Raw genomic sequence first — 121,896 nt, 5'->3', positions numbered from 1 at the left:
TAGCAGATGCTCTTTACCAGAGTGACTAAGTATCACTCTATCCCTCTCATCCTGAATCTCAAGTCAGAGCAGAATTGATAATAATAAGATAATGATAATAATAAGCAGAGGTAATGTGACATACACAAACATGTACAGTGGCTTGCAAAAGTATTCACCCCTTGGCATTTTTCCTATTTTGTTGCCTTACAACCTGGAATTCAAATTTATTTTTTGGGGGGGTTTGTATCATTTGATTTACACAACATGCCTACCACTATGAAGAGGCAAAATATTTTTATTGTGAAACAAACTGAAAAAAAACTGAACACAAGCCTGCATAACTATTCACCCCCCCAAGTCAATACTTTGTAGAGCCACCTTTTGCAGCAATTACAGCTGCAAGTCTCTTGGGGTATGTCTCCATAAGCTTGGCACATCCAGCCACTGGGATTTTTGCCCATTCTTCAAGGCAAAACTGCTCCAGCAGTTGGATGGGTTCCGCTGGTGTACAGCAATCTTTCAGTCATACCACAGATTCTCAGTTGGATTGAGGTCTGGGCTTTGACTAGGCCATTCCAAGACATTTAAACGTTTACCCTTAAACCACTCAAGTGTTGCTTTAGCAGTATGCTTAGGGTCTTTGTCCTGCTGGAAGGTAAACGTCCGTCCCAGTCTCAAATCTCTGGAAGACTGAAACAGGTTTCCCTCAATATTTTCCCTGTATTTAGCGCCATCCATCATTCCTTCAATTCAGACCAGTTTCCTAGTCCCTGCCAATGAAAAACATCCCCACAGCATGATGCTGCCACCACCATGCTTCACTGTGTGGATGGTGCTCTCGGGGTGATGGGAGGTGTTGGGTTTGCGCCAGACATAGCATTTTCCTTGATGGCCAACAAACCTCAATTTCAGTCTCATCTGACCAGAGTACCTTCTTCCATATGTTTGGGGAGTCTCCCACATGCTTTTTGGCAAACACCAAACGTGTTTGCTTATTTTTTTCTTTAAGCAATGGCTTTTTTTCTGGCCACTCTTCCGTAAAGCCCAGCTCTGTGGAGTGTGCGGCTTAAAGTGGTCCTATGGACAGATACTCCAATCTCTGCTGTGGAGCTTTACAGCTCCTTCATGGTTATCTTTGCTGCCTCTCTGATTAATGCCCTCCTTGGCTGGTCCATGAGTTTTGGTGGGCAGCCCTCTCTTGGTAGGTTTGTTGTGGTGCCATATTCTTTCAATTTTCTTTATAATGGATTTAATGGTGCTCCATGGGATGTTCAAAGTTTTGGATATTTTTTTATAATCCAACCCTGATATTTACTTCTCCACAACTTTGTCCCTGACCTGTTTGGAGAGCTCCTTGGTCCTTGCTTGGTGGTGTCCCTTGCTTAGTGGTGTTGCAGACTCTGGGGCCTTTCAGAACATGTGTATATATATATATATATATATATATATATATATATATATATATACTGAGATCATGTGACAGATCACGTCACACTTAGTTAAATAAAATCCATCTGTGTGCAATCTAACTAATGCGACTTCTGAAGGTAATTGGTTGCACCTGCTCTTATTTAGGGGCTTCATAGCAAAGGTGGTGAATACATATGCACTCAACACTTTTCAGTTTTTTATTTTATACCATTTTTTAAAACAAGTAATTTTTTTCATTTCACTTCACCAATTTGCACTATTTTGTGTATGTCGATTACATGAAATCCAAATAAAAATATTTTTCAATGAATGCAACAAAATAGGAAAAGCGCCAAGGGGGATAAATACTTTTGCAAGGCACTTTATGTCATATTTTAAATGTTGTATTTATATACACTGAACAAAAATATAAAACCAACATGTAAAGTGTTGGTCGCATGGTTTATGAGCTGTAATGGAGACACAGGAAGCAGGTGCAGTCCGTGAGTTTAATAATAATGAACAGGTACAAAACAAGAGAAGCGACTGGACAAGAAAACAGAACCAGTACTGTCTGATGAGTGAGGCTACAAAGTGCTAGATAAGGGGGGAGTAATCAAGGTAGTGATGAAGTCCAGATTTGCATAATGATGGGGCGCAGGTGTGCGTAATGATTGTTGCCAAGTGTGGACAATGATGGGTTGCCAGGACCGGTGGTTAGTAAACCAGCGACGTCAAGCACCTTAGCGGGAGAGCGGGAGTAGGCGTGACATGAGCTGAAATAAAAGATCCCAGAAATGTTGCATACGCACAGTAATCTTATTTCTCTAAAATGTTGCGCACATATGTGTTAACATCCCTGTTAGTGAGCATTTCTCCTTTGCCAAGATAATAAATCCACATGACAGGTATTGCATACAAGAACCTGATTAAACAGCATGATCACAGGTGCACCTTGTGCTTGGGACAATAAAAGGCCACTCTAAAATGTGCAGTTGTGTCACACAACGTCGTGTGGGCGAGCGGTTTGCTGATGTCAATGTTGTGAACAGAGTGGGGTTATGGTATGGGCAGGCATAAGCTACGGACAACAAACACAATTGCATTTTATCAATGGAAATTTGAATGCACAGAGATACCATGACAAGATCGAGGCCCATTGTCATGCCATTCAACCGCTGCCATCATCCCATGTCTCAGCATGATAATGCATGTCCCCATGTCGGAAGAATCTGTACACAATTCCTGGAAACTGAAAATGTCCCAATTCTTTCATTGCCTGCATACTTAACAGACATGTCACCCATTGAGCATGTACGATAGCGTCTTCTTGTTCCCGCCAATGTCCAGGAACTTTGCACAGCCAGACAAAATTCCACAGGCCACAATCAATAGCCTGATCAACTCTATGCGAAGAAGATGTGTTGCGCTGCATGAGGCAAATGGTGGTCACACCAGATACTGACTGGTTTTCTGATCCATGCCCCTATTTTTTTAAAGGTATCTGTGACTAACAGATGTATATCTGTATTCCCAGGCACATGAAATCCATAGATTAGGGCCTAATTAATTTATTTCAATTGAGTGATTTCCTTATATGAACTGTAACTCAGTAAAATATTTAAAATTGTTGTTTGTTGCATGTATATTTTTGTTCAGTGTAGTTAGTTATTTATGGAGCCATCCCGTGTATAATTTCTAGGCCTCCCAGCAATTTGCATTGAAAGTAATGTATGTGATTACTGCCACTAGGGGGAGCTGTGCCGTCAATGGGGAGCGTAGTGGGATCGTGAGGGCTTGGATGTTTTTTCTTCAATCTTGGAGAATGCTAACTTTTCTCAGTTTCATCATTCCACCCTGTTAGTTTAGGTATATTATCTGCTGACCACATCTCAGTCCGATGCGTGTAACAGTAACAAATTGGCGTACCTTGAGCTGACACTCTGAAAAGGAAGAAAGAATGACCTGACCATGTCATCAAACAGAAAGCAGCCATGTGATGTGCCAGCAGAAGGCAGGTTCTGGGGGCAGGACATAGGCCATATGGCATCACCCTGCACTGCCACGTTGCCCACCACACTCCTGGACAGAGCAATTAGACCTGCTGCCTCACACACCATACTGTCGCCACTGCAATTACCAAGCTCCGGAGGAGCCTGAACAATGACAGAGTGAAAGACTGCACACACAGCGTGAAGGATGAGAGGAAGGTGGAGGAGAGAGGGGAGGGAGGTGAGAGGTAGGGTGAAGGGAGAACGGAGAGAAAACCCATGCAAGAGGATGGACATGCCCGGTTGCCGTGAACAGTGAACAGCCGGTGTAGGCGGGTGGCAGAATCGTCACAACAATCAATGCTGTCCATTTACTGAAGAAAAAAATGCTTCAAATTCTGAGAGTTGGATGCACACCTTCCTCAACACAAACATGATTAAAGTGTTTTTGGGGTGAGTCTTTTCATGCTCCGTTTTGATGATGCAATCCAGGGTTCCATTGTTTTGTTGTTACCTGTACCTGTGGGAGAACAGAGAGTTTGGATTATAAACTCCTGGAAACAGTTTATTTCTCTCACACCCAGAGTCGTGAATATGATTCATCATCTGTGATGAAATTCTGCACCTGGTGGGGATGGAGAGAGAGAGAGAGAGCAAGTGAGAGAGAGAGAGAGATTTGCTACGGCTCCCAGATGGAACACCAAGAGGATGGGTATCTGCCGCAGTCTTACATTTTATTCAAGCACATGTTCAGTATTCACCGACTGAGAAGGAACCAACCATCACTACACACACAGACACACACCCAGAGACAGACAGATTCAATGGGCTAACAGACCTACAGCAGACAGAGAACGCAAACAAGGACCTCCAGACAGTTCCAGACACACAAACTGATCTAGAGCCAGTGAGAACCAGAAAGACCTACAGACAGATTGATGGACAGGAGGTCATGTTGGTAGACCTAGTGACAGAGAAGAGCGATGAAGACTGTCAGTGAGAGATGGATCTCTGGACCCTCTCATTTCCACACAGTCATCGCTCATCAGTGTGTTGCCTGACACCGGTCTTTCCTTGTCACACCTGACAGATGCCTCCTGTCACTCAGTCTGGGACTGGCCAAAGCCTCAGACAACGTTATCTGTCTCACCCACACACACACAGACAAACTTAAAAGATGGAATCCGCATTAGGGGAAACAGTGCCACTGTCCACCACATGGTCATTGCTTCTGTTCTATCGTGCGTGCAGTGAATTCCAAGGGAAAGAAAGACAGTTTTTGTTGTTTGCAGTAACTTCTTTGTTGTTATAATATCGGAAACAGAAGTGACAGTTTAAGTATTTCAGCTTTAAGGACACGGACACACACACAAACACACACTTAGGACAGAGCTTTGGTCACTGCGGTTTCTGATTCAGGTATGAGCCTCCATCTGCAATGGAGAACAGGCAGTTGTGGAAGTTCCACTTTTTATCCCGTCGGCTCCAGAAGACCAGATGATGATGATGATGAGCCAGACCACAGACCAAACAGTCACTCTCTGTTTCAGAGCTCCAGGAATAGGCATTTTAGTCTGCTGTGTTTTCAACTAGCCCAGACAGACACAGAACTAATCAATCTATTGAAGCAGTCCGCTTTCAGGTTAAAACTTCTTAGGGCTAGGCCCCTTTTTCCCAATATCTGCCTGAATGAGGTGCCCAAAGTAAACTGCCTATAGCTCAGGCCAGAATATGCATATAATTGGTATCATTGGAAAGAAAACACTTTGAAGTTTGTAGAAATGTTAAAATATTGTAGAATATAATACAATATTCTGAGAAATCATCCTCTTAAAAACACAATATTTTGAGAGACCATCCTCTTAGACATGCAATAGTAAGGTCATATTGAAAATTAGCTCCCTGGATGCAATTCCTATGGCTTCCACAGGGTGTCAGCAGTCTATGTTCAAGGTTTCAGGCGTGTAACTTCAAAAACGAATAAGAAATATCAGTTTTAGTACAGGGACACAGTCTTGGAAATTCGTGTTTGTGCGCGCCATGAAGACAGGACGCATCTGCTAAAATTGGTTTCCTATTGAACATACTTCTTTTTGTAAGAAATATTATAGCTTGATTACATTTTAGGGTATCTGCGGAGTAAATAGAAATGTTTTTTGACTTGTTGAAACAAAGTTTAGGGGTAGATTTTCAGATTCCTTTCTCTACATGCTGAACGAGTGGATTACTCAAATCGATGGCGCCAATTAAACTGACCTTTTGGGATATAAAGAAAGATTTTATCTAACAAAACGACACTACATGTTATAGCTGAGACCCTTTGGATGACAAATCAGAGGAAGATTTTCAAAAAGTAAGTGAATGTTTAATCGTTATTTGTGAATGTATGAAACCTGTGTTGGTGGAAAAATATTTTGATGTGGGGCGCCATCCTCAAACAATTGCATGGCATGTTTTCACTGTAATAGCTACTGTAAATAGGACAGTGCAGTTAGATTAACAAGAATTAAAGCTTTTAGCCGATATAAGACACTTATATGTACCTAAATGTTTAATATACATAATTTTTATTATTATTTATTTGAATTGCGCACCCTCCAGTTTCACCGGAAGCCTGACCCTAATTAACTTGGAAAACCGCAGCATTAGGGAACATTGCCTTTCCCCTAGAGTCGATGTCTGCCCCCCCGCGAAAATCTAATTTGCATAATAAAATAATCCCCATCAAAATCAGTCTGTTTAAGTGAGAGATATCGTTTTTTTGCATAGGCTGCATCTCAATCCACCGCATCAGCCGTTGTTAGACTTCCGCCTCTGCAGTGGAAAGTGGCAGAGCTACAGCGGTGTTTGTCAGACCAGGAAACATCCCGAAAATCGGTCTTCTCACGAAAACGTCAGAAGCGTCCAAACGGTTTTGCAAACTAATATGACCCCTCTATAGAAAGTTGAGACTCAATGGGACTCGTCTGAAGTCGGTACTGCCGATCTGCCAACTTCTGTCTGTAGTGTCTGAACAGTTTGGGCTACACACGAATATGAGCCCTCTATGGAAAGGTGAGTCTCTCATGTCCGTTTTGCTCTAGGACGCCGCAAGCCTCACAACACTCGTCTGAAGGTAGCCCAGTACCAATTAAAAACATTTTTGAAAGTATACAGTGCCTTCAGAAATTACTCATACTCCTTGACTTTCAGGAAACTAGGCGTATGTCTCACGTCACTGCTTTACAGGAGAGGCATTTAACAAAATGCATTTTTTGGAAGAAATGCCTTCTGGAACATGTGAATTTTAATGTGCCTTAATTCCAAACACAAGTTTTGCTACTTTTCTCAACAACATTGATGCCCTGAATTTAGCAGGCGCTATTGACAGATCAGTTGGAAAAAGTGATGGGCTACTTTCTGCACAAGCCACAGTCAGTGTTAACCAGAGTGACTTGACACAACACCTGCCAAACAAGATGAAGCTACAAACAAAATGGAGTTAAATGGTTCCAGTCTGCCGTGAAGCACTCATCCATGTTTACAAGTAGGAGTCGAGCAAAATGTTCAGATATTATACGTTTTAATTTTCATTGCAAGTTAAAGCGTACTGTTAGCTAGCTAGAAACATTAGCTAAAGTTACGTGTATGATCTGTGTAGTAATATTATTCGAATCAGAAAACCATTTGCATTACTAGTTAATGTTAGCTAGCTATAATTGAACCTAGTTGTTAGCTTTAGCTACCTGCAGATTCATACTACAGCTATGACAATGTTTGTATTGGTAGTAGTATGAGTCGGGATTATGCCCATTCATTGCTTAGCTAGCTAGCTAGTAGCTACATGTTAAGATGGCACCAGAGAAGAAGGTTGATGCTTTACGTGTTCCTATCCAATTGTGTTTTTTTTTTTGTTTCTTTGCGTTGTTTGTAACTTATATTTTTACTTATTTTGTACATAATGTTGCTGCTACCGTCTCTTATGACCGAAAATAACTTCTGGACATCAGAACTGCTATTACTCACCACAAACGGGCAGAATCTTTTTTTCCCCTTTAAAATCGATGACCTACGCGGAAGATTATACTACCAATGGGACATTCAAAACTGTAATATCGTATGCTTCACGAAGTCATGGCAGAACGATGACACTATCAACATCCAGCTGGCTGGTTATACGCTGTATCGGCAGGATAGAACAGCAGCGTGTGGTAAGATGAGGGGCGGCGGACTACGTTTTCTTTTTTTAATAACAGCTGGTGTACGATATCTAAGGAAGTCTCAAGGTTTTGCTCGCCTGAGGTAGAGTATGATAAGCTGTAGACCACACTATCTACCCACCTCTATTGCACTCCACACTGCCCTTTCCGATCTGGACAAAAGGAACACCTATGTGAGAATACTATTCATTGACTACAGCTCAGCGTTCAACACCATAATGCCCTCAAAGCTCATCAATAAGCTAAGGACCCTGGGACTAAACACCTCCTCTGCAACTGGATACTGGACTTCCTGACGGGCCACCCCCCGGTGGTAAGGGTAGGTTACAACACATCGCCACGCTGATCCTCAACACAGGGGCCCCTCAGGGGTGCGTGCTCAGTCCCCTCCTGTACTCCCAGTTCACTCATGACTGTACGGTCAGGCACGACTCCAACAAAATCATTCAGTTTGCAGATGACAACAGTGGTAGGCCTGATCACCGACAACGACGAGACAGCCTATAGGGAGGTCAGAGACCTGGCCGTGTGGTGCAAGGACAACAACCTCTCCCTCAACGTGATCAAGACAAAGGAGATGTTTTTGGACTACAGGTAAAAGAGGACCGAGCATGACCCCATCCTCATCGACGGGACTGTAGTGGAGCAGGTTGAGACCTTCAAGTTCCTTGTTATCCACATCACCAACAAACTAACATGGTCCAAGCACACCAAGACAGTCGTGAAGAGGGCAAGACAAAACCTTTTCCCCCTCAAAAGACTGAATAGATTTGGCATGGGTCCCTCAGATCCTCAAAAGGTTCTATAGCTGCACCATCGAGAGCATCCTGACGGGTTGCATCCTGGCGGGTCCCAGTACATCACAGGGGTAAAGCTTCCAGCCATCCAGGACCTCTATACCAGGCGGTTTCAGGGGAAGGCCCAAAAAATTGTCAAAGACTCCAGGCACCCCAGTCATAGACTGTTCTCTCTGCTACCGCACGGCAAGCGGTACCGGAGCGCCAAGTCTAGGTCCAAGAGGCTTCTAAACAGCTTCTATCCCCAAGCCATAAGACTCCTGAACATCTAATCAAATGGCTACCTAGACTATTTGCATTGTCCCCCTCCTTTTACACCGCTGTTGCTCTCTGTTGTTATCGTCTATGCATAGTCACTTTAATAACTCTACCTACATGTACATATTACCTCAATTACCCCAACTAACCCGTGCCTCCACACATTGACTCTGTACCGGTACCCCCCCTGTATATAGTCTGGCTATTGTTATTTTACTGCTGTTCTTTAATTACTTGTTACTTTTATTTCTTATTCTTATTTGTGTTTTTTATTTTTAAACTGCATTGTTGGTTAGGGGCTCATAAGCATGTCACTAATAACATTTGATTTGATGTCTAAACAAAAGACTCCACTTCGAAGGATGATTGCATGACCCTAGTTAGCCAGGTGTGTCTGGGGTGATGTCTAGACAATAGTGACCCATCCACTTAGCTAAACATGGCTGGGGGGTGGTTATAGAATTTCCTTCACATGCCCATCAAATTAGACAAGTGTGTTTGTTGGGTAAGCATCATCTAATTATAAACTATTTATATCTATACACTTTCTGTTTTTAATATTGCTACTCTGCACGAAAACATTTTAATGTACCGTTTACACCTTCTGAATCATGTGCAGGTGACAAATAAACGTCGATTTTATTTGATAAAGTGTTTACCAGAGATGGTAATGTAAAGAACAACCTGACCTTCACCAAATTCAGATTAAGATACAGGCCAGGACTAGATAAAGTGTATATTTACCTGCAGTTTTTCCTTATTGTAGGTTACTACTTTTAAGACTTTTAGTCTTGAAATCTTTGGTTGTTTAATAAACTACACACTCTGTTTAGCACATGCCCTCACATGTGAATCCTTAAAGAGATGTGTGGGGCCAAGGCTTAAAAGGGTGTGAATGATTCTGAATGGGTGGTGATAAAGAAGAGCTCTCCTGTAGTACATTTTTTATCCTGAAAAACGTGTTTATTGAAGCACCTTAGGCATCGATTAAAGCCTCGATTCTTCTTGGGTATGATGCTACAAGCTTGGCACACCTTTATTTGGGGAGTTTCTCCCATTCTTCTGTGCAGATCCTATCAAGCTCTGTCAGGTTGGATGGGGAGCGTCGCTACCCAGCTATTTTCAGGTCTCTCCAGAGATGTTCAATCGGGTTCAAGTCAGAAACTTATCCCGAAGCCACACCTGCATTGTCTTGGCTGTGTGCTTAGAATCGTTGTCCTGTTGGAAGGTTAACCTTAGCACCAGTCTGAGGTCCTGATCGCTCAGGAGCAGGTTTTAATCTGTACTTTGCTCGGTTAATCTTTCCCTCGATCCTGACAAGTCTCTCTGTCCCTGCGGCTGAAAAACATCCCTACAGCATGATGCTGCCATCACCATGCTTCCCCGTAGGGATTTTTATAATACATTATTTTGTCGCCCTATGGGACTTCAATCACAGCCGGTTGTGATCCAGCCTGGATTTGAACCAGGGTGTCTGTAGTGACGCCTCTTGCACTAAGACGCAGTGCCTTAGGCCGCTGCGCCATTCGGGAGCCCCAACCCCAGGTTTCCTCCAGACTCTTGTTACTCTAGGCATTTGTTTTTTGTTGTTGTAAATGCAGCCTTTATTTATTTAGCTATTTAAAGACTTCAATCTTGGTTTCATCAGATCAGAGAATCTTGTTTTCATGGTCTGAGAGTCCTGAGAGCCTTTTGGCAAACTCCAAGCGGGCTGTCACGTGCCTTTTACTGAGGAGTGGCTGCCGTCTGGCCACTCTACCGTAAAGGCCTGATTGGTGGAGTGTTGCAGAGATGGTTGTCCTTCTGGAAGGTTTTCCCATCTCCACAGAGGAACTCTAGAGCTCTGTCAGAGGGACCATCGGGTTCTTGGTCACCTCCCTGACCAAAGCCCTTCACCCCCAATTGCTCAGTTTGGAGGGTCAGTCAGCTCTAGGAAGAGTCTTGTTGGTTCCAAACGTCTTCCATTTAAGAATGATGGAGGCCACTGTGTTCTTGGGGACCTTAAACGCTGCAGAAATTGTTTGGTAAACTTCCCTAGATATGTGCCTCGACACAATCCTGTCTTGGAGCTCTACGGACAATTTCTTCGACCTCATGGCTTGGTTTTTGTTCTGACATGCACTGTCAACTGTGGGACCTTATATAGACAGGTGTGTGACCTTCCCAATCATGTCCAATCAATTGAATTTACCACAGATGGACTCCAATGAAGTTTTAGAAACATCTCAAGGATGATCAATGGAAAGAGGATGTACCTGAGCTCAATTTCGAGAGTCATAGCAAAGGGTTTGAATACTTACGTAATTAAGGTATCTGTAGTTTTTTTTTATACATTTGCAAAAATGTATAAAAACCTGTTTTCACTTTGTCATTATGAGGTATTCTGTTAAGATTGATGAGGAAAATGTTTCATTTAATCCATTTTAGAATAAGGCTGTAACGTAACAAAATGTGGAAAAAGGGAAGGTGTTTGAATACTTTCCAAAAGCACTGTATGTGTGAAATTTGTTTTGATTTAGAATGGACAAGTATAATGCACCTGTCTCGAAACAGGGGCAGGGAAACAAAATAAACTCAGCAAAAAAATAAACATCCTCTCACTGTTAACTGCGTTAATTTTCAGCAAACTTATTAATATGTATAAATATTTGTATGAACATAACAAGATTCAACAACTGAGACAAACTGAACAAGTTTCATTGACATGTGACTAACAGAAATAGAATAATGTGTCCCTTAACAAGGGGGGGGGGCAAAAGTAAGTCAATATCTGGTGTGGCCACGAGCTGAATTAAGTACTGCAGCGCATCTCCTCCTCGTGGACTGCACCAGATTTGCCAGATATTGCTGTGAGATGTTACCCCCCTCTTCCACCAAGGCACCTGCAAGTTTCCGGACATTTCTGGGGGGAATGGCCCTAGCCCTCACCCTCCGATCCAACAGTTCCCAGACGTGCTCAATGGGATTGCGATCTGGGCTCTTCGCTGGCCATGGCAGAACACGTACATTCCTGTCTTGCAAGAAATCACACACAGAAAGAGCAGTATGGCTGGTGGCATTGTCATGCTGGAGGGCCATGTCAGGAAGAGCCTGCAGGAAGGGTACCACATGAGGGAGGAGGATGTCTTCCCTGACATCCTGTAACGCACAGCGTTGAGATTGCCTGCAATGACGGGCACAAACCCAAACGCGAATCCAACCATCACCCCTGGTGAGACAAAACCGCGACTCATCAGTGAAGAGCACTTTTTGCCAGCCCTGTCTGGTCCAGCGACGGTGGGTTTGTGCCCGTAGGCGACGTTGTTGCCGGTGATGTCTGGTGAGGACCTGCCTTAAAACAGGCATACAAGCCCTCAGTCCAGCCTCTCTCAGCCTATTGCGGATAGTCTCAGCACTGATGGAGGGATTATGCGTTCCTGGTGTAACTTGGGCAGTTGTTATTGCCATCCTGTACCTGTCCCGCAGGTTTGATGTTCGGATGTACCGATCCTGTGCAGGTGTTGTTACACGTGGTCTGCCACTGCGAGGATGATCAGCTGTCTGTCCTGTCTCCCTGTAGCGCTGTCTTAGGTGTGTCACAGTACGGACATTGCAATTTATTGTCCTGGCCACATCTGCAGTCCTCATGCCTCCTTGCAGCATGGCTAAGGCACGTTCACGCAGATGAGCAGGCACCCTGGGCATCTTTCTTTTGGTGTTTTTCAGAGTCAGTAGAAAGGCCTCTTCAGTGTCCTACGTTTTCAGAACTGTGACCTTAATTGCCTAACATCTGTAAGCTGTTAGTGTCTTAACGGCCGTTCCACAGGTGCATGTTCATAAATTGTTTATGGTTCATTGAACAAGCATGGGAAACAGTGTTTAAACCCTTTACAATGAAGATCTGTGAAGTTATTTGGATTTTTACAAATTATTTTTGGAAGACTCCTAAAAAAGGGACGTTTCTTTTTTTGCTGAGTTTACATGTTATCTATGCACTTAAATAGCGAATGGAGGGTGCTTTTCAAGTGGCAAATTTTCATGCCAGCCATGTATGCTATACTTCTGTTGTAAAGAGAAGCAATGTGCTTAAAATTAGGAAATAAATAAAGCTGATTGGATCCACCTCTTTCTAATAGAGGCCATCCCTCTGTTTTCTCATGCAATTGCATAGCCTATAGAAATGTTGCGCAACATGAGCTCATGGGCTCTCATGAAGTGTTTGACTAGGTTTTTGATTACATTTGCATTGATGTCAGAATTATTAGAGGGACAATAGAGTGCTGAGTACCAGGCAGTTAGCAAGTTTGGCAGGCTACTAATGACCATCAGCGGCATTAGAGCTTTGAGCAGCCTAATTACCATGACTAAACGGTCACGTGGAATTTGATTGCCGTCATGACTCGTAACAGCCAGTGTGGCATTAATACGGTCACCATAACAGCCCGAGGCAGGGGTGGGTCTCTTCAAATAAATGGATGCCATCTTTGACAGGCTATCACGCACGCACACACACACGCAAACACACCCACAGGTTGTAAAGCTAACCTTGTTGGGACACACAATTCAGTCCCATTCAAAATCCTATTTTCCCTAAGCCCTAACCCGTACTCTTACTCTAATATTAAGCCAAAAACCTAACCTTAACCCTAACCAAATGTCCCCAGTTAGTCAAATTTTAGTTTGTTTACTATTCTTGTGGGGACTTCACAAGAATAGTTAAACACATCCACACACACACACGAAAGTACAGCCACATATTGAAAAGGGCAACCGTACAACCAGGTTTGAGCCTCTTGCTGTGTGTGGTACAATTTCTCACTGCTACTCCAGGCTTGCATGCCAATAAGCAGAATCATTAAAGCATGTCATAGTGGGAAGGTGGGCGTCTGAGCTGCTCTGCTACTCTGAAACCACAGCCTACAGACGTGTTTTAAAATTATTAAACACACTAATTAAAGCCACCCGCCACTAGCATTCCTATCACGTAACTCATTTCATCTCACAACCCACAAAGCAATTAATTCCTGTCAATACAAACAAACATATTGTCTCTTTTGCCCATCGGGAAAATGGAGGTCTAACAGATGTGTGTGTGTGTGTGTGTGTGTGTGTGTGTGTGTGTGTGTGTGTGTGCGCGCGTGCATGCTCAGCGAGGTGAGCCCAGCCTGAGAGAACAGGTGTAATTGGATGTGGGAAAAAAGGAACCTTGTGGTCTCTCTCGCTCAATTAGATCAAACAATCTTCTCCTCTCCATTTCCTCCTCAGACAACAGTGTGCAAAGTTCCCCCGCAGGTCTGTTATTATTGCTTTGATCACGTTGGAATCAACGATCGAGGCGACGTAGATGACAGGCTAATGATAACGCGTTGAAACCAGCCCTCCTTTGATAGCATAAAAGCCCCTCTCCCTCTACACGTCTTGTCTGGACAAAATCAATTTAGCCGCACAAAGAGGAAAAATATGCCCCACTAATAGGGTTTTAGTGCTTTGGTCCGCTGACACTCAGTAGTGGCTTAGCCATGCCTGCATGGGGATCAATGACTCCTACAGTAAGTCATTAAGGCCCTTGTCTATAAAGGGAAACAGGTGAGGGGAGAAAATGTAGAACCGCATACTAAGCTCCAGCTGACCATGGCCAGTCGTTTATAGCCGTTGAGTTCTCAATGCAAAGACATTGGCAAGTCTGCTGAAATTGTAGCTCCACACTTGATGGAGCGTTCCATATACATTTGAAAGCAGGTGTGTAGCCGCAGTGTGCGCTGCGCCAGGATTCTGTTAAATGCGTAAAAAGGGAAGTGGGGGGGAGCGGAAGATGAGACAAAGAGTTTTCGACTGCGGCTGTGAGAGAGAGAGTGGTTCTAGCTTGGTGGGGTCTACGGTGAATCTCTTGATGGCTGTTGACTGCAATTAAATGGTGCTGGCTGTTAGAAGACATCATTTAAGAGCAGCTATCCTTCTCCCCTTTCCCTCCATTCCTCTACTTCCCCAACCCCCAGTCCTGTCTGAATGAAAGGGTGCCATGAATCTTGATTAAGGAAAGAGAGAAAATGACTCCCTTCCTTACCCAGCTCATCTACCCCTCCCTCCCTCCCCTACAAAGAAGTGCTGTTGAGGTGCCGAGAAGGACGGGTGATGGCAGATGGTTTGAGAAATGGCCCTCACAGATGGAGGTGGAAAACACCACAGAACTTAGCTTGTCTAATAAATTATTACTAAGGGAGAAAATATGCTTGTAAAACCATTATCTGTCATTTCATTTATTAATTCATTTAAGGCAACAGCAAAAATAAACAATTTCATATCCTGACTATTTACCTTTTACCCTTACAATGATTACTGAATCAAAACGAATCTATATCTATATCTATCTCTCTCTATATATATATACACAAAAGTATGTGGACAGCCCTTCAAATTAGTGGATTTGGCTATTTTAGCCACACCCGTTGCCTATACTGAAGAGCTCAGTGATTGTTAACGTGGCACTGTCATGGGATGCCACCTTTCCAACAAGTCAGTTCGTCAAATTTCTGCCCTCCTAGAGCTGCCCCGGTCAAGTGTAAGTGCTGTTGCTGTGAAGTGGAAACATCTAGGAGCAACCACGGCTCAACCGCGAAGTGGTAGGCCACACAAGCTCACAGAACGGGACTGCCAAGTGCTGCCTCTGTAAGCAATGTCAGCCCAAGAACTGGTTATAGGTAGGTTCATGAACTGGTTTTCCATGGCCAAGCAGCCGCACACAAGCTTAAGATCACCATGCGCAATGTCAAGCATTGGCTAGAGTGGTGTAAAGCCTGCCGCCATTGGACTCTGGAGCAGTGGAAATGCGTTCTCTGGAGTGATGAATCACTCTTCACCATCTGGCGGTCCGACGGACTAATCTGGGTTTGGAGGATGCCAGGACAACGCTACCTGCCCCAATGCATCGTGCTAACTGTAAAGTTTGGTAGAGGAGGAATAATGGTCTGGGGCTGTTTTTCATGGTTTGGGATAGGCCCCTTAGTTCCAGTGAAGGGAAATCTTAACGCTACAGCATACAATGACATTCTAGACGATTCTGTGCTTCCAATTTTGTGGCAACAGTTTGGGGAAGGCCCTTTCCTGTTTCAGCATGACAATTCCCCTGTGTACAAAGCGAGGTCCATACAGAAATGGTTTGACGAGATTGGTGTGGAAGAACTTGACTGGCCTGCACAGAGTCCTGATCTCAATCGCTTCGAACACCTTTGGGATGAATTGGAACGCCAACTGCGAGCCAGGCCTTATCGCCCAACATCAGTGCCCGACCTCACTAATTCTATTGTGGCTGAATGGAAGTAAATCCCCGCAGCAATGTTCCAACACCAGAAGAGTAGAGGGTGTTATATCAGCAAAAGGGGGGACCAACTTCATATTAAAGCACATGATTTTGGAATGAGATGTTCGACGAGCAGGTGTCCACATACTTTTGGTCATGTAGTATATATATATATATACATACATCTTTCTATTAATCCTTTCATGACTGCTACAGAATAACATGATCCATTGGGTAGGGCTTGGTCCTGGTCACAACCCAAATCATATTGATTAGGTTAAAGGTTACTTTCTCCTTTAAGACAAAATAGACCGCATCAAAAGCAAAAATATACCTTCTGTATGTGATTATTGAATGACATGATGGAGTAAGACAAAGTACTGTGTGCAGTTAGTCGTCAGGAGTCAGGACTGCACTGTCTGTTGTACACTGCAGATTGTCTCGGGTAATGAGGCATAGTATTACAGAGAACGCTGACACTGCACAGAGAGCTATTACATACAGGCAAAATACACTTCGATTTCCCGTAACATGTACGCAGCAGCTCACACAAATCAATATGTGTCAACGCATCATCTGATGATGGATCTGACAAACACACACACAAGAGGAAGGAGGGGAGAGAATTTGAAGGTGAGGACAAACAAGAAGAGAAGAGGGGAGGAGAGCAGTTGTAAGTACTAGGTTGTGTTTATACGTCAAGGCAGATTTAAGACACGTGTGATATATTTCCCTTTAGAGTATAAAACAGGAACACCCACCTTGTCTAAGGTGTTCTGTCAACTTATTTTGCTTTGCTTTTTTTTGGTCAACGCTGCTTGTCATTACTAAATATATAGAAGAAATGAATATAAAGCACAGAATTTCATGTTCCACTCCTGACATTAGCTGGGTTTTAGCAGGTCCTCAGCTTTTCTACCTACACTCCTCGCTGAGCACAGCTCACCAGACAAGGATCTGATTGAGTGTGAAAATGTTGCCTGACGGTAATAGATTGCAATCGACTCATGAACCTCAATTAAAAAAGACTTAGTAGAGTTATAAAAGTTCTGAAAGTAGAAAGAAAGAGCCATCCATTTTGTTACAGCCTTCTTCATTCTCACTCCATTGTCGTCAGACATGGAGAGGAGAATCTCTCTGATTTTGTTGGTCTCCTGGACAGAAGTAGGAGGAGAGAGAGGAGAGGGAAGTGATCTGTGATTGGGCAGCTGGTGTCAGGGGGCGTGTCCCATTGAGGATCTGGACCCACCCTCTCCATAGTCCATGGGGTCCTGAGGGTCTCGTCTCGGCTCTGGGAGTCTGAAGGAACGAGACACACAAGAAGATCTGGTGAGAGGAACATCTTTCTTTCTGTCACCCTTTCGCACTCTCTCTGCCACACACACACACACACACACACACACACACACACACACACACACACACACACACACACACACACACACACACACACACACACACACACACACACACAGTGGGGGACCAGTGAAATGTCCCCACTTGTCCAAATTTTTCTTGTTTTACTATCCTTGTGAGGACCCAAAAAACACACACATTTGCGGGTGCATGCACAAACACTACAGTACATGTCACCAATCAAAAGTCTTAGCTTGTATTATTTTGAGATTTTAAGTAGAAATGCTTTATTCTACTTAGTGGCTGTCGAGTGACGCAGGTAAAGTGATTGCCAAATTGGTGGAGCCTATAGCAATCAGAGACAGTGTGATAGATTCCATTCCACCGGGGACAGGCTGCACTAATCATATCCCCTAATTGGACAACCTTCTGAGGGTGACAGAACGACAGAACAGCCCTCCTCCCAGAGAGAGAAGTGACAGGAAAAAAATACTTCTCTCTCTCCTCCTCTCATCCCTCCTAGAGTATGAGAGAGAAGCCAAGAAACAGACCAACTCCTCCTCATTTCTTCCTCATGTCTGCATACTCATTCTCCTCTCGTTCCCTCTATATCCTTCACTCTCTTCCTTCTGCCCACTTCCTACTCTTTCTCCTCCAACTCCCCACTCTGCTAACTGAACTTTCTCTGTACTTCTAACCATTCTCCCCTCGCACTCTACTCACCCCCTGATCTCCTCCCAAAGACCACATCTCTGCTGGATCTCACTTTGTCTGAATTCCAACATCCCTCTCCTGCCTCTAGGACCTCCTCAGAGGCTACTACTCTGTTCTCTCCTTCTATAACAACCCAACATCCCTCTCCTGCCTCTAGGACCTCCTCAGAGGCTACTACTCTGTTCTCTCCTTCTATAACAACCCAACATCCCTCTCCTGCCTCTAGGACCTCCTCAGAGGCTACTACTATGTTCTCTCCTTCTATAACAACCCAACATCCCTCTCCTGCCTCTAGGACCTCCTCAGAGGCTACTACTATGTTCTCTCCTTCTTTAACAACCCAACATCCCTCTCCTGCCTCTAGGACCTCCTCAGACACTACTACTCTGTTCTCTCCTCCTTTAACAACCCAGATATTTGGCCTTTCTCCCTCTCCTCCTCCCTCTCTTGCTCCCCTCAGACTGTGGTGTGACCTGAGGCAGCAGAGCAGCATATCCATGAATCGGAAGCAGGCAGGCAGCTATCAGGGCACCTCAAAGAGCAGAACACACACACACCTGCAAGTACACAATCTCACCAACCACTTCTCTTCCTAATTTGTGGATGTTCATCACTCATTTCATACTACATCTTACGAATTTCAATTCATACAATATGTTATACATTTGCAATTTGTTGTGGCTAACGTTAGCTAGATGGCTAACATTAGCTAGGCTAGGGGTTAAGATTAGGGTTAAGTTAAAAGTTAGGAATAAGTGTTAGGGGTTAAGGTTGAGGTTAGTGGAAGGGTTAGCTAACATGCTAAGTAGGTGCTAAGTAGCCAATTAGCCAAAATGCTAAAGTTGTCCATAATGTCATTCAACCTTTGGGTTGCTAGATCTTCACGTTATACGCCCACACATCCTCCCCAACCAGCCTCCTTCCTTTCGTTTTTTGAAGTAACCTTCTGTCTTATGTAACCGTTTACTATGGTATGTCTTTTAGGCCAAGCTGTTGTCTTTATATTTTTCTTCAACAAAGTCAGTGTGAAAGTATACACCTTCGCACCTCTGATGGCTCTTATACCCTAAACACCTTTTCTCAGAGAGAGAGCAAGACAGAGAGAGAAGAGAGGTTTGCGAACACACACACTGACACTGTTCCCCCATGCCTGACATGAGGGGGAGAAGCCGTGTTTTGGGAGTAACTCAGAAAGTCTTATTTGTGTAAGGCAATTTCATCTTTCATCTCCAGTCAACCAAAAAGTCTCCCTGCTGTTTGATATGAAAATGTAATTATACATATATTCACATGGCTCCCCTACGGTGGGAAATTAACTATTTCTATTGCAATAGTCCTGGCTCAGCCCTTGGACGTAATAACTTATTTATTTCACCCGCAGGAGACAAGCCAGTACGTCTAGAGAGAGAACAGGGAGAGCGTTAATAAGGAACAAAATGTCAGGATGAGGGGAGAAATATTCCCTACAAGGTTAGATTCCCGCTCTCTGCTTTTACCTCTCTCTCTTTCTGTAAACGTGCACAAGCTTGTACACACCTCTCCTCCAACACCTCTTTTAATCTCCCTCTTTCTCCTTTTCCCTTCACCACCTCCCTCTCCCTCCGTTCTGCCCTGGTTAGATCAGTGGGGTTGTGGAGAAGTACCGTCTTACTGAGGACTAATGCAGTCTATGCATTATTGATTAGCACCAATACGTTTTTCGTCCCTTTGCCTGTGATCGTGGCCCGCGGATAGGGGGCACGTTGAGCTGAAAAGCGCAATGCGGGGCTCACTGTCTGGGGTCGGGAGAGTTCTGAGACCCCTGGGTGATGGATGGATAGATGGGGTCTCAATGGATGGGATCAGATGTGTATGTGTGCGAGAGAAAAATGTGTGTGTGAGAAAAAGAGCGTGCTCTGGGGGAAAAGGTTTTCAAAAAGTCTCAGAATCTTACTAACATCCACTGACTGTGTAAATTGGAAATGTCTCACCTTCCCTCTTAAAATGAACCTATCGCTCATTTTGGAAAACGTTGTTCTCCCCGCGAGGAACAGGGGGTAGGATCAAGCACGGTGTTGCTGACTTTGTTCTTTCTTTTTTGGGGGAGGCCGGGTTGCTGAGGCCTATAGAGACAGACAGAGAGGGAAGGAGAGAGGGAAGGAGGGGAGCTGTGGCCTGATTGAGTTTGATTCCCTGCTCTTGGCAGAGAAATTGCAGGGCTTCTAAGTCATCATCCGGAAATGCGCCCATCACGCTCCAGCCTCGCCGCGTCAATCTAGCATTATTGCTCAGTGCATAATCAGACTGCGGTACTCTGGATAGGCTCAATGTGGGGGGGGGGGGGGCAGGGGTGGTAGTGGTAGGGGAGGTGGGGGGCGAGGTCCCTACTGATTTAGCAGTACTTTAGTGCTTGAAGGAAACTGGGGGAAAGCGGAAGTAGTGGAGAGATGAAGAGGAGAGGCTGATGAGGAGGGGACTGGGAAGTAACTTAAGTCTTTCCTGGCTAAGCATAGAGGTTGTCAGAAGGAGCACTTCACCAAGGCACCAGAGTAGAGACACTCATGCCAGTCATCCAAGTGGTAAATAAATATCCCTCATTTGCATTTCCAAACAGCGGTGATGCCGCCTGGACCTACTACTCAATCACATTAGCTAGGGAAAGAGAGGCCCATTTCTCAGGACTCCTGGGGGCCTGTGAGGGAAGGGGGCTGTAATGAGAGAGGATCCTTAATGGTTATCGATAGGGCCTCCAGGACAGTCTCTTACCCTGGCTCTCCAGTAAGCACTGCACTACTTAATGAAGTAAAACTTGAATCTTCTCCGGGATGATTTAACATCGCACACAGCTCTGAGACATGAACCAATCGAGAAGTAGATGGGGGAGTGATATAGGAAAGGAGGGAGAAAGGGATGAAGAGAGGGAGTATAAGTGATGAAGATTGAGTTGAGGGTTATTAGCAAAAGAATGAGAGAAGAAAGAGAGAGAGAAAGAGAATGAGCGAGAGAACAAAAGCGAGAGAGAAAGTCCATTTGGCAGTCCGTTGTGGAAAACGGAACCAGGGGTATGATGGGTAATTTGACATAGCAGAGTGAACACTCCACTGGGCCTAATTGGCCATTGTCCTGCGAGGCACTGCATCCCTTTCCTCCTCTCTCTCTCTCTCATTCTCTTTATTTAGCGCTCTTCCTCTTTCCCTCTCTCCATCCCACTCTCTCCGTCTCATGGTTAATGTCAGTAGATCTGTCCTCTTCCTTTCTATCTGACATCTGCTCTGTGTGAAATGTATAATTTAGAAATGGCCCCTGCTCATCCACCTGTCCCTGGGAGACCCTGTGCCATCCCCCAGCACTTTGTACTGCAGTTATCCTGCCACAGAGAATCTGAGCTGGGGATGGAGTGTGATGAGGGGAAATGCAGAGTGGAAGGAGGTATTGGAGGGAGGGTAGAGAATAAGGGAAAGAGAGAGATGGAAGGGAGGAAGAGAAAGATATAGTGTATCAGTGCTTCACATGAAGCTCGAGGAGGAAATGGATTCTCTGTCAAGAGTGATTCAGAGGAAGCAGGAGGAACTGCTATTATGCAAATTGGAGATTGTGTGTTTGTGTCAGCGCATAGCGTTTCATAGGTTGAAAGGAAAGAGAGGATTTTGTAAATGTATGCTTTCACCACAGGGCCTCTAGATAAGAGCTGTCAATAGCTATTCAGTACGCTGGATGAGAGTAGATATTCTTTCTATAAAAAGCTGTTATTGATATTGGAGTGTCTATTATAAACTGGAGCGGCTTGGTGATGCAACCTACCCCGACCTGAGAGGGAGTGAACGCCTTCACGCCCATCCACCCACACATCATCTCACTCCTCTTCACTTCACACCAGCCCACACACAAGCGTGCACACTAAAATAGAGACAAAGAGTGAACAGCCGGGCTAATAAAGCTGTGAAACAAAGCCGCAGAGGGAAAAATAACAAGAGTATTGGGAATATTTTTCCATGAGAAAAGAGATATCATCGCAAACCATTCAGTGATGCCTGACATAATTCCCAGAACATTCTTGAAAATAATTCCTTTGATAGAGCTACCTCAAGCCTAAGTTGCAGTAGAGAGAAAGTGAAAACGCAAAAGCTATCTAGCCATCAATCATGTCCTGAGTCTACGGAGAAGCCTGTCATGTGACACACACACATACCATTCTATGTACTAACCCCTCTGTAATCTCAGCCCACAGCCAGATAGATACTGCATTCCCTCTCATCCGTATCCATACATATATTTATACAGTACTGTACTGTCAAGGGTACAGCAATAGTGTACACCAATGGGAGAAGTGTGATGCTACAGGCAGAGGAGCATAGGATATGACCTTTAGTTTACATTGCATGTGATTGATGTGAGCAAAATGCTGCTCAGTACAGTTGGAGATGAATCCATCTCATTAGCTTACTGATCCACAGCCTCCAGCCGCCCTGATTCCAGCTCATCTTCATACATGCCATTATATAAAAATGTACATTATGAAATTCACTGGATACTACCACCCACTCGCCAGAAGAAATCCATGCAATCCCCCCACCATGTGAAGTGTAGCATACATCAGCCTGAAAATGCCTCTGTGTGCTACCGGCTGTGAACCACAACTCTGGAACACACAAGGTCAGTGATGTGGAATTAAAACAAGTGTTGGTGATGTTTATCCAATTGAATAATCATTGAGGAGATGTGAGTTAGTAGCAGTTTTGTAGCCGGTATGAACACTTATCCAACCAGAGCCAATTTCCTGTGCGTGTCCGACAACGTACGCACCTGCCTTAATCGTTTACAGGAATTAACAAAGAGCCATTCTGATAAGAGCATTAACTATTGTAAAGAGTCAATCTGACACAGGCTCATTTAGTGCTTTTACAATCACTGTTGCCACAGGGAAAATTGAGGAATTAGCCTAATTGAGGGGAGTTGCATTGAGCAACGCTGTCTCTGCCGCCTGCGTAGGCCGCAGAAATAAAATCTCTCATTAATTAGTAGTGTGAAATTTAATTTGGCGGCTCTGTGCTCCGGGGAGGGCTGTTAGTGTAGCGCGGCGTCACGTGCCTGATAATTCCCCCATAAAGCCAATTTTCACAGAGATGTAAATAGATTGATAAACAATTAGAGTGCATTCAGCACATCCTGGATCAGCCGGCGCCTGCCTCCTATATCTCCTTCAGAGTCGTTAAAGTCCTATTAGTCTGCCTTAATTCATTTCTTAAAAAGCATCCTATAGAAGAGAGGGGGAGAGAGAAGAAAAAAAAAAAAGGTGGAGGGCCAGGTATAGAAAGAGGAGTCGGAGGGAGAGAGAGTTTTAGTTTAGTTTATTAATTCGACCATTTTAAAAAACAATCACACCTGAAACTTGAAAAGCCATACATGCACATGAGTGAAATCACGGAGGATAATACACAAAGTCTGGGACTTATTTCCATTGTGGTCCTCTTGAGACAAGATGACTAGGCAAGATCCAACACGGCTGCGTACAGTTTGACAGCGAGATAATAAAACATAAAAACAAAGAAGAACATCTCATCATTGCAATTGCATCATAAGGTACATTCAAACAGAGCACATCAAACTGTTAACTGTATTTTTAAAGCTGCCCAGAGAGGACGTCGTTTTTATGGGCAGAGGCAACACATTCCACTCTGAGGCTCCAGTATACAAGAAAGTACCTTTCCCAGCATTACTCCTGAACCTGTATAAGCACACATCAGCAACACCTGATCTGGTGCTGTGATTGTGTGCATCCCTAACACAAGGAAAGTAATCAGTTAGATATCTGGGCACAGAACCATAAATTCTCCTGTAAACCAAACCCAGTCTAATCTGGGACACCCTAGCCTCAACAGCCAGCCAGTTGAGTTCCTGAAAGCAGCTCCTGCCTATGTAAGTATGTGGACTCACCTTCAATACTACCATGATCAGCTTATTCTGGACTATCTGGAGCTTCCCCTTCAGAAGCTTAGGTATGCCCCCAAACCAGGAAGTACTAGCGTCGTCAAAACGGCATTGAATGAGAGCAGTGGCTAGCACTCTCATGGAGTCCTTATCAAGCAGCTTGGACTTTCTAGCCACAAACTTAGTCCAGGCATTAACCTTTCCTAGCACTTTAGTGGCCATGCTCACACCTCCCAAACTTCAATCAAGGATGCATTCCAAGTAACTAACAGAGGTTTTTGTAGTCAGCACCTCACCCCCTAACTCCACTCTGACTTCAGAGAACCTACACAATTTAGGTCTGAATCCAAAACCTAAGTGCAGAGATAGCTTATTATCTCCAAGCCAATTGCTAATGTTAGTAAACTCTGTGCAAACTATCCTCTCCAACAAAGTTTTACTTTTATGAGACACCAGAAGTGTAGAGTCATCCGCATAAAAGGAAAAGACGGCAAAAACAAGCATATTTCATATCGTTTATTTACAGTAAAAACAGTAGAGGCCCAAGCACGCTCTCTGCGGAACGCCACAACTCAATGGTTTTGCCTGAGACAGTGAACCATTAACCTCTACCACTTGCTCCCTACATGACGACTAGGACTTTACCCAGCCTAGAGTGATACTGTTTAACCCCAGTGCCTCCAGTTTGAAAATTAGTAGACAGTGGTTAACTGTATCAAAGGCCTTCTGTAGGTCAAGCAGTACCATTCCACAGAGTTTTCCCTCATCAATCTCTTTCCTGATGTAGTCAGTCAAGTAAAGTAGAATTGAATCAGTGTAGTAGTTTTTTTTAAACCATGACTGAAAATCATACATTAGACTTTGTTTGTTGACATATTCATAAATTTGCTCATGTTCAACTCTCACCAGGATCTTTGATGTTATACTGAGGATAGATACAGGCCTATAGTTCCCAGGGTCAGACTTGATCCCCTTCCTATACAGAGGTATAACATTAGTGTGTTTCATGTCCCTAGGAAAGATGCCTTGTTCAAGAGAGAGATTAATGATATGCGTAATACAAGGGGAAATTTGCTCAGCAGAATCTCTAAGAAACCTTGCAGGAATATTATCCAGACTGTGGCTTTGGAGCATTTAAGCTCTGCTAGCATACAGGCTACTTTGGCTGTTGCTACCTTTGCAAAAGAAAAACGGTTTAGCTGAACCCCTAACTCTGCATAATACTTCTTGACTTGGTTGTTTCTGTACAAACCAGAATTGGTGGTCAGCTTGCTGGCAACAGAGTAAATAAAGAGTTGAATTCATGCGTCAACCTCTGCTTTTTCATATACCATCTCCCCCTGATGTTCAGTCCAATACTGTTTAGTTTGTTTTTGGTAGTACTACTACAGCCTAGTTCCTTAAATGATTTCTAAAGCTTTTTAGGGTCATTTTTGTTCTCAATGATTTTATCAGCAAAGTAACCCCTCTTAGCTTCATCCATCCTGCTCTGTGCTTCATTTCTGTTACGTTTATATAGGAGAAAATCAGGCTGCTCTTGAGAGTTCCTTTCTCCTTGCTTTAATAGATTCTAGAATCTCATGATTAAACCAAGGAATATATCTCAGCTTTACTATGACCCATCTAATGGGAACCATCCCATTCACCACCTCAAGGAATCTACATTTAAAGGCTTCCCAGGCACTGTCTACCCCTACACTATCCAGCACAGATGCCCAGACAATTTTACCCTCTTGCGCCCTAAATATTTCAACACAGTATTTTTTGAGTCTTTTGATTCGAACAGTTTTGTGACACTTAACAATATCTTTAAAAACCCTCCTTGTGCAAAATGTAATAAAATGATCACTGATTCCATAGACTATTACTCCACTCTGCAATATTTGGGATTTATCAGACACCAATATTAAGTCAATCTTACTTTGCACTGTTTCACATACCCTGGTGGGTATAGTACACTGACAGCAAAGGTAAGTTTCATTGAGCCCATGCCCAAAGCTAGGATCGCTGTATTTTAGATGAATCCACTGCGCGTATTCCAAACATACCAGAGCTTTGCTGTTACTCTAACCCAACGTTCGCAGGAGATGCATGAGAGAAGGCATGGAGTTTTTATAAGATCTCCATTAATTTGAGATTTCAGACTGGCCATGGATGATCGTTTTGGTATATAACATTCCTTCCAAATTCGAAGTGCTGGATGCCATCAGAAGTGTTGGCATGACAGAAGTTGCTGAGAATTTATCGTTCTTTAATGTAGAATAAAGTAAAAGTGCTGCCACCATGCCGAACTTGCCAATAGCCATCTGGCCTTGCCTAGAGACAGAGAGCGAGATAGGGGAGAGAACAATCATCTCTATTGGAAGTGATGGATCAGGCCTGAAAGGCAGACGATATTCATTTCATTCTCCACCATAGTTCTATTTGGGGCCAAATGGAGAAATGGAGCATATCAGTGCGTCCAGTAATGCTGTAGTATAATGCAGGACTATGTGCCGGGATCCCCCCAGCAAACAGCCTGCAGAACACACGAGACAGCCTGGAAATGAGGAAGTGAAGGAAGGACCCATAACAACCAAGGTCTTGGTGCTGAAGCCCTCTCTGTTTACAATGCACTATAAAGACTGTCCCCAGAGTGCAGCAATGCCATTTGGTCCTGGGTTTCATTGGGACTGCATATGAGAACAGGGCCTGGAGCAGTATGGTACTGCATCACTAACTAGCTCCCAGACGATGACAGTATAGGCTGTGTCCTAAATGGCAGCCTATTCCCTATATAGTCCACTACTTTTGACCAGGGCTCTGGTCAAAAGTAGTGCACTATGTAAGGAATAGGGTGACATTTGGGGTGCAGTAGTGACTGTAGAGTATAGATTCCCACCATGTGTCAGAGGGTAACAGAGTAGAGGCTCTAATCAGCTTGGACAAGCCACTCTTGGAACTGCTGAGCTGTCACACTACGATCACACTGCATTCCGGGAACATTGATAAAATTATAAGCTCTAGAATGTAGTTGAATGGAGAAAAAGTCCTTCGGAGTGACGAGGGGGTGGTAGAATTATTGAATTAGAGCAGAGATGGACTTTGATTTACTGAATCAGGTGATTCGGAGAAGGCCTGGAACAAAATCCTTCGTACCCAGTCAGTGCTCCAGGAGGAGGGTTGGCCACACCTGAATTTGAGTTTTTGTGTGGGCTCCACCCCTGAAATGGGTATTTGTATCTTTCTGCGGTATACTCTGACATTTCTACAGAGGAGAGCAGAGTTTGGAGGAACCTTTGTCATTTCTCGCCAGCTTCTTGAAACAAGGTTTATTTCCCTCCTCTCAGTTTAAAAAGCCTCTTTCTGCTCTAAATATATCTTAAACTTCCCTGGAGAGTCAAGGCCAGCAAAGAGAAAAACAATTTAGAGCCAGATAAACTTTTATCTATCCCTCTATTGAACAACACCTCAAGTGTGCTGAGAAACCATATCAATAGCTAACGGGATAAATAACAGTGAAACCCTGCCCTATCCCTACACTCTTCCTCCCCACCACCCTCCCTCCCTCCTCCCAGAGCCATCAAGCCTGCTCTACTGGAAGTGGGCTCTGCTAGAGGTGGACTCCCCCTGGTTTTATTTGCATATCTGTCCCATGTGATGTATGGGAGTCGTTCCAGGCTGGGCCATTATGAAGAGTGACTGGTCACGGCGCCCACGCTCCCACGAACACACTTGGCAGACTGGCACAGCTGCGTCCCGCCCTCATCTCCCTCCCTAACAGTGGACTACTGTCGCCGCCACCATGGGAAGGAAAAAAAATTAATCGCCCAGGTGCCGAGGCAAGCTGTCCAGGAATGCTTTGGAATGCTGTGTCTGTGTGTGTTGTGCCTCTGAGCGATGTCATGGAAATGACTTTTTCCCCTTCTCTCCCTTCATCAGAGATGGAGAGATGGTAGAAGACCATATGGCAGCAGAGGAAGAAGAGATTAAAAGAGAGAGAAAAAGAGATTGTGTGACGGAGAAGAGACAGCCTGGCTATTAGGCTAAGTCTTCTGTCATGTGAACGCTCCCCATCCAAGTTCTGTCATCCACACGCTCCCCATCCAAGTTCTGTCATCCACACGTACATAGCCTAAGTCTAAAGGACACAAAGGAAGACCATAGCATCCTCTCTGCCTGCCTGTATACTGCTGTCACAAATATTTTCTCCTGATAAAAGTTCCCTGTCCCTCAGTTCCACATGTCCTCTCAAAAAAACAAACACAGAATTAGAACCTTCGCCCAGAATACTTACCACTGGGGATATCACATGTTTAATGTTTGAGCATACAATCCTGCGCTAATGATGAATACAATAGAAAGAAGTGAATACAATACAATAGAGCTGTCTTGACAGGTCCCTGTGGCAGTGTGTTCCTGCAGTAGCAGCAGTAGACTCGACAGGAGGTCAGAGACCTGGCAGTGTGGAGCCAGGACAACAACCTCTCCCTCAATGTGAGGAAGACAAAGGAGCTGATCGTGGACTACAGGAAAAGGAGGGCCGAACAGGCCCACATTAACATCGACAGGGCCGTACGTGGAGCTGGGTGAGAGTTTCAAATTCCTCGGTGTCCACATCACCAACAAACTATCATGGTCCAAACACACCAAGACAGTCGTGAAGAGGGCACGACAAAACCTATTCCCCCTCAGGAGACTGAAAAGATTTGGCATGGGTCCCCAGATCCTCAAAAAGTTCTACAGCTGCACCATCGAGAGTATCCTGACCGGTTGCATCACCGCCTGGTATGGCAACTGCGCTACATCTGACCGTAAGGCGCTACAGAGGGTAGTGCGTACGGCCCAGTACATCACTGGGGCCAAGCTTCCTGCCATCCAGGACCTATATAATAGGAGGTGTCAGAGGAAAGCCCCCAAAATTGTCAGAGACTCCAGTCACCCAAGTTATAGACTGTTTTCTCTGCTACTGCACGGCAAGCGGTACCGGAGCGCCAAGTCTAGGACCAAAAGGCTCCTTAACAGCTTCTACCCCCAAGCCATAAGGCTGCTGAACCATTAATCAAATTGCCACGGGACTATTTACATTGGCACCCCCCCCCCCCCACCATTTGTTTTCTACACTGCTGCTACTCGCTGTTTATTATGTATGCATAGTCACTTCACCCCTACCTACATGTACAAATGACCTCGACCAACCTGTACCCCCGCACATTGACTCGTTACCTGTACCCCCTGTATATAGCGTCGTTACTGTTATTTTACTTTTTATTATTTTTTACTTTTGTTTATTTGGTAAATATTTTCTTAACTCTTCTAGAACTGCACTGTTGGTTAAGGGCTTGTAAGTAAGCCTTTCAAGGTAAGGTCTACACTTATCGGCGCGTGTGACAAATAAAGTTTGATTTGATTGGACACTGAGCTGGGACAGGAGCAGAAAGAGAAACAGGCAGACACTTTCACTGGGCCCAGACAGCTCCACAGTGCTAGTTGAATGACTAATACATTTTTATGGGTGCTAATGCATCTTGTAAAACATCTGTCATAAAAGCCTGCCAGCTCCTGGAACTAATATTCCCCCCATGATATTTTATCATAGCACAAGACAGAAGGAAATGTCAGTGTTTTGGGAAATCCAGTGGCCTGTCCATCCATGCCTATTAGTTAAAACGCAACCCCCCCTCCCCAGACAAACACCTTCAGTGGAGGCTAGGAGGGAAACAACACTATACACTGTCATTTAAATCAGGACCAAGTTTCCTATACAAAGATCTTTCTCACCTACTACCACCAGAAAGATGAAGAAAAAAAAACTCTAAAATGTCATTCAAACAAATAAAAACTGATCTGCAATCTCCCTCAACACCCCTCGCACCATCCAATGCAAAAGAGAAAAAAAAACTAAGTGCAAATAGCAAAAGAGAAAAAATATTTTCTTGATGTGTGACCAGTGAGAGGTGGTGTGCTATGTGGTGTGCATACTAACACTCTCCTATAGTAGGGTAATTAAGAACTGTCTCCCTTCACACTCCTTCACTCCTCCCGTTCTCTACATTCCACTCAAGGTTGCCTTCTCCCGCCGCCGCCGAATACTGATGTGCTAGGCAACATAACGCCACAGAAACACATAAATTGCAACAGTGACAGCGCCTGTCGGGTGGCTGCTGAATTAAACATGGCCATGACAACCTTCGTGCTCTCCCTCTCTCTCTCTCTGCGCTCTCTCCAGCAGAGGGATGGAGGCAGTAAAAGAGGAAATGATGAGAGAAGAGACAGACTTCTTCGGCCCTTCCACTCTGCTGAGCCTGGGGTCCGTGAACCGTGTGTTGTGATGTCACATGATTCAGCGGGCCCCTGTCTGCATGTAACAGTGTTAACAGTATATTGGTGGTGTAGTGGGCCGGGAGGGAGCAGGGCTAGGAGATGAGCCGGTGTGATATGGTTCTGCTGCTGCCGTGTTGACAGGTCATAGCGAGGGGCAGGATTCATCAGCCTTTGTTCAGCTCACCACTATCACCCCGCCAACATCTCCACTGAGCTGACACCAGACCTGGAACCCTACCCCGGGGTGTCAGACTGTGTGTATGTTTGTGTGCGAGAGAGAGGGAGAGGGGCACAGTGAGCATAGACTTCATGTGGTGGAAGGAATATTTTACATCAGGCTCAAGAAGTATGTGTGCGTGTTGTGTTTAGTACTTGGGAACGCAATAAATGATGTTTGTGTGTTCTGTAACTTCTAGAGTGGTGCGTGTGTGTGGGATTACCCTTAACAGAGATACGGGGTGACAGTCTGCTTTGGGAAAGCCACTGGCACTCAAAGAGAGAGAGAGAATGCAACTTTGTTGTCTGTATCGGTTTCTGTATGTGACAGAGGAGGAGGGAGTGTTATCCTTCTTTTACTAAGTCACATCACCCAGTTATTCCAACGCAACACAACCCTCTGTCCCAGCAAACACTGAAGCAGGCATTCGCTGTATTTTTACAACCAATAGGCCTGCCCTGTGTTATACCCAAGATTCTACCAGCCTGGAGACTGAGACAGCTAGATTGACTGGCATCTGCTAGTTGGAGTGGTTGCCAGACGTGGCCAGTTTTCAGTTAGCCATCATAGCCCATTACGAACCATTAAATGTTCTCCATCGTTCCTGCATCAGCTCCTTACCGATGGCGATGCTGCCTGGTCTCATCAAGCTGTATCAGAACGCTTCCCTACTGACGATGACTAGTGTTTGATGGAGTCACACTGTACACACAGAATCACAACACATACACACACATACACTGCTCCTACCTTCTCCAGGGGTCTACCTCTCTCATATAGGCTCTCTCTCTGACACACACTCTACATTTTCAGTCTGTCTTAGGCTCACTTCATTTCTTACTCCCTTGCTCTCCCTCCTCAACAGCCCAGTCTTTCAAGCTAGTGCTGACAACGAGCGGCATGATTACTTTCCAGGAAAGGAGAGCAGAGTAAAAGAGGAGAGCAGACCCTTTTAATGAGCAGGTGCAGAGAGAAAGAGACAAATAACAAACAAATGAGAAAGGACGAGTGTTTCACAAAAACAAACCATCAACGTTGTGATTAACAAGCAACCAAACAAAAGAATTCTTCTGTTTGGAGTCTGTTTCAGCCCAAAAGCAGCTCCGCCACTTGGTATGGAACAGAACAAGCTAAACATACAACCACTCAATTTAATTGACAGAGCTACGGATGCAAGGACTGACAGTCCATGTAGTCAAAACACAAACAATCCGTTAATACATTTTGAGTTTGATAGGGTCAAACAGTTGTACTGAACTCATGAGGTATACATAGCATAGTACATGGACTTGGTAGGAAGTGTAATACTTGGTAACATATTGGATACCACAAGCTTATCAGCAAGGGTATCACTGGAAGCAGATATAACTCAATGTGCAACACAGGAGAAGATAGCAAACTGTTTATACCACCGTACATGGTGAAGTTGGCTGTCAGACTAAGTTATTGTTGTTGTCTTGTGCACTGGAGCCCTATGAGATATGATTCACCAGGCTTGCTCCCATTTTTCATGCCCTGTCCTTCTATATTACCCCGTGCCCAGAAAGCTTACCCCCCCGTGCCCAGAAAGCTTAATCCCCCCCCCCCCCATTTTACCATCTCCCCTCTTTCACTTTTCTATTCTGAGTTAAACATGATCTCTCCTTTCTTGAATACTTAAAGCGGTAACTGGGGGTATATATATTAATATTTTAAGTTATCCTCTTGATTCCCTTCTGGCTCCTTTTCAATGTCAGCAGAAAATTTGACAATAACTGCTTTCAAATGAATTAGATATAAATAGATATACTTAACTGACGAACCGACAAACACGAACTAACGCACACAGAACTACTGTAGACAATCCATCATTTATAGGCACTATAGGCTTGAAACATTAAAGGGATACTTCAGGATCTTGGCAATGATGCCCTTTAGCCCCGAGTCAGATGAACTCGTGAATACCATTTTTATGTCTCTGTGTGCAGTTTTAAAGGAAGTTGCTAACTAGCTTTAGCACAATTGCTGACTAGTGTTATTGCAATGACTGGAAGTCTATGGGAACTTCTAGCATTCTAGCTGTTCCTGTAGACTTCCAGTCATTGCGCTAATGCTAGTTAGCATTTGTTTGCAAAACTACCTCTAACTTCCTTCATACTTAAAAAAATATATTTTTATTTTACCTTTATTTAACCAGGTAGGCTAGTTGAGAACAAGTTCTCATTTGCAACTGCGACCTGGCCAAGATAAAGCGTAGCAATTCGACACATACAACAACACAGAGTTACACATGGAATAAACAAAACATACAGTCAATAATACAGTAGAACAAATGAAAACAAAAAGTCTATATACAGTGAGTGCAAATGAGGTAAGTTAAGGCAATAAATAGGCCATGGTGGCGAAGTAATTACAATATAGCAATTAAACACTGGAATGGTAGATGTGCAGAAGATGAATGTGCAAGTAGAGATACTGGGGTGCAAAGGAGCAAGATAAATAAATAAATACAGTATGGGGATGAGGTAGGTAGATAGATGGGCTGTTTACAGATGGGCTATGTACAGGTGCAGTGATCTGTGAGCTGCTCTGACAGCTGGTGCTTAAAGCTAGTGAGGGAGATATGAGTCTCCAGCTTCAGAGATTTTTGCAGTTTGTTCCAGTCATTGGCAGCAGAGAACTGGAAGGAAAGGCGGCCAAAGGAGGAATTGGCTTTGGGGGTGACCAGTGAGATATACCTGCTGGAGCGCATGCTACGAGTGGGTGCTACTATGGTGACCAGTGAGCTGAGATAAGGCGGGGCTTTACCTAGCAGAGACTTGTAGATAACCTGTAGCCAGTGGGTTTAGCGACGAGTATGAAGCAAGGGCCAACCAACGAGAGCGTACAGGTCGCAATGGTGGGTAGTGTATGGGGCTTTGGTGACAAAACGGATGGCACCGTGATAGACTGCATCCAGTTTGTTGAGTAGAGTGTTGGAGGCTATTTTATAGATGACATCACCGAAGTCGAGGATCGGTAGGATGGTCAGTTTTACGAGGGTGTGTTTGGCAGCATGAGTGAAGGATGCTTTATTGCGATATAGGAAGCCGATTCTAGATTTAATTTTGGATTGGAGATGCTTAATGTGAGTCTGGAAGGAGAGTTTACAGTCTAACCAGACACCCAGGTATTTGTAGTTGTCCACCTATTCTAAGTCAGAGCCGTCCAGAGTAGTGATGCTGGACGGGCGAGCAGGTGCGGGCAGTGATCGATTGAAAAGCATGCATTTAGTTTTACCTGCGTTTAAGAGCAGTTGGAGGCCACGGAAGGAGAGTTGTATGGCATTGAAGCTCGTCTGGAGGTTAGTTAACACAGTGTCCAAAGAGGGGCCAGAAGTATACAGAATGGTGTCGTCTGCATAGAGGTGGATCAGAGAATCACCAGCAGCAAGAGCAACATCATTGATGTATACAGAGAAGAGAGTCGGCCTGAGAATTGAACCCTGTGGTACACCCATAGAGATTGCCAGAGGTCCGGACAACAGGCCCTCCGATTTGACACACTGAACTCTTGCAGAGAAGTAGTTGGTAAACCAGGCGAGGCAATCATTTGAGAAACCAAAGCTGTCGAGTCTGCCAATAAGAATGTGGTGATTGACAGATTCCAAAGCCTTGGCCAGGTCGATGAATACGGCTGCACAGTAATGTCTCTTATCGATGGCGATTATGATGTCGTTTAGGACCTTGAGCATGGCTGAGGTGCACCCATGACCAGCTCTGAAACCAGATTGCATAGCGGAGAAGGTACGGTGGGATTCGAAATGGTCGGTAATCTGTTTGTTAACTTGGCTTTCGAAGACCTTAGAAAGACAGGGTATGATAGATATAGGTCTGACTTCCCTGTGGCTCAGTTGGTAGAGCATGGTGTTTGCAACGCCAGCATGGTGTGTGCAACGCCAGGGTTGTGGGTTCGAGTCCCATGGGGGGCCAGTACAATTTTTTTTATGAAAAAAAAAAAAAAGAATGAAATGTATGCATTCACTACTGTAAGTCGCTCTGGATAAGAGCGTCTGCTAAATGACTAAAATGTAAATGTAGCAGTTTGGGTCTAGAGTGTCACCCCCTTTGAAGAGGGGGATGACCGCGGCAGCTTTTCAATCTTTGGGAATCTGAGACGATACGAAAAAGAGGTTGAACAGGCTAGTAATAGAGGTTGCAACAATATCGGCAGATAATGTTAGAAAGAGAGGGTCCAGATTGTCTAGCCCGGCTGATTTGTATGGGTCCAGATTTTGCAGCTCTTTCAGAACATCAGCTATCTGGATTTGGGTGAAGGAGAAATGGTGGGGGCTTTGGCGTGTTGCTGTGGAGGGTGCCGGGCAGTTGACCGGGGTAGGGGTAGCCAGGTGGAAAGCATGGCCAGCCGTAGAGAAATGCTTATTGAAATTCTCAATTATAGTGGATTTATCGGTGGTAACAGTGTTTCCTAGCCTCAGAGCAGTGGGAAGCTGGGTGGAGGTGCTCTTTTTCTTGACGCAGAGAGATAAAAATGATATCCACGAGTTCATCTGACTCTGGGGAAGTAGATACATCCCGAAGTATCCCTTTAATGTTTCAAGCTTATAGTGGCTATAAATAATGGATTGTCTGCAGTATTTGTGTGTGTGTCGGTTCGTCAGTTAAGTATATCTAAACAGTGTGTTTGCCTACTCATTAATTTGAAAGCAGTTATCCTCAGAGTTTTCTGCTAATATTTAAAAGGAGCCAGAAGAGAATGCACTTTAACAATTCTACTGCCAAATTCCCTTAATAATAACATTGCCCAAAGTATCCTTAATACTAACCATATTTCAATGAATTTTATTGAGCAAGGATAATCCATTCAGTAACACTTGCCACTGTTTTCTTAGGAGTTCTGGGATCAAAGTCCAGGCAGATAACTAGTCTGAGATTGGCACTTTACACCTCCCTTCTTCTTACTGGGGATGATGGTCAACACAGAACAACACACATGACCAGAGTCTAGTATTTACTCCAACCCCTAGGATTCAAAACTTAACTCCACAGGCTATATCTAGCTATGGTTGTTAAAGTCTACCTCTCTACAACTCAACAAAATCTGAGCTCATCCACATCCACAATAAAACCAGACACTTTCAGTCACATCTTTTATGAAAATACATTATTGCCAACTGCACCATTTTCTTGATGTGTGAGAATACAATCTTATGATTCAGATTCTGACATTTCAGAAACTCTATTAATCTAAAAAGTTTTACATTTTCCAGTCCACTTTAAGCAGCACTACCCTTTCCATTTAGGTCCACATCTCTTCAGAATGGCTGAAGAGGGGAACAAAATACAAAACCATAATGTACGAGTTGCTATGGCAACTCCCAAGGTTAAATTGTGATTGTTATCGGAAGCTTTGTTGTGGTAAAATGACCTTTTTTGTATTCCAGTTAACCCGGAGATAAAAAAAATAAAAATACCATTAGTCATGTAGCGGAGCACGTGAAAAATCACGCAAGACACACACACACACACACACACACACACACACACACACACACACACACACACACGTTTAAGCTTAGAGCTGCTGTGGCTGTCGATGTCGTTCGATAGTGGACCTCAAAGTGAGTACCAGTGACATGAACCTAAAGAAGTCTGTGGGTTGTGTGTAGTACATGTGACTCTTTGAATTAATAATGCATATTTATTTGTGGTGTGACATTCAGTGAGTGGTGTGTGTGTGTGTGTGTGTGTGTGTGTGTGTGTGTGTGTGCTTGTACAGAGAACGGTGTTATGTCAGTGTGTGTTAGTGCACACATGCCAGTGCATGTTTAGCAGGATAGTGTAGAGGGTGAAGTGTGGGATGCGAGATCCACAGTCCCATTGGAATGTGAGAGGAAAGGAGTGTGATCCTCCATCATCACGCACAGCAGCCAGCTGGGCCTTGTTACGCATGCACGCACGGACGCCACACCCACACGCACCAGCAGTCACTTAAACCCTGTTGGCTGATGTTTCCAACTATAGCCACTTAAATTATTAAGTGAGGGCATGTTGATTATACCGCGGCATACAGTTACACACAGTAAGACACACACACGCGCACACGCACACGCACACACACACACACACACACACACACACACACAAATGTGATGGGATATTGGAGGGGGGGAGGAGGCTGCAGTGCCTTTGTTCTCTCTGGGGATTGTAAATATTTCATTAGCGGAAACCCAGCTCTGTGTTTCCATCTCAGGGGTCTTTCCCCAGCCCTCTACCACTTAACTCCTCTCTTTCCTTCCTTCCATCCATCTGTTTGACCCTCTGAAGGGCAAAGAGCTCAACATAGTGGCTAAAGCTGAGCCAAATCATCTCAACACCACCCCCTTCCCTCTCCTAACCCTGGGTGTGTTAACTGAACATCAGGAGGGCAAAGCCAGAGAGCTACCACTTCCTCTTCCTGTACAGCCTTGCCAGCACAACCAAAACACTACTAACTAACCATCCATTCAAGGAGAGAAAGATCACAACAAAAACAAAATAGGCAACCGATTTCACAGTTGACTGTGTTACATAAATGTCTTGGTGTTAGTAGCGTATCTGAGAGCGAGCGAGTGAGAACGAGAGCGAGTGAGAACAAGAGAGCGGGTGGGGGGTGAGGGAGATAGCTGGGGGAAAGAGAGAGTGCAAGAGATGGAGAAAAGGAGAAAAGAGAGAGAAGAGTATGCGTGATTACATAAAGGCTCTGGTGAGAGCACTAGCCCTTAGCCCTGCAATCGCTACTCTCTGAGGTAATGCTACTTCTGCTCAGGTCCTATTCATGATAAAACAGAGGAAATGTGTGTGTGTGTGCGCGCCCACAGGTCCCACGCATGAAAAAGCAGGTCTGGAAGTCAGGGTGCATTGCATGGCTCCAGAGAAAGACCATAGCGATGTGACAGAGTGGAGGAATAAGTGGAGGGACCTCCTATCATCCTTATAAGTGCCAGACTCCCCAGCGTGCCTTATCATATTAGTGTGATTACACTGCATGATTTATATGCTTGCCAAGCCTCCCCTGCTAAGCAGACTTTCTGCACATCACAGTCCCGTAACTCTTTCTGACACACATATCTTCGTCTCAACTGGGGTTGTAAAGTGATGGTACATTACTGGAAAGTTTTGAAGTTTGCCAGTAAACTACCCGAATTGTGGTATCTTTCAAGGATTTTATGTAATCTATCACAAGACATGTAAGTGGCCCTTTTGTGTACTTCAGATTATCACAAGTGTCTGTAATCATCTCTGGCCCTCTATGTGGCCTCATCACAAAAACAGATGAAATTATTAAATAAGATGATTTTAAAATACAAACTAGATGTCACGCCCTGACCTTAGAGATCCCTTTTATTCTCTATTTGGTTAGGTCAGGGTGTGACTAGGGTGGGAAATCTATGTTTCTATTTCTTTGTTGGCCTAGTATGGTTCCCAATCAGAGACAGCTGTTTGTCATTGTCTCTGATTGGGGATCATACTTAGGCAGCCCTTTTTCCCACCTTAGATTGTGGGATCTTGATTTTGTATTGCTGCTGTGTAGCCTGCAGAACTTTACGCTCGTTTTTTATATTTTGTTGTTTTGACGGTGTTCATTTTAAAATAAAATAAAATGTTCGCCTACCACGCTGCACCTTGGTCCGATCATTACGGTGAGCGTAACACTAGAATAACAAAGTTGTAAAACATTATCCTAAATATAAACCATCAACTTAGTTAATACCATTGTGTTAAATACGGGGTTTCAGCAAGAAATATCCTTTGTTTTTTACTCACATATTTGACTATGTCAGTATGTATTTGTCGCCAATGTTTTGGTGTCAAACCGGTGGTAGTTGTGAAAAAAAGTCAATAGTTGGACGAGTTGCAGAGGTAATTGAAAATAATGTAATCGCTGATTAGATGCTTTGTTTTGATTAATTAGGCTATTGTCTCTTAAACCATATGGTCTACAAACTAATGGACAATATGGACACATAAAAAAGGAATATAATACAGTAACAGTCAAAAGTTTGGACACACCTACACATTGAAGGGTTTTTTATTTTGACTATTTTCTACATTGTAGAATAATAGTGAAGACATCTAAAACTATGAAATAACACACATACAATCATGTAGTAACCAAAAAAAATGTTAAGTCAAAATATGTATTATATTTTAGATTCTTCAAAGTAGCCACCCTTTGCCTTGATGACAGCTTTGCACACTTTTGGCATTCTCCGAACCATCTTCATGAGGTAGTCACCTGGAATGCATTTAAATTAACAGGTGTGTCTTGTTAAAAGTTAATTTGTGGAATTTCTTTCCTTCTTAAATGCGTTTCAGCCAATCAGTTGTGTTGTCACAAGGTAGGGGTGGTAAACAAAAGATAGCCCTATTTGATAAAAGACTAAATCCACATTATGGCAAGAACAGATTAAATAAGCAAAGAGAAATGACAGTCTATCGTTACATTAAGACATGAATGTCAGTCAATGCGGAACATTTTAAGAATTTTCAAAGTTATGATGAAACTGGCTCTCATGAGGACCTCCACAGGAAAGAAAGAACCAAATTTACCTCTGTTGCAGAGGATAAGTTCATTAGAGTTACCAACCTCAGAAATGGCTGCCCAAATAAATGCTTCACAGAGATCAAGTAACAAACACATCTAAACATCAACTGTTCAGAAGAGACTGCATGAATCAGGCCTTCATGGTCGAATTGCTGCAAAGAAACCCCTACTAGAGGACACCAATAAGAAGAAGAGACTTGCTTGGGCCAAGAAACATGAACAATGGACGTTATGCCAGTGAAAATCTGTCCTTTGGTCTGATGAGTCCAAATTTGAGATTTTTGGTTCCAACCGCCATGTCTTTGTGAGAAACAGAGTAGGTGAACAGATGATCTCCACATGTGTTGGGAGTGCTGCATCAGATGACCTGGCCTCCACAATCACTCGACCTCAACACAATTGAGATGGTTTGGGTTGAGTTGGACCGCAGAGTGAAGGAAAAGCAGCCAACAAGTGCTCCACATATGAGAACTCCTTCAAGACTGTTGGAAAATAATTCCAGGTGAAGGTGGTTGAGAGAATGCCAAGAGTGTGCAAAACTATCGTAAAGGCAAAGAGTGGCTACTTTGAAGAATCAAAAATATATTTTAATTTGTTTAACACTTTTTGTTGGTTACTACATGATTCCATATCTGTTATTTCCTATTTCATTATTTCTACAATGTAGAAAATAGTAAAAATGAAGAAAAACCCTTGAATGAGTAGGTGTGTCTAAACTTTTGACTGGTACTGTATATGAACACATTTGTTTAAAGTTATTCAAGTATAAATGACCAAAGTTATGATTTGGTATTTTTGGGGTATTTTATTAGGGTCCCCATTAGCTGTTGCAAAAGAAGCAGCTACTCTTCCTGGGGTCCACACAAAACATGAAATAGTACAGAACATTAATAGAACATTAATAGAAAAGAACAGCTCAACGACAAAACAACATACATTTGGTAGACTGCCATAGATTCTGTTAATTACCAAAATTACTGAAGATTCCGGTGGCATAGGCCTCAGTGAATGTCCAGCCTCTCTTTTTATCAGAAAACTAACAGAAACCCTGCTCTCCTAATCTTCGTCCCTTAAGGACCACCCGTCGAGCATAACTTGCAACTCACCTAGGGTGAAAAACAATTTAAGAATGCAAGCAATGATCAACTTTTAGAGATGTAGAGAGACTCCATCGATTGGGATGTTTTATTTGCTTTCTTTAGTACAACTCACCCTTCTCATTTGCAAAGTTGCATATTGCCTCTGTCTCTCTCACCCTCCCTCTCATGCACTCCCCCTCCATCTCCCTCTTTTTCTGTCCCTCTTCCCCTTACTCTCTTCTTTCTCTCCAATCCTCCTATATTCTCCAGGGAGACACATTGGCTCTGTGAAATGAACCGTTTATGCCCCATCCCCTGATGTCCCAGGATGCTTTGAGGAGGTGTGTGTGGAGACGCTAAGCACCTCTCCTGTTCCTCCATCGATCAGAACAAACTAACACACCCATGCGCACACACAAACTATTGATCAGTGGCCCTACCATCTCCCAAACCAACACCGCTCTCTGATCAGGGAAGAGTTATTTCAAGGGGGCTCAGGGAGGATGATGAGAAACCATTAACCAAATCAATGTTTGTGTGTGGTGTATTATGTGAGAGATGTGCAAGGGGGGCAATGGCACCTCTTGGTAGGATATAAATTGATTCAATAAAAGACAATCTCATAATACATCATTAGCACACACAAACAGGCAAACCATGACCAAGTTCACAAAGAGGCTTCAATTGTGCGATTAGAGCCAGATGATAAGTATGGTCATGACCTGTTTCTATGTAGAGCTCCTCACTAACACTGGGGAGAGGGGACTAGGGAGAGAGGCTCATCACTAACACTGGGGAGAGGGGACTAGGGAGAGAGGCTCATCACTAACACTGGGGAGAGGGGACTAGGGAGAGAGGCTCCTCACTAACAGAGGAGAGGGGACTAGGGAGAGAGGCTCATCACTAACACTGGGGAGAGGGGACTAGGGAGAGAGGCTCATCACTAACACTGGGGAGAGGGGACTAGGGAGAGAGGCTCATCACTAACACTGGGGAGAGGGGACTAGGTAGAGAGGCTCATCACTAACACTGAGGAGAGGGGACTAGGGAGAGAGGCTCATCACTAACACTGGGGAGAGGGGACTAGGGAGAGAGGCTCCTCACTAACACTGGGGAGAGGGGACTAGGGAGAGAGGCTCATCACTAACACTGGGGAGAAGGGACTAGGGAGAGAGGCTCATCACTAACACTGGGGAGAGGGGACTAGGGAGAGAGGCTCCTCACTAACACTGGGGAGAGGGGACTAGGGAGAGAGGCTCCTCACTAACACTGGGGAGAGGTGGCTAGGTAGAGGCTCCTCACTAACACTGGGGAGAGGGGACTAGGGAGAGAGGCTCATCACTAACACTGGGGAGAGGGGTCTAGGGAGAGAGGCTCATCACTAACACTGGGGAGAGGGGACTAGGGAGAGAGGTTCATCACTAACACTGGGGAGAGGGGACTAGGGAGAGAGGCTCATCACTAACACTGGGGAGAGGGGACTAGGGAGAGAGGCTCCTCACTAACACTGGGGAGAGGGGACTAGGGAGAGGCTCCTCACTAACACTGGGGAGAGGGGACTAGGGAGAGAGGCTCATCACTAAACACTGAGGAGAGGGGACTAGGGAGAGAGGCTCCTCACTAACAAAGGGGAGAGGAAGCTAGGGAGAGAAGAGTACAGTTATGGCCAAAAGTTTTGAGAATTACGAAAATATTACATTTTCACAAAGTCTGCTGCCTCAGTGTCTTTAGATATTTTTGCCAGATGTTACTATGGAATACTGAAGTATAATTACAAGCATTTCATAAGTGTCAAAGGCTTTTATTGACAATTACATGAAGTTGATGCAAAGAGTCAATATTTGCAGTGTTGACCCTTCTTTTTCAAGACCTCTGCAATCCGCCCTGGAATGCTGTCAATTAACTGCTGGGCCACATCCTGACTGATGGCAGCCCATTCTTGCATAATCAATGCTTGGAGTTTGTCAGAATTTGTGGGTTTTGTTTGTCCATCCACCTCTTGAGGATTGACCACAAGTTCTCAATGGTATTAAGGTCTGGGGAGCTTCCTGGCCATGGACCCAAAATATCGATGTTTGGTTCCCCGAGCCACTTAGTTATCACTTTTGCTTTATGGCAAGGTGCTCCATCATGCTGGAAAAGGCATTGTTTGCCACCTAACTGTTCCTGGATGGTTGGGAGAAGTTGCTCTCGGAGGATGTGTTGGTACCATTCTTTATTCATGGCTGTGTTCTTAGGCAAAATTGTGAGTGAGCCCACTCCCTTGGCTGAGAAGCAACCCCACACATGAATGGTCTCAGGAAGCTTTACTGTTGGCATGACACAGGACTGATGGTAGCGCTCACCTTGTCTTCTCCGGACAAGCTTTTTTACGGATGCCCCAAACAATCGCAAAGGGGATTCATCAGAGAAAATTACTTTACCCCAGTCCTCAGCAGTCCAATCCCTGTACCTTTTGCAGAATATCAGTCTGTCCCTGATGTTTTTCCTGGAGAGAAGTGGCTTCTTTGCTGCCCTTCTTGACGCCAGGCCATCCTCCAAAAGTCTTTGCCTCACTGTGCGTGCAGATGCACTCACACCTGCCTGCTGCCATTCCTGAGCAAGCTCTGTACTGGTGGTGCCCCGATCCCACAGCTGAATCAACTTTAGGAGACGGTCCTGGCGCTTGCTGGACTTTCTTGGGCGCCCTGAAGCCTTCTTCACAACAATTGAACCGCTCTCCTTGAAGTTCTTGATGATCCGATAAATGGTTGATTTAGGTGCAATATTACAGCAATATCCTTGCCTGTGAAGCCCTTTTTGTGCAAAGCAATGATGACGGCACAGGTTTCCTTGCAGGTAACCATGATTGACAGAGGAAGAACAATGACTCCAAGCACCACCTTCCTTTTGAAGTTTCAAGTCTGTTATTCGAACTCAATCAGCATGACAAAGTGATCTCCAGCCTTGTCTTCGTCAACACTCTTGTGTTAAACAAATCAAAATATATTTTAAATTGAAGGTTCTTCAAATAGCCACACTTTGCATTGATGACAGCTTTGCACTCGCTTGGCATTCCCTCAACCAGCTTCACCTGGAATGCTTTTCCAATAGTCTTGAAGGAGTTCCCACATATGCTGAGCACTTGTTGGATGCTTTCCTTCACTCTGCGGTCCGACTCATCCAAAACGATCTAGATTTGGTTGAGGTCGGGGGATTGCGGAGGCCAGGTCATCTGATGCAGCACTCCATCACTCTCCTTCTTGGTAAAATAGCCCTTACACATCCTGGAGGTGTGTTGGGTCATTGTCCTGTTGAAAAACATATAGTCTCACTAAGCGCAAACCAGATGGGATGGCGTATCGCTGCAGAATGCTGTGGTTTAACACTTTTTTGGTTACTACATGATTCCATGTGTTATTCCATAATTTTGATGTCTTCACTATTCATCTACAATGTAGAAAGTAGTAAAAATAAAGAAAAACACGTGAATGAGTAGGTGTTTCTAAAACTTTTGACTGGTAGAGTGTGTATGTGTGTGTGTGTGTGTGATATCTATCTATCTATCTATCTATCTATCTATCTATCTATCTATCTATGTGGGTTAACCTTGACCAAGGGCATTGTAGATGCGTCATCCAACCGTGGGGTCCCAACTCTCAGCCATCTGGTCTGGATAGAGAGTAGTGGATTGTGCTTGGGTCTCAGCATTACCATTGGCAGGCCCATCAGTTACAGCCCCTGAGCTGGCAGTTATACTGGGTCTCTCCATGGCTGGGTCAGGGCCATTAAAAACAAAACACTAGAATCTGAAAATATTGTACATTTCTCCAAAACAAATACTCCAACTCCTCTATGTACTTGCTCCATATTCTGCAGGTGTGACACAAAACAAGGCAATGCTGATTGATGTGTTTATTCAGTTTCCCTGCCGTAGCTGCTATTTGGTTATTTGTGTTATCCCTTATCTGTTCTGAAAATCCAACAACATTCCAAAGATAAAACACAGAGCTGTCTGTCTTTCTCTAAAGCTTTTAGTTCAAAGCTTGTTGATGGTGTCTGTCTTAGAAGACACTGTCTTCTTTAACCTTTATTCAACCACAAAGTCCCTTTCAGATAAAGCATTTATTTCCCACCGGATATACTGAGGCTGACATTTCAGAAAGGCAGACATAGAGGCACTGCCTGTGTCTCAGACCTTTACTGAGCGAGCGAGTGTGTGCGTGTGCGTGCGTGCATGAGAGAGAGGTGGGGAGGCAGCCTGACATCAAGGCCAGGAGAGACACACACACCAAAGGGACAGGACACAGCAGGGGGTGATGGGAAGGCAGCTGCTCCGAGCGAGCAGCTCCTCTGAGATCCATGTCAGTGTCAGGGAATCAATACGTGTGTGACTGGGTAAAGGCTATCTGTTACACCTACTGTCTCCCACACTAGCCTACACACCTTTACAAGTCAGACAGTCGGAGAGAGACAGGTGGACAGATGGACGAGAGGATGAACAGACAGACAGAGATATAGACAAGTAGGCAGGCAGACAAGACACACACACCCCCTACACGACTACCTACCAGACCAGCTTACTACAACACAGACCATGCTGCCTAAGCATGGTCGATCCACCTGAAGGCTTGAGTTGACCCCAATAATCAGACTACAGCTTGACCACACACTAGTGGACAGTGTGTCTCTCCAGCATCCAGCCCGGCTCGGCCCAGTGTCCAATGAAGCGGACAGGGGCAGGTCACTCTGTGTTGCCGTGTGATTAAAGAGGGCAAGTCGTCACCTTTCCAAGCATTTAATTCCAGCGGGGACAGAGATTAGAGCAGCTAATTGCCTGGCTGGGCCACGGACGTGACACACATAAGGTACTAAAGGGGAGGAGGAGAGAAAGAGGGGGGGGGACACTGTGCAAGGGCTGGAGAGAGAAGTGTGTGTGTGTGTGTGTTTTTAGTTTTACTATCCTTGTGGGGACCAGAAGTACTCACGATTGTAAAACAAGGAAAGTGGGGACATTTTGGCTATTGCCTTTTTCCTTGTGGGAACCGGCGAAATGTCCTCACTTTCTTTGTTTTATCATCCTTGTGAGGACTTCTGGTCCTCACAAAGACAGTAAAAACAACGTCCATTAGGTTTAGGTTTGCAATTTGGGTTAGAATTAGGAGTTAAGGTTAGGGAAAATAGGATTTTGAATGGGCATCAATTGTTTGGTCCCCACAAGGATAGTAAAACAAATGTGTGTGTATGTGTGAGTGAGTGAGTGAGTGAGTGAGTGAGTGAGTGAGAGAGAGAGGTGTGAGTTTACTGTACGTGTGAGTGTGAGCATGGATGTGTGTCGCATACTGATCCCCTCTCCCTGTTAGCCCACTGTAAAACCACCTGAGTGTGGGGATTTAAAAGGGTATTTTTCTCCCAGCTCTGCCAGATGCTATAAAAGAGGTTGTTATGAATCAGTCTTACCTTGGCCTGGCCTCAATGTCGCGCTGCTGAAAAAGACAAGAGAAACAGCAGTTTAAATATAGGAGACTATAACACAGCGCAGTGGTTGACACTGACACAATCACACATCTACACAGATGGCAAGACATCACACAGCTGCCATCACATATCAAAAGCTATTCTCAAAGACATGAGTGTGTTACATGAGAGGAGAGTAAACGAGCCCAGTGGTGGATCAGTTCTCTGACAGTAGACACTGTTCACACTTTAATTAGCAGCCACAAGCAACCACCTCAGTCACCATGCCAGCTATAGAGGAGAACCGCAGAGACTAACAAGACAGTACTATACTGTAGCTTCCCCTGGAGGGCCCTGCTAACTCCATCTCTCGGCTCCTTTTCATTAAAACAATTGAAATCAAATGTTGTTATTTGTCACATGCTCCGATTACAACAGGTGTAGACCTTACAGTGAAATGCGTACTTACAAGCCCTTAACCAACAATGTTTAAGAAAATACCTAAAAAAAAGAAATAAAAGTAAAAAATGATTAAAGAGCAGCAGTAAAATAACAACAGCGAGGATATATACAGGGGGTACCGGTAGAGTCAATGTGCGGGGGCACGGTTTAGTCGAGGTAATTGAGGTAATATGTAATGTAGGTAGAGTGACTATGCATAGATAATAACAGAGTGTAGTAGCAGCGTAGAAGAGGAGGGGGCAATGCAAATAATCTGGGTAGACATTTGATTAGAAGTTAAGGAGTCTTATGGCTTGGGGGAAGAAGCTGTTTAGAAGCCTCTTGGACCTAGACTTGGAGCTCCGGTACCACTTGCCATGCGGTAGCAGAGAGAACAGTCTATGTTTATGACTAGAGTGGCTGGAGTCTGACAATTTTTAGGGCCTTTCTCTGACACCGCCTGATAAAGAAGTCCTGGATGGCAGGAAGTTTGGCCCCAGTGGTGTACTGGGCCGTACGTACTATTCTCTGTAGTGCCTTGCGGTCGGAGACCGAGCAGTTGTCATACCAGGCAGTGGTGCAAACCGTCCGGATGCTCTCGATGGTACAGCTGTAAAACCTTTTGAGGATCTGAGGACCTATGCCAAATCTTTTCAGTCTCTTGAGGGGGAATAGGTTTTGTCGTGCCCTCTTCACGACTGTCTTGGTGTGCTTGGACCATGTTCGTTTGTTGGTGATGTAGACGCCAAGGAACTTGAAGCTCTCAACCTGCTCCACTACAGCCCCGTCGATGAGAATGGGGGCTTGCTCGGTCCTCCTTTTCCTGTAGTCCACAATCAAGACACAATGAACAGAACTACCCTCCTTCTTCCCACTTAGTTAAAAGTGGACTATTTGATATTCAAATCTAATTTGAATAGGTGCAGAATTAAAATCAATTGTAAAAATAATAACATATTGTGAGGCTGGGTGGGCCAGATGGGTGGGGTCTAGTTTACTATAGTAACCCAGGTCTGATTGAGACTGGTGAAATGTCAAATGAGTGATATCTACAGTGATGGCAGTAATTATTCTCTCTATGGCTGCGTTTAGACTGGCAGCCAAATTCATGTGCTTCTACATCTGCATTGCCTTGGGGTTTTAGGCTGTGTTTCTGTATAAGCACTTTGTGACCTCTGCTGATGTAAAAAGGGCTTTATAAATACATTTGATTGAAATCTGATCTTCTTCCCTTTTGACCAATCAGATCAGCTTTGATGTGAAAAGATCTGACGTGATTGGTCTGGTTTAGGAGCAGGTCAGGTTGAGGCCTGGGTCAACACGGTCAGCACATTGGGCATCTAATGACAAGCTAATGGCTGATTGGACCCTGTCTGAGGCCAGGAGGCCTTACACATGATTGTACCCACTGCCTCTACTCTCTATTGCCAAACACTCACTTGCTCACACACAGGCATGAATGTACAAATAAGGAAACTACTGTAACTTGCTCACACAAACAGCCACACTCATTCTAGTATGCACACCAACACAGATTCATACGGGTGCAAACACATCTCACACAATTCAATGGAACATGTTAGTCTGTGTATTGGTGCACTGCGGCATGTGAGAGGGTCAGTGTGCATGATTGTCTCTCTCTATGGGTATCATTCCAGTCTGTGCACTCTGCTGTGTGTGTGTTTATGCTCTGCAGTGTGTATTTGTCTGTATGCTTAGCTGTGTGTGTTCTGCATTGTGTGTGTGTGTGTGTGCATTCTCTGACTATGTGTGTGGTTGTGTGTGTGTGCTATGTGAGACTTTGTGTGTGTGTTCTGTCAGACAGGCTGAGGGATGATTTCCTCCGGGGTGACAGATCAGTGCTCAGTAATCATGGTGGGTGGTGAATTGAGGGTAAACACAGCGGGCGTACGTCTACTTGCCTACCTACCTACCTACCGCCCGCCCGCCCGGCCGCCCGCCCGCTCTCTATTGATTTAATGACAGATCTGTAGATTACACTGCAAAACAGGAGCCCATTCATTCTGTAATAAATGTACACAGCAACTGCCATAACAGCTGGCCCATTCTTTATCAGCTTTACCTCTATTTAGGCTAACTGCTTAGCGAGCATTAACACATGCACACAAACACACACGCACAAGCATCATTCTCCATTTAAGCACTGGACTTCTCAAACTAGTATGTATCTTATAGGAGAAATTATGGGATTATGTTAATGTTTTTGCCTAAAGTTACAAAACTATCAGGTAACTTGGGTAATTAACAAGTCATGTATGGCAATCTACGGTAACTTTGGCAATTTACACTTTTCAAAAATTAATTCATGTATAGTATTCATTTTTTATATATCTGTGTCCATATTTCCCATGAGTATCTGGTGGATAGACCATATGGTTCAGGAGAAAAGAGCCTAATTAATGAAAAAAAAAAAACATCTAATCAACAATGGCATTATTTTCAATTAACTCTGCAACTCTTCCAACTATTGACTTTTTTCACAACTGCCACCAGTTTGGCAACAAAACATTTACAACAAAGACATATTGACATAGTACAATTCATGCTGAAGCCCTCATATTAAACACCAGTGGAATTCACTAAGTTGATGCTATATATTTAGGATCATGTTTTACAGCTTTGTCATTCTATTTTTTGTTTAAAAATCATGTTATATATATATTTTACATGTGATAAGGCCAAACAGAGGGCCAGAGACAATCACAGACACCTGTGATAATCCGAAGTACCCAAAAGGGAAACTAGATGTATTGTGATAGATTACCAAAATTCCTTCGAACATTTCCAGTAATATTCACTACCTTTGAAACCCTATGTTTGCCTGATCTAAAGCAAGCGGACTCATGTCAATTATGAGAAGTATGTTTTAGAGAGGGGTTTGAGGAAGGATAATGATCGGGCTGATATTATTCCATCCTAAATTATTTCCATAGTCTTATTCTTTCAGATGTGGTTTGTGCTTGCTGGACTGTTGGTATTCATACAGTGCATTTCTGTTGCTTTCCTCTCTCAGATCTGCAGTTGGCATCTTTTCCATCTTGTAAGTAGATAGTGGGACCACTACATCAGAGAATACAGACGGCTAGAACTGAAACGCGCTGGAGAATGTGATTAGATTGTGTGTATAAATTGGTATTAGGGTCTTCTCTCTATCTCGTTCCCTATCTTGTATCTCTTGCACAGACACACACACGAATGTTTCCATTTGTACCTCATCATACACACACATATATCCCTAAGGCATCTCAAACACTGTACATGTCTCTCTCTCTCTCCTATAGACATCTCTAAGTCACAGCAGGAGTTACTCAAAGCAGAAATGACTTACAGGAGAGAACAAACAGGGCAACCATCACCATTCAATTAGGCCCTTAATGAACTCAGCCCACCATGAGCCGATCATTTCACCCCGGAAAGCAATCTGCAGGCTGGCCACAGCCATTACTACATCCCTCCGTCTCTCCCTGACTGCCAGCCCCCCTGCCTGGCTCCTGCCTGAGAGGCTCCACCAGGGAAGAGAACAGTCCAGTCTCCAACAGTTAAACTATAGCAGTTGAGTAATGGGCAAGGAGAATCTTTTAATTTACCCCTGTAGAAATAAGAGCCTTCTCTTAACTAGTATGAGGGAGGAGGAGTGTGTGGAGAGGGGAATGGGGAGGGGGTGTGTGCATGTGAGTGAGTGAGAATACATATGAGTATGTGTGTATGTATGTAAATGTCAATGTGTCAATGTGTCACTGTATGAGTGTGCGAGTAATGGTGTGGGCGTATGAGAAAGTAACCTTGGCAGGGATTGGTATGTAGAAGAGGTACAGTATTTCCAGCTGGTGTCTCTCTGTATGTGTGTACCTGACAAGCAGCCAGAGGACATACATAGTTACACTTAAGCCCCCAGCTATGCAGTGCTAAACATGTTTACATCTAAGAACCCACCCTAGTTTTACACAAGCAGCTTCCCAAATAAAAAAACCTGCTCTCAGGGCATTTTGTATTATTCTCTGGGTAAATCCGGGACATTCCATTTAGTATGATATGTTACGTTTCATATAGTTTGTAATAATTTGTGGATAATCATCACCCATTTCATATGATATGTTATGAATTACAATTCGTATTACATGTTACGAATTTGCAAATTATATATGTTACAAATCTGCAAAACGTATGATATGTTGCAAAATCTAGCTAGGTGGCCAACTTTAGCTAGCTGGCCTACGTTAGCTAGGTTAGGGGTTAGGGTTAGCTAACATGCTAAGTAGTTGCAAAGTTGATCAAAAGTAGTAAGTAGTTGAAAAGTTGCTAATTAGCTAAAATGCTAAAGTTGTCCGTGATGAGATTTGAAATCGAAACCTTTGGGTTTCTAAACATTCGCGTTATACGCCTGCCCATCCACCAAGAACAACCACCCTACTTTAATGTTTGCCTTAAGTAACCATCTGTTTTATGCAACCATACCAAATGTAACATATGGTACTAATTTGAGTGACCCGGATTTACATTTACTATGTTAGCCTGGTCTCATAGACTAAAAAAAAGTGGTGTAAACTGATTTTATCCCTTTGTACTTCATACCAATCAACATGCAGATGCCTGCTGTGCCTTTTCAGATATCCGAGTATGATGGTGGGTTAGGATGAAATTTCCCCTAGACATTTATATAGTGTGACGACCCTCCCACTCCGTCTGCCGTATTCTCTCTCTTTGCTCTTGTTTCCTTATTAGGATGCCAGTGGGCGGAGTTGGGAGGGTTGTCAGCTACATGGGAAACACCTGGGCCCGGGTGTGTCCCAGGATAAAGGCACCTCTTCCACATTCATTGGGGGAGACTCTCTCCATGCAGACACACTATGGTTTATTTGTATATAGGTTACTTTAGTTAATAAATATATATTTTGTTATTCCTTGTCTCCACGTTGTCTCCCTTTTGTTTTGAACTTTGAGCCGGTTCGTGACAAGGGGGGCTCTTCTGGGATTTTGAACGTATTGTGTTTGGGAGAGAATGTGGAGTTAATGTTAAATTCTGTAGGTGCTCTGTTTGTATATTTTGTTAGTTTGTTTGAGTTTGATAGGCACAGTATTGGTTGCCTTTGTTTGTTTGGTTTGTGTACTGCGTTGGAGAGAGTACATTGGTTAGTTTCCAGGCCCCTGCCCAGCCTAGAAACTCTTATTCTACTCGCTGTTGGGACATCGGTCTGAGGAGGTGAGTACAATCAGCTGTGTACCTCGGTGGGAGATTTGGGTAGGGTAGTGAAACTTACTATCCAAAGCTATAGCCTTTTTTCCCTGATAGGCTTAGCGACGTGTTTCATTTTGGAATACGTTGGGCATGGTTAATGTTTTTTATTTTTGTGTGGTGTCTGTGGACTGAGCAGTTGTCTCGGGGGCACATCCGTGGCTTGGGGGAATCTGCCAGCGTGCTGGGGGGTTTATTTCCTTGCCAGCGGGCTACAGTGCATAATTACCCACCACGAATCCGCACGAAGACTAGGGTTGAGTTATTGTAGGTTTTGAGGAAGCTCCATATCCCATCTCTTTTCTGTGGTGCCCAGTGTGATTGTCATTTCTCTTGTTGTGGTCTGGTGTGCTCAGCAGAGGGGTTGAGCGAGATAATTAGACTATGGCGTCTAATGTATATGAGCTCGTACGCTTTCCAGGGGAACAGTAAGAATTATGTACTGAAGAACAGCTGTTGATCGTGGAACATTATGATTGAAATTCTGTTACGTTAGTGACTATGAGTCGTTGGGAAGTGACTGAGTCGTTGGGAAGTGACTATGAGTCGTTGGGAAGTGACTATGAGTCGTTGGGAAGTGACTGAGTCATTGGGAGATGTTGTAGAAATTAGGAAGGACCCTGAGATGTTCTTTTCGTTGGAGCTTGTAGTTGACGTGGTCTCTTGTTTGCCCTGTTCCTGAATGTTTACGTGACTGACCAGTTTGGTATTGTCAGGTTCTATCTCTCCTGTCTGTTCCCTCCTGGTCTCGTTTTCTTCTTTCCTCATAAAACGTTGCTTCCTGTGCGCAAAGGTTGCTGAGGTCTGGGGAGGAGGAGGTTGGCTAGGGCAAGTGGAAGTGTGAACATGTAACCCCTCATCAATTTGGGACACAGAGGCTGTGTCAATTTGGGACGCAGAGGCTGGTACGTTGTTCCTGGGTCCTTGTTGGTCCCCGGTTTTATCGGGGGGGGGTGTGTGACGACCCTCCCACTCCGTCTGCCGTATTCTCTCTCTTTGCTCTTGTTTCCTTATTAGGATGCCAGTGGGCGGAGTTGGGAGGGTTGTCAGCTACATGGGAAACACCTGGGCCCGGGTGTGTCCCAGGATAAAGGCACCTCTTCCACATTCATTGGGGGAGACTCTCTCCATGCAGACACACTATGGTTTATTTGTATATAGGTTACTTTAGTTAATAAATATATATTTTGTTATTCCTTGTCTCCACGTTGTCTCCCTTTTGTTATGAACTTTGAGCCGGTTCACAAGAGGTCAGTTATAAGGTCGGTGCTGCGTTACACACCCAATGATGCACTGATCCAAGATCAGTGCCTACAGTGGTAACATCTACCCTGACAATGGTGGTGTATAAGGGAGAGGTGCCTCACCGCTGGTCTGGGGCATGGTCCTCCCTGGGCTAGGGCAGCTACTCCGGCTCCAGGCTGTGCCTCGGCCTGGTCCAGCTGGCCCAGCTGCTGCGTGATGCAGGCCATCTCCTCCTGGAGCCGCTCGGTGTGCACGGTGATCTCAGCGATCTTCTCGGCGGCGGCGGCGGTCAGGAAGGCTTCCTTCAGGTCCACTAGGTGGAGGGTCCTCTTCTCCTCCAGACGAACCAGCCGGTGGAGCTCATCAAACTGACTGTTGACATACGCCTCCAACTGCTCTGTAGACATCTAGAGGAGAGGAGAGCGAGAGAGCAAGAGAGAGAGCGAGAGAGATGGAAGGATGTGAAAGAAGGTGAAGAGATGTGAGGAAGAATAGTAGGATGAAAAGGTGTGACAGTCGCATTGACAGTCTACAGACAGTTGCCCTGAGTCAGTGTTTCCCCTATATCAATTTCGCCCAAAAAATATAACATTTATTTATTTTTTTAAATCAGGATTGTAAAAATGTTTTGTAAACTTAAACAACTAAAACACTATTATGTGATGTGGTTCACAGCAGCACTAACGGGTGTGTTGACATGACAACTGCGTTGGAGTTTTGAACGACCCTTGCCCCCTTTTGTTCCATTCTGGCTGAAGACCTAGCTAGCCAGTAACACGCTAACACCAGACACAGATGAAAAGGGGAAACATAAGTATCTTTGCCATAGATGAATATGGTAAACTTTTAATTATATTTACTGACACCCTAAAATCAAATATTCCCAACAGAAGAGTAGCTTTCTAGCTATTTAAACCACACCCCTCTGCAAACACTCCTTCTTTGATGTTGGTTATATATATCATGTTACCGTTGGTGTATTAAAATGATGATGTCACCCTATACCTTTAATAATCCTGAATCCAAGTGTTTGATACGGGGAGACTAGTAACTTTATGATCAAACTTTATCAATGTAAAAGCAATATTCATTTTTCATTAGGAAATTATCTTTAAAATAGTCAAATGTTGTCTCTGCGGCCAAGAGGAGAGCCAATACAATTTAGGTCGAAGACTGCATCATTGACTATGCCCACCACCTAAGCCACATTTTGATCCAGAAAAACCCCTGAAGAGGCAAGTTTAAACATATATTTGTAGAATATTTTGGGGGGTTTCAATTAGGTAAATGCAGATGGGCTGCCTATTTATTGAATAAAGCAATGCTGCATTAGTTGGGCTACAGGTTATAATGCTTTTAATAAAGGGGAAATTATATTTTGGATGGTGTCAGCATAATTTAATTTAAATTGATTTTGGTGTAGAATGTCCTTTTAAAAAGTCACCAGAAGTGACCTCACAGTCGTTTTACAACTTGAAAGGAAATTCAACTTGTTGTAAATTCAATTGATTGGACATGATTTGGAAAAGCACACACCTGTCTATATAAATGTCCCACAGTTGACAGTGAATGTCAGATCAAAAACCAAGCCATGAGATCAAAGGAAGGCACAGATCTGGGGAAGGGTACCAAAAAATGTCTGCAGCATTGAAGGTCCCAAAGAACAGTGGCCTCCATCATTCTTAAATGGAAGAAGTTTGGAACCACCAAGACTCTTCCTAGAGCTGGCCGCCAGCCAAACTGCGCAATCGGGGGAGAAGGGCCTTGGTCAAGGAATGGACAGATAACCTGATGGTCACTCTGACAGAGCTCCAGAGTTCCTCTGTGGAGATGGGAGAACATTCCAGAAGGACAACCATCTCTGCAGTACTCCACCAATCAGGCCTTTATGGTAGAGTGGCAAGATGAAATCCACTCCTCAGTAGAAGGCACATGACAGCCCACTTGGAGTTTGCCAAAAGGCCCCTAAAGGACTCTCAGACCATGAGAAACAAGATTCTCTGGTCTGATGAAACCTAGATTGAACTATTTGGCCTGAATGCCAAGCGTCACGTCTGGGGGAAACCTGGCGCTATCCCTACAGTGAAGCACGGTGGTGGGAGCAGCATAATGCTGCGGGCAGGGACTGGGAGACTAGTCAGGATCGAGGGAAAGATGAACAGAGCTAAGTAGAGAGAGATCCTTGATGAAAACCTGCTCCAGAGCACTCAGGACCTTAGAGTGGGGCGAAGGTTCACCTTCCAACAGGACAACGACCCTAAGCACACAGCCAACATAACACAGGAGTGGCTTCGGAACAAGTCTCAATGTACTTGAGTGGCCCAGCCAGAGCCCAGAATTGAACTAGATCGAACATCTCTGGAGAGACCTGAAAATGGCTGTGCAGCGACACTCCCCATCCAACCTGAAAGTATCTGCAGAGAAGAATGGGAGAAACTCCCCAAATATAGGCGTGCCAAGCTTGTAGCGTCATATCCAATAAGAATGGGCTACAATAGCCGGACCCCTTCTACTGCTGGTACGGGGAATGGAACCCCGCCGATACTTCACGACTGGACTACGACGTAATCTGCTCGAGGGGGTACTCAACTGGCCCCTACATCGCGACGTCCCCTGAATGCCCATCTGCTAGCCGCGGCCCGCTAGCTGTCTAGAGAATATTGGACTGTTAGCTGTATGGATCCATCGGACAATTTCTTGGGCCACTATACCTATTTTACCAATTGGACTTGGACCCCTCTGCTACTCGGAACCCTACTAATCCATCACGACTGGTCTATCGACGTCACCGCACGCGGAGGCTAAAACAGACTTTCCCCCCCGTTGAGATGTCCCTCTAAGGCCCTTCTGCTAGCTTGCTAGCCCCAGCCTGCTAGCTGTCTGAATCGCCGTGTCTCCAGCCAGCCCAACCACTCACTGGACCCCTATGATCACCAGGCTACGCATGCCCCTCCCTAATATCAATATGCCTTGTCCATTACTGTCCTGGTTATTGATTGTCTTATTTCACTGTAGAGCCCCTAGGATTTTTTAAATATTCAGTTGAAGTCGGAAGTTTACATATACTTAGGTTGGAGTCATTAAAACTCATTTTTCAACCACTCCACAAATTTCTTCTTAACAAACTATAGTTTTGGCAAGTCGGTTAGGACATCTATTTTGTGCATGACACAAGTAATTTGTCCAACAATTGTTTACAGACAGATTATTTAACTTATAATTCACTGTATCACAAGTCCAGTGGGTCAGAAGTTTACATACGCTAAGTTGACTATGCCTTTAATAAACAGCTTGGAAAATTCCAGAAAATGATTTGAGTGAATTGGAGGTATACCTGTGGATGTATTTCAAGGTCTACCTTCAAACTCAGTGCCTCTTTGGTTGACATCATGGGAAAGTCAAAAGCAATCAGTCAAAGACCTCAGGAAAAAAAATTGTAGACCTCCACAAGTCTCGTTCATCCTTGGGAGCAATTTCCAAACGCCTGAAGGTACCATGTTCATCTGTACAAACAATAGTAAGTATAAACACCATGGGACTACGCAGCCATCATACCACTCAGGAAGGAGATGCATTCTGTCTCCTAGAGATGAACGTACTTTGGTGCGAAAAGTGTAAATTACTCCCAGAACACCAGCAAAGGACCTTGTGAAGATGCTGGAGGAAACAGGTACAAACGTATCTATATCCACAGTAAAATGAGTCCTATATCAACATAACTTGAAAGGCCGCTCAGCAAGGAAGAAGCCACTGCTCCAAAACCGCCATAAAAAAGCCAGACTACGGTTTGCAACTGCACATGGGGACAAAGATTGTATTTTTTGGAGAAATGTCCTCTGGTCTGATGAAACACAAATAGAACTGTTTGGCCATAATGACCATCGTTATGTTTGGAGAAAAAAGGGGGAGGCTTGCAAGCCAAAGAACACCATCCCAACTGTGAAGCTCGGGGGTGGCAGCATCATGTTGTGGGGGTGCTTTGCTGCATATATTATGTGGATATATTGAAGTAACATCTCAAGACATCAGTCAGGAAGTCAAAGCTTGGTTGCAAATGGGTCTTCCAAATGGAAAATGACCCCAAGCATACTTCCAAAGTTGTGGCAAAATGGCTTAAGGACAATAAAGTCAAGGTATTGGAGTGGCCATCACAAAGCCCTGACCTCAATCCCATAGAAAATTTGTGGGCAGAACGGAAAAAACATGTGCGAGCAAGGAGGCCTACAAACCTGACACAGTTACACCAGCTCTGTCAGTAGGAATGGGCCAAACTTCACCCAACTTACTGTGGGAAGCTTGTGGAAGGCTACCCGAAACATTTGACCCAAGTTAAACAATTTAAGGGCAATGCTACCAAATCCTAATTGAGTGTATGTAAATTGCTGACCCACCGGGAATGTGATGAAAGAAATAAAAGCTGAAATAAATAATTCTCTCTACTATTATTCTGACATTTCACATTCTTAAAATAAAGTGGTGACCCTAACTGACCTAAGACAAGGAATTTTTACTAGGATTAAATGTCAGAAATTGTGAAAAACTGAGTTTAAATGTATTTGGCTAAGGTGTATGTTAATTTCCAACTTTAACAGATTAGATAGATAGACATTTTCTGTCGATTAAAACAACATCAAATTTGTCATAAATACAGTGTAGATATTGTTAATGTTGTAAATGACTATTGTAGCTGGAAACTACTGTTTTTAATGGAATATCTACGTAGGCCCCTTATCAGGAACCATCACTCCTGTCTTCCAATGGCACGTTGTGTTAGCTAATCCAAGTTGATCATTTTAAAAGGCTAATTGATTATTAGAAAACCCTTTTGCAATTATGTTAGCACAGCTGAAAACTGTTGTTCTGATTAAAGAAGCAAAAAACTGGCCTTTACTCTTGTTGAGTATCTGGAGCATCAGCAATTGTGGGTTTGATTATGGGCTCAAAATGGCCAGAAATAAATAACTTTTTTCTGAAACTCGTCAGTCTATTCTTGTTCTGAGAAATTAAGGTTGTTCCATGCGAGAAATTGCCAAGAGACTGAAGCTCTCGTACAATGCTGTGTACTAGTCCCTTCACAGAACAGCGCAAACTGGCTCTAACCAGAATAGAAAGAGGAGTGGGAGGCCCCGGTGCACAACTGAGCAAGTGGACACGTACATTAGAGTGTCTAGTTTGAGAAACAGATGCCTCACAAGTCCTCAAGCTTCATTAAATAGTACCCGCAAAACACCAGTCTCAAAGTCAACAGTGAAGAGGCGACTCCGGGATGCTGTCCTTCTAGGCAGAGTTCCTCTGTCCAGTGTCTGTTATTTTGCCCATCTTAATCTTTTCTTTTTATTGGCCAGTCTGAGATATGGCTTTTTCTTTGCAACTCTGCGTAGAAGACCAACTTCCCGGAGTTGCCTCTTCACTGTTGACGTTGAGACTGGTGTTTTGCGGGTACTATTTAATGAAGCTGCCATTTTATAATAATGCTGCAATGTAACAAAATGTGGAAAAAGTCAAGGCGTCTGAATACTTTCCGAAAGCACTGTAGACATAAAACTGTGAACAGTGACCGAGACGGGGAGAGCGAGTGCATAAATGTAGAAGTAAAAAAGACATAAGGAGACTATAAAAGAATAGAGGACGATGAGGTAAAAGACTAGCACCAGACGGTAACAGAGAGGGAGAGGTATAGCGAGAGATCGACACACAAATAGCAAAATAAATCAAGACCATGAAAGAGTGTGAAAAAAAGAAAGAGTGAAAGAAGGATGGGGGTAAGTAACTGCCAGGCCTCAACCTCCGCTTGTTTTTTTTAACAGTCTGTCTCTATTTCTTTCTTTCTCTCTGTCTCTCTCTGAGTAGTGCATCTCCTCCCCAGGCTCTCCTCCACGGTGCCAGTCTGTAGATAGAGACCTCAGAGCCATCTGCACCGCCGCCATGCCATCTGTTTGGCTTTCAGGGCAATTGAACTCCTAACTGAGATTGCATTTTAATCAATTTCCCAGCTCTCTTTAGCTACGACTCATTAGCATACGACACCTTCACTAGCAGGCCCCTCGCTGGGACGCCTCCGCCTCCAACGCAACATAGATGGTGATGCATTGAGGAGCTCCAGCCAGCCCCCAGTCAAGGTCTCATGGCACCCCCTCTGCCCCTGAATGCCCTCATGTCACCTTACCTGCCCTCAACATCTCTCACATTACCTCCTATCTTTACCTCCTTTCCTTCATCCCTCCCCCTAACTGCTCCAGTGGAGCAGTTTCACAGAAGTTAGCATAGCGGAGGCCATTGGATGAGGCCATTGGAGACCAAAGTCTTGTCAGTAACTGCCATTTCTGCACAAGCAATCAGATTCTCCAAATTACCCCCCAACTCAACAGAGAGATTTAAAACATTTAATTAACTTTTTTTGTATGGGGGGATAGAAACATGCCCATCACTCATTCAGATCCCAGGAAAATCGAATCAGAGCAAATTAGTAGGCATGGAGTCAGTGTACCGAATCTAAAAGTTGTTTTTTCAGTCCCAGCTATCCCATTAGCTTTAACACAGATCAATCTGAGAAATAAGATCATCCATTGAAGAATTAAAAGGGAAGGACATTTCAGTCAGCATAGCTTGCAGCAAGGTTCTTAGGTCATGTCCCGAATGCAAAAACATGTCATCAATCTGGCACAGTTGACACATTCTCTCACCACCTCTCCCATCCTCCAGGCCCTCGATTGAGCCCCCTGCCCTTTCCTGCTGGGTCCCCACGACCCCTGCACCAGATGGGGGACATGCTCCTAGCACTGCCCCCCTGTTTGTGGAGCATGGCCCTCTGCCCTTGGACCTCTCTCCCTGGGATGGAGCTGAGCATCTGCCCTGATAGTGAGAGGGGAGGCAGCCATCCGTGCTAATCTTCATTTACACTGGAACAGACCGAGGCCTCCAACTGGAGACACCAGAGAGAGCGGGTACAGGACTTAATGAAGAGAAAGAGCGAGAGAAACAAAGAGAGAGAGAGAGGCAAAGTGAGAGAGAGAGGCAAGGAGAGAGAGGGCACACTGGCAAGGCCATGGGCATTGAGCCACTGTGCCTCCGAGGCTACACAAAGACAGAGAACGACTGCTAGGTATCAAAATATTACAGAGGAGAGTTGTGGGTTTGACTAAATATAGTAAACTTCTTAAACATTGGCCATGAGAGAGAGAAATAGAGGAGTGCTGTGCACATGACTTCAGAAGTCTAGACACTCCAATGAAATTAACATCAGACAGTGGCTCCTTTGGGATTAAAGATTCAGAAGGTGCTACCAATTAGTACTGATAGAGAATGCTAACATTGAGCCAACACTCTTGGGACCAGCAAAACATCACATACTCATAGCTGACAGCTAAAGCCTGTATGTGTTTACAATTGTATTTAACGATCACTTGAACTCATAGTCATGCATACATTAGAAATCAAATCAAAGTTTATTTGTCACGTGCACCGAATACAACAGGTATGCTTACTTACAGGCTCTAACCAATAGTGGAAAAAAGGTATTAGGTGAACAATAGGTAAGTAAAGAAATAAAACAACAGTAAAAACACATGCTATATACAGTAGCGAGGCTATAAAAGGTAGTGAGGCTACATACAGACACCGGTTAGTCAGGCTGATTGAGGTAGTATGTACATGTAGATATGGTTAAAGTGACTATGCATATATGATGAACAGAGAGTAGCAGTAGCGTAAAAAGAGGGGTTGGGGGGGCACACAATGCAAATAGTCTGGGTAGCCATTTGATTACCTGTTCAGGAGTCTTATGGCTTGGGGGTAAAAACTGTTGAGAAGTATTTTTGTCCTAGACTTGGCGCACCGGTACCGCTTGCCATGCGGTAGTAGCGAGAACAGTCTATGACTGGGGTGGCTGGGGTCTTTGACAATTTTTAGGGCCTTCCTCTGACACCGCCTGGTGTAGAGGTCCTGGATGGCAGGCAGCTTAGCCCCAGTGATGTACTGGGCCGTATGCACTACCCTCTGTAGTGCCTTGCGGTCAGATGCCGAGCAATTGCCGTACCAGGCAGTGATGCAACCAGTCAGGATGCTCTCGATGTTGCAGCTGTAGAACGTCTTGAGGATCTCAGGACCCATGCCAAATCTTTTTAGTTTCCTGAGGGGGAAATAGGCTTTGTTGTGCCCTCGGACCATTCTAGTTTGTTGTTGATGTGGACACCAAGGAACTTGAAGCTCTCAACCTGCTCTACTACAGCCCCGTCGATGAGAATGGGGGCGTGCTCGGTCCTCCTTTTCCTGTAGTCCACAATCATCTCCTTAGCCTTGGTTACATTGAAATATTTAGCATCAGCGTTTCCCCTATATTCACATTCCTCCCCCGCTGCAACAAATATGTGACTCGTTTCAGAAAACTAGGCGTATGTCGCACATCACTACTTCACAGGAGAGCCATATGAATGTAAACATAAAAAAATATATCAAAATGCGTTTTTTGGCAGAAATGTCTTCTGGAACATGTGAAATTTAATGTGCTGTAATAATAAACGTGTATTCCATCCATAAATACAAATGAAATGGTTAAATTACGAGCCTAGTTGGTTTAGCCACGGACAAAGGCAGGAACCTTACCCCTAGCCATGATTGGCTGAGATAATGGATGGGCTGGACATGCCGGGAGATGAGTTTGGATTGGTCTGCCATGAAGCACGCTTCTGTCTATAAAGTGAGCTGTTCAGTATGTGCTGATAGAAAGGACTAACATGCCGTTTTTGAAAGATATAACGTTAGCCATCGAGAAGTACAAAAGTTTTGCTACTTTTCCTCAACAACATTGATGCCCTGAATTTAGCAGGCGCTATCGACAGATCAGTTGTAAAAAGTGATGGGCTACTTTCTGCACACGCCACGGTCAGTGGGAACTTGACACAATCTTGCCCAACAAGATGTAGCTACAAACAAAACGGAGTTAAATGGTTCCAGTCTGCCGTGAAGCGTTCATCCATGTATACAGGTAAGAGTCTAGCCACATATTCAGGTATACACTTCTAATTTTATCAGAAAGTCATTGATCTATGTAGTAAAATTATTCAAATCAGAAATCCATGTGCATTGCTAGTTAGTCTAATGTTAGATAGCTAACATTGAACCTAGTTTGTTAGCTTTAGCATCCTGCAGATTCGTACTACAGCTATGACAATGTTTGTATTGGTAGTAGTAGGAGTTCGGATTATGCCGGTTCATTGTTTAGCTAGCTAGCTACATGTCTAAACAAAAAGACTCCACTTCGGCCAGATTATTACATGACTCATCAAATTAGCCAGGTGTATCTGGGGTTGATTACGGCCATCTATTATACTTCATGAACATGTGTACATGTCTAGACAATAGTGACCCATCCACTTAGCTAAACATGGCTGGGGGGTGGTTATAGAATTTCCTTCATATGGCCCATCAATTTAGACAAGTGTGTTGGTTAAGTGTCATCTAAAAATTCTAAAATATTTTTATTTGGACACTTTGTTTTTGATATTGCTACTATGCAAGTCACCATTTCAGTGAACCATTTCTACCTTCCGTATCCTTTGCATGTGACAAATAAACATAGATTTTATTGTATATATTGTGTGTTTACCACATGACCTCACATGTGAATCCTTAATGAGATGGGTGGGGCTAAGGCTTAAGAGGATATGAAAGATGCTGAAAGGGTGTAGACAAAGAATAACTCTCTCCAGTAGGTGTAGCAAATTATTCAAGGGCCATTTTCTCAAAAGTGGAGTTACAAGTTTATCAACTTTCAAAGCAGAATTACTTCACATTGTTCCTCAACTGCAGTGTATGATATACCATTTACTAGCTCGGAGTCATTACTTTTATCCATTGTAAAAAATACTATTTCAAATTTTGCTACATAAGACCGAATCGAGGAGGTTGGTCACATATGTATTTTCTTTAAAAGGGATAGTTGTTGGCTCAATGATTGGAAGCCTATGGGAACTGCTAGCATGTAATTGCGCTAACATTAGTAGCAATGCACCCAGGTGCTAACAACTTTAAAAAGTTAAAAGCACCACATTAAAATGTAGGAGCACCAGAAAATAAGATTTTCTAAATTGACTGAGATACAGCCTATATTGGGCACAGACGTCAATTCAAGGTCTATTCTGCATTGGTTCAACATAATTTCATTGAAATGACATGGAAACAACGTTGATTCAACCAGTGTGTGCCCAGTGGGTAGTTTATTTTGAAGCACATGTTGTGCCCTAGAAACTAATATGTAACACTGTAAAGACATGAGTTTATTATAAAAGCTAAATTGTTTATACAAATACCTGTAATTGAAAATACAAAGTCATTTGTGAAATATTAGGTTTCTACATGGTGTAAAAACACAATTTTCCTATTGAGATGCATTATTTTTGGGCGGCAGGGTAGCTTCTTGGTTAGAGCGTGGTTAGAGCGTTGGGCTAGTAACCGAAAGGTTGCAAGGTTGCAAGTTCGAACCCCCGAGCTGACAAGGTACAAATCTGTCGTTCTGCCCCTGAACAAGGCAGTTAACCCACTGTTCCTAGGCCGTCATTGAAAATAAGAATTTGTTCTTAACTGACTTGCCTAGTTAAATAAAATTGAAAATTGTACACGTCCCTTTAAAAACATATTGTGATGATGACATGCAAGAGATCTGTCATTCATTGCTATGTCTATGATCATTGATCTACTGAAGAAGCTATCCCTTTTACTTTCTTTCTGTGCTCCAAATGTTTGGCTATACTGGTAAAGCTACCAGGTTATTAGCTAGCTAGCCAATGAGGTAACATGACTGAACAGAGTGTAAACAAATGGTTAGACAATGCGGTCCCTGAGAAGCGCTATAGGAAGAAGAAAAAATGTTGCGTCGGTAATAACGGGTCAGATCTTTAGACCTGGTTGGATTAGAAGCAACACTGAGCAAATCATAAATGAAACATTAAGGCCTGTACACTTGTTATAAAACTTTCTGTGCAGATCATCTCTCCCTATATACTGTAGGTCCGGCTGGTGCTTATCCCCAGTCCCAGGCTCTGCGTACTGTTTTTACAAGGCCTAAAAAGCATTAATGGAACATTAGGACTAAATGGCTTTGAACGGTCTATCCCTCCCTCTGGCAACAATGGCCCCGCTCGAAACACTTTTCCAGAGAGATCCAAAGCCCCATTTTTCTCTCTCTCTAACTCTCGCTCTCTGTTATCGGCATTTCTCTGCAAGCAATCACATTCTCCAAATTACCCACTAACTCAACAAAGGAGAAGTACATTTTTTTTATATACTTTCTCCCTTTTTTCCCTCTAAAATAATGTAGAAATGTGGAAAGCAAGAGAGGGAGAGTGAGAATCAGAGAGAGGGAGCAAAAGAGAGGCCCTGTGACATCGGCTGTGAAAGAACATCAGCTACAGTGAGCTCCTGTTTAATGATACACACGGTAATTAAATTAAAATGCTGTGAAAAGAGAGAAAGAAGGATAAATGGAGGTAGAGGCAGATAGAGAGGGAAATAGGGAGAGAGAAATAGCCCAACACCATATTTTTTTTTGGTGCATTTCTGTCTGTTCCTGGCATCCCTGTGACAGCTTTAATGTGTCTACTGCTCTTGTAGATTTTCTGAAGCAGGGTAAAGAGATGGAGACAGATGGTATATATACTGTATGTATTACTAGGCGCTCCTAAAATGGAGTGATTCCTCACAAAACCCAGACAAAACAACAACAAAAAATGATTTGGGGGATTTTCACGAAATGTAATCCATCGAATAGTCCTTTGGAGGAAGGATTGCTGACATGTATCTAAAAGCAAAATTGAGAAATAATTAATCAAAGTTGGCGTTTTTATGACATTTTGGCCACATCCGGCCTTCAAATCAAATCGTATTAGTCAGACGCGCCGAATACAACAGTGAAATGCTTACTTACAAGCCCCTAACCGACAATGCAGTTTAAAAAAATACGGATAAGAATAAGAGATAAAAGTAATAAGTAATTAAAGAGCAGCAGTAAAAAAAATAATATATACAGGGGGGTGCCGGTACAGAGTCAATGTGCGGGGGCACCGGTTAGTTGAGGTAGTATGTACATGTAGGTAGATTTAAGTAAAGTGACTATGCATAGCTGAGAGTGGAAGTGGTGTGGAGAGGGGAGGGGAGAGGGCAATGCGAATAGTCTGGCCATTTGACTAGACGTTCAGGAGTCTTATGGCTTGGGGGTAGAAGCCTCTTGGACCTAGACTTGGCGCTCTGGTACCGCTTGCCGTGTGGTGAACAATTATGACAGGAAATCATGCCCCGTTATGCCAAGCTCCATATGCAAATCACCCCTCTGCCCTTCCCTTATGATTAGGGCTCCGTTGTTTCATCTCCCCCAACGCGCTCAAAGGATCACTGCCATTAGAGACTGAAAACCGCAATACGTATTGACCATGCCTCTAAGGTGTGCATGCCCTGCCGAAGGACCCTAGGAATGCAGAATAGGTGCTTGGAGTTCGTCGGCCCCCGTCTGCACCAGTAATGCTAGCTTGGTGTGCAACGACCTGTGGTGGTTAATTATAACCAGAGATACTGGAATATAATGCACTCTGGTATAATTGTGGACTACTTGAAAAGGCGGGCCGAACAGGCCCCCATTAACATTGACGGGCTGTAGTGGAGCAGGTCGAGAGTTTCAAGTTCCTTGGTGTCCACATCATCATGGTCCAAACACACCGAGACAGTCGTGAAAAGGGCACGACAAAACCCTTTCCCCCTCAGGAGACTGAAAAGATTTGGCATGGGTTCCCAGATCTTCAAAAGGTTCTACAGCTGCACCATTGAGAGCATCCTGACCGGTTGCATCACCACCTGGTATGGCAACTGCTTGGCATCTGACCGTAAGGAGCTACAGATGGTAGTGCGTATAGCCCAGTACATCACTGGAGCCAATCTTCCTGCCATCCAGGACCTATATAATAGGAGGTGTCAGAGGAAAGACCATAAAATTGTCAGAGACTCCAGTCACCCAAGTTATAGACTGTTTTCTCTGCTACCGCACGGCAAACGGTACCGGAGCGCCAAGTCTAGGACCAAAAGGCTCCTTAACAGCTTCTACCCCCAAGCCATAAGACTGCTGAACAATTAATCAAATGACCACCGGACTATTTACATTTGTGACCCGATTCAGGAAACTAGGCAAGTCATGACTTCACAGGAGAGCTGTGTGAAAGTAAAACATTTTTTTTTTAATCAAAATGCATTTTTGGCAGAAATGCCTTCTCAAACATGTGAACTTTCATGTGCCTTAATATCAAACTTGTATGCCATCTGTAAATATGAATAAAAAAGTGTTAAATTACAAGCATAGTTGGTTTAGCCACAGAAAAAGCAGGCAACCTTCCCGATAGCCATGATTGGCTGAGATAATGAGTGGGCTGGACATGCCGAGAGATGAGTTTGGATTGGTGTGCCATATAGCACTCGTCTGTCTATTGGAGCTGGTCAGTATGTCTAGGTAATCGTGTGAAACGCAGCTTCTTTTTTTTTTAAATTGACCTCAGGTTCATCATGTTTCTATTGATCATCCTTGAGATGTTTCTACAACTTGATTGGAGTCCACCTGTGGAAAGGCACAAACCTGTCTATATAAAAAGGCCTCACAGTTGACAGAGCATGTCAAAGCAAAAACCAAGACATGAGGTCGAAGGAATTGTCAATAGAGCTCCGGGACAGGATTGTGTTGAGGCACCGATCTGGGAAGGGTACCAAAACATTTCTGTAGCATTGTAGGTTCCCAAGAACACAGTGGCCTCCATCATTCTTAAATGGAAGAAGTTTGGAACCATCAAGACTCTTCCTAGTTCTGGCCGCCCGGCCAAATTGAGCAATCGGGGAGAAGGGCCTTGGTCAGGGAGTGGGAAACTAGTCAGGATTGATGGAAAGATGAACGGAGAAAAGTACAGAGAGATCTTTGATGAAAACCTGCTCCAGAGCGCTCAGGACCTCGGGGGGGGTTCATCCTTCCAAAAGGACAACAACCCTAAGCCCACAGCCAAGACAAAGCAGGAGTGGCTTCGGGACAAGTCTCTGATTATCCTTGAGTGGCCCTGCCTGAGCCCGTACTTGAACCCGATCGAACATCTCTGGAGAGACCTGGAAATAGCTGTGCAGCGAAGTACCCCATCCACCCTGACAGAGATTGAGAGGATCTGCAGAGAAGAATGGGAGAAACTCCCCAAATGCAGGTGTGCCAAGCTTGTAGCGTCATACCCAAGAAGACTAGGCTGTAATCGTTGCCAAAGGTGCTTCACCAAAGTATTGAGTAAAGGGTCTGAATACTTACGTAAATGTAACAAAATGTGGGAAAAGTCAAGGCGTCTGAATACTTTCCGAATGCACTGTATCTGACCTGTTCAAACTTCAACATTGTACCTGTTTTGGTAAAAACATAGTCACAGATCTATTACCAGTGGCAGGTGTGTTCACAGAAACATGTATGGAGCCAGCACATGGAGACTTGCAAGAATGTGATGAAGTCCAGACTGACAGACTAGCTTGATACTGATGTAACTAAATGAGAGAGACCTGGCACTCAGCACTAACATTTTACTAGACAACTTTTACTTGTATAGTATTTTTTATTTTATTGATTTGAACGGTATCATTCAGTATGGGGAGGGAGAAACCCTGTGTATTCTGCACCAGGATCAGGGAACCCCTGTTGTATACGGGACACCACACAGGAAGGTGTGTGACATGTTTGCCAAAGTAATTTCATTACCACCAGACAAAATGCCGATAGGCACAGTATCTGTATCAGCTGGGAATGGTGAAAGGTACACATTGTTATATCAGCAGAATACTGCTTCCATGGTATTATATAAAAGGTTGTTTGGCAAGAACACATCCAAGAAACATCCACATCAAATCACACCCCCAAACCAACTCACGCTTGGCTTCTGTCATGGCCACCAGCAATTCTTGAGGACCAAGTTCCACTTTAAAGTTATTGCCCATTTTATACAGAGAATTTCGCATAGTAGGCAGTGTAACCAATCCCAGCCCTCTTTTTACTTGTATCATTGCACATCCAGCAAAACACCAGCAGAGGGCAACCATTTTGAATCCATTTTCACATTCACTCTGTTGGTAATGCTTACAAATTGGATCATAACTCTAAAAGTAGCAGAGATCCCCACCCCTATGGAACTTTGCTATGCCTACAAAGTATATTATGTTCAACAATATCTTTCCCAATCAAACATGTTTATATTTTTTTATATTTGTAAAGTAATGTCAAAAAAAAGTTCTTGAAATCAAAACACTACTGATATTACAGAGCAAACGATAAAGCTTCATATGACACCAATGTTTGCTTAGTAGCACCAACAGATGAAACACTATGGAGTCTTAAAGGAGGCCTGTGGAAGGCCAAATGTCATAAATATGCCAACTTTTATCAATTATTTCTCAATTATGCTTTTAGATACAAATGTCAAATATATGTCAACAATTCTTCCTTCAAAAGACTATTCTATGGATTACACTTTGTGAAATCCCATAAATCAATGGGCCCTGTCTGAGGTGATTGAGTAGGCAGCCAGCAGCACCACAGAAGGCAGTGCGCCACTGACAGAATTATGCAGAGGAGACAGTAAATAAAATAACAGACAGAGGTAAATATGCTGACTACCTGCTGCCTTGATGTAAACCTCCCTGCTTCACACAATGTTACCTGCTCTCTGAGACAGACATATTGACACACACAGAGAGACACACAGACAGAGAGACATGCAGGCAGGCGGTTAGGTATGCAGGCAGGCGGTTAGATATGCAGGCAAGCAGGCAGGCGGGCATACCCCCCATGCTATCCTAATCCCCTGGTCACCCATTAATATGTATGGACTGAGTCACAGCATTACTGTGCTTTTTATATAATATTCCATTCTCCCTGCAGGTATAGTGTGTGTGTGTGTGTGTGTGTGTGTGTGTGTGTGTGTGTGTGTGTGTGTGTGTGTGTGTGTTCCATCCCCCTGCGGAGCATGGAGATGTGAGTTAAGAGACGTGAAGATTAAAATCCCCATACCTGAGGCAGAGTACATAATTAAGTAGAGGGAATTTAATAAGTAAACAGCAGCTATGGGTTAAACCTTTTTATCCACTCACCTCCCTGAAAAGCACACACACACACGCACGCACACACACACACTCCCTTGGGACCATGCTAAAGTTTAATCTCTTCAAACTTCCCCTTCACACACACACCCTTCCCTCTGCCAGCATTGAACTGTAGCAGCTAGTAGTCTTGCATAATGAGAAGCTGTGACATTTGAGAGCATGGAGAGGACACACTGACAAATCCACCTAATGGTTCCTGACGCTTCAGCCTGTGAGTGAGGAGGGAAGTGGATTCTCCTGAACATGACACACCTCTCTGGTGGGAAGACAGGAGACAAAGGGTCCAGGAAGGCCCGGGGGCAGCATTGGTATTCTAGTATGATAATATGCCAGGGCTGGTATTCCAGTGAGTACGATATTAAACTGATTATGGCAGTAGGCAGATTATGCAATAGTCATGGAAACACCTTAATTCTGATTATATTAAATCGCCATAAGGTCCAAATTGAAGTATGCATATGTCGATTAAAACACCTGGTTTTCTGAGCAATCTTTCAACTTATTAGGACATGTAAAGACCTCAATCAGCGTTCCAGCTGTGTATTTGATCAGCTCATGTGCTACCACCAGCCGAGAGCCTCCCTCTTTAGCACAAGTGAAGTGAGTTCGGAACAACTGAATGCATGTGTCTTAGAAGTAGTTTTCACATACAAACTTTATATATGTCTGAACTCAGAATCAAATAGGCTTCCCAAAAATAACATGGTCACTGTGGTAGAATGTTTATTTTGATTGGCATTGATAAGAGTGCTAGCAGGTAGCCTGATTTCAGATGTGTTCATGTAAATATAATTATTAGGGAAATCGTTCTTCTTGCAAAGCATGTCAACGTTTTAATCTGACTATCCACAATAATCACATTATTGTGTACATGTAACTGTACTCGGTGACTACTTGCCAATAAGGGTATTACCTTTTCACAGGGTGTTCAAATTAACCTGCTACATTATGGTGCATGACAGTGGGTCAGCTCTCAGAGGAGGCGGCGTTACGCCGCTCCGCTCAGAGAGAGACATAGTTATGTAACGACACAGCAGAGTGTTAAGGCTGCAGGGTTTGCTGGAGGGCCAGGTTCAACACTGTCTATGGTAAATAAATTAGACCTGGCTGATTAGCAATGACCTCCCACGTGCTCACGCACGAACACAGAGTTTTACTCCCAGTGACTGTGTCCCGCACGAAGTTATTTAGGCTGACATTAAAGCCATTATTTCCAAGGTTGACCGGGGATAAAGAAAGTCTATTTGAGTTGTTGTGTGTTAAAATGGGCCAACCTGGCAAGAGGGAGAGCAACTTAGCTACCTGCCAATCCTATAGCCTACTGTAGGAACCAACAGCACAGAGGGAAATGATTAATATCACTCTTACCGCTGCCAAATAATCAATCCCATACACTGAACAATAAACTCCTTAGAGGAAAACCTACAGTCACTAACACAGTATAAAGGACTCTGTGCTAAAGGACTCTGTGCTATTTTCTATTTGATTTAACTAGGCAAGTCATTTAAGAACAAATTCTTATTTACAATGACGGCCTACCCCGGCCAAACCTTGACGCTGGTCCAATTGTGCGCCGCCCTATGGGACTCCCAATCACGACCGGTTGTGATACAGCCTGGAATCGAACCAGGGTCTGTAGTGACGCCTCTAGCACTGAGATGCGGTGCCTTAGACTGCTGTGCCACTTCTGAGCCCTCTGCTATGTCTCAGAAGTAAACCAGGATGTATCCCTGTTACTCCAGTACTGCTCAACAAAGCCATAGATGTCCGTCTGGGAGGAGATGAAGACAGATTTAGATGGTGATGTCATAAATAGGTTTTTAGAAAGGTATGACGCTCCAGGAAGTCAAGTGGAAGCCTTCTCACTGAACGGAACACAGTGAGTAGATAGGAATAATTGGCTCCCATGTATACTTCCTCTGTCTCATTTAGGGTGTAATCCATCTTTAGCTCACACTAGACTGATGTGTGTCATACTGCCACAGCTGGGTTTTGTTTGAATTAGGAGAATAAATCAGACTTTCTCGTTCAAAGCAGTGTTCCGAGGTAGAAACACTGTCAGCCATATTGGAATGTTAGTTGTAATAGTGTGGTTGTACTGACCTCAGGGTTGGTCCACTTGGTCTTGATATGGTCAGCCATGTTCTGTGTGCAGCCCAGCAGGTCATAACCCTCCCTGCTCTGGAGGAGAACAAAGAAAACACAGAGACAGACAGTCACACAATTTGAAGTTGGTTTGTTTTTGAACTTTGTAAAATTCCATCCCTCCTAGGCTTAATCTATTCCTCAGAGGCAAAATTATGATGATGATTACCCCACTTGGTTCATCACTAATTGGTACTATAATGATACTGAGTGTAAATGGGGCAGTGAGAATGTCATCTCTCTCCTCCCTGCGTAGTGATGATGATGTGTCATTCCCTCTCCTGCACATTATCCATGATATCTCCTCTGCCCACAGGGAGCAGTCAGTTAGTCAGTGAGTCACGGGATGGGACGGGCTGTAAAACGCCTGCAGTAAAAAGCCATCTGGGAAGGAATTGCTCCCTAGCCAAACAATAAAATAAATGTTGTTTCCATACAAATTATTAATAGGGCTAAATAATTGGGAGGATTTGTCATGAGGTCATTGTAGCCTTTACATGGTGGCATACTATTATTATTTTGACATGAAATCATTGTGTTAAACATATGGAGATACTCTGCTCAACTTTTATAAAGCCCTAGTGTGTTGACTGGAGGTAATGTATGCGTGCATGAGAGCTATTAGTCTACTGTAATCATGTAATATTACAGACACTACATAAACAATATTGATAGTATTGCTTCTACTATAGGGGATGTAATTTGCAGTAGAGGGCTTAGAATGAGTTACATACAGGCTGTCACTTCACTGTATGCCAGTGGAGGCTCCTCAGAGGAGGAAGGGGAGGAACATCCTCCTCAGTGAATTTCATGAAAATTAAAACGGTAAAACATTGAAAAAGTTATCCTTTTAAATACAACTATACTAAATATAATCACGTCACCAAATAATTGATTAAAACACACTATTTTGCAAAGAAAGTCTACAGTAGCCTCAACAGCTCTCTGTAGGGTAGCACCATGGTGTAGCCGGAAGACAGCTAGCTTCCGTCCTCTTCTGGGTACAATGACTTCAATACAAAACCTAGGAGGCTCATGGTTCTCACCCCCTTCCATAGACTTACACAGTAATTATGACAACTTCCGGAGGACGTACTCCAACCTATCAGAGCTGTTGCAGAATGAACAGACATGTTGTCCACCCAATCAAAGGATCAGAGAATTAATCTAGTACTGAAAGCATAAGCTACAGCAGTGCATAAAATGTGGTGAGTGGTTTACTCAAAGAGAAAGAACGACAGTAGTTGTACATTTCTTCCAAAATGAAAGAGAAGCAAGAAAGAAAGAGAGAGATTGTATTTTTTTCCCCTCACTTTGTTTCCCTTACTTAGCTAGCAAATGCAGCTAGCTAGTTAAGCCTACTCAAACAGAGGAATGCTATGTTAGCTAGCTGGCTATGACTATCCAACAGAACACTGGAACTCTTCCAAGTCTAGGTAAACTTTTGGTTTGACAAATTTATTGCCACCCCGCCGGTGTAAGTGCTTACTGACTTTACACTGTAACGTTACTACATGATTGTTGCGGGTTTACGAACACGTTAGTTCTATTAGCTACGCTGACTATGACGTTACTTTAGCTAATATTGTGACAACGATGTAGGCTGTGTGTAGTGGTTTGGCTTGGAAAGGTTTTTTCACCTGGTCACATACAGCTGATGTGCATTGAAATCCACAAGCGAAAGGAAGAGTTGAGAGGAGGAGAGCACATAGATGCGAGAAGGAATACGACGTGACTGATATGAAAGTGAACGTGATCAGGGGTGTATTCATTTTGCCAATTCTGTTGAAAAATGATTCTTATAACAGAAGCAAACGGACCAAAATGGGGATAAACATACCTGAATTTGTCCAATAGAAACTCTTGTTTGCAAATGTTGGACTAACGATTACACCCTATATCAGCTAGATGCAAGCAGGAGTGTGCAAGGCTTTATTAAATGTCACTGTCTGTCCATGTGTCACTGTCTGTCGCCTCAAATTTGTCTCTCGACCTGTGTGCACCTACATTGTAAAATTTCATTCATAGGCTAGGTTGTAGCAACCTTGTGATGGGTATAGGGAAACATTGAGTATCGTGTAGTAGTCTAAACCTATTGCTGTTACATTGAACTGGGTGAATGGAACATGAATGTCAGTCATCCAATATGCTGTAATAGAAATAAGGCCATGCTGACCGCCACTGCTATACAATCTCTATCCATGAAGAATACCTTTGCAGGTCATATAATCAAGGACACAGGTGGCAAGGATCTCTCTCCCCCTTTACAATGGAATGCAAGTTTAGAACTCTTGTTGGCCATTGTTAAGGGTCTGCATGTTTGTATACACTATATATACACAAAAGTATAAAAGGACACCCCTTCAGATTAGTGGATTATCTTGTGGCTGAATGGAAGCAAGTCCCAACAGCAATGTTCCAACATCTAGTGGAAAGCCTTCCCAGAAGAGTGGAGGCTGTTATGGCAGCCAAGGGGGGGACCAACTCCATATTAATGCCCATGATTTCGGAATGAGATGTTCGGCAAGCAGATGTCCACATACTTTTGGTCATGTACTGTAGTGTTTGTTAAAAATTGTGGGACTGTGCTTATATCCATGTTATAAATGTGGTACTGCGCTAATATGAAGGTTATTAACGGTGGTACATTGTAATATCTATGTTATAAACATGTGTTGACAGGTAGTGATCATTGCGAGTCCGCCTGCAGGTATGATGTCATTTAAGTGCGACTCACCTTCTGCCAGACGTAGGCCTCGCGCAAGGTGATGATCTCATGCTCGCGGTGCTCCCCCTGCACGGCACACACCACACAGATGACCTTCTCGTCAGTCTTGCAGTAAAGAGTACCCTCCTGGCCATGCTCATTACAGCGCAGCCTCTCCACTGTCACCGTCTCCCTCTTACTACCTCCCTCTGGGGCTGCCACTGCCTCTTCATCACCATCATCTTCATCATCAACTTTCCCCTCCCCCTGGACTCTCTCTCCTCCACATGCCTCATTCTCTTGTACCCCAATCCCACCCCATGCCCCATTTTCCACCACCTCTTGCTCTGCCCTACGCCCAATCTCTCGAACCCTTTCCTCCCCCGGCCCCTCCCCTGTGTCTCTGTCCCTGGCCAGCTGTTGGGACCGGGCCTGGGGCTGCGCCACTTCCTGGCTGTAGGGCGTCAGTAGGTGCCGTGTGCTGTGGACATGTTTCTCAGCGTGGGTAGAGCAGAAGGCGAAGCTGCAGGTGTAACACACCTGGGTTGCCTGCTGGGCCTCATCAGGCTCACAAGCGTCACATGACCCATCCATCTGTGGTAACTCCTCCTCCTCAGGTCCTCCACTTCCTCTCCAGGGTTCCCCTTGGTCTGTCATTGTGGTGGGTATGAGTAGGGTGAATAGAGGGCTAAGAGCAGGACACCCTGTAGGAGAGATCAGTAGTACAGGACAGAGTATATAAATAGTGGTGACCAGGGAACACATACTCACACCAAGCTCATGTAGTCAGAATGTTACAGTCAGCTCCTCTAGACATATCACATGTGTTTGGGAGGGACAGACAATCTCTCTAAGAATACAACAGTAATCTACACCTTTAACAAACACATCTTCCTACTGTACATCACCTAAGCAACAGTAACAAGTTGTAGCGACTACTGTCAGAGGGAAAACACAACCCAATTCTTCCACAGGTACTGTACTGGGTTGGGTAGGTTACTTTCTAAATGTAATCCGTTACAGTTACCTGTCCAAAATTGTAATCAGCAAAGTAATTTTTGTATTAACCAAACTCAGTAAAGTAATCTGATTACTTTGGGTTACTTTCCCCTTAAGAGGCAATTAGAAGATGACAAAGATCTATTGCAGGATAAATCAATGTTAGAGTTTACATAGCTTGCCATAAATCGATGTTGCATTTTACTTTATGGGTTGGTTATGTAGGCCTCTTATAACCCATTGCTTTCTACTACAGATAATAATACGATTAGGCTTTATGGTTACAAAAAAAGTCCGTCAGATTTCCCGTCATTCCAATTAATTTAATACCCCTTGATCTTCAAGAATATTAAATATGGAAATATAGACTAGCCAAATAGTTTTACCTGAGCATATACACACACACTTTTTTTTTTTCATACTCAGGCGGGGTCTCAATTTACTGTTGAGAATTAGAATAGTAGGATACACAAGGTGCAATTTTGAAATGTTGTGTATCAGCAGTATTTTATCTTGTCACTCAAATTAGCCATGTCAGCTAACAATTTTTTGATTGGTAAATTAGTCTAGCCAGATATCTAAACTATTAATAATGGTCTAATACCTACTGGGCACATACCCAGAGGCCCTGCCCAACCAAAGCTCGCTTAGGGTCTCTAGGGCCGGCCCTGAATCATTTACCCAACCAAGGAGGGCCCCCCAGTTACCCATGTGGGCCCCCTACCTCTTCTCCTCCTCCCATTTGATGATTAGCAGAGCGGGCTCCTGTGGTTGACGGTTGCAGTAAAAAAATGTTGATATAAATATACACTACCGGTCAAAAGTTTTAGAACACCTACTCATTCAAGGGTTTTTCTTTATTTTTACAATGTAGAATAATAGCAAAGACATCAAAACTATGAAATAACACTTATAGAATCATGTAGTAACCCCCCCCCCCAAAAAATTGTTAAATCTAAATATATTTTATATTTGAGATTCTTCAAAATAGCCTTGATGACAGCTTTGCACACTCTTGGCATTCTCTCAACCAGCTTCACCTGGAATGCTTTTCCAACAGTCTTGAAGGAATTCCCACATATGCTGAGCACTTGTTGACTCCTCCCAAACCATCTCAATTTGGTTGAGGTCGGGGGATTGTGGAGGCCAGGTTATCTGAAGCAGCACTACATCACTCAACCTTCTTGGTCAAATAGCCCTTAAACAGTCTGGAGGTGTGTTGGGTCATTGTCCAGTTGAAAAACATATTATATTCCCACTAAGCCCAAACCAGATGGGATGGCATATTGCTGCAGAATGCTGTGGTAGCCATGCTGCTTAAGTGTGCCTTGAATTGTAAATAAATCACTGACAGTGTCATTAGCAAAGCCCCCCTACACCAAACCCCTCCTCCATGCTTTATGGTGGGAAATACACATGTGGAGATCATCCGTTCACCTACACAGCGTCTCACAAAGACACGGCGGTAGGAACCAAAAATCTCCAATTTGGACTCCAGACCAAAGGACAAATTTCCACCGGTCTAATGTCCATTGCTCGTGTTTCTTGGCCCAAGCAAGTCTCTTCTTCTGTTTGGTGTCCTTTAGTAGTGGTTTCTTTGCAGCAATTCAAACATGAAGACCTGATTCACGCAGTCTCCTCTGAACAGTTGATGTTGAGAAGTCTGTTACTGAGTGTCTGTTACTTGAACTCTGAGTAGCATTTATTTGGGCTGCAATTTCTGAGGCTGGTAACTAATGAATTTATCCTTTGCAGCAGAGGTAACTCTGGGTCTTCCTTTCCTGTGGCTGTCCACATGAGAGCCAGTTTCATCATAGCACTTGATGGGTTTTGCGACTGCGCTCGAAGAAACGTTCAAATTCTTTAAATGTTCCGCATTGACTGACGGATGGACTGTCGTTTCGCTTTGCTTATTTGAGCTGTTCTTGCCATAATATGGACTTTGTCTATTACCAAATAGGGCTATCTTCTGTATACCAACCCTACCTTGTCACAACACAACTGATTGGCTGAAAAGCATTAAGGAAAGAAAGAAATTCCACAAATTAACTTTTAACAATGGACACCTGTTAATTGAAATGCATTCCAGGTAAACTACAATTTATGCATATTCAACGGGTGTTGAATATGCCACTGCTGTCATCCTTACTTCCAAGCATTTATTCAAGTTGGATAATCTTTGGATGCCGACAGCAGTCACACATTGGAAGACATAGCTTGGACTATGGCCTATGAAAGCCTGTTCCTGCTCTTTTCCCACAATCCACCAAACATTTGGTGTGTAATAGTGGTCTCTGACTTGTGGTCAGACTCATGTGGAACAAACTTAAACTTGTGCCTTTTTTCAATGCTGATTTGAATGTAATTGAGAAAACAGAAAAATGTCAAAGATAAATATTTTCTTCTAATCCTAGAAGTAATCATCTGTAATCTGATTACAATATTTTTGCTGGTAATTTAACAGATTACGGTTAGGTGTTTTGCAATAAGTTACTCCCCAACCCTGAGACTGTACCTGCCAAGGTTTACTGTCTTGGTCTGCGCACACACACACACACACACACACACACACACTCTCTCTCTGGGCAAGCTCTTTTTCCATGGACCAGTGCCAAGGGTGGGTGGAGATTTTACTTATTAAGGGCCAATGGAATTGTATAAAATGTATAAAACTCCGCCCACCCGGGACACCGGCCATGCAGAATGAACTCCCTTTCTCTCTTCCCTCCTGTCAATCGTCAGACCTTGACCTTTTTTTTTTTTTAATCGCTTCACTCGTCATCTTTTGCTCCTGTCCCTCTTTCATTTCACTCTACAGGAGAGCATATGAGAATGCAGGCTACCCGCACTGCCTACCCGACACACACAGCAGGACCTAAGCTTCATACAAACCCATTATGTGGCAATATATTGAATCACTCCAATTTGGTATCCTTCTGCGCGGAAGGATACATTCCGAGTAAGATTAGTCCCATGTACTGGGTAGTGCTGCTGCCGCCGCACTACTTCCAAATCTTCCATTTCTCGGCTCATTCCAGGGAGGATTCACTTGTTAAGAGCTCTATATTAGAGAGTGTATAGGCGCAGAAGTATACCCACTGCTATTCAATAGCTTGGAGCAGCTAGCTAGCCTCTCCATCTGGGTGCTCTGCTGTCCCCGCACTCGGTTTGGCTTGTGTCATCTCGTTCGGGTTTTGTTCTTGTTTTTAAATCACTCGTGACAGTGTACCAACCCGAGAAATACTCGGTTTGGTCGACCAGTATTGCGGCGCTGGCGGTTTGTCTTAGTTGTCTGTGGGACTCTGTCCACCAGAACCCTCACGGTTTTAGCCTTCCGGTTCTGGGACCGGCTACCCTGCAGCCATCTTGCCTAGACTCTTGCGTGTTCCACAGTGAACAAGCTATGCAAAGAGGCTAGCTTAATGAGGTGTGACCATTACAGGACAAAGCACAATTATAAATACACTGTACACTTCCCTTAAGTCCTGCCATCCGGAACCCCGGTGTATATACCAAGAAATAAGCTATAAAAGGTGGCTTGAGTTACAGCTGACCAACACTGTATAAAGCAAGAAATAAGATATAAACGTGTGAGGTAGAATGCCCTGCCCCTTCACAGTCAGGCAGTTCACACTCCATGTGTCCACCTTCACATAGTCTGTGTTCAAAATACCCACTTGCATTCTGCGTTCTCCCGTTCTTTCAAGCGTGATCTTCCGAGAACACCTGAAACAGCACATCGTGTCGATTGGGAGAACGCAGAACGCTTAAAATCCCAAAAAATGTAAAGGTACCTCGACGTGACCTCTAACCTAAACTTCATCACGCACCTGGCGTCAACAAAGATATATTGTGTAGCATAAAAGCAGGTGGACCCCCCTTCAAATTAGTGGATTTGGCTATTTCAGCCACACCGTTGCTGACAGATGTATAAAATCGAGCACACAACCATGCAATCTCCATACACAAACAGTGGCAGTAGTATTGTCTTACTGAAGAGCTCAGTGACTTTCAACGTGGCACCATCATAGCATGCCACCTTTCCAACAAGTTAGATAATCACATTTCTGCCTGCTAGAACTGCCACGGTCAACTGTATGTGCTCTTATTGTGAAGTAGAAACATCTAGGAGCAACAATGGTACAGCCGCAAAGTCGTAGGCCACACAAGCTCACAGAACGGGACTGCCGAGTGCTGAAGTGGGTAGCAAGAAAAAAAAATTGTCTGTCCTAAGATGCAACACTCACTACTGAGTTCCAAACTGTCTCTTCCCTGTGGCTCAGTTGGTAGAGCATGGTGTTTGCAACGCCAGCATAGTGTGTGCAACGCCTGGGTTGTGGGTTCGATTCCCACGGGGGGCCAGTACAAAAACAAATGCATGAAATGAAATGTATGCATTCACTACTGTAAGTCGCTCTGGATAAGAGCGTCTGCTAAATGACTAAAATGTAAATGTAAAATGTCTTGAAACAACGTCAACACAAGAACTGTTTGTTGGGATCTTAATAAAACGGGTTTCCGTGGTCTGAGGCTGTTTTTAATGGTTTGGGCTAGGCCTCTTAGTTCCAGTAAAGGGAAATCTTAACGCTACAGCATACAATGACATTCCAGACGATTCTGTGCTTCCAACTTTGTGGCAACAGTTTGGGGAAGGCCCTTTCCTGTTTCAGCATGACAATGCCCCTGTGCACAAAGCGAGGTCCATACAGAAATGGTTTGTGGAGATCGGTGTGGAAGAACTAGACTGGCCTGCACAGAGCCTTGACCTCAACCCCATCGAACACCTTTGGGATGAATTGGAACGCCGACTGTGAGCCAGGCCTAATCGTCCAACATCAGTGCCCAACCTCACTAATGCGGTTGTGGCTGAATGTAAGCCCCCACAGCAATATTCCAACATCTAGTGGAAAGCCTTCCCAGAAGAGTGGAGGCTGTTATAGCAGCAAAGGGGGACCAACTCCATATTAATGCCAATGATTTTGGAATGAGATGTTTGATGAGCAGGTGTCCACATACTTTTAGTCATGTAGTGTAGCTAGCTACGTCCGTTTACAATATACCCAATGTAGTAGTGTTAGCCACTAGTGCTACCAATTCAGTGAAGGACTATCCCAGAATGGAAATATTTAACACAAATACTAAGTAAAAAAGGAACAGAATCGAGTCTCTCAGTACCGGTCACTAAATTAAGCTGAAACCAACCAGAATTGCTTGGTCTGCTGCTACATCATTGTGGACGTATGACAGGTAAGCTTTCATGCACTGTACCATGGCTGAAGAAACAAAATAATAATGAAATAGTGAAATAAGCTATTTTGCTTACTGTTTAAGAATGATACATAGCCAGAATATTGGTGTTTCACTGTAAATCTTATATTGCATTGCATTAGGACTGCTGGTGTTTTATTTCCAACGAGCAGGCTTTTACATTGTGATAAATTCATATTGCATATTATTCAATTACACCGATGTTAAAGATAGCTTGGTTTGATATTCACCCTATGCATTGATAACTAATTGATAGGCAATATGATTCAATACAACTAGATTAGGTCTAGACTACATCTTAATGTAAACTAAATGTATTAGATACAAAACAAACACTGGCATATTATAAAGGAGAACATGTCCAAATTAATTATATGCATACATATCAAACAGGAATATATATTAAATGAATACACCAAATATTATTAATGCCTTTCTCTCTCCTTGCAGGGGATTAGACAGATGAACTGCAGTCCCCAGATGCCCATGCCTCAAAACCAGAATTGTGTGGAGACATCAACACTGGTTATTTCTTATAAAATATGAACCATTGTTTTCCTGTATCTGTGTACAGTATGAATACAACAGGATACACATTGGCCAAAGAAATGCTTACGTGCAGGTTCATTCTCGACAAAGTAACAATAAGAAATAAAATGAATACCAACAAAAAGTAAATGGTTCAGTAGCAAAAACCTTTAATCAACCCCAAGAGAGACACATCAAGGAGATGAACATTCAAAAGCTTGTTCAGGACACGAGGGCACATTTTTTTCACTACAACCACAGGTTTTTTTTTTTTTTTTAATACACAGGTCAGGAGTTTATAGGTTTTTGTGCCAACCTTTCACCAACACCTCATTCAACTAATTGTGGTCTAAATTGTAGACAAATAGTTGAACATGGTGTCTGCTGGGCAGTAATAAAATGTGCACACAGTACAGTACCCTGGGGCAGAAATCATCCACATCTGTATTTTAGAATGAGCTTCATATGTTACAATGAGCTGACAATTCTGCATGATGGGAGAATACTGTGTGGATCCACTTCTAACATAGTGACGTTGCACACTGCTGAATAAGTTCCTGACTAAACTCCTGTGATAGGGTGATTTTCCTGGTGGACAGGTTCTCAAATTCTTCACTGTCTTGGTGATGGGGTGGGATGTGTGTCAACCTGAGGAAAACAGAGCAGAAACATAAAGCCAAGGGAGGGTAAATTAACCTCACTGCTCAAATTTAAAATGCTGGTTGAAACTGCTGAGAACCACAACTAGCTTTGTTAATGTGCAATGGTTTTTCATATTCATAGGCTTGATCACGTAAGTTTTAAAACGTTAATTTCATTATATGCAATGGTGAAACAAGAGGGGAGGGGAAAGTGACAAGAAGAAAGTTGGCTAACGTTAGGTAAACATACTACATGTATGTATTTACTGATAATTTAAGAATGCACAAATAACTTGCCTGGCTAGCAAGCCTAGATTGAACAGAACACCGCTAGCTGCATTTCCTGCAGTTTTTTTAAAATCAGATGTTAAAATGTCTTGCCTCCAAACCAGTCGGCGCAGTGACTCAACATTTGAATGAAACATTTATATGAAAGTAATTGGTTCAACATTTTAACAAAATATCGTAAATCAATAAAGCTAATACTTACATTTTACAAAGTTATTCCTTATTCCTCTGGAACATTTTCTCCCAAGCACGGACCACAGACCCCGTTAATTCAAAAGTTTCGCTGTGTCGCAAGGTGTTATGGGATATCCTCCCCGGCTAACGAAAAAATATGCTCCCATACGTGCTTTGTTTTTCAGACCTTTCGCTTATAGAACTTCCGGTAAAAAAATAAGAAAAATCCGATAAACTTTGTACATACTTACCTTTTCGCGTCGCACTTGAGAAATGACAGTTGGCTTACGTACTCGCTATACGCTCTAGATAGAACACAAGTATGCATTTTGGAACATAGTAATAGTGTATGAGACAAAGGCTGGTACTGTAGGTCCGTAGTAATATGTACGATTATACACAGCAGGGCCTAAAATTCATTCAAACCCGCTCTTTTGCTTTCTATTCAGTTCTCCCTCTCTCTTTGTATTTTTCTCTATGTTGGGGCCTATCCCTCCTGAACACTGCTCGGGTATTCTCTCTCCTTCCTGACACAAACATCCAGCACAAACCGGGCTTCGCTGCCAAAAAAATCCCCCTCTTCTCCCCTCTGCTATATCCAATTCTCTGACTCATTCACACACTAACTTTTCCCCTGTGAGGCCTACCAGTGTGCAGCTCAGTTCAAATGGGTACTCACTGCTGGTATTTCTGTGAGGCAGGCTCTGCAGTCACGTTCTCTTTCTGTCGCTCTTCGTTTCACTCTCTCTGCTAGGGCGAGCACAGCCAGTGTTGACGTTAGCTAGCTGGCACTTCCTTATGCCAACTGCCCTGGTCTGTTGTGCTCTAGCCTGCTCTACTTTCACTTCACAGCTGAAGCTCTGGCTGCATTCACTTCCTTGTTTTCCTCAGCTGCTGGGTATACATTTTCTCCCCCCTTCTCTCTTTACTTCCTGGTTCTCTAGCGGCAGCCGGAAAGAGAGACACAGAGGTGGGAGAGAGAAACTATCTTGACAACCATTAAAGGCAGAGGGAGCAGCCCGCTAGCAAACACAGACAACGGAGCAGGATTAGAAGGCTTCAGAGGGAGAGTAAACAAACTCTTCCACCGTTGTCCTCAGAGAGAGCTAAGAGGCTATTGTGCTAGGCTCCACATAAGCAGAAGTGTTTAGAGTGCTGCCTGCTACTCTATGGTGAAACATAAATACATTTTTCATTAACTAAACCGGCTACGTTGAGTGGCATGTGCTATTTTAGACGCTTGACACGCTGAAAGTCCGCCTCTCCCATCTACTCATTGTTTTTTTTAGGAGAATACTAACCCACATGGGTGATTGAAAAATGAACAAGGTCCACACTCCAGTCCATTTGGTGGCGGTAATGCACCTTAAAGTTGGTTGCCAACTGCCATATAGAATCCACAGAAGAAGAAAAATACAAAATACGAGAGATTAATAAAAGAGAACTAACTAAAAACTCTCTAGGTTTCCCCTTTATCTGTGGATTAAATGTCAGATTAGAAAAAACACGATTTTATATGACACAAAATTGGTCAAAATTCTACAAAGATCCAGCAAAAAAAAGTACCATATGCATTTCAGGTAAAATAACCCAATGATTATCTAACAAGACAAATTACCTAGCAACAGCAAACTAGAAATGTCCATTAATGGTTCATCTGTGTTTTGACCTGTCACCAAATTAATATAGTTGGTTCACACTTGGTTTTGCTATTTTAACTGGTGTGTCATGAATGCATCTGGTGGGAATAGACAAAATCAACATGCGCATGATGGAGGATGCATGCACGGAGCCAGTTTGGTCAAGGTGTAAACTGAAATTACAGTCTGAGTGGGCCTCGGAGGATGCAGACAAAGATGTGTTGCCAATTGCAAAATATAAAAGAATAAAGCCAGACAAGCCACACTGCAAGAGAATAAACAACAGAGACAAAAAAAAAAGCATTTAGCACAAACAGATGAGAAAATTATATTTTCCAAATCTTTAGTGATTTCCAGTGGAAAATAAGGACGGCTAAAAAAATAATCGGAAAGTCAGATTTCAACAAAGACAACACTTGATATAGCTCACTTGGGTAGTTTCACGAGAGTCCCTTTTGGGTTGTGTAACTTGGTGGGGAATAAAACATTCACCTCATTTTCATTCTGTCATGACCAGCACATTCAACTTAATAAAAAACACGTTTTCCCATCTCAAGATGTTAAATAAAAAACAGACTATAGTAAAGTAAGTGGCTTTTAGGTACCAAATTAAGTAACTGGGTTGATGATTTAATCTTAAATCGGCCATAAATCCCCTCATGACAGGGGAAATGGACGATTGTGGTGTGCAACAGGGAAGGGCAATTAAATGCAAGCTATACAAAAGCATAAAAAAATGTAATTGTTAAAACATTTCTAGCCTGTCTATGGGTAACATTGTTGAAGTGTTACGCTCGACCCACTCAGTTTTGCACTAGAAAGTGGCCAAAAAGAGTAGAACCAGCTCACTTGTTTTTACACTATGATTTGACTATTAGATGTTCAATGTTTATTTTGAAAAAAATATTTTAAAAGGAATAGCTTCACCAAATTAAAAGAGAGTTCAGTTCACGTAACAGGGTTTACCTTAAATTGAGGGATAGCCCCCCCCCTTAAAATGGCTCACTAATCACATTAAATAAATAACAGTCATCAGGAATAATGTTCTCAAAACAACAAAATAACTAGGGCTTTACAAGGATGGTGATAACCTGGAGAAGGTTTGGGTTTAAGTGGGATAACATCCTCTGAGAAGTCAGAGAGAGTGCATATTTTGAATGTGGTCTATATTAAAGGACACTTAATTAAATATAACAGGCTTTTAAAATCCAATATTGGTGAACAATTTCTGCTTAAAATATGAAAGGGATGCTAAAGGGCCTCAATTCGTGGAATAACCCACCTCAGAGTGAAACTATGCAGAGGGTTAAGTAAGCTCTAATTGACAAGATATGGCAAGACCACATAACTTACTCACTATAGAACATCATTTCCTTTTTATGCACTTTTTCTCTATGCTTATTCTGACCTTGAACTTTAGTATGAGAATAGCATGCTATTCACCCACTAACCGTTTGAGGTGGAGTGCAAATAAATGAAGGTTTGGTGGAGGTGTGTCTAAAGATACAACGTATTCTGACCGTCACTTTAAGCCAATTTACAGTGCATTCGGAAAGTATTCAGACCCCTTCCCTTTTTCCACATTTTGTTACGTTAAAGCCTTATTCTAAAAGTGATATTAAAAAATAATAATCCTCAATCTGCGCACAATACCCCATAATGACAAAGCAAATACAGGTTTTAAGAAATGTATTAAAAATAAAAAACACAAATAACTTATTGACATAAGTATTCAGACCCTTTGCTATGAGACTCAAAATTGAGCTCAGGTGCATCCTGTTTCCATTGATAACACTTAAGATGTTTCTACAACTTGATTGGAGTGCACCTGTGGCAAATTCAATTGATTGGACATGATTTGGAAAGACACATACCAATCTATATAAGGTCCCACAGTTGACAATGCATGTCAGAGCAAAAACCAAGCCATGAGGTTGAAGGAATTGTCCATAGAGATCAGAGACAGGGTTGAGTCGAGGCACAGATCTGAGGAAGGATACCAAAATATTTCTGCAGAATTGAAGTTCCCCAAGAACACAGTGGCCTCCATCATTCTTAAATAGAAGAAGTTTGGAACCACCAAGACTCTTCCTAGAGCTGGCCGCCCGGCCAAACTGAGCAATGGTGGGAGAAGGGCCTTGGTCAGGGAGGTGACAAAGAACCAGATGGTCACTCTGACAGAGCTCCAGAGTTCCTCTGTGGAGATGGGAGAACCTTCCAGAAGGACAAGCATCTCTGCAGCACTCCACCAATCAGGCCTTTATGGTAGAGTGGCCAGACGGAAGCCACTCCTCAATAAAAGGCACATGACAGCCCACTTGGAGTTTGCCAAAAGGCGCCTAAAGGACTCAGACCATGAGGAACAAGATTCTTTGGTCTGATGAAACCAAGATGGAACTCTTTGGCCTGAATGCCAAGCGTCATGTCTGGAGGAAACATGGCACAATCCCTATGGTGGAGCATGGTGGTGGGAGCATCATGCTGTGGGGATGTTTTTCAACAGCAGGGACTGAGAGACTAGTCAGGATTGAGGGAAAGATGAACGGCGCAAAGTACAGAGAGATCCTTGATAAAAATCTGCTCCAGAGTGCTCAGGACCTCGGACTGGGGCAAAGGTTCACCTTCCAAAAGGACAACGACCCTAAGCCAAGACAACGCAGGAGTGGATTTGGAACAAGTCTCAATGTCATTGAGTGGCCCAGCCAGAGCCGGGACTTGAACCCAATAGAACATCTCTGGAGAGACCTGAAAATAGCTGTGCAGTGATGCTCCCCATCCAACCTGACATAGCTTGAGAAAATCTGCAGAGAAGAATGGGAGAAACTCCCCAAATACAGGTATGCCAAGCTTGTAGCGTCATACCCAATAATTCTCGAGGCCGTAATCACTGCCAAAGGTGCTTCAACAAAGTCCTGAGTAAAGGGTCGGAATAGTTATGTAAATGTGATATTTCATTTATTATTATTATTATTTTATTTCTAAATTAGCAACATTTTCTTAAACCCTTTTTTTGCTTTGTCATTCTGGGGCATTGTGAGTAGATTGACTATTTAATACATTTTAGAATGTGGATGTAAAGTAACAAAATGTGGAAAAAGTCAAGGAATCTGAATACTTTACGAATTGATTTTTTCCTGATAGAAATAACACCATTCTCAATGCACTGTAATTTACTAATTAATACAAACGGTTGAGTAATTAATTTGCATAAGGGGATTGTGAATATAAATGACTTTTTTAGATCTATTTTATCTTTTGATCACTGGAGAGAAATGTGAAACCAGTCATATGGCAGAAAACTGAAACATATCAACTTTCCCACAATGAAGGTTATGAAATGCTGTGCCATTATCAATCAATCAATCAATCAATCAATCAATCAATCAATCAATCAATCAATCAAACAATCAAACAATCAATCAATCAAATGTATTTATAAAGCCCTTTTTACATCAGCAGATGTCACAACGTGCTGTGCAGAAACCCAGCCTAAAACCCCAAACAGCAAGCAATGGATATGTGGAAGCACTGTGGCTAGAAAGGCGGGAACCTAGGAAGAAGCCTAGTGAGGAACCAGGCTCTGAGGGGTGGCCAGTCCTCTTTTGGCTTTGCCAAGTGAAGATTATAAGAGTACATGGTCATTAAGATTGTTCTTCAAGCTGTTCAAACGTTCATAGATGACCAGCAGGGTCAAATAATAATCACAGTGGTTGTAGAGGGTGCAACAGGTCAGTACCTCAGGTGTAAATGTCAGTTAGCTTTTCGTAGTCGAGCATTCAGAGGTCGAGACAGCATGTGAGGTAGAGAGAAAGAGAGTCGAAAACAGCAGGTCCGGGACAAGGTAGCATGTCTGGTGAACAGGTCAGGGTTCCATAGCCGCAGGCAGAACAGTTGAACCCACAGACAGCGCCAACCAGGCAGAATATAACCCCACAGCCCCCACACCACTATAGGTATATCAACAGACCACCAACTTACTACCCTGAGACAAAGCTGAGTATAGCCCACGAGGATCTCCTCCACCGAGACAAGCCCAAGGAGGTGCAAAAACGGACAGGAAGATCAGGTCAGTGACTCAACCCACTCATAGTAAGACATTTCTGTCCTACTAGTGTCTGTGTTTTTATGGTCTCCACTCTAGTTCCCTGCAGCTAATCTGGGCGTTTGGTCACTAGAGATGGCTAGAGCTGACAAATGAGTTCAAGACTGCATTACATACTGTAGACAATAATGTGTTTTACTAGAGATAGCTTAGGACTAGAACAATCCCTCATTGTCTCAAAATCATCCTTGCAACTGGGAAATGAAGCCAGGGTGGGGTTAAGACAACAACCCTGTGCAGATAACGACCGTATGAACCCAGAGTGGCGTATGATTCCCCTTGGTCTGCATGAGAGGTGCTGAACCAACCATGACAAAGCGTTTTTAGTGTCAGCTATATATAGTACTCTGCACTTGTGTAAAGGTTAGGTTACTCGGTCCAACACTCAAGGGTGTGGGGTCGACCAGCCTCATTATTGCATTAATTAATACATTTGAAATAAAGATGATTGTTTGAAGAAATGGCAGTCTCTCTCAGTATGAATTTCCATGACAAGTGATGCACCCCTCCTAGGGACGGCATGGAAGAGCACTAGTAAGCCAGTTGCACAGCCCCCGTAATAGGGTCAGAGGCAGAGAATCCCAGTGGAGAGAGTGGCTGGCCAGGCATAGACAGCAAGGGTGGTTCATTGCTCCAGTGCCTTGCCGTTCACCTTCACACCCCTGGGCCAGACTACACTCAATCAAAGGACCTACTGAGGAGATGAGTCTTCAGAAAATACTTAAATGTCGAGACCGAGTCTCACATGGATAGAAAGACCATTCCATAAAAATGGAGCTCTATAGGATAATGCCCTGCCTCCAGCTGTTTGCTTATACATTCTAGGGACAATAAGGAGGCCTGTGTCTTGTGACCTTAGCGTATGTGTAGGTATGTATGGCGGGACCAAATCGGGGAGATAGGTAGGAGCAAGCTTATGTACTGCTTTGTAGGTTAGCAGTAAAACCTTGATACCAGTCCTAACATAACAGGAAGCCAGAGTAGAGAGGCTAGCACTGGAGTAATATGATGAAATCTTTTGGTTCTAGTCAGGTTTCTAGCAGCCGTGTTTAGCTCTAACTGAAGTTTATTCAGTGCTTTATCCAGGTAGCTGGAGAGTAGAGCATTGCAGTAGTCTAATCTGGAAGTGATAAAAACATGGATTAGCTTTACTGCATAATGTTTGGACAAACAGTTTTTCATTTTTGCAATGTTACAACAATTTAAAAAAGCTGTCCTCTAAAAATTATTGATATGTTTGTCAAAAAAAGAGAGCAGAGTCCAGAGTAACACTGAGGTCCTTCACAGTTTTATTTGAGATGACTGTACAACCATCAAGATTAATTGTCAAATCCAACAGCAGATCTCTTTGTTTCTTGGGACCTAGAACTAGCATCTCTGTTTTGTCCAAGATTAAAAGTAACATATGCCACCATCCACTTCCTTATGCCTGAAACACAAGCTTCCAGTGTAGGCAATTTTGGGGCTTCACCATGTTTCATAGCAGTGAAATTTGACATTGTGCTTCTGAATGACGTCACTAAGAGGTAGAATATATAGTGAAAACAATAGTGGTCCTGAAACGGAACCTTGAGGAACACCAAAATGTACAATTGATTTGTCAGAGGACAAACCATCCACAGAGACAAACGGATATATTTCTGAAAGATAAGAACTAAACCAGGGAAGAACTTGTCCATGTAGACCAATTAGGATTTCCATTCTCTCCAAAAGAATGTGGTGATCGATGGTGTCAAATGCAGCATTAAGGTCTAGGAGCATGAGGACAGATGCAGAGGCTTAGTCTGACACCATTAAAAGGTAATTTACCACCTTCACGAGTGCAGACTCAGTGCTATGATGGAGTCTAAAACCAGACTGAAATGTTTCATATACATTATTTGTCTTCAAGAAGGCAATGACAATAACACTTCTCACTCTCCCCCTACTCGGATGGTATTGCGCCGTCGCAACCTTCGCTCTCTCTCTCCCGCTACTCTCTCCTCTTCCATCCTATCATCTCTTCCCTCTGCTCAAACCTTCTCCAACCTATCTCCCGATTCTGCCTCCTCAACCCTCCTCTCCTCCCTCTCTGCATCCTTTGATTTCCTCTGTCCCCTATCCTCCAGGCCGGCTCGGTCCTCCCCTCCTGCTCCGTGGCTCGACGACTCACTGCGAGCTCACAGAACAGGGCTCCGGGCAGCCGAGCGGAAATGGAGGAAAACTCGCCTCCCTGCGGACCTGGCATCCTTTCACTCCCTCCTCTCTACATTTTCCTCTTCTGTCTCTGCTGCTAAAGCCACTTTCTACCACTCTAAACTCCAAGCATCTGCCTCTAACCCTAGGAAGCTCTTTGCTACCTTCTCCTCCCTCCTTAATCCTCCTCCCCCTCCCCCCTCCTCCCTCTCTGCGGATGACTTCGTCAACCATTTTGAAAAGAAGGTTGACGACATCCGATCCTCGCTTGCTAAGTCAAACGACACTGCTGGTCCTGCTCACACTGCCCTACCCTGTGCTTTGACCTCTTTCTCCCTCTCTCTCCAGATGAACTCTCGCGTCTTGTGACGGCCGGCCGCCCAACAACCTGCCCACTTGACCCTATCCCCTCCTCTCTTCTCCAGACCATTTCCGGAGACCTTCTCCCCTACCTCACCTCGCTCATCAACGCATCCTTGACCGCTGGCTACGTCCCTTCCGTCTTCAAGAGAGCGAGAGTTGCACCCCTTCTGAAAAAACCTACACTCGATCCCTCCGATGTCAACAACTACAGGCCAGTATCCCTTCTTTCCTTTCTCTCCAAAACTCTTGAACGCGCCGTGCTTGGCCAGCTCTCTTGCTATCTCTCTCAGAATGACCTTCTTGATCCTAATCAGTCAGGTTTCAAGACTGGGCATTCAACTGAGACTGCTCTTCTCTGTGTCACGGAGGCTCTCCGCACTGCTAAAGCTAACTCTCTCTCCTCTGCTCTCATCCTTCTAGACCTATCTGCTGCCTTTGATACCGTGAACCATCAGATCCTCCTCTCCACCCTCTCCGAGCTGGGCATCTCCGGCACCGCGCACGCTTAGATTGCGTCCTACCTGACAGGTCGCTCCTACCAGGTGGCGTGGCGAGAATCTGTCTCCGCACCACGTGCTCTCACCACTGGTGTCCCCCAGGGCTCTGTTCTTGGCCCACTCCTATTCTCGCTATACACCAAGTCACTTGGCTCTGTCATATCCTCACATGGTCTCTCATATCATTGCTATGCAGACGACACACAACTAATCTTCTCCTTTCCCCCTTCTGACAACCAGGTGGCGAATCGCATCTCTGCATGTCTGGCAGACATATCAGTGTGGATGACGGATCACCACCTCAAGCTGAACCTCGGCAAGACGGAGCTGCTCTTCCTCCCGGGGAAGGACTGCCCGTTCCATGATCTCGCCATCACGGTTGACAACTCCCTTGTGTCCTCCTCCCAGAGTGCTAAGAGCCTTGGCGTGACCCTGGACAACACCCTGTCGTTCTCCACCAACATCAAGGCGGTGACCCGATCCTGTAGGTTCATGCTCTACAACATTCGCAGAGTACGACCCTGCCTCACACAGGAAGCGGCGCAGGTCCTAATCCAGGCACTTGTCATCTCCCGTCTGGATTACTGCAACTCGCTGTTGGCTGGGCTCCCTGCCTGTGCCATTAAACCCCTACAACTCATCCAGAACGCCGCAGCCCGTCTGGTGTTCAACCTTCCCAAGTTCTCTCACGTCACCCCGCTCCTCCGCTCTCTCCACTGGCTTCCAGTCGAAGCTCGCATCCGCTACAAGACCATGGTGCTTGCCTACGGAGCTGTGAGGGGAACGGCACCTCCGTACCTTCAGGCTCTGATCAGGCCCTACACCCAAACAAGGGCACTCCGTTCATCCACCTCTGGCCTGCTCGCCTCCCTACCTCTGAGGAAGCACAGTTCCCGCTCAGCCCAGTCAAAACTGTTCGCTGCTCTGGCACCCCAATGGTGGAACAAGCTCCCTCACGACGCCAGGACAGCGGAGTCAATCACCACCTTCCGGAGACACCTGAAACCCCACCTCTTCAAGGAATACCTGGGATAGGATAAAGTAATCCTTCTAACCCCCCCCTTAAAAGATTTAGATGCACTATTGTAAAGTGGTTGTTCCACTGGATATTATAGGTGAATGCACCAATTTGTAAGTCGCTCTGGATAAGAGCGTCTGCTAAATGACTAAAATGTAAAATGTAAATGTAATGAGTTGCTGCGCAACAGATTTTTCTAAACATATTTAGAGGAATGGGAGGTTCGATAGAGGCCAATATTCTTTTACATTTCCGGGTCAAGGTTTGGCTTTTTCAGGAGAGGCTTTATTACTGCCACTTTTAGTGAGTTTGGTACACACCAGGAGGATAGGGAGCAATTTATTATATTCAACAAAGGAGGTTCAAGCACAGGAAGTAGCTCTTTCAGTAGTTGGAATAGGATCCAGTATGCAACTTGAAGGTTTGGAGACCATGACTATTTTCAGGAATGTTAACGAGATACTGGATTCAGAAACTTGAGTGTCTCCATTGATCCTAGGTCCTGGCAGTTCTGTGCAGACTCAGGACAACTGAGCTTGGAGAAATACGCACATTTAAAGAGGAGTACGTAAGAATTTAATTTCTAAGGACTTTTTAAATCAAATGTTATTTGTCACATGCCTGGAATACAATAGCACCTTACCGTGAAATGCTTAGTTACAAGCCCTAACCAACAATGCAGTTCAATAAAATATTTACTAAATAAAGTTTAAAAAAATTAAAAAATTAAAGTAACACATTAACAACAACGAGGCTATATACAGGGGGTACCTGTACAGAGTCAATGTACAGGTAAGTCGAGGTAATTTAAACATGTACAGTTGAAGTCGGAGGTTTACATACACCTTAGCCAAATACATTTCAACTCAGCTTTTCACAATTCCTGACATTTAATCCTAGTAAAAATTCCCTGTTTTAGGCCAGTTAGGATCCCCACTTTATTTGAATAATGTGAAATGTCAGAATAATAGTACAGAGAAGGATTTATTTCAGCTTTTATTTCTTTCATCACATTCCCAGTGGGTCAGAAGTTAACATACACTCAATTAGTATTTGGTAGCATTGCCTTTAAATGTTTAACGTTTCAGGTAGCCTTCCACAAGCTTCCCACAATAAGTTGGGTGAATTTTGGCCCGTTCCTCCTGACAGAGCTGGTGTAACTGAGTCCAGTTTGTAGGCCTCCTTGCTAGCACACACTTTTTCAGTTCTGCCCACAAATGTTCTATTGGATTGAGGTCAGGTCTTTGTGATGGCCACTCCAATACCTTGACTTTGTTGTCCTTAAGCCATTTTGCCACAATTTTAGAAGTATGCTCAGGGTCATTGTCCATTTGGAAGACCCATTTGCGACCAAGCTTTAACTTCCTGACTGATGTCTTGTGATGTTGCTTCAATATATCCACTTAATTTTCCCACCTCATTATGCCATCTATTTTGTGAAGTGCACCAGTCCCTCCTGCAGCAAAGCACCCCCACAACATGATGCTGCCACCCCCGTGCTTCACGGTTGGGATGGTGTTCTTCGGCTTGCAAGCCTCCCCCTTTTTCCTCCAAAAATAACGATGGTCATTATGGCCAATAGCTCTATTTATGTTTCATCAGACCAGAGGACATTTCTCCAAAAAGTGCGATCTTTGTCACCATGTGCAGTTGCAAACCATAGTCTGGCTTTTTTATGGCGTTTTTGGAGCAGTGGCTTCTTCCTTGCTGAGCGGCCTTTCAGGTTATGTCGATATAGGACTCGTGGATATAGACTGTGGATATAGATACTTTTGTACCTGTTTCCTATAGAATCTTCATAAGGTCCTTTGCTGTTGTTCTGGGATTGATTTGCACTTTTCACACCAAAGTACGTTCACCTCTAGGAGACAGGATGCATCTCCTTCCTGAGCGGTATGATGGCTGCGTGGTCTCATGGTGTTTAAACGTGCGTACTATTGTTTGTACAGATGAACGCGGACCGCGTACCGCCTTCAGGCATTTGGAAATTACTCCCAAGGATGAACCAGACTTGTGGAGGTCTACAATTTTTTTCCCTGAGGTCTTGGCTGATTTCTTTTGATTTTCCCATGATGTCAAGCAAAGAGGCACTGAGTTTGAAGGTAGGCCTTGAAATACATCCACAGGTGAAAAGTCGGCCTGGAGGGCAACCACAGGATTCTCAACTGCAAGTGGAACCACAAGGTAAGGGAAAGCAGGTCTTCTGGCATCCGGGGCCCCGTCCATAATCTCCATCCTCGTCCGGTGGATGATCGAAGACTCCTTTAAACAAAGCCATGAACCTCACATAGGAACCAGGCTTCTCCTCTCCGCTCTCCCAGACGGCCGTAGCCCATTCCAACACCAGCCCAGTCAACAGTGAAATATCCGTGGCAGCCTTGGACATCTCGGTGGTGGGGGCTCCCATTTTATGAGGAAATAGAGGGAAAACTGGAGAAGGAAGCCACGGCATTTGGATGGGGTCCCGTCAAATCTGTCTGGAAGGGACAAATGGGCATCGCTGACCTGGGCAGACTGCTGAATGTGCTGGGCTGCTGGCTCGCTCGGTCAACCCATGGTAGAGGATCCTCCGCTCATTGGGGTGATGCCCTGTGGGGAAGATCTAGATGTTGAAGAAGGCGGAAGACCTCATCCATCACCATCCCCAGTTGCGCCAGCTGATCGTGGTGTTGGCGAGATAGGTCTCCCTGTTCACTGACCATTTGGGAGATGTCTCGGTTGGTTGCTGGTTCCATTTTGTGAGGCAATATTCTGTAACGTAGACACAGGGAGTCAGGAAGTGCAGTTAGGGAGTTTAATGACAAAGGACATTGAATGATACAAAACAAGAAAGCGTCTAAACATGGGAACATAAACAATATTGCCTGGTGGGTGATTCATCGGAGTAATATATAAAGGGGAAGTAATCAGGGAGATGATGAAGTCCAGGTGTGCCTAATGAGGTGTAGGTGTGCAGAATGAAGGTTGCCAGGTGTGCGTAAGGATGGGTTCCCAGGACCGGTGGTTAGTAGACCGGCGACATCTAGTGGACGTGTCACAGGGTTTGGCTGTTAACTTACTATATACTATATGTTACAGCAGGTTTCCCAAACTCGGATACTGGACATGGACATTTTAGAATAAACGTTTTGGGCCCGAATCGAGAACAAAGATAGTATCGCCAATACCATTGTCATGACTCTCTCTCCTTGATGAGGATCAAAGGTGCCAGATCAGCTAGGCCCATGGTGGACAGATAACTAGCCCCCCTCTCTCCCACATGAGAGGAGATGGGGGAGTTGGGCCGGTTTTATGACTTAACAGTGGATCATAAAATTGTGTGACAACTTCCTCTTTCTTGATCTCTATTTTGGGAGAATGGAATGTCTGGGTGTTACAGAGAGACTCTTCCCCAAACTTCAACAACAAACAATGAACACTGGGACAATATATTTCAACATCCGAATTTTGGGAATGATGAGAGATGGAATATGGGAAATTAATGTCTATTTTATGATGTCATTACAATGATCATAAAGACGTTATAATGGAAACATTGTAACTTTAAGAGCTTTCACACTGTATATATCAGATTTACATCTAAATGTTGTAAAAAGTATATGATTAAATATGATTTTTTTTAGATGGAAATGTGATTTTAGCCTTCTAAATCAGATTTTTTTTCTTGCAAACTTTTGCACACTGTCTAGCTTACATTTTAGTGATTAATAGTGAACTGGACACAGTCAATAAACTGTAGGTCCGTTATCATTACGATTTGGATGTAATAATTTTTAAGTATACTGAACAAAAATATAAACTCAACATGTAAATTGCTGGTCCCATGTTTCAAGAGCTGAAATAAAAGATCCCTGAAGTTTTCCATATGCACAAAAAGCTTATTTCTCTCAAATTTTGTGCACAAATTAGTTTACATCACTGTTAGTGTGAATGTATCCTTTGCCAAGACAATCCACCCACTTGACAGGTGTGGCATGTCAATAAGCTGATTACACAGGTGCACCTTGTGCTGGGTACAATAAAAGGTCACTATAAAATGTGCATTTTTTGTCACACATCACAATGTCACAGATGTTTTGACGTAGCGTGCAGTTGGCATGCTGTCTGCAGGAATGTCTACCAGAGCTGTTGCTAGAGAATGTAATGTTCATTTCTCTACCATAAGCCATCTTCAACATCGTTTTAGAGAATTTGACAGTATGTCCAACCAGCCTCACAACCGTGTAACCACGCCAGCACAGGACCCACTCATCCAGCTTCTTCACCTGCGGAATTGTGTGAGGCGGTGCTGAGGAGTATTTCTTGGTGTATTTAAAGCCCTTTTTTGTGAAAAATCTTATTCTGATTGTCCAGACCTGGCTCCGCAGTGGGTGGGCCTGGCTCCCAAGTGGTAGGCCTATGCCCACCGATGGCTGCGTCCTTGCCCAGTCATGTGAAATCCATAGATTAGGGACTAATTTATTTATTTAAATTGACTAATTTCCTTACATGAACTGAAACTCAGTAGACTTTGAAATTGTGGCATGTTGCTATTTATATTGAGTTCACCCGCCACCCCCCGCCACCCAAAAAAACTATATATTATATTTAATTTACAGTACAAGTCAAAAGATGACACACCTACTTATTCAAGGATTTTCATTTTATTTGACTATTTTCTACATTGTAGAATAATGGTGAAGACATCAAAACTGTGAAATAACACGTATGAAATCATATAGTAACCAAAGAAGTGTTAAACAAATCAAAATATATTTTAGATTCTTCAAAGTAGCCACCCTTTGTCTTGATGACAGCTTTGAACAGTCTTGGCATTCTCTCAACCAGCTTCACCTGGAATGCTTTTCCAACAGTCTTGAAGGAGTTCCCACATATGCTGAGCACTTGTTGGCTGCTTTTCCTTCACTCTGTGGTCCAACTCATCCCAAACCATCTTAATTGGGTTGAGGTCAGGTGATTGTGGAGGCCAGATCATCTGATGCAGCACGCCATCACTCTCCTTCTTGGTCAAATAGCCTTTACACAGCCTGGAGGTATGTTGGGTCATTGTCCTATTGAAAAACAAATGATAGTCCCACTAAGTGCCTAACCAGATGGGATTGTGTATCGCTGCAGAAGGCTGTTGTAGCCATGCTGGTTAAGTGTGGCTTGAATTCTAAATAAATCATTGACATTATCACCAGCAAAGCACCCCTACACCATCACACCTCCTCCTCCATTCTTCACGGTGAGAACTACACATGCGGAGATTATCCGCTCACCTATTCTGCATCTCACAAAGACACGGCGGTTGGAACCAAAAATCTCAAATTTGGACTCATCAGACCAAAGGACAGATTTTGAACGGTCTAATGTCCATTGCTTGTGTTTCTTTGCCCAAGCAAGTCTCTTCTTCTTTAGTAGTGGTTACTTTTCAGCAATCCGACCATGAAGGCCTGATTCACACAGTCTCACAGTCGCAAAAAAACATCAAACAGTTGATGTTGAGATGTGTCATATCCTCTGCAGCAGAGGTAACTCTGGGTCTTCCTTTCCTTTGGTGGTCCTCATGAGAGCCAGTTTCATCATAGCGCTTGATGTTTTTTTGCGACTGCAAACGTTCAAAGTTCTTGAAATGTTCCGCATTGACTGACCGTCATGTCTTAACGTAAAGATGGAATGTCATTTCTCTTTTCTTATTAGAGCTGTTCTTGCCATAATATGGACTTGGTCTTTTACCAAATAGGGCTATCTTCTGTATACCACCCATACCCTGTCACAACACAACTGATTGGCTCAAATGCATTAAGAAGGAAAGAAATTCCACAAATTAACTTTTAACAAGGCCCATCTGTTAATTGAATTGCATTCCAGGCTGGTTGAGAGAATGCCAACAGCGTGCAACGTTGTCATCAAGGAAAAGGGTGGCAACTTTGAGGAATCTCAAATGTTAAATATATTTTGATTTGTTTAACACTTTTTTGGTTACTACACGATTCCATATGTGTTATTTTGTAGTTTTGATATCTCACTATTATTCTACAATGTAGAAAATAGTCAAAATAAAGAAAAAACGTTGAATGAGTAGGTGTGTCCAAACTTTTGACTGTTACTGTATATTATATATTTTCTACTCATACCACCCGCGGACCGCATTGGACCCCCTGGCAGGTAATATGTTTGACATACCTGCTCTACAACCTAGTGTGTTCCTCTGTTCATGCACCTTGGTTGAATGGAAAGGTACAGAATATACAGTATGTTCCTGTTTCTCTCTCCCTCATCTCAAAGCAGGTCAGTCCCTGGGCTGCTCTCTGCCAGCCCGGTACACCCTGCCTGGTATAACACTGTGTCAAATAATAATGCAGAATCAGTAGGTTTTAGAGAGTAAGTCAGTGTCTGGACTGGTGGTGCTCAGATGGGTCTGTGTGGAGGGAGATTATATTTTATTTGTTATTTACTTCACCTTTATTTAACCAGGTGGGCCAGTTGAGAACAAGTTCTCTTTTACAACTGTGACCTGGCCAAGATAAAGCAAAGCAGTGCGACAAAAAACAACACAGAGTTACACATGGGATAAACAAAAGTACAGTCAATAACAATAGAAAAATCTACACACAGTGAGTACAAATGGAGTGAGGAGGTAAGGCAATAAATTGGCCATAGTAGCGAAGTAATTACAATTTAGCAAATTAACACTGGAGTGATAGATGTGCCGATGATGATGTGCAAGTAAATAGAAATACTGGTGTGCAAAAGAGCAAAAAAAAGTAAATAAAAACAATATGGGGATGAGGTAAGTAGTTGAATGGGCTATTTACAGATGGGCTGTGTACAGCTGCAGCGATCGGTGAGCTGCTCAGATAGCTGATGCTTAAAGTTAGTGAGGGAGATATAAGTCTCCAACTTCAGTGATTTTTGCAAATCGTTCCAGTCATTGGCAGCAGAGAACTGGAAGGAAAGGCGGCCAAAGGAGGTGTTGGCTTTGGGGATGACCAGTGAGATATATCTGCTGGAGCGCGTGCTACGGGTGGGTGTTGTTATGGTGACCAGTGAGCTGAGATAAGGTGGAGCTTTACCTAGCAAAGACTTATAGATGACCTGTAGTCAGTGGGTCTGATGACTAATATGTAGTGAGGGCCAGCCAACGAGAGCATACAGGTCGCAGTGGTGGGTGGTATATGGGGCTTTGGTGACAAAACGGATGGCACTGTGATAGACTGCATCCAGTTTGCTGAGTAGAGAGAAATGGAGAGGGAGAAGAAATCTAGAAAGGGGGAATGAGAGAGAAATAGAAGGAGAGAGAGATATAGAGAGGAGGGGAGAGATAGCGATCCATAATTTTTTTATTAACTTTTATTTAATCAGGGGAGCCCAATTGAAACCAGGGTCTGATTTTCAATTGTGCACTGAGACCATAAAGTAAAAGATAAAAAAATATAACAAAATACAATAACAACTACATTACATTAGAACATCACAGCCATCATAAACAATCAATCAATTAAAACAACTGTCTTAGTTCCCTAGTAGCACCACGGAATCCAAATGTAATACATTTTGCAAGTGATTACAAAAATGTGGAGCGTGAAAACTAAAAGCAGATTTACCTAATTCCGTGGAGACCGGAGGAATCTGAAGAGTTAACAAACCATGTGAACGGGTTTGGTATCAAATTATTTTATATGTTAGCAACTAAGTTAGGTAAGTTGGAAGCTTGTGTAATAGGTCTTTGTAAACAAAAAGGGAGTAATGAATTGACCTATGGGACTTTAATGAGGACCAGCCAACCTGTTGATACAGGATGCAGTGGTGACTATTAAAACTGTCACCAGTGATAAAACAAATGGTGCTATGGTGGACGGCACCCAAAGGTTTAAGAGTAGTGGCTACTGCAATCTGGTAAATGGTGTCACCATAATGAACTGTCAGGAAAGTGGACTGTACAATCTGCTTCCTGCTATTTAGGGAGAGGCAAGATCTATTAAAAAAAATAAGCCACTTTAGCTTTTTAACTAGCTCATCCATATGTTTTTAAAACATGAAGTATTTGTCAATCCAGATGCCGAGATATTTGTAGACGGGAATCCGATCAATGGGAGACCCATCCAATGAATAAATATAATGGGAGATATGGAGAAATAGAGACCGAAATAGAAGGTCAGACAGAAAGAGACAGAAAGAGAGATTATAATGCCAAAGGGGGACATTTGAATTTGCTCCTGATCCTCTGCAGTCCCAGAGGAAAAGCTAATAATTTCAGAATCATCCCAGAATATTCTATTTGGGCACTCAATCCAAAACTCTAAACCAATTTTCTGCAGAATCCTTCATTCCTGAAAACCCCTAATATACAATGTTCAATATTCAAATATAATCTGTATATTTCTTATGCAGTCAGAATTAGATTAATCCTGTACATGCATATGAGGCAAGGAAGGAGAAGAGGTGGAGAGAAGGAAGAGAGAGTGTTTGCTTCATACAATGATAGGTAGGTGACACACAGTGTGTGTGTGTGTGTGTGTGTGTGTGTGTGTGTGTGTGTGTGTGTGTGTGTGTGTGTGTGTGTGTGTGTGTGTGTGGTGTCAGGCACAATCTGGATGCAGCATTCAGCTCTGATGTTATTAGCAGTAATGGTGGTGATTTCACATCACTCACACTTCACTAACAGCTCTCAGGCTATTTTATGAGACTGTGAAAGCCTTCATCTGCTCATTTTTATTTTCCTTCTCTTATTTATGTGGTCCCATGTGGCTCAGTTGGTAGAGCATGGTGTTTGCAACGCCAGGGTTGTGGGTTTGATTCCCATGGGGGACCAGTACGTAGAAAATGTATGAAATGTATGCATTCACTACTGTCTGCTAAATGACTAAAATGTAAATGTAATGTTACCATAGAATTGATACCCAGGTTTAGTGGACACTTTCCCTCAATAAGTCATTGATTCAATCATCTTCTGAGCCAGGTCTGTAGCATGTCTATTATCATAAAACCAGGCCTGACCTGGACTTTATTGCTACTAGCAGATGGTTACGCTAGGAGTGTGGGAGAGAGCCACTTGGCAGGAAGTTGCAGGTCTTAACATGCCATTTTTCACCACTAACAGAAGAATGGCTAAGACAAAACAGGATGGAGTGAAATCATCTTCTACTCCACATATTTTCTTATTCAACCTTTATTTAGGAGTCATGCTGAGACCACATTTTTTTCTTGTAGATGAGCCCTGCATGAACGTATCAATAAACAACAATTACACTATACATATCTTTATACATTTTCATTTACAAAATACATGAAAAGGAAAACATAATAATATGAAACAAACACATTCTTCAATAAAAAGGCCCTCTAACATCTGCCTGAATTGCTCTAGAGGCACCAACATAAGATGCAAAAAAACTAAAAGCTCGCTGGAGAATGAAGGGATCTCCAGGTTTAGACATCCCTGAGTCTGGGTCTGGTAACTTATACTGTACGTCTGAAGGTTAACAATGAGCTAAGGTATGGCGGAAGTTTATGGAAGAGGGCTTTAAAGTCAAAAAGAGTGCAATGCATCGATCTACGAGACTTCATAGAAGGCCAGCCTACTTTCTGATACAAAATGTAATGATGTGTACTGAACCTATCAACCGTAATACTGCCTCCAATAGTGGCAGCTGCATTCAAATAGACGAAATGGCCATTGTCAATAATGATTTATTTTACGCTATTTAACGAACGACAGGACCTGTTCCTATAAAATGTGCCTATTTTCATTCTTAGTTTCTTAATTAACAGCTTTTAGTCAATCCAGATGCCCAAATATACTATATATAAGCAGGGATACAGTCAATGAAGGGCACCATCAAAAGTATGTACGCATAAATCATCAGATGCATTTTTATGTGATATGGAAAATAAATGTGAAAAGTATTCAGACCCCTTCCCTTTTTCCACATTTTGTTACATTACAGCCTTATTCTAAAATGGATAAAAAAGTATATATCATAAATCTACACAAAATAACTCACAATGACAAAGTGAATGACAAGGTTTTCAGAAATGTTTGCTAATTTATATATAAAAAACAAAAAAATGAATACCTTATTTACATAATTATTCAGACCCTTTGCTATGAGACTCAATTGAGCTCAGGCGCGTCCTGTTTCTATTGATCATCCTTGATATGTTTCTACAACTGATTGGAGTCCACCTGTGGCAAATTCAATTGATTGGACATGATTTGGAAAGGCACACACCTGTCTATATAAGGTCCCACAGTTGACAGTGCATGTCAGAGCAACAACCAAGCCATGAGGTCAAAGGAATTGTCCGTAGAGCTCCGAGACAGGATTAGGTCTGCAGCATTGAAGGTCCCAAAAAACACAGTGGTCTCCATCATTCTTAAATGGAAGAATTTCGGAACCACCAAGACTTCCTAGAGCTGGCCAAACTGAGCAATCGGGGAAGAAGGGCCTTGGTCAGGGAGGTGACCAAGAACCCGATGGTCACTCCAACAGAGCTCCAGAGTTCCTCTGTGGAGATGGCAGAACCTTCCAGAAGGACAAGCACCTATGCAGCACTCCACCAATTAGGCCATTATGGTGGAGTGGCCAGACGAACGCCACTTCTCAGTAAAAGGAACATGAAGGCCCACTTGGAGTTTGCCAAAGAAACCAAGATTAAACTCTTTGGCCTGAATGCCAAATCAAATCAAATCAAATTGTATTAGTCACATGCGCCGAACACCACAGGTGTAGATCTTACAGTGAAATGCTTACTTACGAGGCCCTAACCAACAATGCAGTTTAAAAAAAAATACGATTAAGGATAATAAATAAAAGTAACAAGTAATTAAAGAACAGCAGTAAAATAACAATAGCGAGACTATGCACAGGGGGGTACCATCACAGAGTCAATGTGCGGGGGCACCATTTAGTTGAGGTAATATGTACATGTAGGTAGAATTATTAAAGCGACTATGCATAGATGATAACAACAGAGAGTAGCAGCGGTATAAAAGTGTGGGGGGGGGCAATGCAAATAGTCTGGGTGGCAATTTGATTAGATAATCAGGAGTGTTATGGCTTGGTGGTATAGAAGCCTCTTGGACCTAGACTTGGCACTCCGGTACCGCTTGCCATGTAGTAGCAGAGAGAACAGTCTATGACTAGGGTGGCTGGAGTCTTTGACAATTATTAGGGCCTTCCTCTGACACCGTCTGGTGTAGAGGTCCTGGATGGCAGGAAGCTTGGCTCCAGCGATGTACTTTGCTGTACGCACTACTCTCTGTAGTGCCTTGCAGTTGGAGGCCGAGCAGTTACCATACCCGGCAGTGATGCATCCAGTCAGGATGCTCTCGATGGTGCAGCTGTAGAACCTTTTGAGGATCTGAGGACCCATGCCACATCTTTTCAGTCTCCTGAGGGGAAATAGGTTTTGTCGTGCCCTCTTCACGACTGTCTTGGTGTTCTTGGACCATGTTAGTGTGATGGTGATGTGGACACCAAGGAACTTGAAGCTCTCAACCTGCTCCACTACAGCCCTGTCAATGAGAATGGGGCATGCTTGGTCCTCTTTCTCCTGTAGTCCACAATCATCTCATTTGTCTTGATCACGTTGAGGGAGAGGTTGTTGTTTTGGCACCACATGGCCAGGTCTCTGACCTCTTCCCTATAGGCTGTCTCGTCGTTGTCGGTGATCAGGCCTACCACTGTTGTGTCATTGGCAAACTAAATGATGGTGTTGGAGTCATGCCTGGCCATGCAGTCATGAATGAAGAGGGATTACATTTACATTTTAGTCATTTAGCAGACGCTCTTATCCAAAGCAACTTACAGTAGTGAATGCATACATTTCATTTCATGCATTTTTTTTGTACTGGCCCCCCGTGGGAATCGAACCCACAACCCTGGCGTTGCACACACTATGCTGGTGTTGCAAACAACTGAGCCACAGGGACTGAGGGGACTGAACATGCAACCCTGAGGGGCCACTGTACTGAGGATCAGCATGGTGGATGTGTTTTTACCTGCCCTTACCCCCTGGGGGCGGCCCGTCAGGAAGGCCAGGAACCTGTTGCAGAGGGAGGTGCTTAGTCCCAGGGTCCTTAGCTTATTGATGAGCATTGAGGGAACTATGGTGTTGAACACTGAGGTGTAGTCAATGAATAGCATTCTCACATAGGTGTTCCTTTTGTTCAGGTGGGAAAGGGCAGTGCGGAGTGCAATTGAGATTGTATCATCTGTGGATCTGTTGGGGTGGTACGCAAATTGAGTGGGTATAGGGTTTCTGGGATAATGGTGTTGATGTGAGCCATTTCATGGCTACGGACGTGAGTGCTTTGGGTCGGTAGTCATTTAGGCAGGTTATGTTAGTGTTCTTGGGCACAGGGACTAAGGTGGTCTGCTTAAAACATGTTGGTATTACAGACAGGGAGAGGTTGAAAATGTCAGTGAAGACGCTTGCCAGTTGGTCAGCGCATGCTCGCAGTAAACGTCCTGGTAATCCATCTGGCCCTGCGGCCTTGTGAATTTTGACCTGTTTAAAGGTCTTACTCACATTGGCTATGGAGAGCGTGATCACACAGTCTTCTGGAACAGCTGGTGCTCTCATGCATGTTTCAGTGTTATTTGCCTTGAAGCAAGCATAGAAGTAGTTTAGCTCGTCTGATAGGCTCGTGTCACTGGGCAGCTCTCGGCTGTGCTTACCTTTGTAGTCTGTAATGGTTTGCAAGCCCTGCCATATCCGACGAGTGTTTGGAGCTGGGGAGGTACGATTCAATATTAGTCCTGTATTGATGGTTCGTTGGAGGGCATAGCGGGATTTCTTATAAGCTTCCGGGTTAGAGTCCCGCTCCTTGAAAGCGGCAGCTCTAGCCTTTAGCTTAGTGCGGATGTTGCCTGTAATCCATGGCTTCTGGTTGTGGTATGTACGTACGGTCACTGTGGGGACGACGTCATCGATGCACTTATTGATGAAGCCAATGACTGATGTGGTGTACTCCTCAATGCCATCAGAGGAATCCCGGAACTTATTCCAGTCTGTGCTAACAAAACAGTCCTGTAGCTTAGCATATGCTTCATCTAACCACTTCTTATTGATCGATTCACTAGTACTTCCTGCTTAAATTTTAGCTTGTAAGCAGGAATCAGGAGGATAGGGTTATAATCAGATTTGCCAAATGGAGGGTGAGGGAGAGCTGTTTATGCGTCTCTATGTGTGGAGTAAAGGTGGTCCAGAGTTTTTTTTCCCTCTGGTGCACATTTAACATGCTGCTAGAAATTTGGTTACATTGATTTAAGTTTTCCTGCATTAAAGTTCCCGGCTACTTGGAGTGCCACCTCTGGGTGAGTGTTATCCTGTTTGCTTATGGCGGAATAAAGCTCATTGAGTGCAGCCCTTGTGCCAGCATCGGTCTGTGGTGATATGTAGACAGCTATGAAAAATACAGATGAAAACTCTAGATAGATTGTGTGGTCTACAGCTTATCATGCGATACTCTAACTCAGGTGAGCAAAAACCTTGAGACTTCCTTAGATATCGTGCACCAGCTGATATTTACAAAAAAATACATAGTCCGCCACCCCTTGTCTTACCAGACGTCGCTGTTCTGTCCTGCCAATACTCCAAATAACCAGCCAGCTGTATGTTGATAATGTCGTCGTTCAGCCACGACTCTGTGAAACATAAAACATTACAGTTTTGAATGTCCCACTGGTAGTTTTATCTTCCGTGTAGGTCATCGATTTTATTTTCCAAAGATTGCACGTTTGCTAGCAGAATGGAAGGAAGTGAGAGTTTATTCGATCGCCTACGAATTCTCAGAAGGCAGTCCGCCCTCTGGCACCTTTTTCTCTACCTTCTCTTCACGCAAATGACGGGGATCTGGGCCTTTTATCGGGAAAGCAGTATATCATTCAGACTTGTTAAAGGAAAAAAAGGATTCTGCCAGTCCATGTTGAATAATCGCAGTTCTTGACTAAAAAATTGGTTAGGAATACCTAAAATGTCAGCCTTGATCTCCGGTGCCATCTCTACCCTGCCTTAGCTTCACATCTGGAGGAAACCTGGCACCATCCATACGGTGAAGCATGGTGGTGGCAGCATCATGCTGTGGGGATGTTTTTCTGCGGCAGGGACTGTGAGACTAGTCAGGATCGAGGGAAAGATGAACGGAGCAAAGTACAGAGAGATCCTTGATGAAAACCTGCTCCAGAGCACTCAGACTGGTGGCTAAGGTGCACCTTCCAACAGGACAACAACCCTGAGCACACAGCTAAGACAACTTAGGAGTGAGTGACTTTTGGACAAGTCTATGAATGTCTTTGAATGGTCCAGCCAGAGCCTGAACTTGAACCCGATTGAACATCTCTGAAGAGACCTGAAAATAGCTATGCAGCGATGCTCCCCATCCAACATGACAGAGCTTGAGAAGATCTGCATAGAAGTATAGAAACTCCCCAAATAAAGGTGTGCCAAACTTGTAGCATCATACCCAAGAAGACTCGGGGCTGTAATCGCTGCCAAAGGTGCTTCAACAAAATATTGAGTAAAGGGTCTGAATGCTTATGTAAATTTGATATTTCCGTTTTTAATTTGTAATACATTTGCAAAATTGTCTAAAATCCTGATTTTGCTTTGTCATTATGAGCTATTGTGTGTATCTTGATGAGGGAAAAAAATATTTAAGGATGTAACATAACAAAATGTGGAAAAAGTCAAGGGGTCTGTATACTTTCCGAATGCACTGTACTTGGTATTACCTGCATTAAGTACCCATTTCAGTTCAACAAAGGCTTTCTGCAGGGCAATAAAGGCAGATTAAAGCTATGACAGATCCTGGTCAGCTGTGGGGGCAATAGCATACACCACAGTGTCATCTGCACAGATAAACCAATATTGTAAGTGTTGAGAAGAACCGGACCAAGAATCGATCCCTGTGGGACACCCTTTGTTTTGTCCAGAAAACCTGATTAAACACCATCAGTAAATACACACTGTATTCTGTCCTTTAAATAATTTCCAAACAAGCTACACGCAGCCTGGTCCAGCCAAATTGATGAATGCCTATGGATAAGTAATGAGTAGTCCACAGTGTTGCTTTAGACAGGTGAATAAAAAGTGCCGCACAAACCTGACTGGTGGACATTTAGAATAAATGTTGAAGTTAAAAAGGAAGTAAGTTGAATATTTACCACTGATTCTATAATTATTGCAAATCAAGAGAGTTTTGAAGTGGGGCAATAATTATTTAGGTCACAGGGGTCCCAACTTTGTGAATGGGGAGTATATGTCCACCTTCCAGACCCTGGGGATGGTACCAGAGATAATTGCAAGGTTAAAAATGTGTGTTAAAGATTCTGTAGTCAGAGGAGCAGAAAGCTGCAGCAAGAAAGGATCAAGCAAATCAGCCCCAGTGGATTTCCTTTACATCAATCTTGTTCAAGGTGTCTAGTACATTACAAGTACAAAGTTGTTGAAATGAACACAAAGATTCAATAGAAGTGAATGGAACTTCCATCGAGCCAATTAGAGGCTGGGAGATGGTCAGGCAGTTGACTGGCTGACCAGGGTAAATATCTACAGTATATACAAAAGTTAAAGAGCTCATCCACTAAACCAAAATGTGCCCCAAATCACTAACAATGTCCTCTGCGCCTAAAATAAACCAAAATGCATCCCGAATCATGAACAATATCCTCTGTTAATCTGTTCAAAACAATTTGATTTTGAGAGGATGTATGGTTAGTCAATATGCTACAGTGACTGGGTTAACACTGGCATTCGTTTGATTGATGAGACGACTGGCACAATCAAATTACTGTTGGAAGGAAAACTGTATACTCATTGACAGTGATTCACTGAGTGTTGACAGTACAATATATGGACAATAGCCCCTGTCACTCTGTGGCTCAGATGAAAAGCATTTAACCGATGCTGTCAAGCCTGACACCCAGCCAGCTGTCTGGAGACAAACTGAAAGGAGATGCAAGCTTGTAAACATCACCACTGTCATCTGCCTTTTCAAAGTTGCTTTATTTCAATCAGTATACTGATCAAAGCTAATCAACTGATCTCCTGGTCCCAGCTCAGAAAAGCCTCCACGACAGGGAACACTAATTTGTCCACTGAGGCCAATATTTGATGTTTTCTCTGCTCAAAAGGGGTGAAAACAAACTGGTCATCCAAAGGTTGAAAGTGTACCATATTTTCCAAAGACGTCAGAGCACAATCCCTTTCCCTCTTGTTCCATTTCTAATGCTCGGGCTCTAGACAAGCTCCATCGAGCCGCAAACGAGATTCTGTCGATTTGGCTATGGTTTGGATCCTGTGCCATGTCAGTTTGACAGACGTAAATAATCAGATAAATCGGTGACTCACCGTCAGAGCCTTAGCGAACGCAGTCCTGTTCTGCAGCCTCGTTCCACCCCGCTCGATCCACGACTACCTCTTATTAGTCCCCTCTTCACACAGGACGTCTCCATGGTAACCATCTTACACTACCAATCTGAGGGCAGTGATGTGCCTCCGTCGGTTTCCAGCGAGGTCGGCCCCTGCTTTTTCTGACTGCTGTCAGAGCTGGGGAAACGAGAGAGTTATTTAGAGTCAAACAACCCATTCAGCTAATATTATGACATTCTGTTTGCCTTCTAATATCTGTCTTGGATTTCCACTTCTGTTTGTGCTTGATCTCTAGAGATAGACACTGTCAAGTTATGCCAATCCGTGTAACTTTAAACCCTTATTTGAACAGAACCGTAGGTTAGCAAGGTTCCCAACAGCAGAGTCCCAACAGCAGTCCCAACACCTTACCACTGCTACACCTGGCTATCAGCGGAGCCTTGTCTGGCAGCGAAAGAGTTCATTCAGTCTGATTTATTACCTTAAAAAAACATAGCTGATATGGCTGACTTGCTTAAACAAATGTGGTTCCTACTGACAACTGAGATGTACAAACTATGGCATAAGAAGATGACAAGCAGGTAAGAGGCAATCCAAAATTTCGATTAAGACATTAATGAGCGAGCTAGGACGGATTTAGTCAATATAACTATTTGCTCACCACTTTTGAAATGTACAGCGACAGAATTCAGAACATGGGCCGTTCTTACAGTGTCCTCCCTGTACACCAAGTCAGAACCGTAGGATAAATAAAGGGGGCATTTAAGCAGACAATGAAAGCTCTTACAATATTCAATGAATACATTTCTCTAAAACAGGTCATAGGCTACTTGTGCATCAGCAAGTCAGAACAATAGGCGAAATTAAGAGGGGAAAATAGACCAAATTATTAGGGTGAGGCACATGGGCTTCTAACATCTTACTTCACAACATACACTTAGTATAACTTAGCTACTGTATACATATCTCCCTGGCATATTACAGAATTTATGCAGCAGCATACAAGACATTTTTGGACTCACCTTGTTGTGCTGTGCTCACTTAAACAGGAAGGGGGTGCGGTGGTCCTTCGTGGACAAAGTTTGTCATCAAACTTTGTCATCAAAGTCTGGCATTCTCTGGATTTATGGTGCTTTCAAGACAACTGGGAACTCTGGAAAAAACAAGATTGAATCATGATGACGTCAGTGATCTTCAGGTCGTAGCTCTAGAAAGAGGCCCGAGTTCCCTACTTACAATTCCGAGTTGGATGACCTTTCAAAATGTATTTTCCCAGTCGGAGCTCATTTTTTCCTGAGTTCCCAGTTGTCTTGAACTCACTGAAGTCAGATTTCCCAGTTCTGAGTTAACAGTTGTTTTGAGCGTGGCAGAAATCATGCTGGATTGACAGCATGGCCAATGTTGAATGTTTATCATTTTAAACTGGGAAAGAGAACCATAAACCAAGAATTGGGAGAACACACCCACTCCACAGAATATCAGGCTAGTGATTGCTTTGCAATGCTTGCAGTTAGCCACTGATTCCTTCCAAACCACTCATTGTTGAATTTGTGATTTCCAACTTGTTGTGTAATGTTTATGTGCAATGGCCGATTAGCACCGATATGTTTTATCTATAATTTCTCTTCATTATTTCTCTTCATATGACAAGGATTAAAAAGTGTCGACTTGATTCATGACTGCTAGCTAAGATTTTGAAAGTATGATGTTGAAATGATCAGTCCAATCAAAGCTACTCTAGATATAACGTGATTTGACGTCATTTTATCTGTGGCCAATGACCTTGAGCCTTTTTGGATGGGCACTTCTAATGTAACTCTATGGCAGCACCCAAGGGCCTTGAATTTTTTAGCTCCACCTTTAGATTTGGCAGTGACGTAGTGTCCCCATGAGTGACAGAACACTGAGCCAATCATGGCGCAACTAGAGAATATTACCAACCTCTACGCTCCATATTTTCCGCTGGCTGCCCCACCACCACAGAACACACTGAGCAAAGCTGAAACACCTGCATTTTGGAGCTGCCTTACTCAAGAAAGCAAAAAAGAGACCATGTTTGTATGGAGGTTTTATTATTATAGTTTACATTGTTTGCAAACTGATGTGACACATATTAATGCCAAAACAACATGCAGAACAGGCAACCCCAAAAACATTTTCTAAAATGTATTTATTTTTATTCATTTATTTTCAAAAAATTTGGGTCTCAAAACAGGTGGCCCTGAATGACCGGACGCCATTGGTCCTTACATTCTTTCAGACAGAATCTTTACAAAGGAACAGTGGAGTTACAATTACTTTACTGTAGCCTCTGGGTTTGTTAAGGCCTAATGCTCCACAGGGAGCAAAGAGGAGTAGCTCTAAGTAAGCAAATACTGTCGTCTATGTTGTCAAGAATAATTCTGTCCTAACGCAACACTTAATCTTGTCCAGATCAGCAGAATAGAGACAGAAACACTGACTGCCTCCTCTGCCAGGAAAATAAGGGTATAAAAGTCCTAACCAAACACAATGGGGATTTGTCTGAGACTGTCACGTGTTGGCATGGTGTACGACACTGAAGGCGCTCGCTGATATACTGTATCAGTGATTCATCTGAGGTTGGCAAGTCTCTGCCTGTTCCTTGTCTGAGTGCTGCTCTACTCTACTTCACTCCAGAGCACCAGACACGTCAGGACACCACAGACACAGAGATATGAACTCTAACAGGCACTGTTAGATAACAGTGTTCTCGGACTATACCATAATGGTTCAATTCAGGGCAAGAGTGGACTATGAAGATACAGAAAAGGCATTCCAACATCACACTCATGCATGCACACACATCACTCATACTTACTCTTTCTTCTCCACAGAGCCTATGCTTTGAATGCCTCCACTCACAGTGCACATATTAGGGCACTATTATCAGTCTGTCTGTTCCATTCTTACATGTTGTTCCACCACAATTAGAATGCTCACAGCCGTGACATCATAGCAGAGGACACAGAACAGATCCTTGGACTCCTCCTTACAATAAAACCCAGTGCTCCCCTTTCACCAGGGCCCTAACCGTGAGCGCACAACGGTCCTCTGTGTGTCAGCTCAGCTAAACCTAAGGTATGGCAAAGTAGGGTGTGTAGAAGTTGAAGCTCATTTACTGCATTTCTACACAATTAAAAAAACTCCAAAATGCTATTTGAGGAACAGCAAAAACGAACAAATATGACCTCAGACATTAATTATCACCGCAATATTAGGTATAAATGTCTGTGGAACGGCATGTACAATGTCAACCACCACTCAACCTCATCATACACTGACTAATTTACTTGTGGAATGGCCCATACAGTGCAACCTGAAATAGACGTATATATAGTATTCACAAAGTATTCGCACCGCTTGACTTTTTCCACATTTGTTGTGCTACTGCCTGAATTTAAAATGGATTAAATTGACATTTTGTGGCACTGGCCTACACACAATACCCTATAATTTCAAAGTGGAATTATGTTTTTAGAAATGCTTACTAATTAGTTAAAAATGAAAAGCTGAAATGTCTTGAGTAAATAAGTATTTGTTATGGCAAGCTAAAATAACTTCAGGAGTTAACATTTGCTTAACAAGTCACATAACACGTTGCATGGATTCACTCTGTGTGTAATATTAGTGTTTAACATGATTTTTTAATGACTACCTCATCTCTGTACCGCACACATACAATTATCTGTAAGTTCCTTCAGTTGAGCAATGAATTTCAAACACAGATTCAACCACAAAGACCAGGGAGGTTTTCGAATGCCTCGCAAAGAAGGGCACCTATTGGTAGATGAGTAAAAACAAAATATCCCTTTGAGCATGGTGAAGTTGTTAATTACACTTTGGATGGTGTATCAATACACCCAGTCACTACAAAGATGCAGACGTCCTTCCTAACTCAGTTGCTTGAGAGGAAGGAAACCGTGAATACGTTGCTTTATGTGTTAAAATCAATGAAGGGGACTGGTATCACATTTATGACCCCACACTCCCAAGGAGACTGTAAGCACAGATAGAACAATGAGACATATATCTCACCGGATGTATAAATGTGAAGCATCCGCTTGGCGTTTCCACTCACTACCAAATATGGAAATAATTTGAAAGAAGGAAATCATTTGAAAGACATTTACAATAAGGGAAAAAACTGTAGCACTTGACAAATACTAAATAAGGATCACATGAGAAAACCGTTTTGCATCAAGCAATTATCTCTCCAAATATGGTAGTGAGAGGAATCCCAGTTGCCGGCGAAATTGATTTTGGCCGACATTCTGCAAGTCTTCTAATTGATAAAACATTTGATCTCAATACAGTTTTCTGTTCCTAAAACTAGAATCTGTCATGAACAGAGTGGACTAAGTTTTGACTTTAGACTTTACCCACTCCACAGTTTTAAAAAACAGTCCACTATGACTGATTTTTTTCCCATTTGAAATGACAGGCTGTCGTCTATCTTGGGTTAGTTATGTAAAATCTTTGCTATAAGTCTCAGTCGTTATTAGATACAACGTCACGGCCCCGCCCAGCTGTGGGGAAAACAACCTGTGGTTACCAAGGTTACCCCATTGGCTCACAGCAAAAACGTTTACTTTTTCAAACACAATGTTCTTGTTGTCTGCTTGTTTTAGTCAATTACAAAACTACATTTAAGAAAAGTACAACATGTCTTAAGAATACTTTTCAACATTGCCTGCTTCCGAATGTTCTCAGTACTCATAAAAACGTAATATTGTAGGGCTTCCCTCATGACCCTTTTCATGAAGGTGCTAGCAGCCACGTGAACACAAACATACTTTTCAGCTACAAGTAATCAGTGGAGTTACAAACAGACTATACCAAATCAAGTTAAATGTCTTACCTGTGAATAAAAGTTTTCCACACCAGTGGAGGCTCCTCAGAGGAAGAAGTGGAGGACCATCCTCCTCAGTGAAAAAAAAATAAAAATGGTAAAACACAGAAAAAGTTGTCCTTTTTAGATTAAACAATACTAAATATATTCACGTCACCAACTAATTGATTAAAGCACACTGTTTTACAATGAAGGTCTACAGTAGCCTCAACAGAATTCTGTAGGGTAGCACCATGGTGTAGCCGGAGGACAGCTAGCTTCCGTCCTCCTCTTGGTACATTGACTTCAATACAAAACCTAGGAGGCTCTTGGTTCTCACCCCCTTCCATAGACTTACACAGTAATTATGACAACTTCCGGAAGACATCCTCCAATCTATCAGAGCTCTTGCAGCATGAACTGACATGTTGTCCACCCAATCAAAGGATCAGAGAATGAATGTAGTACTGAAAGCATAAGCTACAGCTAGCTAGCATGGCAGTGCATGAAATGTGGTGAGTAGTTGACTCAAAGATAGAGAAAGACAATAGTTGAACAGTTGTGAACAAATTAATTTATTCAACAATGAAGGAGAAGCAAGAAAGAGAGAGAGAGAGATTTTGTAATTTTTTTAACTTTCAAATTTAAATTACTTAGCTAGCAAATGCAGCTGGCTAGTTTAGATATGACAGAATGGCGGCGGAGGGGATGGCTGCCATTTTACGGACTCCTAACCAATTGTGCTATTGTGTGTGTTCTTTTGCATTATTTGTAACTTATTTTGTACATAATGTTTCTGCCACCGTCTCTTAAGACCAAAAAAGCTTTTGGATATAAAGACAGCGATTACTCACCTTGTACTGGATGAAGATTTTTTCTTTAACAAGTGGGACGCAAAGGATTTACTTCAGACACAAAACAAGGCCCAAATCCCCGTCATTCACATGAGAAAGAGACGGAGATATCGGGGACGTAGGTTGTGGTGCCTTGTAATGATTCAACGGCGAGTGGGTAATCTGCCTTTACCATCAGTACTATTAGCCAAAGTACAATCATTGGAAACGAAAATAGAAGAGCTATGATCACAAATATCCTACCACCGGGACATTAAAAACTGTAATATCTTATGTTTCACAGAGTTGTGGCTGAACGACGACTCGGATAACATACAGCTGGCAGGGTTTACGCTGCATTGGCAAGATAGAACAGCTGCCTCCGGTAAGACAAGGGGAGGTCGTCTGTGTATATTTGTAAACAACAGCTGGTACACAATCTCTAATAGGAAGTCTCAAAGTTTTGCTCACCTGAGGTAGAGTATCTCATGATAAACAGTAGACCACACTATTTACCAAGTGAATTATCAGATATATTTTTCGTAGCTGTCTATTTACCACCAGAAACCGATGCTGGCACTAAGACCGCACTCAATGAGCTGTATAAGGTCATAAGCAAACAGGAAAACGCTCATCCAGAGGCAGCGTGGCCGGGGACTTTAATGCAGGGAAACTTCAACCCGTGTTACCTAATTTCTACCAGCATGTCAAATGTGCAACCAGAGGGAAAAAACTGTAGACCACATTTACTACACACACAAAGCTCTCCCTCGCCCAAAATTTGGCAATTCTGACCATAATTCTATCCTCCTGATTCCCGCTTACAAGCAAAAACTAAAGTAGTAATCACCAGTGACTCGGTCAATACAGAAATGGTCAGATGACACAGATGCTAAGCTACAGGACTGTTTTGTTAGCACAGATTGGAATATATTCCGGGATTCTTCCGATGGCATTGAGGAGTACACCACATCTGTCACTGGCTTCATCATTAAGTTAATTGATGACGTCGTCCCCACAGTGACCGTATGTACACACCCCCACCAGACGCCATGGATTACAGGCAACATCCGCACTGAGCTAAAGGGTAGAGCTGCCGCTTTAAAGGAGCTGGACTCTAACCCAGACGCATATAAGAAATCCTGTTATGTCCTCCGACAAACCATCAAAAGGGTAAAGCATCAATACAGGATGCTTTCTGATTGAGAGGGGGTCAAATACTTATTTCCCTCATTAAAATGCAAATTAATTTATAACATTTTTGACATGTGTTTTTCAGGATTTTTTGTTGTTGTTATTCTGTCTCGCACTGTTCAAATAAACCTACCATTAAAATTATAGACTGATAATTTCTTTGTCAGTGGGTAAACGTACAAAATCAGCAGGGGATCAAATAATTTTTCCCCTCACTGTACTAATGACCATCAGCAGCATCAAAGCTTGGAGAAGCCTAATTACTGTGACTAAACGGTCACGTGGAATTTGACTGCCTTCATGACTCATGACCTCCAGTGTGGCAGTAATATGATCACCACAACAGCCCTAGCAGTACCATTGAGAACATTTTGACTGGCTTCATCACTGCCTGGTATGGCAAAAGCACTGCCCTTAATCGCATTGTGCTACAGTGGGTGGTGCGGACACCACAGTACATCACTGGGGCTAAGCTCCCTGCCATCCAGGACATCTATATCAGGCGGGGTGGTTGGAAGGTCCGGAAAATCGTTCAAGACCCAATCACCCAAGCCATAGACTGATCTCTCTGCTTAAAGCGGTACCGATGCATTTAGTCTGGCACCAACAGGCTTTTGAACAGCTTCTATCACCAAGCAATAAGACTGATAAATAGCTAACAAAATAGCTACAGAGACTATCTGAGTTGTAACCTTGTATCCTCATAGACCTTTTTATTCGTATTTGTGTCTCTATGAATGCACAATGGGCCCTACACACTCACTTACTCCATCATCTACTCACTCACACATAACATGCACATACATTTAAACTGACTCTACACACACGCACACCCACTCACATACAAGCTGCTGTTACTCTGTTCATCTTATATCCTGATGTCTAGTCACCTTACCCTATACATATCTACCTCCATCACTCCAGTATCCCTGCACTTTGTAAATATGGTATGGGAACTGACCCTGTATATAGTATGCTTACTTACTTATTGTGTTCTTCATATTTCCTCTTATTTCTCATGTGTTTTTTTCTAGTATTACATTGTTATTGATTATTGCATTGTTGGGTTTTGAGTTTGACTGTACTTCTGCATGTGACATTGAAACTATAAGTGAAAGTACCATAGTGGTACCATGGTATAAATGAAAGTACCATGGTACATTTTTGTAAGGGATAGGCCTTTCCCTACGTTGGAGAGGGATTTTTGACCTGGTTACATGTACATTGAACAACACAGCAGCTTTTCTGCATTTTTTTTGTTATTTCTGTATAACAAAAAATAGACAACGAAGTTGGCTCTTTTACAATGGGAGTCAATAGTCTGCTACAGTGGAGACGTCATAATACCCATAAAACCTATCCAATTTTGCGTCTGGGATTTTAGAACTACTTCATATAAGGTCTGTGTTTTGTGTAGACTTAAAGGCGCTGCATGGTTAATCCGACTTCTGCATTGGCCGTGTAGCATTTGCGGTGATATGGCCTCTGCAGAAGTCAGGGCGTTCATACTTATTGCACTTCGCGGAGCAGGGCAGAGCTGTTATGAAGGAAGTTGTCAAGGAAGTGAGTTTGTTTTTATACAGGACCTCCTGCCCTCACCTACCGTCAACCAATCATGTCAATGTGGAGCTATACGGAGCCCTCCGCATTGTTACAAAATTTGAGAGTTGTAAGGTAATACGACGTCTCCGACCACATTTACAGATCAAGCATAAATTGTCTCTTACCCTGCCGTTTTGTTTTGATAACTGTGTAATTATCTCTTGGACAAGGTAAGTTTTATCAATATATTTACCTCAATTTTCAAAATTTCTGAACGCTAATTAGCAACAGAGAAAACCTCAGCAAGACCACAATTTCCTGCAGTGAGCTCCAGCATGCCATCTCAACTGACACTGTCAGCTGCCATTCACCAGCTCGACCAGAGACCTTATGTGTCCAATCCATTCACTTCTTGTGTCCCCTTTCTCTTTTTTAGCTAGCCACTGACTACACCTTAGCTAGCTAGTAAGCAGAGCAGTATATCAAACAATTATTTTGTTTTACTTAGCCTAGATAATTGTTTGTACAGTATGTCAACTTTGGTGTCTATTTCAGATCTTATGGCATTTTCAAGGATGAGCATAAGAGCATTAATATCAAATCAAATGAAATGTTATTTGTCATGTGCGCCGAATACAACAGGTGTAGACCTTACAGTGAAATGCTTACTTACAAGCCCTTAACCAACAATGAGTTTTAAGATAAAAGTCAGCGATAAGAATAACAAATAATTAAAGAGCAGCAGTAAATAACAATAGCGGGGTTATATACAGGGGGTACCGGTACAGAGTCAATGTGCGGGGGCACCGGGGTTGAGTAATTGAGGTAATATGTTCATATATGTAGAGTTATTAAAGTGACTATGCATAGATAACAACAGAGAGTAGAGCAGCAGCGTAGAAGGGGGGGGGGCAATGCAAATAGTCTGGGTAGCCATTTGATTAGCTGTTCAGGAGTCTTATGGCTTGGGGGTAGAAGGTGTTTAGAAGTGTCTTGGACCTAGACTTGGTGCTCCGGGACCGCTTGCCGTGTGGTAGCAGAGGGAACAGTTTATGACTAGGGTGGCTGGAGTCTTTGACAATTTTTAGGGCCTTCCTCTGACACCGCCTGGTATAGAGGTCCTGGATGGCAGGAAGTTTGGCCCCAGTGATGTACAATGATGTTCAATTAAAAGGAGAGAAGACCACCAAGTGGTACCATACATGGATTCACACATTCTTGATTTATAGGATCCTTCCCACTATATGATTAATATCAAGTGATCAAATCCCAAGTTATCAATTAAAAGTTTATGAAAAAACTGCACTTGTCTTCATGTGAAAATGACAGTTTATTAAATATTCTACAGCTGTAATGTCATCAAACTTTGTTTATATAGCACATTTCTTACAACAAATTCATTTCAAGCTGTTCAAAGTCATGCATTGAAAGGCATGTGGCACTTAACATCCTTCCTCTTGGCAGGTCTCTATAGGTGACCAGGGGATTCTCTCTACCTCATGTGAATGCCTTGGTGGAGCTCATAAATGTAGCCACGCAGCCTTTTTTGGTGGTTCACAATATCGTCAGTATGGATGTGGAATGCGAGTGAAGTAAGTTAGCCATACCCAACCAGGTGCAGTCAGTGGAGGACCTGTACCCGTTTGAAGATGACAACCCTCTGTCCCGAGAGCCCAAATAGGAGGATCTTCAGTGGCTAAAAAACACGTTTCTGGTGCTGGTTTAGTTGAATGGCATGTCTCCTTGAACCTGAGCCAGAACAATGGCTACCCTCCCTGTCATCCTTGTCTGTACTGGACATTGTTAAAAAACAAGGGCACCTGGGGCATGCAAGCATCCTGGCTGTCGGTGGAGCAGCAGGATGCATGGCAGGCAACAGTTGGACAGTGCATCAACCCCAACTGGAACACCATGAGGAGAGGGAGGTTGACGGCTAGCAATTATGGAGCAGTGGTTAGCGCCAAGCGCGTTACTCCATTGCTGCTAAAAAGTTTCCTCAGATCACAGTCGTTGGATGGGGTGTTGTCTGTAAAGTGGGGCACAGATAACAAAGAAGAGGGCACCAGACCATCTGTTGAGGTATCAAGGCAAATGGCTACAGGAATGGATGTGCAGGAGTCAGGGCTTTGGGTCGCTGGGTCGCTAGATGGTCTGGTGGGCACCACAGCAGTGATGGAGGTCAAGTGCCCCTATGTTGCAAGGGACCTTACCATTGAAGAGGCAGTGAAGTCAAATAATTTCTATATCAAGGACGGAGGGTTTTACAGCCTCCGTGATGACCATCCTTTCTGGCACCAGGTCCAAGGTCAGCTCTACATCACTGGAAGGGACACCTGCTTCTTCCTTGTGTGGACCACAAACACAACAAACACCTCCATCACCATCCCCATCAGCGTGACGACCTCTGACAGACTCACATTTCTCCTTCTGTCAGTACCTGTTTTCAGGAAAGCCAATTGTCCAAATATATTCCATATGGTTCACACACACACACACACACACACACACACACACACACACACACACACACACACACACACACACAAAGCTCCCAGAATAGGTTATACTACATACAATATTTGCTCAAAGCAGGCAACTAAAGTAATGTAGCTAACGTACGTTCAATCACAAAGGCTGGTCTGAGTGCGTCTTCTCAGTTTCATTCAGTAGTACAACAAAATTCATTAGAAATGTCCTTGTTTTTTAACCTGTTATGGCTAGGGGGCAGTATTTTCACAGCCGGATAAAAAACGTACCCGATTTAATCTGATTATTACTCCTGCCCAGAAACTAGAATATGCATATAATTATTAGCTTTGGATAGAAAACACTCCAAAGTTTCTAAAACTGTTTGAATGGTGTCTGTGAGTATAACAGAACTCATTTGGCAGGCCAAAACCTGAGAAGATTCCATGCAGGAAGTGGCCTGTCTGACAATTTCTTGCCCTTCTTGATTATCTCTATCCATTACAGAGGATTTCTGCTGTTACGTGACACTTCCTACGGCTCCCATGGGCTCTCAGAAGGCGGCAAAAAGCTGAATCGTGGCTTTGCAGGCTCTGGTTGAAAGAAAGTAGTGCGTTTGGGTAGTGGCTGGTTACAGTACTGTGAGACTCAGGCTTGTGCCCGCATCGACCGAATGCTTTGTTTTCTTTCCTCTGTTTACCTAAACGCAGATTCCCGGTCGGAATATTATCGTTTTTTTACGAAAAAAATGGCATAAAAATTTATTTTAAACAGCGGTTGACATGCTTCGAAGTACGGTAATGGAATATTTAGAAATCTTTTGTCACGAATTGCGCCATGCTCGTGACCCTTATTTACACTTCGGATAGTGTCTTGAACGCACAAACAAAACGCCGCTATTTGGATATAACGATGGATTATTTTGGACCAAACCAACATTTGTTATTGAAGTAGCAGTCCTGGGAGTGCATTCTGACGAAGACAGCAAAGGTAATCAAACTTTTGTAATAGTAAATCGGAGTTTGGTCAGGGCTAAACTTGGTCGGTGTCTAAATGGCTAGCCGTGATGGCTGGGCTATCTACTGAGAATATTGCAAAATGTGCTTTCACCGAAAAGCTATTTTAAAATCGGACATATCGAGTGCATAGAGGAGTTCTGTATCTATAATTCTTTAAATAATTGTTATGTTTTTTGTGAACGTTTATCGTGAGTAATTTAGTAAATTCACCGGATGTTTGCGGGGGGTATGCTAGTTCTGAACGTCACATGCTAATGTAAAAAAGCTGGTTTTTGATATAAATATGAACTTGATTGAACAAAACATGCATGCATTGTATAACATAATGTCCTAGGGTCGTCATCTGATGAAGATCATCAAAGGTTAGTGCTGCATTTAGCTGTGGTTTTGTTTTTTGTGACATTATATGCTAGCTTGAAAAATGGGTGTCTGATTATTTCTGGCTGGGTACTCTGCTGACATAATCTAATGTTTTGCTTTCGCTGTAAAGCCTTTTTGAAATCGGACAGTGTGGTTAGATTAACGAGAGTCTTGTCTTTAAAATGCTGTAAAATAGTCATATGTTTGAAAAATTGAAGTTTTCGGATTTTAGAGGAGTTTGTATTTCGCGCCACGCCCATCATTGGATATTGGAGCAGGTGTTCCGCTAGTGGAACGTCTAGATGTAAGAGTTAAAGAAAAGCACATTTTTTGTCCATTAAAATAACATCAAATTGATCAGAAATACAGTGTAGACATTGTTAATGTTCTAAATTACTATTGTAGCTGGAAGTGACAGATTTTATATGGAATATCTACATAGGTGTACAGAGGCCCATTATCAGCAACCATCACTCCTGTGTTCCAATGGCACGTTGTGTTAGCTAATCCAAGTTTATAATTTTAAAAGGCTAATTGATCATGAGAAAACCCTTTTGCAATTATGTTAGCACAGCTGAAAACTGTTGTCCTGATTAAAGAAGCAATAAAACTGAAAACAACATTTAGGCCTACAGCTATCACAACCTATATTTTAATAGCAATAAAACAGCTTTTGGTTTTGAATGGTCATCAAAAAGGAGGGCGACCAATGCCTGGTTCAATTAATGCCTGACTATCAGATTACAAGGTTTACAAGGCTGAGTTCAAATGTCAACATCAAATTCAAAGCAATCGGCGCACTGCCTAAACGGCTAACCGGCAAAGCAAATGACACTGTCTCTGCCCTCTGCTTTCTAAAAGTGACAGAAAAGGGGCACAGGCTGGCAGCTGCTCTCTGAGCGATGCTCCGCATGGTCCTAAAGCCAGACATCGTATACACTAAACAGACATTGCAGTTTAATCTGGATTGGAATGATTTTAGAGTACTTTTTTGTTTTTTGTTGCCTACTTTAAATTGTTGGTCTTGAGCTTGGGTATAGCGACTGCCATCCTGGCACTGTTGTGGCCCTGGGCGGCTCCCCTACCAGAATTGACTGTCCAGCCAAAAGGCCCTAGAGCCAGACCCTGCCAAAGCCACCACTGGGCTCTCTCCCCCAGGCCTGCCCCCTGCCTGCCTGCCACTCAGAGGCCCAGACTCTCTGGCTCTCAGGCTGGACACAACCCAACTCCATGGGTTGTTAAGGAGGGAAGTAGACTGATTACAGCCAAAATACCTGTATGTCATCATTGCCTTCAGTCTCTGACCTGAAAATGACTAGCAAAGATTCTGACCGATGACAGTTTTGTGGTGCGCTGTACAGGGGTTACCTTCATTTACTATAACCCGAAAAAGAGATATAAAACAAATATCTGAAAATCATATTATATCAAGTGACAAGCCTCTTATTTCTGGAGTGCGGCTCCTTTTCTTTTCTCTCCTTTCTTGTCCTTCTCTTTTCATACTGTATCTAACCTTCTAAACGGGCCCCATTTCTGCACTCTACAGCTTGGTATGAAGCTCAGAGTAGCTTATCTAAACTGTCAATCAGAAGTCAGCAGCATCAAAACCTGTTCTGTTATCTATAAGAGTAACGGGGGGGCTACTAGCATTTGGCACAATTGTTCAGGTAATTACAGATTTGAAGGTGAATGTGAATTACATAATGTTCCCTCAAACAACGCAATCCAACGAAGCCATAGGCGAACACAACAGAAAGAGAGGGCTTTGTGTGTAGGGTGGATAGGCTGATGTGACTGATGGATAGATAGAGAAATAATGGGAAGGGGAGGTTGAGTGAAGGAGAAAGGAAAGGGAGCAAGAGAGTGAATAGGAGGTAGAGGAGAAAAATAATAAGAGGTAGAGTAGAAAAAGAAAGAGTGAGTGAAAGGAAGAAGATTGAATTTCATCTTCGCGGAGACGGGAACACTGCCTTCACCAAAACAAAAGGATAAAACTATGACCTGCCACTGGTCTCTGTCTCAGCCTGGCTGATGGATGGAGTGTGCTCTCCCTCTCTTTTCCTCTCTCTCTCTCCATCTCTCTGTGTCAGTGTCCAATATCAACTTCTAAAACAATTATTGAAGTGCCAGAGGGAGTGTAGAGCCAG

At 43.4% G+C, this 121,896-nt stretch overlaps 1 protein-coding gene across 3 annotated transcripts; it reads right to left on the bottom strand.

Moving 5' to 3' along the window:
* Window positions 1–14,843: 14,843 nt before the first annotated feature.
* trim44 (tripartite motif containing 44) lies at window positions 14,844–82,311 on the bottom strand. Of its 3 annotated transcripts, none has more exons than XM_014148330.2 (6): window positions 82,009–82,311; window positions 73,462–74,135; window positions 70,683–70,760; window positions 52,553–52,837; window positions 45,494–45,519; window positions 14,844–17,212 (listed from the first exon to the last, which is right to left on the bottom strand). In XM_014148330.2, exons 2-6 carry the CDS (start codon window positions 74,086–74,088, stop codon window positions 17,128–17,130), a joined length of 1,101 nt encoding a protein of 366 aa, XP_014003805.2. In that variant the 5' UTR covers window positions 74,089–74,135; window positions 82,009–82,311; the 3' UTR covers window positions 14,844–17,127. The 3 variants fall into 3 exon arrangements, with proteins under 3 accessions (XP_014003805.2, XP_014003808.2, XP_014003806.2); XM_014148333.2 differs by having other exon boundaries at window positions 45,494–45,516; XM_014148331.2 differs by having other exon boundaries at window positions 73,462–74,148; window positions 82,009–82,291.
* Window positions 82,312–121,896: the final 39,585 nt, after the last annotated feature.

Source organism: Salmo salar, chromosome ssa16, assembly GCF_905237065.1.
Source record: "Salmo salar chromosome ssa16, Ssal_v3.1, whole genome shotgun sequence".
Taxonomy (NCBI): Eukaryota; Metazoa; Chordata; class Actinopteri; order Salmoniformes; family Salmonidae; genus Salmo; species Salmo salar.
Note: the sequence above shows the minus strand (reverse complement) of the source record. Positions and strands in the feature narration are given on the sequence as shown.

Excerpts from the sequence above, each read along its gene's own strand:
- trim44 (XM_014148330.2), bottom strand. The coding sequence starts at position 74,088 with ATGACAGACCAAGGGGAACCCTGGAGAGGAAGTGGAGGACCTGAGGAG. Across the intron at positions 52,838-70,682 it reads CCAAGTGGACCAACCCTGAG|ATGTCTACAGAGCAGTTGGA; the intron begins GTCAGTACAACC and ends CCTCTCCTCTAG. Across the intron at positions 45,520-52,552 it reads GACCATGCCCCAGACCAGCG|CAGCGCGACATTGAGGCCAG; the intron begins GTGAGGCACCTC and ends TGTCTTTTTCAG.